We start from the raw sequence: 144179 nt of genomic DNA on the forward strand, positions 1-144179 counted from the left end.
TTTTTGGAACGTGTTGCAGATATAAAATTCTAAGTTAATGATTATTTGCTCTTTGAACATTAAATATCTCGTCTTTGTAGTGTATTCAATAAAATTAGGTTGAACATCATTTGCAAATCGTTGTATTCTGTTTTTATTTATTTTAACACAACGTCCCAACTTCATTGGAACTGGGGGTTGTAATAGTTGTTTTCACAGAGAATAGAGAATACATCATGTGGTAGTTGTATGCTCCGTTTATGTGTTGCTGCTCCATGTGTGCTACAGTAAAGCAGGGCAGCCGTGGATCAGTCTGTTGAGCAGGTCGTGCAGGGAATGAAGGATCACTGGTTCGAATCCTGGCTACGACTGTCCGCATGTTGAAGTGACCTTGGGCAAGACACTGAACCCTAATTTGCTCCCAGTGGGCCTGGCAGCGCCTTGTATGGCAGCAGTCACCCGTTGGTGTATGAATGTGTGTGTGAGTGGGTGAATGTAAGGCTTTGTAAAGCGCTTTGGGCACTGTGATGGTGTAGATAAAGTGCTATATAAGTGCAGTCCATTTAAAGTAGCAGTATTTTAAAGATTTATAATAACCCTAACTTCATGGCTAATTTGTGGTAGCCCGTCTATGGCATTTTACTTCACGTTATCATTAAGTTAGCAGACTTTCCATAGACGAAATGATATAGTTTGGGTGAACATTTTGGTGTTTGTCTTGTCCAGGATGAGGATGGAATGAGGATCTCATTGAGGAACTGAATAACAAGTCATGTTTAATGGATGAGCATCCATGTTAGCTTCCCCAAGAAGAAACAAAATATCATAAATTAGTGACTTGGCAGCTCAGCGGGCAGATGGCGATGATGGCAGCTCAGCTCTGGGAAGCGTTTGAGGTTTGTTCCAGCAGATGTCCCTGCCTTCCTCCAGAATATCCACATCGTGTCACAGGCGTTCTGCAGATGGCTCGGCCCATTTTATCCTCACTAGGGTCGCGGGCGTGCTGGATCCTATCCCAGCTATCTTCGGGCGAGAGGCGGGGTACACGCTGAATTGGTCGCCAGCGAATCGCAGGTCACATATAAACAAACAACCATTCACACTCACATCCACACCTCCACGAAAATCTCTTCATATCTAAAATTACAAAATTTCATCCGACAATTCCTGCCTAAGAACTCCCTAATGGAGTGTCTTTGAAACTTCAACTGGCAGCTTGAAAAGGACACTTTCACACCCAACAACTACCCAGCAGCACCACTGACGACCACCATCACACCTCTGACCCCCCCCCTTCTGCATTGACCATTCACGAACAGGATGTGAAACGTGTCTTTGAACAGCAAAAGATCAAGTCTGCCCATACCAGCTAGCTCCAGTTTTCACACAGATCTGTGTGAAGTCCCACCATAATCTCTGTCCCCAAGAAATCTGCAATTTCAGGACTGAATGACTACAGACCTGTCGCCCTGACATCTGTGGTCATGAAGTCCTTTGAACGCCTCGTGCTGGACCACCTCAAGAGCATCTCAGGACCCCCGCTGGACCCCCTGCAGTTTGCCTTTTGAGCAAACATGTCTGTGGATGACACAGTCAACATGGGACTGCACTTCATCCTGGAACACCTCGACAGCGCAAGGACTTAAGCGAGGAAACCCCAAACTCCTCTCCTCCAAAATTCTCCAGCTCAACATCTCGCCTGCCACCTGCCAGTGGATCTACAGCTTGCTGATGGGCAGGACACAGCAGGTGAGGCTGGGGGACAACACCACCACATGCACCATCAGCACTGGGGCCACCCAAAGATGTCCTCTCTCTGCTGCTCTGCTCTCTTTACACGAACGACTTCACCTCAAAGCACATGGCTGTCAAACCCCTGAAGTTTGCAGATGACACCACAGTCATCGGCCTCATCAAAGACAGTGACGAGTCTGCATATTGACAGAAAGTGGAGTGGCTGGAGCTTTGGTGCAACCAGATCATTGCACTATTAGTCACTTTAAATTGCTTGAGAACAATTGCCATTATATCAACATCACAACATCCATGGTACACTTTCTGCCTCAAAATCTCAGTGGACACTTTCAATTTAAAATCTTAGCAGATACTTCCTGCCTAAAATAGCCTCTTATGTAAAGTCTTCATGGATACTTGCTCTCTAAATTCTCCTCCTACCTAAAACCTCAGTGGACACCTTCTGCGTAAAATGTTGGAAGATACAGTATATCTTGCCTAAATCTGAGTTTACACTTCTTACCTAAATTCTTCTCCCACGAAAAATCTTAGTGGACACTTCCTACATAAAATCTAAGGGACACTTAAAATGCCACTGAACAGGCCCAAAAAATGTTTTGTTCAAAATTCAAAACACCACAGAAAAGAGTAATGTTAACAAGCTGGACAATGAATGAATGGATAAAAAAAACAACCACACAAAGTATGTGAAATCAGGCTTCAAAATGGTCAAGACACGTTGTTTGAGCTTCCAGACACTGTGGGTGTGTCGTTGGATGCTCTGAAAATACCGCCTCCAGCTGTCAATCAAATACTTCTTCTATCGCGGCTCCCGGAGCGATGCATATTGCACACGCTTTCACAGGTCGCAGAGAGTCATTCTGCCCTTTTGTTTCCCTTGAAGTTAAGCGGTGGGGCTGGCGGACCGCCCTGGGTCCCTTGGTGTGGGACGTGTCCCGTCCGGCGGGCTGGTCTCGGGTGGACTCCTGGGTCCGATCCTGCCTCTCGATTCATTGGGTGGGGTCCTCAGCCACCGCGGTGCAGGCACAGCAATTACAGGACACTTTTGCCAGTCATTGTGGATGCGAAACAGTGTCAATTCACTTGCATGCGTCCGCAGGCACACACTCCTGGGACTTTTTTGCTGGGTGTTGGGCCACTCACTTATTGCGACAAATAACTCATGAATATGTGAATTGCTTGTGTATCCCCTCACTCACACTCTCATCCTATAGACTTTTATATTTTACATAGTCACTCCCACCACACTTCAATTGTACAGCCGGGTACACGACCCTTGTCCAGCATGCTTCTTCTCCTCTCCTTGTCCGGTCCTATCTTATTCTGTCCTTCCCTCACAGGGTGTAGCACTAATGCCCATAAAACACTCATATCTAATGTTTCATTGTTCTAAATATGTAATGGTTTACTTTTCTCATCTTGATGGCAGAGACATTGTAGCCCAAATAACACAAAACACATTCCACTTCAGGGAAGTTTTTTTTTTCGAGTTGTGGGCGTACTTTACCGAATGGCCACTGCATGGAATAAGGGCGCATGGTGTTTATATAGTGGGGATGGAACTCATGCCAAAAAGTATACGCCCAAACCTTCTGAGATCACGAAGATAATTTTTAGCCCTGACCACAAAAATCAGGAAAATTTAGAAGGTGAAAAAGAGTCTTAAGCTATACCTCAACAATTCAGTACTATATTTTCCTCAGTCGTTGCACATGATTTCAGTACTTATCTTCAACAGTCCAAAAGTCATCTCCCCACAGTGTGAAAACACACTAGTTTGATGATTGTGAATTAAAAACAGTTGAGTAGCTCAGTAAGAAAGACCTGGTTGGTACCATATCTTCTGTCGTCATGTAGTGTCACTACATAGTAAGATTTCTGTTAGACGCACACACTCAATAGAAGGAAAGAAAGAAGTGGGTCACAGCCTGCAGCCGCAGTTGTTGCGTGTGGTTGTGTGGTATGTGACCTCTAAAGTGAGCACAATTTGATGATACTATCATCGTTTCTCAAAAACAGGAAAAAGTTGCAAAGTTGCAAAAGATGCTGTGAAAGATTATATCTTATATCTCAACGTCAAGACTCTGAATGCATCCATCTGTATATATGCAACTTTGTTTACAGTATATACAGACATGAAAGCATGAACAGAAAAACGACTATGTCCTTTCTAACCGGTACATCAATGACTACATGCACAACTACATACAGTATACAACATGGCATGCATGACAATATATGCAGCTACAGAATGTACTGTACATGAATACATAAACAATTAAGTACAAATAAAACATGACATCTTTTGTTGGACCGTAACAATCACAAATAGAACACCATACCTACAGTGAAGCATGGAGGTAGCAGCATCACTCTTTGGTGTTGTTGTTCTTCAGTTGGAACTGAGGCCTCCCACAAAGTGGAGGAAATTATAAACAGTTTGCAATAGCAGTCAGTGTTAGCACCAAACCTTCAAGATTCTGCTTTAAGGCAAAAAAACAACAACAACAAAAAACATCAGCAAAAGCGTGCTAGAACCGCTTCATTTTATTTGGGGTTAATCAGAGGCACTTGATATTGTGGCAATTTAGTGACTCCCATTTACATGAGTTTGAATGTGATTGGTTAATTCCAAACAGTTACATCTCCTGTTATAGGAGGGTGTGCACACTTGTGCAACCACATTAGTTAACTTGTTTCTTTTTACTTCCCCTCTCAAATAGATTGTTTTACACTTTATGAGTCATATTGATAGTGAAAGTTTTTAAATTATTTATCTGCGTCACATTTTTTTATATCACAAAAATTAGTGGCATTTGAACGGGGGTGTTTAGACTTTCAAAATGCCATGATCCAAAGAAATTCAAGAACAGAAGAGAAAAAAGTAATTGACATCTATCAGTCTGGAAAGGGTTTCAAAGTTAAAAAGCTTTAGGACTCCAGCTAACCACATTGAGAGCCATAATCCACAAATGGAGAAAACATGGAACAGTGGCGAACCTTTCTAGGAGTTGCTGCCCGACAAAAACAACCCCAAAACCACAGCTCACCCAAGAGGTCATAAAGGAACCAAGGACAACATCTAAAGAACTGCAGTTTGTGTCTGTGTTTATGACTGAACAAGAAAGAAGAGAGTGGGCAAAATAGCATTCACGGCAGAGTTCCAAGGCAAAAACCGCTGCTGACCAAAAAGAACAGAAACACTCGTCTTACTTTCACAAAAAAAAACATCTGAATAATTCCCACGACCTTTCAAGAATAATCTATGACTAATGAGACAAAGGTTTAACTTTTTAGAAGTGTGTGTGCCTCGTTACATCTGGCGTAAATGTACAGTGGGTACGGAAAGTATTCAGACCCCCTTACATTTTTCACTCTTTTTTATATTGTAGCCATTTGCTAAAATCATTTGTTAATTTTGTCCACATTAATGTACACACATCACCCCATATTGACAGAAAAAAATTGAATTGTTGAATTTTTTGCAGATTTATTAAAAAAGAAAAACTGAAATATCACATAGCCATAAGTATTCAGACCCTTTGCTCAGTATTTAGTAGAAGCACCCTTTTAAGGTCATCCAGCCATGACTCTTTTTGGGAATGATGCAACAAGTTTTTCACACCTGGATTTGGGGATCCACACTGCCATTCCTCCTTGCAGATCCTCTCCAGTTCTGTGAGGTTGGATGGTGAACGTTGGTGGGCAGCCATGTTCAGGTCTTTCCAGAGATGCTCAATTGGGTTTAAGTCAGGGCTCTGGCTGGGCCATTCAAAACGGAGTTGTTCTGAAGCCACTCCTTCGGTATTTTAGCTGTGTGCTTAGGGTGATTGTCTTGATGGAAGGTGAACCTTCGGCCCAGTCTGAGGTCCTGAGCATTCTGGGGAAGGTTTTCGTCCAGGATATCCCTCTACTTGACCGCATTCATCTTTCCTTCGATTGCAACCAGTCATCCTGTCCCTGCAGCTGAAAAACAAACCCACAGCATAATGCTGCCACCACCATGCTTCACTGTTGGGACTGTATTGGACAGGTGATGAGCATTGCCTGGTTTTCTCCACACATACCAGTTAGAATTAAGGCCAAAAAGTTCTATCTTGGTCTCATCAGACCAGAGAATCTTATTTCTCACCATCTTGGAGTCCTTCAGGTGTTTTTTTTAGCAAACTCCATGCGGGCTTTCATGCGTCTTTCACTGAGGAGAGGCTTCCGTCAGGCCACTCTGCCATAAAGCCCCGACTAGTGGAGGGATGCAGCGATGGTTGACTTTCTAGAACTTTCTCCCATCTCCCGACTGCATCTCTGGAGCTCAGCCACAGTGATCTTTGGGTTCTTCCTTACCGCTCTCACCAAGGCTCTTCTCCCCCAATTGCTCAGTTTGGCCAGACGGTCAGCTTTACGAAATGTCTTCCATTTGAGGATTATGGAGGCCACTGCGCTCTTAGGAACCTTAAGTGCAGCAGAATTCTTTTTGTAACCTTGGCCAGATCTGTGCCTTTCCACAATTCTGTCTCTGAGCTCTTCAGGCAGTTCCTTTGACCTCATGATTCTCATTTGCTCTGACATGCACTGTGAGCTGTAAGGTCTTATATAGACAGGTGTGTGGCTTTCCTAATCAAGTCCAGTCAGTATAATCAAACACAGCTGGACTCCAATGAATGTGTAGAACCACCTTAAGGATGATCAGAAGAAATGGACAGCACCTGAGTTAAATATGAGTGTCGCAGCAAAGGGTCTGAATACGTATGGCTGTGTGATATTTCAGTTTTACTTTTTTAATAAATCAGCAGAAATTCCAACAATTAAATTTGTTCTGCCAATATGGGGTGCTGTGTGTACATTAATGAGGAAAAAAATGAACTTAAATTATTTTAACAAATGGCTGCAATATAACAAAGAGTGAAAAATTTAAGGGGGTCTGAAAACTTTCCGTACCCACTGTAACGCAGCATTTCAGAAAAAGAACATCATACCAACAGTCAAACATGGTGGTGGTAGTATGATGGTCTGAGCCTGCTGGACAACTTGCTGTTATTGATGGAACCATGAATTTTGGCCTTTACCAGAAGACACTTGGGTTCTTCCAAAGGACAACGATCCAACACACACCAGCAAGTCAACTTCTGAATGGCTTATAAAAAACCAAATGAAGGTTTTGAAGTTGCCTAGTTAAAATCCGGACTTGAATCACTGTGCTGTGGCATGACCCTAAAAAGGCTTTTGAAAACTCTCCAATGTTGCTGAATTTAAAACAATTCTGCAAGGAAGAGTGGCCCAAAATATCTCGACAGAGGTTTGAAAGACTCATTGGCAGTTATAGAAAATGCCTGATTTCAGTTGTTGCTGCTGAGAAGGGCCCAACCAGTTATTAGGTTTAGGGGGTCATTAACCTTTCACAAAGGGCCAGGTAGCTTTGGATAGGTTTTTTTCTTTATAAAATCACCATTTAAAAACTGCATTTTATGTTTACTTGGGTTATCTTTGGCTGATATTTACATTTGTTTGATGATCTTAAACATTAAAGTGGGGTAACTATGCAAAGAAAAAAAAATTTGAGAAGGGGACAAATACATTTTCATGGCACTGCATAACTATACAACTACACAACTGGCTACATGTCTGTATTACTATATACTACATACGGTACATACGTACATACATACTATAACTGCAGCTAGAACTGTGTGTCCGTGTGACAGGAAAATGAAGCCCGAGCAACGCCCGCCCTCTGATTGCACCAACAAGTCAAACTTAAGGGTGTGTGTGACGGGAAGTAGACTCATTCTTTGAGTGTGTGAGTGTATTTTTGGGTGTGTGTGTGTGTGTGTGTGTGTATCTCTGTCAGTGGATGAAGAAACAATGTACTGTAGTATGAATAGAAACCGGCATGAAGAGACAGAAACATTGTAAGTTTGATTTCACTGAATATTACCTTTTGAATTTGTATTATATATATATATAATATATAATATATATATATATATATATATATATATATATATATATATATATATATATGGGTTTTCTCCGGGTACTCGGGTTTCCTTCCACATCCCAAAAACACGCATGGTAGGTTTATTGAAGACTCTGCCCATAGGTGTGAGTGTGAATGATTGTTTGTCTATAGGGTTAGGTTACTTGTATCACTCCAAATAGAAATATGTTTTAATCAACTTATTTTGTATTTTTCTTCTATTTTGAATTGTTACTTGCCTCATTATATCTTCTGTCATTCTTAATATAGTGCTCATCAAATACCGGTGTTTTGACAGTAAAGCTGACTTTGAAACGTTCATTAGACAATAATTGTAATCATATTCATAATCATATGAATTATTTAATTGATTTAAGGGTTGTCACGCTGGCGGCACGGTGGCCGACTGGTTAGCGCGTCAGCCTCACAGTTCTGAGGACCCGGGTTGAACCCCCGCCCCCGCCTGTGTGGAGTTTGCATGTTCTCCCCGTGCCTGCGTGGGTTTTCTCCGGGCACTCCGGTTTCCTCCCACATCCCAAAAACATGCATGAATTGGAGACTCTAAATTGCCCGTAGGCATGACTGTGATTGCGAATGGTTGTTTGTTTCTATGTGCCCTGCGATTGGCTGGCAACCAGTTCAGGGTGTACCCCGCCTCCTGCCCGATGACAGCTGGGATAGGCTCCAGCACGCCCGCGACCCTAGTGAGGAGAAGCGGCTCAGAAAATGGATGGATGGATGGTTGTCACGCTTTTCAAGATTGAAATGAATGACTTTAGTGATGTCTGGTGGGTAAAAATCTAGTTGAAGACGAGGGGATGTACTGTACACTGACTTACTGTTTGGCTTTTCAATCAACAACACCACTGTGCAATGCTTACAATGACCCACAAATGCTTGTACACTAGCACACACACACGCGCGAAACACACGCATACAATATGAGTATAGGGAATATAGAGAGAGCGAGAGTGATTCCAAATTGTCCGTAGGTGTGAATGTCACTGTAAGTGTGAATGGTTGTTTGTTTATACAGTACTGTATTTGCTCTGCGATTGGCTGGCGACCAGTTCAGGGTGTACCCCGCCTCTCGCCCAGAGTCAGTCAGCTGGGATAGGCTCCAGCACGCCCACAACCCTAGTGAGGATAAGCGGTAAAGAAAATGGATGGATGGATGGTTCTAACTTGTAAGTATGCACACGCCTGTGTGGCGTTTGCATGTTCTCCCCGTGCCTGCGTGGGTTTTCTCCGGGCACTCCGGTTTCCTCCCACATCCCAAAAACATGCATGGTAAGTTAATTGTGGACTCTAAATTGCCCGGTGTGAATATGAGTGCAGATGGTTGTTTGTTTGTATGTGTCCTGCGATTGGCTGGCAACCAGTTCACCCCGCCTCCTGCCCGAAGATAGCTGGGATAGGCTCCAGGACCCCCGCGGCCCTTCTGAGGATAAGCAGCTCAGAAAATGGATGGATGGACGGATGTACATGCATACATACATACATGCATACAAACACACATACGTACATATAGTAAGTTGTACTCTATATGGTGTGCCGGTATTCTTTTAGTTGCTAAACTGAGAGCTGCTAAACTGTGCTTTATTGTTTGTGCAACACTATGACAATAAAGTCTATTCTATTTTAGTGTTTCCTCCGTCAAAGTCTAGCAAATCTAAATTTAAGTGAGGCCCAAAATATCCCTGCGTGTTTTCCCAGAGTGATTGGTCCCCAGAGGGGTTGGAAGTTAAAGCAAACATTGGCGGTGGGCAGTTTGGGAACAGAATCCATGAGAGTTTCCATCAGGAGAAGAACAACATTCCTAGGATGTCTCCCACACACAAGTTGTGTGTTTTCTCTTTTCTTTGTTTTCTCCACCTTGCACAATAAAAATCGATACAACGACAATACGCACGGTTACGCATGAGCACATAATCGCACACAATGTACACATCCTACACGATGTGTACATTGTATCATGATATGATATGATTGTTATTTGTACTGCCACCTTAAACAATAGAAATCAACACAACAAGAGAAATTAGCTCGTCAAATAAGATCTGCAGCACGCTCAGTAATTTGCAGGCAAATGCATGTATGTGTGAAATTGATATAATTGTTATTCATGATAACTGGCCAGCTTACACAATACAAATCACCAGAATGACCAGAAAGAATCCAGTAAACACAGATGTGGCTTCAATATATATGTCATATGACTAATGTGATCGCTTCTCTCGCCAGTTATCTATGATATCCGGCACTTTACACAATAGAAATCAACAGACTGACTGAAATAATCCAGTAAAAACAAATTCATCCACAGGCGCATTAAATCATATGATTTATATGATCGCACCTCTCGCCAGTCATTAATGATAATTATTCCCCTTGTACAATAGAAATCAACAGAATGTCTAGAAATCCCGGCATGTTCAGTAACTCACAGGCACATCATGTCCTATGTTTGTTATCCATGAAAACTGCCACCTTCCCCAATAGAAATTAGCAGAATGACTTTTCATAATCCAGTCAAAACAATAGAAGTTGCCTGTAAAAAAACTGTCTCGGCTCACAATCTTATCTTCCCAAATCGCAGCCTCCGGATGGTTGGGGAGCCCGTCCAACCTCTCCCTCCCGCCGCCTCACCGCAGGATGGGAGCAGGACCTGGGCCGCTGATGACAAGGAGGCCGGCCCCCAGCCGTGGGGCTACGCCCGCTCCGGTGCCATGTACACCCACGTGGGAACGGTGCCTTGCAGAGACAGGCAGCAGAGCCGGATAAACATGGAGGAGGAGGAAGAGTGGGAGCAGGCCACGGCGGCAGACCATGTGCGGGACTCCCCCCTGCTCACCGCTCTGTCCAGCTTAAGCCTCAACACTCTGGAGTGGCCCAGCTGTGCGCCGGCTCCACCGGACGGGTACCAAGGTGCTCCGGCTCCGCAGGACATGTACAAAGGTGCTCCGGCTGCATTGGACGTTTACAAAATTACTCCGGCTCCACAGGACTTGTACGTGCACATGGATGCCGTAACCGATGCGGTTCGCACGCACAAAACCACAAAGACCTTGCAGGAAGTGGAACACTTGCACAGGTGAACGTTTATCATTATTATTACTATTATTATTATTATTATTTAGTTTTTCCACAGAGATAACCATTGGAACCTTTTTTGATACGTACACTGAACAAAACAACATACTTATTAGACCTAATTCAGTTCAGAAAACTAACTAGCTCAATAAATGACTCACTTACTAACTCAATAAATTACTCACTAAATATACTCACGCAATAAAAAAAACTCAATAATCCAAAAAGTAAATAACTCAGACACTCAGAAACTAATTTGCTGACTAACTAAATAAACAGACAACTAACTCAGTAACTAACCAAATAAATATCTTTGATAACTCGCTTACTAAATTCACTCAATAAATTATTCACTAACACAGTAAATAACTCACTGAACAAATACAACAAAAACACAGCTAACTAACTAACACACTCATTCAACAAATAAATAAACTTACAAGCTAACTAACTAGTTAACTAACTTGTCCATTCACTAACTAACTTGCTTAATAAATAAGAAAACATTATATCTCACTAATTAACTCGTCAACTAACTCACCCACAAACCAACTAACCGACTCACTCATTCATTTAACAAATACCTAAAAAAAAACTTACTGGCTAACAAATTTTGGAACACATTCACTCACTAACAAACTGAAAACCTTAATAACTAAAGATTCACTCGCTCACTTCCATTATTACAACTCTATTAAGTAAAAAAAAAAAGAATGATTCAATAACAAAGCCACTCACTAAATGAGACTTCTTTCTCATGGACTTCACATCTGTTCTTGCTAACATGGGAGCACAGCTGTATCTGTGTGTGTGTGTGTGTGTGTGTGTGTGTCTGTGTGTGTGTGTGTGTGTGTGTGTGAGTGTTATGTGTGTTCCATAAGAATGAGGAAGTGTTGTAAAATGAATGCTACTTGGGGGACTTCCTGTGTTGGATGTTCCCCCAAGGAAGTTAAATCACAAATGAGCACTTGTGACACAAGCATGTCAGTTTTTACAAATGGTAAAAGGTCGTATTTTTTATTTTTTATTTTTTTTTAACATGTGAGACACATAATAGGCGGCACGGTGGCCGACTGGTTAGAGCGTCAGCCTCACAGTTCTGAGGACCTGGGTTCAATCCCCGGCCCCGCCTGTGTGGAGTTTGCATGTTCTCCCCGTGCCTGCGTGGGTTTTTCCGGGCACTCCGGTTTCCTCCCACATCCCAAAAACATGCATGAATTGGAGACTCTAAATTGCCCGTAGGCAAGAGTCCGAATGGTTGTTTGTTCCTATGTGCCCTGCGATTGGCTGGCAACCAGTTCAGGGTGTACCCCGCCTCCTGCCCGATGACAGCTGGGATAGGGTCCAGCACGCCCGCGACCGTAGTGAGGAGAAGCGGCTCAGAAAATGGATGGATGGATGGACACATAATAACCTTTTTATTTTATTTCTGTTTATTTTCAGTCCGAGTGACACGACTGATGAGGGCAGCGAATACGTCAAGGTGAGAGTTATCTGGCTTTTTATTCCTCTTGACTCGTACGGTGGTAGCAGTGACACACACAATCACACACACACACACATACACACTTTACAACAAAGCACAGAGGGGTGAAGGACATGAGAACAACAACACTGTGTGCGTGTGTGCATGTGTGCATGTGTGTGCATGTCTGTCTGTGTATGTGTGTAAGGACACAAAAGCCTCCCTGAGTGATGTCCCCTTTCCTCAATCACGTTGCCGCGGCGACCAGGCCAATACTCCAGTGTGGAGGCTCTGCCTATTGAGGCCCCATTGGCATCCACCCCGTACACCCAGTGTGGATGCCAACTGTGGGTCCAGAAGAGAGCTGCTTCTGGTGGTTGTGTGGTTGAGTGTCGGTTTACTCACTATGATGTCCTCCAAGTTCTCTAAGGACAAGAAGTTGTGGCTGGAGAAGCAGCTTCAGGAGGAACTGAAGCTGAGCGCAGCCAACCTGAAGAGTCACGCCTGGTATCACGGACCCATCCCGGGACAGGTAAGATGACCACGCAGTCTCTACAATAAATTGAGTTTCTCTTTGTCGTGGTCAAGAAACAGTTGCCTCTTGTTGTACCTCAGGGCTGAATGCTATAGAATTATACTCCACTGTTTCCACTTTGCTACCCTTTGCCCTCAGTCTTCCCTTAAGTAAAATCAGTCTCGTTACCAGCAACCAATAGCAGAGAGGTAAATCTCTCATCCATTGCGCTCGGACGCTGCAATATTATACTCAACTCTCTCTACTTCGCTGCACTTAAAGTGGTCATCAACCACATTTTAAGAAGTAAACACACACTTGTCTCCTCAGGTGTCCGAGAGCCTGGTGGTGAACAAGGGCGACTTCCTCATCCGGGACTCCGAGTCCAGCCCAGGCGACTTTGTTCTGACGGCCCGCTGGGACCAGAAGACCACTCACTTCCCTGTCCAGGCCACGGTGGTGCGCTACGAGGTTCACTACAGCCTGGACCAGGAGGTGTTCGATTCACTGCCTGCGATGGTGCGCTTCTACACGGGTAGCAGGGGACCGCTGACCCGCCGGAGCACAGCCAGGATTCACCGGCCGGTCAACAGGACGGTGCCACTATGCTACCTGGAGAAAGTGTTTGGTCCGCCGCCATGCCAGCGTACCACGAGCCAGGCAGAGGAGGTCTGCCCCAAAAGGTTTGTAATTCGGTCATTTCTAGGGATCCATGACTCCTGGAAATTCCTTTTTAAAATTCAGCCCCTGAAGCCAGTTTGACCTAGTAACGTGAAATTAGGTAAGAATGTCTATCATGAATAATAATAATAGTAATGATGCATTGCACTTATGTAGTGCTTTTCTGTGCACTCCAAGACGCGTTACGATTTCACACCTCAGTCACAACCTCCTGGTGGTAAGTTATTTGTGTAGCCACAGATGCCCTGGGCCAGTCTGACGGAAGCATGGCTGCCATTCTACGCCTATGGCACCTCCGACCACCACCAAACATCCAACCATATTCATTCGTAGGGAATGTGGATTAAGTGTCTTGCCCAGGAACACTCTGGTTGGAGGGTGTACTCTTATTCTCTGCACCACACCGCCCACAAGAGTATGAATAGATTGGCACTAACACACCCCCATACCATCACAGATGCTGGCTTTTGAACTTTGCGTCCATAACAGTCCGGATGGTCCTTTTCCTCTTTGGCCCGGAGGACACGACGTCCACAATTTCCAAAAACAATTTGAAATGTGGACTCGTCGGACCACACACACTTTTCCACTTTGTGTCAGTCCATCTTAGATGAGCTCGGGCCCAGAGAGGCCGGCGGCGTTTCTGGGTGTTGCTGATAAATGGCTTTTGCTTTGCATAGTAGAGTTTCAAGTTGTACTTACGGATGTAGCGCTGAACTGTATTTACTGACATTGGTTGTCTGAAGTGTTCCTGAGCCCCTGTGGTGATATCCTTTACACATTGATGTCAGTTTTTGATGCATTGCCGCCTGAGGGATCGAAGGTCACGGGCATTCAATGTTGTTTTTCGGCCTCGCCGCTTACATGCAGTGATTTCTCCAGATTCTTTAAACCTTTTGATGATATTATGGACTGTAGAGGATGAAATCCCGAAATTCCTTGCAATTGTACATTGAGGAACATTGTCCTTAAACTGTTCGACTATTTTCTCACACACTTGTTCACAAAGAGGTGAACCTCGCCCCATCTTTGCTCGTGAATGACTGAGCAATTCAGGGAAGCTCCTTTTATACCCAATCATGGCACCCACCTGTTCCCAATTAGCCTGTTCACCCGTGGGATGTTCCAAACAGGTGTTTGATGAGCATTCCTCAACTTTCTCAGTCTTTTTTGCCACCTGTCCCAGCTTTTTTGGAACATGTTGCAGCCATAAAATTCTAAGTTTATGATTATTTGCGAAAAACAATAAAGTTTAGCAGTTTGAACATTAAATGTCTTGTCTTTGTAGTGTATTCAATTAAATATAGGTTGAACATGATTTGCAAATCTTTGTATTCTGTTTTTATTTATGTTTAACACAGCGTCCAAACTTCATTGGAATTGGGGTTGTATTGATATTTTAATTTCATTCCCCTAAACCTGTTTCACTTAGCAACCTGACATTTGGTAGTCATGTCTATTACGAATAGACCCACAAAAAAGAAATCATGCCGTAAAAAAACACACGGGACCTCAGCTATTGAGTGTTTGAAGTGGTCATTTTAGGCACATTTTGGTTACTCATGATCTTCTCTCTGCATGCAGTCCCTCATCTTTGCTCTGGCGAGACCATCACCAACCTGAGCGTTCTTCCTCCACTGATGACATCAGTGACATCAGTGAGTTCCATGCACGGCATCGTATCATATGAGATTCATCTGTCAGTCAATCCCATTTAATGCAGAGAAAAAAGACTGAAAATAGGGTCATCGAATAATTTTTATTAAAGAAAAAAATGTACATTTAAAAAAATACTTTTTCTTAATTTTTAAACTTTGTAACTGGTCAGTATGACCCATCGCATGTTTTAGTCACTTGAACATTGTAAAACTAATTCAAAATATGAAAAAATATACTGTGTGTGTATAATACAAAGAAAAACCGAACAAAAATAAGGCCATGGACAACTTCTTAATCTTATTTTAGTTTTATACCCCTTTCTAGAATATTTCTTCTGATTTTTCTTTTTTTATATAAATTTCTTTTCTTTTTTTTTTACTTTATATTGTGTCTCTTTGACCTGCTGCATGTTTTAGTAATTTGACCTTATAAAGCAAATAAAAAATATATATTTAAAAAAATATGTATGTAAACATATACAAAGAATTATAAGAACAAAAATAGGGCCATGAAAGAAATGGTACAGTAACCTTATTTTAAAAGTTTTTAATTAAATAAAATCTATTTGTAATACAAAAAAAAGAAAAGAATGAAAATCGGGCTGTTCTTTGTTACATTGTATAGTGTTGTATTTTCTTGATTTCTAAACTATGAAATAGGTCAATATGCATTTTTTAGTAAATTTGACAGTATACAACAAATTTTTAAAAAAAAATTGAAGAAAGAATAAAACAAATATAGGTCCAAGAAAGATTTTTTTTAATTCATGAATTGATTTTTCTTCTCTCAATTTTTAAACTTTGAAATGGGTACATTTGTCCAGTAATATTTTTTGAGGTTTAATAATTTTTTTTAAATGACATGATTTTTTCCGAGGAAAGCAGAAGTACAAATAACTAAAATAACAAATCTATGGGCTAAAATATGTGCCACTAGAAACAGAATTTGAATCGTTTATATTTTACTTTGAATTGCTAAACTTGAATAATTGCATTAAAAATCATTTTAATTACATAATTTGAATTTGTATTGTTTAATTTCAATCATTGCATTGAAAACCTGAATCTGAATAGTATATTTTGAAATTGTATTTATCAGTTTGGAACTGAAGCCCAATAAACTTGAAAATGAACGTACGATTATGTGATCCTCAATGAAAATTAAAATCTATAAATTTTCACCTGCAGTCTTCCCAATTCACATTCAGTTAATTGAAATTAATTTTTAGTTAGGCAATTTGAATTCAAATATAAATGATTCAAATTCTGTTTCTGGTGGCACATATTTCAGCCCATAAAAATCAAAGCAAACAAAAAGAAGAAAAGAGGGAAGAGTGGGGGTATCATTCTTTTTTCAGCTTGCTTCTGTAAAACAAACATCGCCATATGAACTTCAGCACCATCACACAGATGGCAGCAACCGTTAAGATCACGGCCATCAGGAAGGCTGCTACGTCCAAGCAATAGTACTGGACAGTGGACATCTTGTATGAGTCGGTCCTCAGGTGCGGTGCCCCCTTGTGCCTCATGACGAACTCGATCCAGAAGACGGCACGTTGCAGAGGCGGGATTGGCTGGTCTCGGTGCAAAACTGACAACCGATGCATCTTGGTGCCGTACGACGGTTGGTGAATAACCGTCTGTATGGCCTCCAGGAAGTTCTCCTGGTTCACCGTGGCAATGTCCAGCACCTTGGCTACCCCCCTGGCCTCCATCCGGAAGAAGTTGTCGTGCTGATCGAACATGAGCGGGAGGCCCACCAGGGGTACACCATGGTAGATGGCCTCCTGGATGCCGTTGGTGCCGCCGTGCGCTACAAAAACTCTGGTTTTAGCGTGGCCCAGGAGGTCATTCTGTGGAAGCCAGTCCAGGAGAAGCGTGTTGTTTCCAAGGGTGGATGGACGCTTACCCTGGTGTCTCCAGATCACCTTCTGGGGGAGTCGGGCGAAGGCGGCAGCGATTCCATTGGTGATATCCTCGGGGAGTTCTGCCACAAGGGTTCCCAGAGTCATCACTACCACGCCGTGCTCCCCAGAACTCTGCACAAAGTCCTCCAGCTCGGCGGGGAGTGGCCGGGCCGGCTTGCACTGGAACCCAGACATGTAGACCACGTTGGGCATGGTGGGCCGCGGGAACTCGAAAGTGAAGTCGTTCCTCATCAGCCAGATGTCCGCTGACTGGAAGAGTTCCATGTAGTGTATGTCCGGGCCAAAGTACCGGTGGACAAAGGGTTTGTAGATGGCATCGGACACGTACCAAACCTGCCAACGCGTGAACAAGTAGTACATGACGTTTTTGAGACGCTCCCCGAATGTCATTTTATCTGTCAGCTTGGCTCCCGGAATGGGGACATAAGACAAGGGCGTGGGCGCGATGGCCAGATGCGCCTCCCCCTGGACAGTCCAGCGGACGTTCAACACCAGGGGGAGACCAAGACGGCGAGCCAGCAAGACGCCACCACCCATCGCTGGGTCGGCGAGGACCACCTCGTAGTTGGCTTCCTGTAGGTTTCGCATCATCTCCTGGTCCTCGAACACATTGGCCAACATGTCCACTACATGCTGGTTTATGTAGTAGAATTGGTTGACCACCTCGTACTCCAGCGCCAGCCGCTTCCACAAGGAGGCGCCTTCCCGCTGCATGTGGAGCATGCTGGTGACGAAGGAACCGAAGCTGATCTCGTCAAACCCGCTTGAGAAGTGCAGGGTGATGGTTTTGTAGAGCTGCGACTCGGGTTTGATGTACCAGCTGTCAGAGGGCCGCACCACGGTGATGTCGTGGCCACGGGCGTGTAGCTCCTCGATCAGGACCTTCATGTTGATCCAGTGGCTGCCGTCAATGGGGAAGACCAGGATCTTTCCACCTGCCACGCCACCACTAAACGCGTAGATCAGCGTCACCAGCGTCAGCAGCGTTGGCTGGAACATGTCTGCGGCGGGATCCTGTAGAAACGATGTTGGGATTAAATTCAATTATATTAGTCAGAAAATCACTGCTGCTTTTTGGCAAATGTCACAAACTTAAACTCAAAAGCCATCATGCCAGTCAGCTGGTACGGTTCAGTAGGATTTAGTAAGTTATGGTTTGGTACAGTTCGATATAATTACGGTTCTATAAGATTTTGTAAGATTTTGATTGTGTATGTGTATGTGTATGTTACGGTTCTGGTCTGGTTTGATATAATTTTGAACTATTCTGTACGGTTCAGTATAGTTTGGTTCAGTAGTTTTGTGCAATTCTATATGATACGGTTTGGTACGATTCTGTCCGATGTGGTTCAGTATGATTCTGTTGGGTAGGATTCTGTACGAAACAGTTCGGTATGGTTTGATTTGATTCTGTACAACAGGGTTTGGTGAAACACTTTACAATATGGTTGTGTATGTTTCTGTACGGTTCAGTACGGTTTGATTCATAACAGTTTGGTCCAATTCTCTACGATACGTTACGGTATGACGGCACGGTGGCCGACTGGTTAGAGCGTCAGCCTCACAGTTCTGAGGACCCGGGTTCAATCCCTGGCCCCACCTGTGTGGAGTTTGCATGTTCTCCCCGTGCCTGCGTGGGTTTTCTCCGGGCACTCCGGTTTCCTCCCACATCCCAAAAAACATGCATGAATTGGAGACTCTAAATTGCCCGTAGGCATGACTGTGAGTGCGAATGGTTGTTTGTTCCTATGTGCCCTGCGATTGGCTGGCAACCAGTTCAGGGTGTACCCCGCCTCCTGCCCGATGACAGCTGGGATAGGCTCCAGCACGCACGCGACCCTAGTGAGGAGAAGCGGCTCGGAAAATGGATGGATGGACGTTACGGTATGGTTCAGTGCCATTTGGTATGATTCAGTACAATTCGTTATCGTGTTGTACGATTTTGTACAGTTAGTTGCGTTTTGTTACATTTTGTTATGGTTTGATTCAGTGCAGTTTGGTACGTTTCTGTAGTATACGGTTCAGTAAGGTTAGGTAGAGTTCAGTTTACAGAGATCCCAAGTGTTACGATTTAGCCGTATTTTGTTGTAGGCAGTTGCCATGTGTCCCGACATTAGTGTTCCAATTTGGCCATATTTTTTTTGTGGGCAGTTGCCATGTGTTCTGACATTTTGTAGAAGTCAAAAATAGTCTGCAATCCAGAGAGGACAAGACGACATGCGCATTTAAGTAACTTGAAGTTTTCCAGAGCGTGAGCTAGCGAGCACATATTCACAACCAGCATGTACACGAATACAAATTTTATAGCCTGTGCGTTGCGAAGGGCTGAGTTTTGATTTTGACTTTTGAGATATGCACAATAAATGTTCTCAAAATTAGATTATATCTTATTTGATTTAGTATTTTAAAAATAAATTTTACAAAAGGACCATATAACTTGCTATTTCTTGCAATGTATCATCTTGTAAATAAAACGGTCACTACATTATTGCATATTTAGCAGTTTAGTGCTATTAAAAGTAAAGTAAGTAAAATTAAAAGTAAGTTAAACAAATAACATGTCAATATTTTGTCACTCAAAATGATCCAAAGGGGGGGGGAAATCTAAAGGAAATATTAGCATTGTTCAGAATTTTTCTGGTGGCGTATGTTTGTTTTGGCTGAGAGGCAAATGTTCCTGACAAAATCAAAATGTTTGTAACAAAATATACAGAATGTTACTGAGAGGTGATGATAGGGGTGGGCATCTCTGGATTCAGTTCAGTGCGGAATCTCTACAATTTGGCATGGGTTATTATGGTACGGTTTGTTTCAGTATATGGGTTCTGTACGATTCTGTACAATGTGGGTTAAATTTGGTACTTTATAGTCCAGTGTGGTTCAATACAATACAATACGATATGAGAGTTACGGTTACAGTGCAGTACGATTTGGTACAGCACAATTCAGTATGGTCAAGTATGATTTGGTTCACTTTAGTGTTTTTCAGTACAGTAAAATAGGGAGGGGAAGATATGCTTTTTTCCATCTTATTTATTTAAGGAATTGTCGTGTTTGACGCTATCCTGGTGCTATGATGTCACGCAATTTACACCATCCTACCTGTAGTATATACTGCAGTGAACTGCACACACATGCACGTGCACACACATGCGCACACACACACACACACACATGTTCCACTGTAATTCCTTGTATTTTTAATTGCATAACTTCCCGATTGCGCAACGATAACAATGGGAGGGAATTGCAAGGCACGAGATCCCACAAGGCCTCTCCGAGTTGTTTTCCTTTTCACGCTCCTCTCACATTACACCACAGCCCAGAGCCTAACCCTTTATCGAGGGCCCAAGCCTAACCTATTACCAGGGTGTGAAGGTCAGAGAGCCGCCCAGGTCATTGATGTCACTAATAGTAATTAGCAGCAGTCACATGTTCATGAGTGACAAAGGAGTTACACTCCAAACTTAAGGTAATATACCTTAGAACGTTCACGTTGCCTGTTAAGAGATATACATATTATTATAAATAAACATAAATGCAATACAAATAATGATATTAAACAAATATTTTTTTTAAAATCAACACATGCATGTAATAATGAATAATTAAATATCTGTATTTAGGTGCAATATTGGACGACTGGTTAGTACATCTGCCTCAGTTCTGAGGACCCAGGTTCAAATCTGTGTGGAGTTTGCATGTTCTCCCCGTGCCTGCTTGGGTTTTCTCCAGGTACTCCGGTTTCCTCCCACGTCCCAAAAACATGCGTGGTAGGTTGATTGAAGACTCTAAATTGCACATAGGTGTGAATGTGAGTGCGAATGGTTGTTTGTTTATATGTGCCCTGCGATTGGCTGGCGACTAGTTTAGGGTGTACCCCGCCTCTTGCCCAAAGATAGGCCCCAGCACACACACGACCCGAATGAGGATAAGCGGTAGGGGAAATGGATTGATTGATATCTGTCTTTATATAAATAATAATACACATAATATATATTTTAATTATATGTTATAGATCATAACATATTTAAAATAAATATAATACATAAATACAAATAAATATGAATAATGATATTACCACATTAAAAATGTATTTAAAAATGAAGAAATATATAAGAATAATAATAGAAGTCTATACAGAAAATGGATGGATTAATAATAATAATAATACATCAATACATAAATAATACATCCATCCCTCCATTGTACCGCTTCTCCTCACAAGGGTCGCAGGCGTGCTGGAGCCTATCCCAGCTGACTGCGGGCGAGAGGCGTGGTACACCCTGAACTAGTCGCCAGCCAATTGCAGGGCACATTTAAACAAACAGCCATTCGCACTCACATTCACACCAACGGACAATTTAGGGTCTTCAATTAAGCTACCATGCATGTTTTGGGGATATGGGAGCAAAAGATGATTATAAAGACGAAGAAGAATATGAAATAAAAGATTGTCTTGATTTGTAGACTTTTTTATTTTTTTTACAAAATTAAGAAGTAAAATATGAGATAAGAAATTTATTATCCTTGTATTTTTTCGTGAAAGTTTCAGAATTAAATTATAAAATAGTTTGTGAACATTTTAAAAGGCCGACAATTTGACACTTGAAAAAAATATTGATGCCTCCCAAAAATGTTTTTTTTTTTTTTTTTTTTTTTTTTTTTTTAATGTTCAAGAGGAATTGTACATTGCATGTAATCACTGATTCTAACACATGCATGAACAGGATGATTTAAAACACTTGTCCTGACAAAAAACCCAGATTTTTTTGATACATTTTGTCAAACAAACAACAACAACAAACTTTAAAGCAGAACTGGTATAAAAGGGGAAACATCTGGAAGCCACAGAGTTCCTTCCACATTTAACTGGTGTACAGCGAAAAGATTGTTTGACTTACCGAGAACGAGCGTGTGTGCATGCACACGATGGCCTTTGTGGATCGAATGGACGTTACCAGCAGAAAGCCCAACTCACTTCACTTTTTACACTGGCCACATGACCCGTATTACATAAGTGCCAATTGTAGATAAGACTTAGAGTAATTACAGTATTGGCATGTGCTTGTTTCAAACGCATGAGTTTCACAATAGGAAATGTCAGCTTTTAATAATGAAGATAAAGCCAATAAAACAAATGCTAATATTATCAGAGCTAGTGTATTCACAAATCCCATTATTCTAAAGGAGCCAGATACCGTTCTTGAATTGTATCAAAACTTGCCTCGTAAAAATGACTCAAAACTGTAGATACATCTCGTATATTGTTCTTGAATTGAATTGTATCATAAATGTGACAAATATTGTTTTGAATGAGTGAAATTTCATTTTTTAATCAAGTTTTATTCTTGTAACTTAGATTTAGAATCAAATTGGAATTAGGAAAACCAAAGGGATCATAATGTATCGCAACTGTATTCGTACATGCATGCCGTGAATAAAATCATATCATATTGTTTTAGATGAGCCAAGTATTCTTCTTGAATCTAGTTTTATTGTTCTAGATTAGCCATATAGCCTTCTTGAATCAAATCGGAATTTGGGGGAAAAAAATGAATCGCAACTGATGAAAAACTGGTGAAATATATAGTTTGTTACTTGAATTCTATAGTTTTAGATGAGCCAATTATTGTTCTTGCTTTTAATAGGATTAAATTGGCAAGTTCGAGATGAGCCACGTATGATTCTTGAATCAAATCATATTGTTTACAGTGAGACAAATATCGTTCCTGAATCCACTTGTATCACTGTAAAGAGACTAATACAGTATCTTTCTTAACTCTAATTGTAATATTCTAGATTAGCCAAATATAGTTCTTAATTTGAATTTTATCATATTGTTAAATTCCAGATAAGGCGAGTATCGTTCTTAAATCTAATTGTATCGTTCTAGATCAGCCAAATATCGTTCTTGAATCAACTTAGAAAAATAAATCAATAGGAAAATTATTGTTCTTGAATCGAATTGTATTGTTCTAGACTTCCCGATTATCATTCTCAGTTTGAATTGTATCATATTGTTATTGTCATAGGTTCTAGATGAGCCAAGTCTCGTTCTTGAATTGAATCATATCGTTGTAAATGAGACAAATATTGTTCTTCAAAGGAATTTTATCGTATTGTTCTGGGTAAGCTGAAATTTCTTTATTGAATTCAATCATCCATCCATCCATTTTCTTTACCGCTTATCCTTACAAGGATCACGGACTGCTGGAGCCTATCCCAGCTATCTTCGGGCGGGAGGCAGGGTACACCCAGCCAATCGCAGGGCACATAGAAACAAACAACCATTCACACTCACATTCACACCTACGGGCAACTTCAAGTCTTCAATCAACCTCCGGCGCATGTTTTCGGGATGTGGGAGGAAACCGGAGTGCCCGGAGAAAACCCACACAGGCACGTGGAGAACATGCAAACTTCACACAGGCGGGGCCGGGATTTGAACCCCAGAACTGTGAGGCAGATGTGCTAACCAGTTGTCCACCGTGCCGGTGGTTCAATCATATCACTGTAAATCTGACACAAATATTGGTGAATCAAAATTGAACTTGGAAAATCGAATGAATCAAAACTGTACAAATATTTCGTTTTTCAATTAAATGGTATTGTATTATTCTAGGTGAGCCAAATATCGTTCATAAATCAAATTGGAACTTGAAAATTGGAATCATAAAAATGAATCACAGTAGATTAATTAATTAAGTAATGTATGTCGTATATCGTTTTTGGATCAAATCGTATCATTGTTCATGAGAATAAATAATGTTCTTGCATGGAATTAAATCAGTGTCCTGATTAAATGCAATTATTTTTTTCAATCAATTTTAAAATCATATGCTTGCTGACTTTGAATAAGAGTAAGATTTTTTTTTAATTTAATTTTAATGTCAACTGAGCAGAAAACAAGAGTAACATTGAACCTAATAACACTTAAAGGTTATCAGTGTGTGTACGCGTGCGTGTGTGTGTGTGTTTGTGTGGCGTAAGTTGAAGGTCTCCTGCATGTCGTCAACCTGCCTATATTATTAAACCTTAAAGGCACAGCCTGAACAAACCTTACACGCTTACATTGACCACTGAAGAAGGTGGTGGACTCCATGTAACACCAGTGTGAAGCAGTTGGTTGAAACAGCACTTGTACATCTTAGTTCAGTGATTCATTGTCATTTTCCTCCAATAAAGGCTTAGATGACCAGTGTAAATGAAGCTTCTGGTTTATGGCAAATAATTTACACCTATTTGCATAGAGTCCCCCAACTTCTGGACTTGAGGAATGTCCACCTTCTTAGATGGACAATGTGATAAAAGGCTACTGTTTCTGAAAAATGCTTCACACCTTTGAAGCATGGAGTCCCCCACTTTCTTAGATGCTGAATGTACAAGAGGTTACCAGTTCCTGGGACCTGCTTCAGATCTGTGTTGCATGGAGTCCACCAACTTCTTAGATGGCCAGTGTGGAAGAGGCTACCAGTTTCTGGCAACTGCTTCAAACGTGTTGCACAGAGTCCACCAACCTCTGGACTTGTGTAATGTAGTCCAATGGTCCTCCAAACCTAAGATTGCCTGTGTGAAAGAGGCTACCGGTTGCTGACAACGACTTCACAACTGTGTTGCATGAAGTGCAACAACTTCTTAGATTACCTTTTGTGAAAGACAATACTCTTTCTGACTGACTGATTCTATGTTCCACCACCGTCTGGAACTGTGGCATGCATCCCAGTAGTCCTGTGCTTGAATTTGCAGCTGGTGGACTTCATGCAACACAGATGTAAAGCAGTCACCAGAAACTGCGCTTAGACAACCTAATAATAGTTCAGTGATTCATTCGTTGTCATTTTCCTGTAATAAGGCTTAGATGGCCAGGGTGAAAGAGGCTACCGGTTTCTGGCAACTGCTTCACAACTGTCTTCCATGGCGTCTACTAACTTGTGAACTTATGAAATGTGGTCCAAAGGTCCTCCAAATTCTTAGATGGCCGGTGTGAGAGAGGTGACCGGTTTCTATTTTTCAAATATTTTTATCAGGAGCAACAAACATCAAATACGCATGCAGGTCATACAAGACTCATGCCTCAGTTTTTGTTTTACAGGGCCGCCTAGAGGAGACATCAAAGGGAAAAAAAATACAAATAAATCAATAAAAATCAGTGTATGAAATAATATATGGAAGAGGAAAAAAAAGAAGAAGAAATACCAGATGCAAGGAGAATAACAATAAAAAAAATCAGTGAGCAGTAAACAACATCCGATTGGTCCAAACTGGCTTAGAAACAGAATACAAAAAAATGAAAGTCCCAAGCACGCCCTCCTCCCATTCCTATTTTTTGCATAGTTTCCCCATTTTAATGTTTAAGATCATCAAAGAAATGTACATATCAGACAAAGATGAACCAAATAAACATAAAATGCAGTTTCTAAATGGTGATTAAGTTTAAAAAAAAAAAATAATCAAATCTACCTGGCCCTATGTGAAAGAGTAATGGCCCCTAAACCTAATAACTGGTTGGGCCACCCTCAGCAGCAACAACTGAAATCAATCGTTTTCTATAACTGGCAATGAGTCTTGGACATCTTTGTGGAGATATTTTGGCCCACTCTTCCTTACATAATTGTTTTAATCCAGCAACAATAGAGGGTTTTCGTGCAAGCGCAGCTTTTGAAACAGATTCAAGTCCGGACTTTGACTAGCCCACCCAAAAACTTTCATTTTGTTATTTTTAAGCCACTCAGAAGTTGACTTGGTGTTGTATTTAGGATTGTTCTCCTGCTGCAGAACCCAGAACTTCAGCTTGAGGTCACAAAATGATGCCCAAACATTTTCCTTTAGGAATTTCTGGTAAAGAGCAGAATTCAGGCGGCACAGTGGCCGACTGGTTAGAGCATCAGCCTCACAGTTCTGAGGTGCGGGGTTCAATCCCCGTCCCCGCCTGTGTGGAGTTTGCATGTTCTCCCCGTGCCTGCGTGGGTTTTCTCCGGGCACTCCGGTTTCCTCCCACATCCCAAAAACATGCATTAATTGGAGACTCTAAATTGCCCGTAGGCATGACTGTGAGTGTGAATGGTTGTTTGTTTGTATATGCGCTGCGATTGGCTGGCAACCAGTTCAGGGTGTACCCCGCCTCCTGCCCGATGACAGCTGGGATAGGCTCCAGCACGCCCGCGACCCTAGTGAGAAGAAGCGGCTCAGATAATGGATGGATGGAAGAGCAGAATTCATGGTTGCAGCCATCACAGCAAGTCGTCCAGGTCCTGAAGGAGCATAGCAGCCCCAGACCAACACACTACCACCACCATGTTTGACTGTTGATACGATGTTCTTTTTCTTAAATGTTGTGTTTGTCATGAACGGAACAGCGGATAGGACCCAAAAATGCACGACTCCAAAACAAATGGACAGTTTCCAAAAAGAGAGGTTTAATAGACGGGCATAGGTCGGTACACAGGCAGGCAATCCAAGAAAGGCAACAGACACACACACACACACACATGACAGTGTTACATTTATGCCACATGTAACGAGACACACTCCTTCCAAAAAGTTCAACCTTCGTCTCGTCAGCCCACAGAATATCCTCCCAAAAGTATTGGTAATCATTCAGATGTTATACATTTTTGATTTTATTTTTTTTGCAAAAGTAAGAAAAGCATTTATTTTCAGATAAGCATTTATGTTCATTTTGGTCAGCAGTGGTTTACGACTTTGGACATTTCCCATGAATGCCTTTTTTGCCCGTCGCTTCCTCATTTTTGAGTCATGAATACAGACCTTAACTGAGGCAAGGGAGACCTGCAGTTCTTTAGCTGTTGTCCTGTATTACTTTGTAACCTCTTGTATGAGTCATCGCTGTGCTCTCAGAGTGCTTTTTTTAGGCTGGCCACTCCTGGAAAGCTTCATCAGTGTTCCATGTTTTCTTCATTTGAGGATAATGGCTCTCACCATGGTTCGCTGGAGTCCTAACACTTTAGAAATGCACTTTGCACTTTATTTCTTGTTTGTTCTTGAATTTCTTTCGATTGTGGCATTTTGTTGCACCCATTTGAGATCTTTTGGCTGACTACATTTTTTCAAACAGGTTCTACTTAAGTGATTTCTTGATTGAACAGGTCTGGAGGTAATCAGGGCTTGTGTGTGGTCAGTGAAAATGAGCCCAAAAAATGTATTAGCCTCAGTTAATTCATGATTTCTCAAGGTGTGTTTGTGTGTGTGTGTGTGTTTATTGGGGGGGAGAGAGGGGGTTGGAGCATTACTTTTTCAGACAAAGCCAGGTAACTTTGAACAGCATTTTATGTTTACCTGGGTTATCTTTGTCTGATATTTACATTAGTTTGATGATCTTAAGCAATAAGGTGGGGAAACTATGCAAAAATTTACGAATTTGAGAACGGGGCCAATATGTTTTCATGGCACTGTACATTAAAGTGAAATTCTTTGTTCGGGCCCTCACCTACTCACTTAGGCATTTGTCCAAAGAATCGGGCTTGGCTCTCTCAAATTGCGGCAAGAGAAAGCAAACATAATTTCGCAATTGAAGATATCTAAAAAAATGACTGGTCGTCGAAATGTATCTTGTAATTATTGAAATGACATAAAGGTGTCCTTAAAGTACAGACCCCAAATCCAATGAATGACTGGGACATTGTGTAAAAACGTAAATATAAACAGAATACACCGATTTTCAAACGTTTACCACGGTGTTTTCCTTTTAACAACACTCAATAAGCGTTTGGGACCTGAGGACACTAATTGTTATTGCTTTGTAGGTGGAATCCATTCCCGTTCTTGCTTGATGTACAACTTAAGTTGCTCAACAGTCAGTGGTCTCTGTTGTCATATTTCACGCTTCATAATGTGCCACACGTTTTCAATGTGACACTGGTCTGGACTGCTTGCAGCCCAGTCTAGTTCTCACACTTTTTTTACTACGAAGTCACACTGTTGTAACACGTGTAGAATGTGGGTTGGCGTCATTGTCATTTTCCTATAATAAAGGCTTAAACAACCAGTATGAAATAGGCTATTGTTTCTGTTAACTGTTTCACACCTATGTTGTAATTCTTCCTTCTGCAGCTCTCCAGTCAGTCAGAAATTTGGATCATTCTCTTCCTGAACCCGACCAAGACACCGAGCCTCCAGACTCGGACAGCAGCTGCTACACAGAGCTCTACCCGGGCCCCCAGAGCTATGTGGAGAGACTCCGTGCCGAGGAGGGTCCGAGAGCAGTGGACGTTTTTCTCCCTCCCGCAGTGGAGACCGTGTCGTCGTTCACGCCCACCAGTTACTGTTCGCCACTGATGCCCGGGGAGAACAAACCCCTGGAGGTGGGCATCCTGCAGCGGGTGAAGGAGCTCCTGGCTGGGGCGGACCCCCAGACGGCCGCCCAACACATCACCAAGTGGGACTGCACGGTACTGACCCTGCCTATCTATAGATAGATAGATAGATAGATAGATAGACAGACAGACATAGGTTGGAACAAAAACAAGAGTAACACTTAGGGATTAAAATACATTTAAATGTAATCTGAATGAGCAAAACTGAAGAGTTAGATGCAGAGTTGGGAGTAAGTCACATATGTGCAAGTCCTAAGTCACTGCAGTAAAAAAATCAAGCAAGTCGAGTCGAGTCGCGCTTAAATTCAAGTCATTACTTGGTTTAAGCAAGTCGCAAGTCAAGTCATACGATCTTGCTCCAGTCGCAACATATATATTGGAGTGGTAATAAAATATTTTTCAAAATTTTTTCCCCCAAAAACCAGCCGACTAGCCGACTCAGTCTCAAAGCCCGCTCTGCCCCCTCTACCTCTTCTGTTCTCTGCCCACCTGAACTCTGAACTCTGACGCAAACATGTAGCTGCACACACACTCACGCACACACAATACACGCACGCACGCATGCACACACACGCACACACTCACACTAGACTCAGGGTTGCACCAGCCACTTTAGCTGCATTGGGGTTTTGTCATCTAATTTATAAATGTCTTATTTGCCTTAGTTCTCTGACCTTGACTATGTTGCAGACGTCACCTGATCTTTTATATTTGCACATTCAATTAATACTTCTTATACTGTATATACTATAGTTTATTTAGCTTTTATTATTTGTACTGTCTTTTGTAGCACCGCGGGCCCTTGAGTACCGTAATTTCAACCCCTTGTATGTGTTACGCATATTGAAGAATTGAGAATAAAAATACCTTGTACCTTGTACAACATAATCCTTAATAATCCATAATCCAAACTGTATGATCTTTGGAGGCTATGTCATACTGGCAAGTGCGCAACAACGGCAAGTGTGCAACGACGCAGACTGTATTGCCAGGTTGGCGCAAATGACCCCCCCAAAAATTGTTTCTTTCTTCCAGAAAAAAAAGAAAAAACCAAACTGACTCAATTAAAATGCAGATTTACAACTCTAAACGAGATGACATGTCAAATCATGTAGTTCAAGTTAAAGTCAAGTCAAGTCTCTTGGCTACCAAGTCAAAGTCAAGTCAGAATCATTCTTATTTGTCAAGTATGTCCAAAAAATACACAGGGAATTTGTCTCCGGTAGTTGGAGCCGCTCCGGTACGACGACAGACAGTCAATTGACAGAGAATACTTTTGAGCACATAAAGACATTGACAAAAACAGTCACTGAGCAATAAAGGGTTGCTAGTTATCTGGTAATGCCGGTGCAAATTATTTATTTATTTTTTGTTTCATATTTGGCAAGCAAGTCGCAAGTCATAAAACTGGCAACTCGAGTCGACTTCAGTCAAGTCATTTGAATCGAGTCCCCTATCTCCGACCTCATCACAGTACAGAATCAGCACTTATCAGAGTGCTAAATGATGAAAAGGTTCAGGTTCAGGTCCTGCTTGGAAGGATTGATTTATTTTGTCACCATTGGAAGTTTACAATCGAATTGAATGGCCATGACATATGAGGTTCCTCAAGGGCCGGTTGTTGAACCCGTTTTGTTCAGCCTGTCTATGCGATAAATACGTGATAGAAATAAAGCTACCTTACTTTGCCTTGCCTATGGTAAGTGAAATGATGATGACTTGGCACTTTTTGTCTCTAATAGGTTGCTCGCATCCTGGATGTGCAGCCGGAGGCGCAAAGGATGATGGGAGTCAGCTCAGGGGTGGAGCTGCTCACACTGCCGCATGGACAGCAGCTCAGATTGGACCTGCTTGAGAGGCAAGTTGCACCCAGACACACAAACTACTTCGCCTGACAACATTTTGAAGGCTTTCCCATAGGCACCTATATGTTTGTGACTATGTAGCACCCCCAGAAAAGTAAAAAAAACATTAAAATTCAGCCCCCAAAGCCAGTTTTACTTGGAATCATGAAATTTGGTAGGCGTGTCTATCATGACTACACCTACAAACAAGTCTCAAGAAGCCAAGCCCAAAAAGACATAAGTATCATTTTGGCTCAAAGCAGCCATTTTAGGGGGAATTTGGCCTCAACTTAACCCAAAGAATTGTTTGAAAATCAAGCTCCTGAAGCCAGTTTCACTGAGCAACATGAGGTTTTATATACATGACTATCGTGAGTCGACTCATGAGAGTCTAAAGAAGCCATTCACGAAAAGACACAGGAAGCATGCCAACTTTGTTCAAAGTGGCCATTTTAGGATCATTGTGAGCAGAGATCCTTCAAAGATTGTTTTAAAAACACTGAGCAACATGAAATGTAATATCCATGTACATCACAAGAAGACACCAAAATGTGTCAGGAAGCCATATCTGAAATCCACAGGATGTCTGCCATTTTGGTTCAAAGCGGCCATTTTAGGGTCATTTTATACCATTTCCAGGGGTCCTTAGATATTTTTTTAAATTAAGCCCCCAGACAGCTTTACATAGCAACATGAAATTCGATATACATATCTGCCAAATGTAGGTGGCACGGTGGACGACTGATTAGCACATCCGCCTCACTGTTCTGAGGACCGGGGTTCAAATCCCACCCTCGCCTGTGTGGAGTTTGCATGTTGTCCCCGTGCCTGCGTGGGTTTTCTCCGGTTTCCTCCCACATCCCAAAAACATGCATGGTAGGTTAATTGACATCTCTAAATTGCCCATAGGTGTGAATTTGTGTGCGAATGGTTGTTTGTTTCTATGTGCCCTGCGATTGGCTGCAACCAGTTGAGGGTGAACACCGCCCCCTGCCTGATAATAGCTGGGATAGGCTCCAGCACGCTTGCGACCCTAGTGAGGGGAAGCGGTACAGAAAATGGATGTCTGCCAAATGTAGACCCACAAAAAAGTCTCAATAAGTCATACCCGAAAAGGCATAGAAAGTCTCTGAATTCTGGTTTGAAGCCACCCTTTTGTGGTTATTTCAACCATTTTCAGAGGTCCTTCAAAAACTTACTCCTAGATGCTAAATGTCTGAATACTACCGAACTACAACACTGAATTATGACAAATTTGAATTTTTATCACAGAATTGACCTTAAAATGGCCTGTGTCTATTTGGGCATGGTTTCTTGAAACTTTTTTGTGCGTCTACTCATGATAGACATGTCTACTAAATTTCATGTAGCAAAATGAAATTGCTTTTGGATGCCGTCTTTTCAAAACTCTGTTGGCCAAATTTGCATTCGAAGAACCCTAGAAATGGCCCAAGAACTGTTTCATTGATAGCAACAGGAAATTTGGTTGAATGTCTATCATGGGCATACCCATAAAAAAAATAAAAAAAAGTCTCAAGAAGCCAGATAGATGGACAACACTGAATTGTGACAACATTTAGTTTGCATCAAAAACTCAAATGGCCAAATTGTCCTCTTAAACCAAAATGAATTTTCAAAAGAAATTCCAGGAGGCAGTGATCCCTATAAAAAAAATTACATCAAACTGTCTTACTCTTCTGGTGTATGTGTCACACAGGCTGCACACGATGGCCACCATGTTGGCCGTCAATGTCTTAGGGTGCACCGGCACCATCGAAGAGCGAGCCTGCGTTCTGGACAGAATGATCGGCATTGCCGCCGAGCTCAAGAGCAACATGGGCAACATGTTCGGATTCTCTGCCGTCATGAGAGCGCTGGAGCTGCCTCAGGTAAATTGCACTTAGTAAAGCCCCATTTACAGTGTGAAAGGAGGCCTTTTTCTTTACCGCTGCTCTGTGTCTAATGTACTAACACGAAACAGTGTGATGAAGCATTTTTTTTTGCAAAACATACTTGTGTATAAAGCCCCTTTCACACTTCCTGTGTTCTGTGTGAAAGGTACTGATATGGAATGAAAAGGAGGATTTCCACAGCAGCTGCATAAAAAGGCTAGCTCCCTGACCGGGAATCGAACCACTAGATCACACAGGGATTGCGTTCATGTTTAGTTACTGTGGGAAAGGCAGCAATCACTGAGTTCGCTGCAATTTGTGTGTAAACTCTGAAAGGGGCTCCTGGCTGGCTTTTCCCACAGTTCCCATTCCATAGTGATACCTTGAATGCAGGACGAAAGGTCCCAATAAGGAATGAGATTGGGCTTTTTTTGCACAAACTCATGTGAAAGGAGCTGCTGACGGAAAGATTTAACAGTTATCCACAGCTGTTGCATAACCCGGGCCGCGGCGGTGAGAGCACCGAATCCTGGCCACTAGACCACCAGGGACAGAAAGTCATGGTTGATCACAACCAGGAATCTGATATAAACACCAACCACTATCCAGGTGACTCGCCTGGAGCAGACGTGGACGGCATTACGGCAGCGGCACACAGAGGACGCCGTTCTGTACGAGAAAACTCTACGGCCCTTCATGAAGAGTCTGAACGAGGGCCGAGGTACACCACGTTTGGACACCATATACTCACTGTATGTCTGCTTAATAATGTCCAACGCCGCAAAATGTGTCCCTCTTAGACCACAATTGAGTGGAGCAACAAGTTGGAGAATGCGGGCATTGATCCCACTACCTCTCACATGCTAAGCGAGCGCTCTATCATTTGAATTATGGCTTGTTCCCTCAGCATGAACTGTCACTCAGCAGAGTACTACATTTGCTCAGGCTACAGGCTTGAACCGTTTTATTTTGTCAAACTTCAGGAAAACGATATATTACACCACAAAAAGAGTATTTTTTGCCATGAAAGGCCAAATTTTGCTGTTGAAATACTGTATTTACTCACAAAAAGACTACATTAGTATATAAAGATGTATATAAAGAATTTCTTGTTAAGAAAAAGGCTATATTAGGATTAAAAAAAAAACATTTTGCCATTCATATGAAAGAAGATAATCAAATGGGGTAGGGTCCCATGTAAGTACAATATTTAGCCAAATTATTTTTTTTTGCAAAACATACTTGAACATGAACATGAAAACACAATTTTTTTCAAGAAAAGGTGATCTAAAGCCGCAAAAACATAACAATTGTACTATTTCTCATTAATATGAGAGATTTGTAAACAGACAGGCTAGGTCAGGCCCCATGTAAATACAATATTTACCAATCAAACACTATTTGCTTACAAAAAGGTGATCGATCACGGTGTTTGAAAAAGTTAGATTGCAATTGAAACACTACATTTTTTCACAAAAAGGCTACATTAACCTATTCAAATGTTACGTTTTTTAGCCAACATTTAGCCCTTAAAACACTACTGTATATTTGCTCACAAAAAGTCTAACAGTACAAGTCAAACAAACAGTATAAGTCCTTTCCCCTGAGTATTAGACTGGAAGTGCTTGGGAATAAACCTTGGAGCTTAATGATAAGATAAAACTCCGAACATGTTTACTGGCCAAGAGCTAACTGTATGGGAAATTACCTCAAATGGTAGGGGGCTCGCTTAGCATGCGAGAGGTAGTGAGATTGACAGACTGGGACAAGTTCCTGTTAGCATGGATGGAAAAAGCAAAATTCTGTATGCAGCCACCAATGCAATGATTATATATTGTCATAAAAACACTATGATAATATGAATTTGGCAAGGACACTGGTAATTTTCTATGGAAATGCAACAAAATGTTAGACCACAAACTCAACTTAAAAAAGATGTTAGTGTTCCATGTAAATGGGATATTTGGTCATTAAAGACATTAATACCGGCAGCCCGCAAAAAAAACACATTACATTTCTTTTTTTTTTTTTACTCAAAATTGAACTAGTTGTAAGCATTAAAACACTATATTTGTTTACAAAAAAGACTACAATAGGCTATGAATTATTATTATTTTTTGCATCAAAAACACTGTCTTTTTATAAAAGCCGATATTACCCACAAAAACATTAGATTTTTTAAAAACTACACCTCGCTATTTGTTCACAAAAGGTATTTTATGAAAATGTTGTTTTGCATTGAAAACATTATTTGATCACAAGATGGCTATATTATGCAACAAAAAATACAAACGTTGCCGTTAAAACGCGGTTTACAAAGAGGCTACAGGAATGGCTATGAATGGCCAATAAAACATTATTTGTGAAGTAAAAGGATGCATTAGGACACAAAAACATGATATTTTGCCATTAAAAAAAAAAGGCTTTTTGTCCACAAAAAGGCTACATTAGGTAATGAAAATGTTATGTTTTGCCTTGAAAGCATTATTTGTTGACAAAAAGTCTACATGAGGGCCGTCCTGTATGTGTGCAATACAGAAAGCTGCCCTGCGTCCGGGACCACCTTCCCTCACGTCCTGCCGCTGCTGTGTCTGCTGGAGAAGAGTGCGGCTGTGGGCGAGGGGGCTGACGAGCGTGAGGGGGGCGAGGCACGGGAGATGGCGGAGGCCGGCGTGGACGTGGACGTGCTCATGTTCCACTTGGCGGCCGCCAGGAGCGCCGCCCATCTCGGTGCCGTCTACGCCGCCAACGCCCGCAACAAACTGCAAGGTAGGAAAAGACCAGTCAAAAATAAAACATATAATGTTAAAGGTATTAGCAAATAAATATGAATAAAGTATTTCAATTTATAAATCACCACCATTTTGTTTAAAGTTATACATTGTTTTAACTCATTAATGTAGATAAAATCAAATAAAGGTTTTTTGTTTGTTTTTGTAATGTACAAATAGTCATTCATTAATTCAACTTGAATCTTGAAAAGGGTATTTTAATGGAGTTATTATTAATAATAATACTCTTCATTTATTTAAATCTTAATTTTAAAAATGAATTTAAAAAATCTGATTGTATTGTAGTTTGAGTTTTACTATTTTGGTAGTATAGAATTTCTAAAAACATTATTTAATTAATGAATACATTGAAATGCACTATTTTAAACTAATTTAAGTGTATTTTGTAATAAAGTAAAATATTATGATTAACCAGTTTATTTATGTAAATAAATGTACTTAATTGAAACATTCAATGAAAATATCTTTCTTGGCATGGTTGTAGTTTGCCATGGTTATTAGATTCATTGCAATTAAAAATGGTAATTATTAAATTATTGAATTTGAACTAGGTTTTAAATAAAATATTTTCAAAAGGTTATTAATGATGAATTTGAAAATGATGAAATATGTAATACATAGTATAAATATGAATACATTTTGTGTTTGTAGTTTGCAGTGGTTTATTATATATAATGCAAAAAAAAATTAATATTGCTATGCATGTGGTGGTCAGTTGTGTGCGGGTATCTCTCCAATATGTTTGTCAAGTGGAATTTCAACCCACAGCTACAGAACAGACTACGACCTGAACGTAGCGCCTTGACCAAGACCGCAGGGCCATCCTGACATGCGCAGGCACAGGCACCTGCCACAATATTAGGAACAGCTGACAGTATGCTGCAGCGCAGCGATCCATGAGAAATTCTTCCTGTTGCAGACTTCCAGGAGCAGTCAGACATCTCGGAGGTCTTCCGCACGGACTTCCAGATGCGGCTGCTGTGGGGGAGCAGGGGAGCGGTGGAGAGCCAGGTGCGGCGCTATGCCAAATTCAACCAAGTGCTGAGCGCCTTGTCCAACAGGCTGGAGCCGCCGCTGCACTGAGAAACGAAACCCTACAGATAAGACATGGCCCACATTTCCTTGGGCATTAGCTCAATTGGTAGTGGATGTGCTTAGTGTTTGGGAGGTAGCGGAATCATTACCTGCATTCTCCATTTGGCTGTAGTGCTCATGCAGCAAACCCTAATCTATGTTACTGAGAGCTGTAGATTTTGTTTCCTAAAATTGGTTCATTGAAATGTTGTCATTACATTTTTTAAATGTAGGGCTTTATTCATTAATTTATTATTAAAAAATATTTCTAATAATTAATTCATTTATTGTTGATCATCCATTTTAAAATAGTAAAATAAAACATGTTTACAGTACATACATGGATTGTTTTATTTATTTTATTAATCAACTGCTTACTTGATTTGTGGTCAATAATAAAAAAAATATTCATAAAATAATATTGCACAAAGCACACTTTACATTCATTTTCATCATTACATAATTGCCGTATATGTTATAATCAAATTGATTTTTTTTTTAAAAAGCAAATGGATATATTTTATATATTTTTTTACCTTATCTACAAACGACCTGGCCATTTGTCCTTTTTAAAAATTGCATTAGAACATATGTTTTAAATGATTTTAACTGTCAAAAAGAAGTTTTAACCAGTGTAATTTAATATCAAAACATAAAAACAATAAAACAACTTGTCATTTCTTACTATAAACTGTCATGCAAGTGTAAAAATAAGCCTTTGGCCCCCAGACACCTTCACTGCCTCACAGACAGTCAGAACCTATAGAAATTGAGCATATAGAACTTGTGGTTCTATGGATTCATGGTATTAAAAACTGAAGGTGGGACCTCCATTACCCTGTTATCATGTGTCCATAACACATAAGAGTAACATTTTCAAACGTTTTTTTTAATTTTTTTTTTTTTAACTTTAATCATCTGGTACAATGTTTTTCAATTGGCTAATATTATGACCGAGATAAGTACATACTGTAAAAACTACTAATATGTCTACCAGCACATTCAGATGTACAGTATTTACTGTCTGTATAAATGAAATGTATTAAACCTGGACTATGTTTTTTTTATGTTGTGTTTCACTTGATTAATAAATAGTCAATTTCATTCACAGTTGAAATGTAATTTTTGATAATTTACACAAACCTTTAACAAAAGTCAACATTCGGTCCAAAAATTAATGCAACCTAATTATGATTTTAAATGTGACACCTTTGGCCTTTGATGTATTCAAGATGTATCAAATTTATTCATATTGGAGTTATTCTACTCATTTTAATTATAATGCCATTCATCCATGTTCCGTACCGCTTATCCTCACTAAGGACACGGGCGTGCTGGAGCCTATCCCAGCTAACTTTGGGCGAGCGGTGGGGAACACCCTGAACTGGTCGCCAGCCAATCGCAGGGCACATATGAACAAACAACCATTCGCACTCACATTCACACCTACGGGCAATTTAGTCCAATTAACCTACCACGCATGTTTTGGGAATGTGGGAAGAAAACGGAGTACTTAGAGAAAACCCATGCAGGCACGAGGACAACATGGCAACTCCACACAGGTGAGGCCGGATTTGAACCCGGGTCCTCACAACTGTGAGGCAGACATGCAAACCAGTCTTCCACCGTGCTGCCTTAAATATAATGGTTTTAATGAATTTGAATTAGCATTTAACAGAACGCAATTCAAACCTCACCTTACAGCTAAGTACAACTCAATAAATAAGAATAGTGTCAGAAACATAATTGAGTTAGGTAGTACAATTCAAAAAGTGAAACTCTTACTGTATGGAATCCGATTTGTGCCAAAAAGAATCACACAAAACGTTTTAAATCGCAAACAAAAAAAGAAGATTAGCAAACTATGGAATCAGATTTGTGCCAAATTCATATATTTTTTTAAATATATACAGTATGTATGATTGCTTGCAGCAAATGAATATCCAAAATTCACCACCTCTAGAAATTAAAATATTACATAACTAACAATCCAGAAACAATGGAAATGATTTCTAATGTAGAAATTAGGCAGGAATTTGGCCTGTGAAAAGTATTTTCCTAAGTATGTACTGAATCTATATAATGTATGTGTACTGAACACAGTGAAGTTTTCTACTTTACTTTAATTTATTGAGATGTACCTGTACTCCAATTAATATTCATAAATGGAGCATTTCTCTCAAAAGATCCCACGCGGCATTATTTTCCTAGCTTTGTAGAAGGATTTGCTGATATGTTTGTTGGTACATTTTTTTTCTCAGAATGTCATTACAATTTATAAACAGAGTATTAAGAGTTACAGGTTGCTCATTCTACTTTTTATATCTTTTCATTATTTCTAATATTCCACTGGAGATAGAGTTGAATAGTGAAGGAAATTATTTAAATTTGATAGGGAATGCTTTTTCTGTAAGAAAATCATGATAACTAAGGAGTTGGCCATTAGGGTTAAGTAAGTCTGTCACATAAATTGTGTTATTATCAATACAATTGTGTAAATAGAGTGATTTATTCCTTTTAGTAATATTCATTGTTCCAAATGATAGATTTATGTGGAGTAAAATTATGGGCGTGACACAGTTTCCACGCTAACATAGCTTGTTGATAAAGTTCCGACATTTTAACTGGTAACTTTGAGACACGATAGTTACATGACAATAAGAACTGAAGACGTCCTACCGTGGGAGAAAAAGGTATGTGAAGTCTTTGGAATTTCTTAAATTTCTGTATAATTTGGTCATAAAATGTAGTCTGATATTCATCGAAATCATAAGAATAAACAAAAGAGTTTACTTAAATACCACACAAGCAATTACTGTATGTTTTCATATCTTTATAGACAAAAGATCTAATGATTCACAGAAAAGAGAGAAAAAAGTACAGTAAGTCAATCATAACTGGTTGACCTTTCTTTGGCAGCAATAACCTCAACTAAACGTTTCCTGTAGTTGCAGATCAGACATGCACAACCAGGATGAGTTTTGGACTTTTCCTCTTTAGAAAACTGCTGCAGTTCAGCAAGATTCCTGGGATGTCTGGTGTGAATAGCACTATTGAGATCATGCAACAGCATCTCAATTGGGTTGAGGTCAGGACTTTGACCGGGCCAAGTGCTCTTTGGAAAACCTCAAACATGCAGCAATGTTCTTTTAGACAGCAATGGCTTCTGCCTTGGTGTTCTCGCATGACTTTTACAGATACATTTGTAACCTTTTCCAGCTTTATACAAATCATCAATTCTTAATTATGTCTTCTGAGATCTCTTTTACGTCAGCAGTGGCGTAGCCCCAGATTATGGCCACCCCCACACATCACCTTCTTGGAAGGCCCCCCTCCAAAAATACGGTATGTTTCCTTACACAAATGATTTGGCGACGGGGAGTTGCCGGACACGCAAGGGCCCCCCAAATGCTCAGGGCCCATGGACAGTTGTCCACTTTTCAGCCCCTGTTCAACACCCCTGCACATCAGGAAATGTCCTGACAAGGGACAATGGTGCGAATTCTACTGACCAGAGCAGCTTTAAACGGTCTCCAATCTTGTCTCATGGATTGGACACCAGGTTGGCTCACACCTGACTCTGACTAGCTCTCAGAGAATCTGTGGCCAAGAGGTTCACTTTTTACTCCCTGTCATGTGAAAGTTTATGTTATTTGCATACACATACATTTTCCTCCCAATATACATTCAGGGGTGAAAAACTCATTTTAGTTTGCGGGCCACGTCCAACCCAATTTGATCTCCAGTGGGCCGGACCAGTATATCTGTGGCCTTATTAGCTATAAATAATGACAATTCAACTTTTTTTTTACATTTTTTTGGGGTGCACATAATTACATTTAGGAAAACATTCATTTTGATTATTATTTTGTTGCCAATCTTGTTTCAAATCAAATGAGCAATCTCAAATGTCATAACAAAAATTTCAACAATATTATGAATCAGTGTTTTCATTCACAGTTGCAATTTAGAGATCACAGTAGATCTATAAACTGTATATAACTTTAATAAAACAACCTGTATAGAAATCTTTTTAAATTTACATAAATCTCCACATCCATCTGGAAGTCTTGAAAGACTCAACTGACTCATCAAACCATACGAACTAAAGTGGGAACTTTTGAGAGTGAAATTTGCCTTGTAAATGTATACAGGCAGATTGACAGAGTGAAACAAAAAAATGAAAAAAAAATAAATGTATTTGCTATGTCTATTAAGGACACATATCCACAGTAAGTGCAAAACAGAAACTCAAGTGTGCTCCTTATTTAATTGTGACTCAGTAGCTTGCCATAAAAGCTGAAAACAAACAATTAATTTATATGAGCAACCACTCTCCTACTATTAGCATGCATCAAATGATCTTGTAGCTTACATCTCACTAAAGAAGTGTTTTCCAGCTTTTCCTTGTCAGGGGGTCGCTACCAGAGCCTGTCACTCGCATGATTTGTTTGTCTGACGCAACATAACCATGATTATCCGGGCTTAAATAAACCCATGTTCCAATTAACTTCACAAACACATTTTTAACTGCACATGAAATTACTGAACAAATAATACATGATATGATACATATCTTGGCATTCCTTCACACAAAGTCACACTCTCTTACTGCATACTGATTGGAGACGTGGCCCACTAGGCCAATCTTTATTCTCTCGGATCAGCTTCGTGGATGTCACGTCACAAGACTAACAGCACTTCCAGTTCTATTGTACTTGTGTCAAAATAAACGTGTGAATTTCAAAATAAGAGTCTATGTGTATAAATGAGGCGGCACGGTGGACGTCTGGTTAGAGTGTCTGCCTCACAGTTCTGAGGACCGGGGTTCAATCCCCGGCCCCGCCTGTGTGGAGTTTGCATGTTCTCCCCGTGCCTGCGTGGGTTTTCTCCGGGAACTCCGGTTTCCTCCCACATCCCAAAAACATGCATGGTAGGTTAATTGAAGTCTCTAAATTGCCCGTAGGTGTGAATGTGAGTGCGAATGGTTGTTTGTTTCTATGTGCCCTGCAATTGGCTGGCAACCAGTTCAGGGTCCACCCCGCCTCCTGCCCGATGATAGCTGGGATAGGCTCCAGCGCTCCCGCGCCCCTAGTGAGGATAAGCGGCTCAGATAACGGATGGATGGATGTATAAACGAACAAAAACTTGAACGATGGGCAGAACAGTGCCCGCGGGCCGGATTAGACCCCCTGACTGGCCCGCGGGCCGTACGTTTGACACCACTTGAAGCTGTCGTGTGGAGTAAAATACCATCATGAACCTGGAGCTTTTACACATTCTTTTAACCATTTCACTTTAAATGTTGAAGGCCCTCGCACGTGATATAATGATGTCATGCTCATACATAGACTTATTTGTGCACTGTTATGTTGTGTAACCTAACCTCAGTAGCAAAATGTTCTGATAACTGTGAAACTACATGTCAGCCGCAGTACAGGATGTTTTGTGCCAAGAAGAGATATTGCTTGGATCAACCCTGCTCACGCTTTAAAACACCGCCCTGAACACTGTGTATAATCTCGCACTGAATGCTAAAGAAAAAACGCACATTTGAGCTCATTTGAGCAGCTGCAGCCTTTGCCTGTAGAACATTTGTGCCCAGAATATTCTGCAATAAAGATCTTAAAGAAGTTCATTTCCAGTCTCTGATTCTGACCAACACTCTCATCATCCGAAATTCAACGAACACGCGAAGGACTGGCGGAGAAAAGCCTCCTTCAACAATGTATAATTCAAGTCCATAAAGTACAGTTAAACCCACCTTTAGCGGTAGGTACAGTAAGCAATGTTTTGTTCAGATGGCAGTGCAGTAAACCGTTTTTTGTCATCTTTATCTACAATACAATTTATACAATGATTTAACATACATGCAGTGCAATGTGAAAATACAATATAGAGTAAACTTGATGCAGTAAACTTTTGTTTCTGTTTTTGTGTAGTAAACTCAAGAAGTCAACGTTGCGATGACGTCAGATTTCAGAGCATGCGTGCCTTGCGTGACGCCACGTCATCCAGGAAGTCAAACAACTGACCGGCTGGCTGGCAGTGGTTGGGCGAGCAAATGGCGTGGGGCTAAGACTCCAAGTAAATCCGAAAACAAACGAAAATGTTAACCCTTTTACCCGTGCTGCTTCTATGTGTTTGCGCGCCGGCCCGCTGCGTGTTCCAGACGCTTTACTGCACCATCGCGGATAGCTGCGACTGCGACTTTAGACCCAACGTCAGAGGTAGGGCAGTGCTTCCGGGGTTAGCTTAGTCGGCTAGTTGTTGGCTAATGTTAGCGTCAGCAGCTGTCTGCGTTTGTGTGGTAGATACGAGCGCGCTAACTTTCCTAAAAGAGACATTAAATGGTTAAAAACACACGAACAATGACAACCGGTAATGCTGAATCACACACAACCCTTTAACTTGCGGCTCGGCCAATCAGTAGAGCACATTAACGAAGTAAATACAGTGAGTTGCCGCATATTTGCAGCTTGGCATTTGCGAATTCAACTATTCGACATTTTTGGGTGGAGCCTATATCCATTTTGTGCTGAAAACGCAATTATTTTCTTCAAAATCAAAGGCTACAAGCTTAAAATGGGAAGTTAAAGTTAAAACTTGCACATATAAACCGTTTGACGTGATAAAACAGTCCCAAATAACGATTTTAACAATGCTACATTTAACTTTTCGCTGAAACATTAATTAATTAATATTAACTCAATTGGGTTAGTTCCACACACATTGCCTTTTAGTTCATAGGTTTGATATTGATACTGGTTATAAAGAACCCCGAGTCAAATGTTCTTTTTAGTCTATGCTGCGGCCGGCTAAGAAAATGGATGTTCAGAATTTGGACACCCTTTATTTTTTAACCATGCAAACTTTTTTGACCCAGCCCCCTAAAAGAATCGCAATCGAGAATCGTTTGGAGCCAGAATCGAAATAAGGAACTGGTATCGGAACCGGAATCGCTCAAATGCAAACGATGCCCAACCCTAGTGGTAGGTTAATTGGTGTCCAATTCGCCCGTAGGTGTGAATGTGAATGCGATTGGTTGTTTGTTTCTATGTACCTTGCGATTGACTGGCGACCAGTTCGGGGTGTACCCCGCTTCTTGCCCAGAGTCAGCTGGGATACTGAGGATAAGTGGTACGGAAAATGGATGGATGGATATTTGTGTACTGTTGCGGGCTTGGTTGTTTTGTGTTGTGGTAAGGTGAACTAATGTTAGCTCGAAGCATGCAATCAACTTAAGCTGGCATTAATGCGGCTGCTATTATAATTCATGAAGTTGGCTAACAACTGTTTTTGACCAGAAGTATTTCCTTTAGTTCGCCGTCCAGGCACAGTGTTGGAGGGCACTGGTCTTTCGCACCAAGAACCGCCATTGCATACAGGTTCATGATTGAAGTCTTCACTGAGCACTGCCCAATATGAGGGCATGTATGGCATCACTCGCAATGGCTGCAAGCTGAAGTTTAAATGTAAACAAACGACTGCAGTTTTCTATCAGCCCTCAGTCTGTTCATTGGCGAGTAACACACACGCAGAAGGAATGGTTCAAAGTTCCTGTCCCATTTAGTCCCATCTCTCGCTTCTCTTCCTTAAGTGCCGGCTCTCGTCCCTCTCCATAGGTCCTCCGGGATGTCGGCAGTCCATACCCGTTTCCCATTGAAAATGTGTGGTGCTTTATGAAGCGCAGACTGTTGAGCAACTGAAGTTGTATATCACGCAAGAATGTGAAAGAATTCCATCTACAGTGGCTACGGAAAGTATTCAGACCCCCTTAAATGTTTCAGTCTTTGTTATATTGCAGCCATTTGCTAAAATCATTTAAGTTCATTTTTTACTCATTAATGTACACACAGCACCCCCATATTGACAGGAAAAAACTGAATTGTTGAAATTTTTGCAGATTCATTAAAAACGAAAAACTCAAATATCACACACCCATAAGTATTCAGAGCCTTTGCTCACTATTTAGTAGAAGCACCCTTTTGAGCTAATACAGCCATGAGTCTTTTTGGGAATGATGCAACAAGTTTTTCACAGCTAGATTTGGGGATCCTCTGCCATTCCTCCTTGCAGATCCTCTCCAGTTCTGTCAGGTTGGATGGTGAAGGTTGGTGGACAGCCATTTTCAGGTTTCTCGAGAGATGCTCAATTGGGTTTAAGTCAGAGCTCTGGCTGGGCCGTTCAAGAACAGTCACAGAGTTGTTCTGAAGCCACTCCTTCGTTATTTAGTCATTGTCTTGTTGGAAGGTGAACCTTCGGCCCAGTCTGAGGTCCTGATCACTCAAGTCCAATCAGTATAATCAAACACAGCTGGACTCCAATGAAGATGTAGAAACATCTCAAGGATGATCAGAAGAAATGGACAGCACCCAACTTAAATATATGTGTCACAGCAAAGGGCCTGAATACTTATGGCTGTGATATTTCAGTTTTTCTTTTTTAATAAATTGCAAAAATTTCAACAATTACATTTTTTTATGACAATATGGGGTGCTGTGTGTACATTAAAGAGGAAAAAAAATTTACTTATGATTTTAGCAAATGGCTGCAATATAACAAAGAGTGAACAATTTAAGGGGGTCTAAATACTTTCCCACTGTATAAAGCTTACACAATTAGTGTCCTTGTCAAAAGGAAAGGTAACACAGTGGTAAACATGCCCTTGTCCCAGCTTTTTGGGAATGCGTTGCAGGCATCAAATTCAAAATGAGTGAATATTTGCCAAAACAAAACTAACGTTCATCAGTTTGAATATTCAATATCCTGTCTTTGTAGTTTATTCAATATAATATAGGATGAAAAGGATTTTCAAATCATTATTTTAGTTTTTAGTTACATTTTACACAATGTCCTAACCTCATTGGAATTGGGGTTTGTAGCATATCACAGTAAATACATTGTAATAGTGCAAATGGTTTAGCAGTACACAAAACAATAAGAGGATGGGAAGTACAAATAAACAGAATTTTTGTAAATGGGCTGGTGATTCACAGTGGGACGCAACAAGTGCTGATATCCCCCCCGCCCCCCTCCCTAAAAAATGAACAGCTAAAACGCTGTAAATAATGCAAAACGGTTTAGCTCGACACAAAACGAATACGAAATGATTAAAAAAAAGGCTGGAAAGGTACAAATAAAATAGAGGTAGTAAGGTCCAGGTGCCTCAGTATTACTTAGGCGCTGTCTTGTGGCATCTTGGTGCCATTGAACTATGTTGAAATGAGTTCCATTCAGACAAAAGTAGTTCTTTTGCAATAAATAGTAGAAGAAAAAAACCCAAATAAATGAGGGATCGGTTAATAAAAGTGGGGGATTGGGTAAAGAAAAAAATGTGAAGAAGCAGGTATCGGGTAAAAAAAAAAAAAAAAAACAAGTCTAGGATAATGTTAAAAAATGTGAATAAGCTGGGTTTTATATGGAATATCAACAAAGTATGAAGACAATTTTTTCAAAGATCATAAATCAAAAAAGTGATGAAATGAATGGAATATGAAATAATGAATCAAAGCAGTATTGATAAGACATTTGGCATGTTGAAATACTGTGATATAAATAAAAATATAACTGTAAAAGTAAATTGGGTAAGAAATGTGAATGATGGTTTTTGGATCAGAGTTGGAGTGGGACCTGTACAAGAACATCTATGGCCAGCACCTCGCTCAGGATATGGTCTCCGAGGAGGTGGCCCGCTTCCTCGCCGACAAAACACCTGAGAGGCCGCTGGTGCTCTCGCTGCACGGCTCGTCAGGCACGGGCAAGACGCTGGTCAGTGGCATGCTTACGCGGTACCTGTACGCCTCGGCCATGAGCAGCCCCTTCGTCCACCAATTCATCCCCACGCTGCACTTCCCTGCAGACGGACACGTGGAGCTGCAACGGGTAAGAAGATGTCTCAACATTTTTGCCTTGAATTGATTTGTGAGAACGGCTGACAATAACAAAAAAGATATATATATATACTATAGATATTCTGCACATTGATATTAAATATAACAATTTCAATTGATTACAAAAGTTTAAATGTAAATATTAATAACGTGTTTATTGTGGTCATGGTTTGCAGTGGTTATACAGTGGAATCTCGATACAATGGACCAATAAGGGTGGGGGGCTGTCCCATATAGCCGATTGGTACATTGAATCACTTTTTTTTTTTAAATTTTATTTTATTTATTTATTTTTTTGTGGCCATAGGTCCCCGTATTACAGTACAAAGCAAAATTATTGTTTTGTAGTTTTTTTTCCGTGGCCTAAAACGCCAAGTACCGTACAAATGTATTGTAAATAAATATAAAAAAAAGCTTGCAAATGTTTGAAAAGTTTCACATTTCATCCAAACTTACCACGCCGGCTTGCTTGGTCATGGTGACATTGTTGACGTACAGTACCCATCATAGGTGAGTCGCTTTCATGATCCGTGAGGAATTAGTGTGCTTCCTAGTTCCAAATCCGTTGCCAAAGGCAAACAGCTTGACAAAAAAAAACTCTTAACTGTACCAAGAAAAGCATGTTCCAGACTCCATAGACTTGTTTTGTATTCCTCAGAGTTAACACCGCAGCCGTCTCTCTCTCTCTCTCTCTCTCTCTCTCACACCCACCCTCTCTCTCTCTCCCTGTGAGTCTATGTACATACAATAGAAATATTCATCATGACATGGCTGCCATGTCAATGCCCCACATTCAACGTGGCTGCCACAGAGGCACGGGAGGCACCTCTTTTGGAATTGGACCTTTTTTTTGTCTCCGTGACCCGGAAATACGTCAGTCTTATTCTCTGCCTGCATTGCGCCACAGTGCCAGTAAACGACAGCAACCAATTATGGAATTAACAGACTTTGTCAACGGCAGTTTAAGTGAAAAATGGAAACTATTTTTGGACACGTTATTCAGTCCCGATGGTCCGTTTTGTCTGATATCCGTTATATCGGGGTCCGTTTTATCGAAATTCCACTGTAATAATTAAAATTAACATCTACCACTTAATACATTTAAACAAATAATTACTGAAAAATGTTTATTATCGTAGTTGTAGTGTGTGCTGGTTTTAATTGATAAATGATTTTCCGATGACAAAAATTATTTTAATCAAATAATTCAAATAAAGGTTTTTAAAAAACATATACACACAAAATAAAATGTCTTTCTGCAGGAGCAGCTGAAGTCTTGGGTCCAGGGCAATGTGACTGAGTGCTCTCGCTCTGTCTTCATCTTCGATGAGATGGACAGAATGGCCCCAGGGCTGGTGGATGTTCTGGAGCCACTCCTGGGATCCTCCCACGTGGTCTTCCGCACCAACTACCGCAAGGCCATTTACGTCTTTGTCAGGTGAGTGCTCCACATTTAACGCCCGAGTCATCGTGTCCAAAGCCACTTGTCACGTCTACAGTGGATATGAAAAGTCTACACACCCCTCTTCAAATGCCAGGTTTTTGTGATATACAAAATGAGACCAAGATCAATCATTTCACGTTTTCCATTAATGTGAACTTTAACCTTGGTACTCTTTAATACCCCTTAGGTATTAAAATGTCACTTGTTGCTAGGCTAGAATTTATACCTAGGCAAGTTTTGTCAAAGAATTTGTTTTATTTATGTGTGTATAGTACTGCAGGTGCGGAGGTGATCAACAAGGCGGCTCTGGAGCAGCGTGAAGCCGGGTTGGACCGAGAGGAGATGACTTCGGCCGAGCTGCAGGACGCCATCGCTGAGGCCGTCTACGACAACCCAACCAGTGAGAGACGACATTTGTTTTGTTGATTCACTTGTCAAATAAAGGTATTGATGAGGGCTTTCCAGATCTGTATTTACAGTGTCCTCCAAAAGTATTGGAACGGCAAGGTCAATTCCTTTGTTTTTGTTCTATACTGAAGACATTTGGGTTTCAGATTAAAAGTTGGAAATGAGACAAAAGTTCAGAATTCTAGGTGTGTTAAACAACTCAGCACAGAGCACCTTTTGTTTGAACCTATGCACTTTTCAAGTGAACAAAAGTATTGGAACATGTGACTGATGGGTGTTTCTAGTGGCTCAGGTGTTGCCTTCTAGATTGATTGCTTAAACATTAGCTAGTGCTTGTTTTTGGCTTTGGGTTTCACCTGTGAAAACTGCATTTGCTGTTAAGCAAACATGAAGACCACAGAGCTGTCTATGGGAGAAAAGCAAGCCAGCTGAGAAGAAGAAGAAAAAATCAATCACAGCTATTGCACAAACATTGGGCATAGGCAATAAAAGAATTTGGAATGTCCTGAAAGAGAAACTACTGGTGTACTGAGCAACAGACATTGAACAGGTCGGCCAAAGGTATCAACAGCAGTTGATGACAGAAACATTGTGAAAGCTGTGAAGAAACACCCAAAGACAACAGTCAGTGACATCACTGCCAACCTTCACAGGCCAGGGGTGACGGTATCACAATCCACTGTTCAAAGAACACCGAGAGAAGAAATATTCAGGCCATACCACAAGATGCAAACCACTCATCAGCAAAAATAATCGGAAGGCCAGATTGGATTTTGCAAAGAAATACAGAAATGAGCCACAAAGGTTTTGGAACAAAGTTTTATGGACTGATGAAAGCAAGATTAACCTCTACCAAAGTGATGGAAAGGCCAAAGTATGGAGAAAGGAAGGATCTGCTTATGATCCACAACACACAAGCTCATCTTTGAAGCATGGTGGAGGTAATGTCAGGGCTTATTCACTTTAAGTTAATTTAATCATGTCTATTCTAATACTTTTGCTCGCTTGAAAAGTGGGTGGCTTCAAACAAAAGGTGCTGTGTCCTGAGTTGTTTAACACATCTAGATGTAAATAAAAGCTGGAATTCTCAACTTTTGTCTCCTCTTCATCTTTTGATCTGAAACCCAAATGTCTTTTCATTATATAACAAAAACAAAGGAATTGACCTTACTGTTAAAAGACTTTTGGAGGGGACTGTATGAGGTAGTGACCCTTCAAATGCAGTGCGTGCATCAAATGTGGCAAAGTCTTTCCAGATTTGTAGTTATTCTTTCAATATACGCTCAAATGATGATACAATGTCCAAAAAACCTTGAGGCACCACCTGCATTAAATGTTGACTAGGGTCAAAAATTAATTTGCAACAAACCACATCATGACATATCTCAAATTAAAGGTCTTCACAAGAGTGTTCCAGATCTGTAATTATTTTGTCAATAAACCCTGGTATGATGACTCCTTTCCCAAAAAAAAAAATCATGAATATGTCACTATTCAACCAATGTACCTGACTTTTCTCCTGCCCCAGATGGTCTCTACAACTCGTCCATCATTCGTCACAAGTTGGTGACCGCCTTCGTGCCCTTCCTCCCACTGTGCCGCCACCATGTGGAGCAATGCGTGCGGGCGCAGCTGTGCCAGCGCGGCGCATGTGGGCGCGACGACGTGGCACGGGCCGTGGCGGCTGACATGACGTACGAGCCTTCGCCGGGACACTACTTTTCCACCAGCGGATGCAAAAACGTGGCCGCCAAAATCAACCTGTTCTTGTGAGGGGCCAGCAGGTACTGCAGTGGTTTGGAGCACTGTGTTCCCCTGGTGACTCCCATTTTTATTTTTATTTTAAATATGTCAGCAGCAAACCTCACAAACAGAACTACTAAAAGGGAAAGCGGACATTTTTTAGTATTTATTTGTGAGAAATTGTGACTGGACGCAGGAAGTCCCAAATGGTCTCACTTCGACAACCAGAAGGATTTTTTTAAAAAGCAAAAGAAAATATTTTTCACCATTTGCCTTTTTTTTTTTTTGTTTTTTTTTTTGTTTGTTTTTGTGGGGGAGGTTTGTATATCCCTGCTCCTGCCAACAGGTGGTGCTAAAGAGCGCCTGTGGCGCAAATATTTATGCAGATACAGATATCCATCCATCCATTTTCCATACTGCTTATCCTCACTAGGGTTGTGGGTGTGCCAGAGCCTATCCCAGCTGACTCCGGGCGAGAGGCGGGGTACACCATGAACTGCTCGCCACCCAATTGCAGGGCACATATAAACAAGCAACCTTTCACACTCACACCTACGGACAATTTAGTCTTCAATTAATTCATTCGTTCATTTTCCGTACCGCTTAACCACACTAGGGTCACGGGTGTGCTGGAGCCAATATATACACACACACACCAGCTATCTTCGAGCGAGAGGCGGGGTACACCCTGAACTGGTCGCCAGTCAATCGCAGGGCACATAATAAACAAACAACCATTTGTACTCACATTCACACCAGCACCTCTTCAGTTAACCAACCATGCATGTTTTTAGAATGTTGGAGGAAACCAGAGTACCCAGAGAAAACCCATGCAGGCGCGGGGAGAACATGTAAACTCCACACAGGCGAGGCGGGATTTGAACCTGAGTCCTCAGAACTGTGAGGCAGATGTGCTAACCAGTCGGTCACTGTGCCGCCTACCATGCTTTAATCCTTCTAAAGCATCCTGTATTATGTAGAATGTGTAATTTATTAATATGTCAAATCTCATCATGTGGACACTTCTTTAAGTAAACTATGTAATGAGATCCAATGCAAAAGAAGAAAAAAAAGGTGCCTTTACAAAGACACTGTTCAATTGTGATGTGTATTGTACTGTATCACACTGATTGCTGTTCCTAATCATTTGGCCACCATATATGGTGACGAGAGGGTCAGTATATTAGGAACAGCTCGAAAGGAAAGTGTTCATAAACGCATACTTGCGTATTTTCTGTGAGTGAAAAACAGTCTTATTCTGGCGGGGAGGGTGGGTTGGCGTGCTGAGGCGCAAGCTGATGTCCTTGAAACGTTTTAATTTCAGGCCACCAGATGGTGCTGTTTTGACAAAATAGAAAATTGCAATCTCAATAAACTTTTGTCATTTTTGTGTTGTGTGTAAGTCTTAGTTTTTTAATTGTAGTTTTTATGTAGGTATGTTGGAGTGGTTTTGTGTTGATGTGTAGTAGTTATGTTCTTGTGTGGGTGTGTTGTGGTTGTGTAGTTTTAGATAAGGTATGTTTTGATTGAGTTACTGTGCAGAAGTGTTGCGCAGCAGATTTAATGCGAGAAAGTTGATCATATACAGCGTGAAGCTACAGCGGCGAGGTAGCCAGCAGGCTAAGTAGCAGAAGGCTAGCTGGAAAGGCGGCAGCAAAGATTTATGGCGCCGGCTACGAGTGCAAAACCGACCTGGGATTCTACCTGTAGCCAAGGTACGGTGAGGGATCCTGGTTAAAGTAAGCCATTTAAAACTAAAAAAAAAATGCTTTTAGTTGTGCAGATGTGTTGTTGATGTGTGTTGGTTGTGTTGTGGGTGTATAAGATCTGTATTGTAGTGGAGGTATAAATATGTAGATGTGGTGTTGTGTAGATCATGTAAGTGTGTCATGCTTGTGTCGTAGATGGATGGTGTGTAGATGTTTAAATTTTGTTTTGTATATACGTGTTAGCTGTGTTGTGATTGTGTAGATCTGCAGTACCCCCATGGTTCTGTAGCAATTGTGTAGTGTTTGTGTGTGTGTTGTGTAGATATGTGTGTTCTGGTTTTGTGGTGTGTAGTTTTGTAGTGGTTAAATTGATATGTTGTTTTTATGTTGTTTGTAGTTTCGTACTGTTAGTGGAGATACATTTTGTTATTGTGTAGTGGCTGTGTAAATGGTAAAATGTTGTGAGGTTCTGTAGTGGTTGTGTAGCTGTGTCATGATGTGTAGTGGTTGTTAAATAGTGTGTAGTGGTTGTTAAATAGTGGTAATGTATAGTTGTTTGGTGGTTTTGTAGAGGAGTAGGAGTTGTGTTATGTAGACATGTTTTTTTTGTATAATGGTTGTGTTATTGTGTAGTTTTTGTTGCACAGTATCTGTGTCAACAAGATGATGATGATGATGATGTTGTCATGGTGATGTGGTGCCATGACTGCGTCCATGATGCTTCATCGACGTTTGACGAAGAGGAGACGAAGGTGACCACCTCCTGACTTCCTCCTCCATCTGAACTCCTTCCTGCTCCAATTAGCACAAACAAAAGTCACTTCCTCATCCCCCTTTTCCCTCCCCCTTTGGCTGCTCCCCCGCGACCCCTCCCACCTCCACATCTGTGAGGACAGACACCCCCCGCCCCTGACCCAAGCCACCCCTTTTCATTCCTGTGGCTTAGCTTCTTTCACGTGCAAATTTGACAATGATGCTTAGGATGGCGGAGGTTTCAGGGGGCATCTGGCGGGAACGTTGGACAAGAAAAGAGTTCAATCCTTTGTGTGTTGATATTTGGGGAAAATGCAGCTCCTGAAGGAAGTTTTATTGAGTAAGATAACATTTGGTAGACATGGATATCATGAGAAGAACCGCAAAGAAGTCTCAAAAAGCCATGTCCGAAAAGACAAAGTCAGCCATTTTGGTTTGAAGTGACCATTTTTTAGGTATTTTTCAGGGATCCTTACCTCCTGGAATTTCTTTGTAAAATTCAGCCGCCAAACCTGTTTGACTTGGCAACACGAAATTTGGAAGGCATATTTAACTTGAGTAGATAAAAAAAAACAAAAAAACAGTCAAGAAGCATTGCCCAGAAAGACGCAGAAGGTCGGCTGTTTTGGTTTGTTTTGACGTTACAGCGACATCATCTCGAAGGTTGTCAGGCGATTACTTTGGTCAGATGTCTCAATCTCCATGACAACAGGTGAAGAAAGAGAGTGACGTTGTTGGTTCATGGGGGCAAGATCAATTTGACCTTGGCCTCTGCGTGGTGCTCAGATGAGCGGCGAAGGCCAATGGCGGCACGACCCGACACTTTTGATTGATTAGCAGTATAGTACCCACTGCACATGATGCTAATCATGCGTAGCCCTAACAAACTGTTGTGTGCTGATAAATATGCTAATAATGTTAGCCACACCATAAAGCATGAGTGGAGACAACACTGATGCTCATAAATAAAGATGGTGTTTGTGTAGACATGTCGTTGTGTAGTGGTGCGGTGGTGCAGATTTTTAGAAGATACGCGTAGCGGTCGTGTTGATGTTATGCATAAGGCTTATGTGGTAATGGTTGTACTAAAGCTGTGTTGTTGTGTAGATATAAAACTTGTATTAACCCAGACGCTAAAAAATTAAAAGTAGAGCAAGTGTCTGAGATGATGTGTTCAATGTCACTTGGTGTTTGCAATGTTTGGTTTGCCGCCCCTTCCCCCAGTTACTGACACACGTGCACACACACATGCACGCAGGTTTGTATGTGCAGGATTAAGAGCATCAAAGGAGCGTGAGGGTATGACTGGACTTCCCATCTGGGCTACTGTGGTGTGAAAATCAAACATACCCTCGCATCTCTCCCTATCTAAAATGACACTAATAATCACTTTTCCGGTTAATATTTCCCAAATAATAATGTATTCTCTGTCCTGTTGCAATACACAAAATGTGCGCGTTTCTTTTTTCAATTACACCCCCCTTGTGCTCCTCCCCGACTCTCTGAAAGGGGTGAAAATGATACATTCCTCAAGAATTATGCAAATTTTTAATCCCCGAGAAAAGAGCTCAGCGGCAACAGCAAACCTACTCACCCATCACTTTTAACATCTTTTTCAACAAAACTTTATTTTAGTCCAACAACAATTAAAAACTTATGAACAACATTTGTGTTTTATTTTGTTAATTTTTCTCCTTAAGCATGCAAAAAGTGAAGAAATTAAGTGAATGGAAAAGTGCAACTAAATCGAGGCGCGTGCACGTGGCCGTGCAAATGAGCGGGGGTTGTCGTGCACGAGCGGCCAGCAACAGATGTCCACGCACAATTCTCGCGTTGGCTTTGGGAACATTTCCACGAGAATTGCGTTTGGACAATCAGCCGCGAGAGCCCACAGGACGGGAAGAACGTGCAGAAAGTCCGGTCGTCTCATTCCGATTTAAGGGGGGAGAAAAAAAAAAGTTCCGGACCTTGCAGACGCGATGCACCTGCTCACCCCCGCCGTCCGCAGCGCTCAGGCGGGCTAGAGCCTCCGCTGGAAGTTGCTCCTCAATCTCCTCCTGCTGGTTCTTCCGACACTGGCCGCTTGCACCGGGGCAAACCGGCGCAGGCACCCCGAGACTCGGGCACAGCTCGTGACTAGTGCCTCTCCGTGCATCACTTTTCTATTCCACCCACACGCTGAAGGGGTGATAAATGGTCATTGTGGTGTGAGGGGAGAAGTAATGAATCTGATAGGGGGGGTGGGGGGTGTCATGGGGGGGCTAGGGAGGTTCGACCCTCTTAAAGACACACAAGGACTTATAGTCACACGGACTCACTTTTGTCACTGTGAAGTCATGTCGCAAACTGAACTCATTATTTAACTAAGTGAAACAAAAAAGCAAGTATGTGATAGAAAAATACCCACCCTTGGGAAGTTTCATTATAGTTGCATTAACAGCTAAAATGGTAAAAAAAAAAAAAAAAAGACAAGCCAATTTCTAATTATGGATGTATTAATTCACCTGATGTTTCATTAAAAGGGAAGTAAACTCACTTTTTTTATACGTTGTATCTGCCACCACTAATCAAAACACGGTGGTTAATATTGCGTTTGTGGAATAGGAATTAAACAGAATAATTCATCAATCTCCAGCGCGTTGCCATTTTAGGCAATATCACCCTCTGCTGGCGACCGAAATTAAAATCACAACTTCCTCATGGACGTCACGTGACCAAACCCGAAAGCAGACAGAGAGTCTGCGAACCTGTTTTCTTGGACGTCACGTGACCAAACCCGGAAGCAGACACGGGGAGTCTGCGAACCTGTTTCCCCGGGTTTGGTCACGTGAAGTCTACAAAGTTCGAGGGGGAGTTGTAAAGTTAATTTCGGTCGCAAGCAGAGGGTGATATAAAAACCATAGTTCATTTATTGCGGATTCAGTGCATCGTGGCCTTTTTAAAAATTATTATTATTTTTTAATAAAGCTCAGTGTAATGCAGTTACTTACCTGCACATCTCTGATACAATCAGCTTCACAGGCTAAATAAGTTCAATGTGGCACCAGTGACTCACAGAAAGGCAATTGGGATCTTGTTCTTAGCAGAAAAAGAAACCTGATTACAGTATATGCAACTCATACATTTGTTAAATCACCACATTGCTTGAGAATAATATATAGGACATGTAGGTAATGTGATTGTGTTTAAAATGCAAGCCACAGTTGAGAGTTTTATGAATTCCAAATACCAACCATAATTGTTTTGTGCAGATGGTGACCTCAAGTGGACAAATGAAATACCTGCACCTCTCAGAATTGTATTTATACAAATTGGCATTTCACGTATTTTACTTAGTAATATATTTAAAAATGCATCACTATATAACATACTGCAAGGGGTTGCTGGAACGTAACCCCTGCGATAAATAAGGGTTTACTGTATTTCCTAAAATGGCGGCGCTCTGAGATTAATTATTCTGTTTTACTCACGAACAGTTAACCAAAATACCATGTTTTGATTAGTGTTGGCACATACATTGTATTCTTGCCCCTAGAAATTGTGGGTTTATTTCACCTTTAACTAAAAGCTCTGTCCTTAAAGTTAATGAGGAAAAAAAATTAACAAACAACAACTTAAAGATGACCTTTTTCGTGCAAAAACGTTTATTGAAAACATTAGGACAGGACTTTCTGCAGCTTTTGTGAACAAAGTTCTTTTGTTTGGATTTTGTGTGACAGCTGTGGTATATTCTCTTTCTCAGAAAGTAGGACTGAGTGAGTGAACATGTAGACTGTGTCATCACAGTTGGAGTGATGAAATGTTTAGCACATTGATTAGATCTTGTGACTACTAGCCTGCATATTCTTGTCCCTTTTGAACAAAGGGTAGAGGCGAGTGAGTGCAGTGCCAGTTAGAGGTGGCAACTTATGTTTAGCAATGATTTTATTTTGCTAGGTTGGTACTTCCTGTTGCGTTGACTTTTGACAGCATTTTGGGAACAAAGGACTTTTAATTTGGATCTTGCAGGGTGCATCTGAGTCCATCTCCAATGTGATGTGACAGAAGGTAGCACTGAGTGAAGAAAGAAAAGAAATACTGCTAAAGTGTCCTATGCTATTCGGTAGGACTCTGAACAAACGAGGACTCAACAGCTTTTGTGAACAACCGACTTTGATTTCGGTTTTGTGTAACTGCTAGCCAGCATATGTCTGTCATTTGTGAACAAACTGTAGCGGCGATTGTTCAAGTGTTGTGGTAGTCTGAGATAACATCAAGTCATCCATCCATTTCCTATACTGCTCATCCTCACTAGGGTCGCGGGCGTGTTGGAGCCTATCCCAGTTATCTTCGGGCAAGAGGCGGTGTACACCCTGAACTGGTCGCCAGTCAATCGCAGGCCACATAAAAACCTACCATTCACACCTACAGGCAATTTAGAGTCTTCAATTAACCTACCATGCATGTTTTTGTGGGATGTGGGAGGAAAGCGGAGTACCTGGAGAAACCCCACACAGGCATGGGGAGAACATGCAACTTTTTGTGTACAAAGGACTTTGGTTTAGATCTTGTGAGACTGCTAGCAAGCACATGCTTGACACTTGTGTACAAAAGGCAAGTGTCATCGAAAATGACGCCCAGTCATGTTTAGCTTTTACACTGGTAGGTTGCTACTGCCTGTTGGCTTGCTAGGACTTGGCAGGTTTTTGTAAACAGATGACTTTGATTTGGTTGTTGTGTGGTATATTTGAGTCCATCAGCGGCTCCAATTACCGCAGACAAATTCCTGGTGTGTTTTTTGGACATACTTGGCAAATAAAGATGAGTCTGATTCTGATCTTGTTTTTGACATTTACCAGGAAGTAGTGCTACATTGGCTTTGGATGCTAAATTGCTAGTCGCCATCTGCTTGTGAACAAAAGGTAGTTTTATGTGTGTCCGCAGAGGTTCTATGCTGGTCACTTTCCCTCATCTGCCCCCTGCTGGCGAGGAGGATGAGGAGCATTTTTCTTCTTGATTGCCGAGCTGAGACATCAGAATGTCGACACTCTGAACAAGAACAGAGTCCAGAATTTTCCACTCCTCCGCAGAGAAGCGGCCCAGGACGTGGTGCTCCACCGAAGTCTTACCCTCCGGACGCCCGATGCCCACCCGTAGCCTGGGCATCACCTAAGCACGGGGGAAGAAAACAACGGGATGCAGTGATTGGGTAGTTTCGAGCAACCAGTCAAAAATTAGGTACTCACATCGGTGCGGAGGCAGTCCATGCAGGAGCGGACACCGTTGTGGCCTCTGTGGGTGGAAAAAAACAATTAGCTTTTCAATCGTAGATCCCGCAAAATAGCTCCATCAGACCCATAACAAAGACTGATGTGACATGAAGTAGTTGAAAATAGCTTTCAAACTAACAGTACAGAAGAAATGAGTGTCAGATAGGGCTGGGCGATCTGCCCCCAAAAAAAGATCAAGATACATTTTTTATCGCCCTTTTGTCCAATCTCGATTTTTTTACATTGTTTTTAAACTTTTTTTTTTTTAAACAACCAATTTTACTATGCATAATCACTTGGGTGGTACATCATCAAATGAATAAACAGGCTTGTTCTGTTGCCCGTTTTTTAGGGCACGATATAGCTTACACATCGGCTAGTTAATAGCATTGCCACACAACCGCCGTTGGTCACTGCCCGCCTCCGTTGCCGGGGCGAGGATGGGCCGACGCAGCGGCCTCTGTGGGAGGACGGCTGACTCGGTGTCTCGATCCCACTACGGGGCGGGCCAGCCGAGCAGGTGCGGTCTTTGTTTACTCCCACAACTTACATACAAACATACTCGAGCAGGAAAACGACAACTCTTATTGTCTCCTCAGAACTGTGAGGCAGAAGTGCTAACCAGTCACTCACCATGCCTCCACATCAAGTCAGGTTTAGCTTTTATTTTGGTGGTTTGCTACTTTTGTGTGTGGAGGACTCTGCAGCTTTTTGTGAACGAAGGAATTTGATTTGGATCTCGTACTGCTACGTTGTGCTAGCCAGCAGATGCTCTTCACTTATGAACAAAAAACAGCAGTGTTTTGAGTGTTGTGACAGTTGGAGATGGTGTGTTTGGCTTTTATTTTTGTAGGTTTCTACTTCCTGTTGGCACAATAGGATTCTTGGCAACTTTTTGTGAACAAAGGACTTTGGTTTAGATCTTGTGTGACTGCTAGCAAGCACATGCTTGACACTTATGCGGTTGTCATGCACATTTCCACCAAGTTTAATCAAGTAAATACGCGTGCAGCTGATCACCTTGATCGATGGGAAATTTATCGTGATCACTAATTGCGATCTTATAATCGCCTAGCCCAAGTGTCAGGCCTTAAATTTCAGACCCTGGTCCTGACGTTCTACACGGTAGACTCTGTCTGAGTGTGTATGGCTTTAAAAGGCGAGTGATGTGAGAATCCTCAAATGCGTCTACAGTTGGCTGTTGTGAGCTGAAATTAGCAGCTGGCTGTTAACTGACTAACTGTTAGCTAGTCTGCGAGTTAAATGCCTAGGCGTCAGTTGTGGTTATAGCAGCTCGCGTATGAATGTGCACTTTTTTAAAAGTAGTTTTATTCAGCGTTATTCAATTAATCGTTTCAGCCCCAGGCTCCGTAAAGGTGCTTTTCAGGACCAACCTGGCGCTTCCTCCATGTTTGATGCCAACCTTTCCTAAAGCTTTGTCGAGCTCATCATGGACCAGCAGAATGTCCTCAGGTTGGACGCCGTACTTGCTGGCTAAAGAGAAAGTGGATCGCATTACATACCGCTCGCATTGGTGTCGATCACAGCAGCTTTTTTACCAGCTTTGGCCACCGCCACGCCGTTGACGTTCATCAGCACTCGGGGACGCAGCAACACCAGGCGGCGCGCGTCCGCCACTACCACCTCGCCGCAAAGTTGCCTGTCACCGCTCCAACATTCGCCTAAGCACAGACGGGCGGCCAGGGCGCTGACCACCGCCATGCCCACACTGTGCCGTGTGCCCTCCATGCCCGGGTTTCCCAGGCCCACCACCTGAATTGCATGGAAAAAAAGTAGAATACTAACACATCTAATTAAGTGATTATTTTTGGAAAAGGTTGTAATCATACATAGAAAGTCAATAATTTACTGTACAAATTAATGAGAATTTGAAAAAAAGTCATAATACAACAAGTCATTTGAAAATGTATCTTACATTTTTTCATGAAAAGAATGATCTTTTTTGTAAAGAATGAAGTCAAGAATAAAACGGACAAAATTTTATTTTCATAATAAAGTAGTTTTTGAGGGGGTATTACTATTACTGATTTTTAGAATAGTCTTCATATTAGAAGTCATTTTTGGGCTGGGGATTGTTGTAATCTTATGAAAGAAGTCATCTTTTTTCATGAAGAAAATCTTATAGGAATAAAGTCACATAATTAGAGAATTAAGTCTGATTTTTAGAGAGAATTAAGTCATAGAGAATATGAAAACTGATTTTCTTTCAAGAATAAAGTGTAAAAGAAATCTGGAAAAAAAATTACAAATACAAAATATTTAATTAAACAAAATTAAACTTATTTTAACTTAAAAAATAAAGTAATGAGAACAAGCCATGTTTAAAAAAAAATGACCAAAAAAGGAGAATACAGTTAACACCCACTGCATAGTTCGATAAAGTATATTTTTTTTACAAAACAATCTTTTGAGGAACAAAGATATATTTATTTGAGAATAAAGTCATACATTTTTGGGGGGGAATACTATTAATATTACAATAATTTTTAAAATATTAATAATACCTGTAATTTCTGTGGAAAATGTAACTTTGTTTTTTTGAGAAAAGTCATAATTTTAAAACGTCTTTTTTTGGAAAAGAGTCTTAATTTTATGGGAATAAAGTCATTTATTTGTCAGATCAAGTCTGAGCGAGAGCAAGAGAAGAAAAATAGTATGTATTTCCCAAGAATTAAGTTAGAACCAATTGAAAGAGCTCAAATAGATCCCCAGAACTGTTTACACTCTGCTATTATCTATTGAGTGACCGACTTACTACGGCCAGGCGATAAGAAAAAGTAGTTCCCACCAACCATGTATCATGTAGACAAGATCTCAATTGTTTTGTTACTTTCCACTGTGTTCTTGTTAACGATATAGTGGTGTAAAAAAAGTGTCTGCCACTTTATTTCTTTGCATCATTGTCACTTAAATGGTTTGCATCATCAAACAAATTTTAATATTTGTCAAAGACAACACAAGTAAACACAAAATGCAGTTTTTAAATTAAGGTTTTTATTATTAAGAGAAAACACATCCAAAACTACATGGCTCTCTGTGAAAAAGTGATTGCCCCCTAAATCTAATAACTGGTTGCAACAACTGCAATCAAGCGTTTGCGATAACTTGCAATGAGTCTCTTACAGTGCTGTGGAGAAATATTGGCCCACTTATCTTTGCAGAATTGTTGTAATTCAGCCATATTGGGGGGTTTTTGAGCATGAACCGCCTTTTTAAGGTCATGCCACAACATCTCAATAGGATTCAGGTCAGGACTTTGACTAGGCCACTCTGAAGTCTTCATTTTGTTTTTCTTCAGCCATTCAGAGGTGGACTTGCTGGTGTGTTTTGGTTCATTGTCCCGTTGCAGAACCGAAGTTCGTTTCAGCTTGAGGTCACGAACAGATGGGCAGACATTCTCATTCAGGATTTTTTTGGTATACAGCAGAATTCATGGTTCCATTTATCACAGCAAGTCTTCCAGGTCCTGAAGTAGCAAAAAAGCCCCAGACCATCGCACTATCACCACCCATATTTTACTGTTGGTGTGATGTTCTTTTTCTCCAAGGTGGTGTTACTACGCTAGTTGTAATGGGACACACAACTTCCAAAAAGTTCAACTTTTGTCTCGTCAGACCACAGAGTATTTTTCCAAAAGTCACAGGGGGAACATGCAAACTCCACACAGGCGGGGACGGGGATTGAACCCCGCACCTCAGAACTGTGAGGCTGACGCGCTAACCAGTCGGCCACCGTGCCGCTGTTGGCATGATGTTCTTTTTCTCCAAGGTGGTGTTACTACGCTAGTTGTAATGGGGGACACACCTTCCAAAAATTTTAACTTGTGTCTCGTCAGACCACAGAGTATTTTTTCCCAAAGTCTAGGGTATCATCAAGATGTCTTCTGGCAAAATTGAGATGAGCCTTAATATTCTTTTTGCTCAGCAGTGGTTTTCATCTTGGAACTCTCCCATGCAGGCCATTTTTGCCCAGTCTCTTTCTTATGGTGGAGTCATGAACACTGACCTTAACCGGGGCCTGCAGTTCTTTGGATGTTGTTGTGAGGGTCTTTTGTGACCGCTTGGATGAGTCGTTGCAGCGCTCTTTGGGTAATTTTGGATGTCCGGCCACTCCTGGGAATGTTCACCACTGTTCTATGTTTTCGCCATTTGTGGATAGTGGCTCTCATTGTGGTTCACTGGAGTCCCAAAGCTTTAGAAATAGCTTTATAACACTTTCCACACTAATAGATTTCAATTACTTTCTTTCTCATTTGTTCCTGAATTTATTTAGATCTCGGCATGATGTCTAGCTTTTGAGGATCTTTTGGTCTATTGCACTTTGTCAGACAGGTCCTTTTCAAGTGATTTCTTGATTGAGAACAAGTGTGGGAGTATCAGGCCTGAGTGTGTCGAGAGAAATTGAACTCGGGTATGACAAACCAGTTATGTTTTAACCAGTTATGTTTTAACACAGGGCCACATAGGTTTGTATTTTTTTCCCTTAATAACAAAACTGCATTTTGTCTTTACTTGCATTGTCTTTGACTAATATTTAAATTAGTTTGATGATGGGAAATTTAAGTGAGACAAACATGTTTTCCACACCACTGTACATTACCTCAAATGACTGAAGTATCAAATGTAGTGATGAACCGAATATTGGCCGCTAAAAATGGCCCAAAAGTGTATTTTCAGTTTCAGTCCAAAAGACTGATGGCCAAAACAGCATGTTGTTATGACGCAAACAAACCACTGCCAGCATGCGGTCATGTACACTATATTGTTAACAAACAAAACAAAAAGAAAACGACACATCCACGTTGATCAGTCGCCTAACATCCCTGCTTTCTGATGTTTGTATCGGCGAATGCTTGTTGCACGCTATTTTTCACCGCCCCAGCTACCTTCAAGCTACGGCTAACGCGGCTAAATACAATGCCGAGCCACGGAGGCGAACATTCGCTTTGTGTCCAGTGTCAACGCAGCATAAATCGATAATCATCACGTCCATGGGAGCGAATAAGCTCCATTTCTGACAAGTATCGTTATCATGAAGGGAGGACGAGGAGATGAAAATGCTATGCTAATTGCTAAGCTATTGTGACGTGTAGTCGCAAAAAAATGAAATAAGTGATTGGGTGATACAGTACACTTGTCACATAGGTCTGGCTGGAACAGCACTAAAGTGGAGAGTAACCAACTTTGAAGAGCAAAACACCTGGCAAATTCATAAGTGTCTAGAGATAAAATTCTGTACTACATAATAACGCTAGACAGTCACACAGGACAAGAACCGGAAACTGGAAATGAATTTGTACTTTACTGCTACGTCACTTGAGAAAAGGGGCGTATAAGTTTAAAAGAACATAAATAAAATATTTATAAGATAACCTTCATTTGTCCCACAGTGGGGAAATTTGCATCATTTCAGCAGCAATCGTGGATACACGTCGCTAATTACGAGGAATTGACAAATGTCTCAATCTTACAGAATAAAGTCATTTTGTTCCTGCTCACAATGTTTTGTTTCTTATTCATGTTCCTGCACAGAATGGGGGTGTTTTGCCACAAATGACACAAGGCGTCTTTCCAGAAGCATGAGGTCCGCTCCTGGCACCAATGTGACCTCCACCAAGGCAGGCACCATTGTGTCCATTGTACGTTGTTGTACGTTGTTGTATGCTTCTTTGTGTACTTGTTGTGTGTGCGTGATAAATTAACTCTTATTATTGTGTGAATAGCATGTTTTTCTGCATCCAATGTCTTTATTTTGAATAATATTGTCATGTTTTTGTCTTATTTTTCTATGTATTATATAATTTCATTATTTTGTAAATATATTTCACATTGCATTCCATGAAATGTTTTTTAAAAAACAACAAAAATTACAGTTTTCATTATTTTGAGGAAAAAAGTATGAGGTATTTTCACAAAGAGTTGTAATATTACGAAAGTACTGCAGTTGTATTTTGAGAGAATGACAATTTATTTTCAATAATAGTAGTAATCTTGAGAAACAGATCTTTCTTAGAATAAAAGACCCTCCTTGTATTACAAAGTTGTGATTTTACAAGAATAAAGTAATTTTTTAAACAAAAAAAAAGGTAAAGTTATAAGTATATTTCAAAAGAATAAAGTTGTATTTTTTTCTAGAAAAAGTAGTAATCTTGAGAATAGAACTTTTAAAAATAAAACGAGTATAAAGCTGTAATATTTCTTTGAGGAAAAAATTACAAAAATACAGTATTTTTAGGAAAATTTAACTTTACGTGGAAAAAGTATTTTTTTAATGATGTAATATTACGAGAATAAAATTTTAATATTACAAGATTAAAGTCATTTTTTTAGAAGAAAATGTACAATATAATGAGTCATATTTGGGGGGGAGTAACTTTACATGGAATCAAAGTTTTTATTCATTTATTTGAATAAAATCGCATATAAATGTAAATATCTGACATCCAATAAAGTTATTTAAAAAAAAAAAACATGTCGGCGGTGTGGGACAGACAACGCGTAATGATCAGACTACAAGACAAATTTGCTCTTTCACGCTTGCACTATGTCAGACTACTGCAATAAAATCTTGTATTCCAATACCACCGCATCCCATTTTTTACGACCATTGGGCTTTATCTTGTCAACTCAAATGTGACCGGATACACTCGTTACCGTGGCGACGACAACAAGAGTGGCTCGCGACTGTATTACAAGAACAAAATGGGGAAAAACGTGTGTTGGTGGTCACCGGTGCTCAGGCGAGGAGTTCGTTTAATTACAATAAACTAATTTAATTACAGTAAGTTAGAACCCATTATTTCTGTCACGTAATGTTGGTTTGACCTGACTAGAATACATGACCTGACTAGAGCAGTGATTTCTAACCTTTATGGAGGCCTGGACAGCACACCAATGAACAAAAATGTCAAAAAAAGTGGATACATTAATTACTGTATGTACTTACTACCATCTAATAGAAGACCATTCATTTGTTCTGTCTGTCACTATGCCTCATTGGCATAAATAGAGGAACAAAGATACATTATTTATTATAAATATAGTTTTTTGAGAAATTAAGTACACATGCACATAGAGTAAATGAACAGGTCATTTAAAGAGACACATTACACCATCTTGTGATTGGATCGGGGATTAGTTACCGTTTTTTTAAACTCGCTGATCGTCCCCAAAAATCATGATCGTGTAAAGCCTTGGGATTAGGTCCCAAAAAGTGTGAATAAGCGGGGGTTTCCGCAAAAAAACAGCAGATAGGTGAATTCGCAAATGCCGAAATAAGAATATGCGAGGGTCCACTGTATTATGGAACTAGTCGTATTTTTAAGAAAAAGTAATAACTTCATATGGAAACACTTTATTTTTAAGAGTAACGTCATAATATTACGAGAAGTTGGATTTTTTTTTTTTTATAGGAGAAATAATGCTGTCTTAAAACAAAATGCATAGCGCTTTTCAAGGCACTCAAAGACACTTTACAATTGCAGACACTATTCATTCACTCCACAGTCACACCCTTGTAGTGGTCTGCTATTTGTAGAGCCACAGCTGCCCGAGGGAAGTCTGACAAAAGCGTGGCTGCCATTCTGCACCTACGGCCCCCCCAACCACCACATTCATTTGTGGGCAAACAATCTTGGCCAGGGACATGACGACGAAATGCGCTCGGGCGGCTATCCGAACCGGTGACCCTCCGGTTTCAGGGTGTACGCTTACCCTCTGCACCACAAGGAAAAGGTAGTAACTATGTTCAAAAAAAAATTTCATCCCCAGAATCAATAGTAACAATATGAGAACAGAGTCATAGATTTAGGAATAAGTAGTATCTATGTAGAAAACTATGCAGAATCAAGTCGCAATATCATGAGAAGAAAGTCACATTGGTTGGTGTAAGTACTAACATTAGATGTATATATATATATATATATATATATATATATATCTATATATCAAGTCGTAATATTACAAAAACTAAGTCGTATTATTGAAAAAGCAGTAACTTTTGGGAAAAAAGTTTTTTTTTTTTTTTTTTTTTTTTTTTTTTTTTGAATCAAGCTGTAAAATTACGAGACTAAAATCGTGCTTTTTTTTGTGCGAAGCCCAATTTAAAAAAAAAAAGAAATCTTTGGAATAGATAATTTCTCAACCCATTCAAACTATTCTATGTTTCAACATTTCAATGAATTCGGCAGTGGCGTTTTGGTGACATTGCACAGTGAATACATACTTACCGACACATAATGCAAACTTACCATCCTTCGTCGCCCTTGCTCGTGCAGTTGTGTTTCGGTGGTCATCGCCGCCGCGACCGGCTCGCTCAGCCAAAGGCGGCTGACAATTCTCGTCAAAAAACGTTGCATCGTCAAAAGGTAACGGCGTGGGGGAAGCAAGGTGCAACAAAGGGACGTGAATATGCCAACCAGCAAGCGCCTTATCATGACAAAGTGGAATAAAAGACGGCGAACGTTGGTAAAAACGTGATTTTGTTGTCCACTCTGTGACACCGATGACTGCTAGTCCGGCTAGCAACTCCGGGTTAGCAAGATTGATGCCTATTAAACTTTACAACATACGACATTCGAATAACTAAGAGGCGAGAAGCGAATTCAACACACAGCTTGATACAGACTTTTGAGACATTATAACAGTACTAGCAAGACGTACATTACATTATATTCGCGAAAAGTCTCATTTTGTGGTTTCCTCGTTTTTTTCTTCGTCGTGAAAGGCGAGCCTGCTTTCCTTCCGCTAGGCCACAGCGACACCTGGCGTGGCGACTTGAGAACTACAGCCATCCAATATAAGCCTTGTATAAAACGTGCCTTAAAAAAGCTAGAAATGCTCACTTCTGAGAGCAATTCGTTTAAGAATATGTGAGTTACTATTTCAATACTATTTAGACCACCTTATTTGCCTCCACACAATGGTCAAGTATTAGAAATATCTCAAAATGTTGCGATATTAGTTTTTTAAACTTGTGTTCTTGTATTGAATATCATTAAAAACTAATACCTAATTTACCCGAAGTGTTCGGTGTGCTGATATGTAGAGCAAGGGAAGTCCAATGAAGGCCATTCAAATACAAATGGGAGACTTCCTGTGTGTATATGAATCGGTTGCTCAATGCAGCGTTTATCCGCCGACATATGAAGGCACATACATAGTTTATTCAGACGGGTTTTGTCCTGGAAGTTTCCTAACAAAACCTGGCACCCTTGAATGAAAATGAACTTTCTTTCAAAAACTGTTCTTTGAAATCAGAATGACTGTGTTCTCAATTCCATTCAGCAGGCAGAAGTGAACTCAGCTCAATTCACCTTCGCCCAAAATATGAATTAGTTCATGAACTTTCATTCATGGGAAACTCCTTCAGGTACAACACTGGTGATTAGAATGTACACTCTTTACTTAAATAATGATTTAACTCAATTGTATTACACATAAAAGTTAAATAAAAATTGGACCTAAATAAAAGTTTCAAAACAAAAATTGCTTGAAGATTAAATGCAAATGTATGAGAAAAAAAAAAGAAGTTAAATACAACAGAACTGTACTTAGGCTGTGATTCTTTTGCGTACCACTAGAGGGAGCCCGCATACCATGAGTGCTTCTAGTACCACACTGAGAATCACCGGACTAGTCGACCAATCGGTTCAACCCCTAACGCTCACCACGGAAACTGGGGAAACACAAACAACAACAACATGCATGACCAGACACAGGAACATGCCATAATTTTCATGAAAAAGTTTTATTTCTTCTCATTTTAACAAGACAACAGGTCGTATTTCTTTAGTCTTGGTTGGGCTGGCATGGAACGGAGTCAGCTACGGGCTGGCAACGCTCCACCACAGCGTTGATCTCGCCAACGCTGACGCCATCGTAGGTTCCCGTGATGGAGGTCCAGTGCGTGTCTCCGTTGTGGTTGGTGCGACTCAGCCGGGCCTTGAAGGGGATGTCGGCGCTCATCTTGCGTCCGTCCATCCTGACGGCGCAGGAAAAGTTGGGCGGCACCAGGAGCTCCACGCTGACCGAGTGGCTCACCGCCTCCAGGAGGCTGGTCCCCTCGGAGAAGGTGACGGTCTGCTCCTTGGTGAAGTCCACATTCCCGGGCCCCAGGATGGGCACCTTGGCCTTCATGGTGGACACCGAGCCGTTGCGGGTCTCCCGTCCAGTGTCCCAGGTCTTCTCGCTGGTGCTGGTCTTGTCCAGCGTCACTGTCTTGTGCACGGCGTGGCACTCCAGGTTGGTGACTTTGGCCAGCTGCAGGGTTTCGGGCGGGTGGTGGAAGAGCTCCATTTGGTCCACAGCGTACTCCACGTGCGAGATGTGCTGGCTGTACACGTCGGGGTTGATCCGTAGAACCTGGTACCTCTTGTACCAGTACTCGTCGCCCTCCCAGGGAAGGAAGAAGGCCTCGTGCTGGCTCACCACCTTCACACAATCAAGTTGGCAAGAAAAAACTTTTTTGATATATTTTCAAGAATTGAGTTACATTTTTCAAGTAAAAAGTTGTAATCTTATGAGGACTGTTTTACAAGAAATAAAATATTCAATATATATATATAGATATATATATATTTTTTTTAAGTTGTATTTTGTAATATTGCAGTGTTTTGTTTTTTTAAGAAGAATTTAAGAATTTTCCAAGAATGAAGTTGCATTTTTCCCAAAGAAAAAGCATGAACAAAAGTGTAATCTCGTGAGGAAATGTTTTTTTTTGAAAAGAATATTTGAAATAAAGAAGTCATTCATTTTCCATATCGCTTATCCTCACTAGGGTCGTCAGAACTGTGAGGCAGATGTGCTAACCAGTCCTCCACTGTGCCATCATTTAACTGAACTGAACTGGTTGCCAGCCAATCGCAGGGCACATAAACAAACAACCATTCACACTCACATTGGTACCTATCGGCAATTTAGAGTCTTCAATTAACCTAGCATGCATGTTTTTGGAATGTGGGAAGAAACCGGAGTACCTGGAGAAAACCCATGCAGGCACGAGGAGAACAGGCAAACTCCACATAGGCAAGGCCAGATTTGAACTGCGGTCCTCAGAACTGTGAGGCAGACGCGCTAACCAGTCAGTCACTGTGCCGCTTCATTTATTTTATGTAAAGTAAAAAAAAAATTAAGAAAAGTATTTTTTTCACAAGAAGAAAATGAAGTAGAATTTTTGTGAATTATTTTCAAAGAGTGAAGTCGATTTTTTTTTTCAAGAAGGAGAAGTTGTATTAAAAAGTGCATTATTTTGCAGGAAAACGTTTGAAAAATGTTCTGTATATTTTGTACAATTGTAGTAATTTTTAAGCAAAAAGTCTTTCAAAATGTATTTTTCCAAGACTAAAGTTGCATAGTTTTTCAAAAAGATTATTTTTTTCTAAGAATATACAGACTCTTTCCAAAAAAATTGAATATCATTGAAAAGTTGATCTATTTCCATAATTTCATTCGAAAAGTTAAACTTTCATAGATTATAGATTCAGGGCCCACAATTGAAACAATTCCAAGTATTTATTTGTTTATTTTTACATAATTGGGCTTCCCCACTCCTCCACGCTGCCCTGCTGTGAGACGGCAATTGTGGGGAAATTACTAGCTTCATATGAAATCCCAACTTTGCCTTCTCTCGCTCTGACTCAACGCATTAAAGGCTCATTTAGTTTAGCCCAGCGACCACACACTATGTCCTCGTTTCCATTTTCGTACGCCTTATTTTCTTTCTTTCGTTTACCGTTAGTGTTATTTTCTTGTAGTTTGTAATTGTAGTTGTGTGTTTCATTAAATATACCATAAAATTCCACTCGTGGTCATATTTTGTGTGTGTTCTGAATTTGAGTAAACCTCTGTAACCTGGGACTCAAAATGTCGTAGAGTGTAGCAACCTACAGATCATGAGACTAATTTTAAAAGGTTTGTCGTCATTTCGCCTAAAGTTAAACTTGAAAAATTTGACGTGGTGCCCTTTTCAAGACATTAGTTTGATTTTAACAATCAAATCGCAAACGTCGCTCCAGGCTTATTTCTTCATCCTAAATTAATTAATTACAAGTCTTATTTCATACATAATCGCAACAAACCCATGAAATCAGGAATTCCAAAAATTAGAAAACGTTGAAGAAATCACCATTTACTTCTGAGTTTTTGTAGAAAGAAAGAAAAAAAAAGAAATTTGGCTCACATTAAATCAATCAAAACATGGTACGTTCAAAACGGTATGTTAATCTTCAGTACTTGCGCGGTGGCATCGAGGCAATCAGCCTCATTGCCTGGGAGCTATGAAAGCCCAGATTTGTTTTTTTGGGTCTGGTGCCTGTCATTGACCTTGGATTTCAGAAAGCAGAGTTTACCTACACCTGCACTGGACATTGCACCCCAAATCATGACTGACTGTGGATATTTCACACTGTAACTCAAGCAGCTTGGGTTCTGTTCTTCATCCGTCTTCCTCCAAACCCTTGGACCTTGATTCCCGAATGAAAGGCACGCTTTACTTTCATCGGAAAAGAGGACCTCGGACCTCTGGCCGACAGTCCGGTCCTTCTTCTCCTTGGCCCAGTTGAGACGCTTCCTCCGTTGGCTCAGGCTTAGAAGCAGCTTGACCCGAGGAACCCGACAGTTGTAGCCCATCTCCCGGAAGAATGTGGTGTTTTTTGAAGCTGTGACTCAGGCCTCATTCCACTCTTTCTGGATCTCTGCTAGATTCTTGAATCTTCTCGGTTTGATAATCCGCTGAAGCCCACGGTCATCTCTTTTGGGCCCCGAATCTATAATCTATGAAATTTTAACTTTTTGCATGGAATTACGGAAATACATTTTTGCATGATATTCAAATTTTTTGGAAAGGGTCTGTATATTGCACCGCTTATCCTCAGTAGGGTTGTGGGCGTGCTGGAGCCTATCCCAGCTGTCATCGGGCAGGAGGCGGGGTACACCCTGAACCGTTCGCCAGCCAATCTCAGGGCACACAAAGACAAACAACCATTTGCACTCACATTCACACCTGCGGGCAATTTAGAGTCTTCAATTAAGCTACCATGCATGTTTTCGGAATGTGGGACAAAACCGGAGTATACTCTTTTCAAGAAGAGACATGAACTGGTAATCTTACAAGATGAAAGTTATATTTTTTTTAAGTCCTATTTTTCCGAGCGCTGCGTGCCCACCTTGCCGAGTCCGTATTTGTTCTTGCCCACGAAGATGTCGACGCCTTGGCACGTCCTGACGGCGAGCCGGGGCACCGACCCGTACGAGTCCTCCGCCCACTCAAGGAACTCGAAGTGGTCCACGTTGACCAGCAGGTCGAAGGCGTCCGACGCGTACTCCTTGTCGGCGTACGGGTAGCGGCAGGTGTCTTGGGTGAAGAAGCCCGCCTCGCATTTTACCTTGCACACGTAGTCGGTGCGCTGGGCGTAGCCGTTGAAAATGGCCACCGCCCCGTTGGGCAGGGAGCCATTCCACGGAACCCACTTCAGGTTGGCGTGCTCGCCGAAGTTGGCCGAGGAGGGCAGGGAGGAGCCCGGAGGTGGTCCTCGCGCGGCGGGGTCCCGGGCCGCTTCCAGGGGCGGGACCACATCACCCAGGGCCACGTTCAACCAAGCTTCTTCTTACACAGACGCGCACAAACGCACGCACACACGCAATCATCATTACTTCTATTTTCGGCCAGATTCCCAATCAATATACCCGAAGATCCAATCACTTAATTCGTCTGAAAATTCTTATTCTACATCTAATGAACTTTGCTTTTCCAAAAAAAACAACTTTGTTTTCCCCAAGAAAAGTGGATTTTTTTTTTCCAAGGTGGTAAAAAAAAAAATTCTAAAGGTTTTATTTCATCCATCCATCCATCCATTTTCTGAGCCGCTTCTCCTCACTAGGGTCGCGGGCGTGCTGGAGCCTATCCCAGCTGTCATCGGGCAGGAGGCGGGGTACACCCTGAACTGGTTGCCAGCCAATCGCAGGGCACATAGGAACAAACAACCATTCACACCTACGGGCAATTTAGAGTTGTCAATTAACCTACCATGCATGTTTTTGGGATGTGGGAGGAAACCGGAGTGCCCGGAGAAAACCCACGCAGGCACGGGGAGAACATGCAAACTCCACACAGGTGGGGACGGGGATTGAAACCTGCACCTCAGAACTGTGAGGCTGACGCTCTAACCAGTCGGCCACCGTGCCGCCGGTTTTATTTCAATGCTATTTTTTTTTCTTTGTGAATAAAGTTAAGATTTCTTTCAGCAATTATGATGTATTTATTCTGAGAATAAATGTAAGTGTTTTTCCTTAACAAAGTTTTTTTTTTCTTCAAGAGTGTCTTTGTTATACTTTTCAAGAAACAAGTGATCTTTTTCACAATAAAAGCAATTTCTTTTTTCAAGAACAATGTATTTTTTTCAACAAAAGTGGTGTTAAAAAGTTATACTTTTTCATGGAAAATGCATATTTTCAAAATAAAAGCCATCTTTTGGATCCATCCATCCATTTTCTGAGCCGCTTCTCCTCACAAGGGTCGCGGGAGTGCTGGAGCCCATCCCAGCTATCATCGACCAGGAGGCAGGGTACACCCTGAACTGGTTGTCAGCCAATCGCAGGGCACATATAAACAAACAACCATTCACACTCACATTCATACCTACGGGCAATTCAAGTCTTCAATCAACCTACCATGCATGTTTCTGGGATGTGGGAGGAAACCGGAGTGCCCGCAGAAAACCCACACAGGCATGAGGAGAACATGCAAACTCCACACAGGCGGGGCCGGGGATTGAACCCAGGTCCTCAGAACTGTGAGGCAGACGCTCTAACCATTCATCCAGCGGCATCCTTTGCAAGAATTATAAAAGTTGTAGCTTTTCAAGAATCAATGTTTTGGGTCAGGAATTCAGTTGTATTTTTGTTCCTGAGCAAAGTTGTATTTTTCAAGTACAGACATTTTTTTCAATAAAATCTTTATTTGTCTAGAATTTTCTTTGTATTTTTTTTCAAGAAAATTATTTTTCTTGATTTTCAAGCAAAGTTGTATTTTTTCAAAAATTTCTTTTTTAAAGAAAAAAAGTAATTTTTCATATTATTTTTTTTCAAGAAAAAAAAATGTATATTCTTTTCCCCAACAGAAAGTTATACTTTTCAAAATAAAAGCCATTTGTCAAGAAATAAAAATGTGGTATTCTTTTCAAGAACATATTTCAAAGAAAAATGTAAAAACAAAAATAAAATAAAGAATAAAGTTGAATAATTTTCCTGAATATTCATTTTTTTCAAGAATACTCCTTTTGTTAAATAAGTTGCATTTAGAAAAAAGTATTTTTTTTCAAAAATAAATGTTGATTTTTTTACAATAACGTATTTTTCACAATAAGGTATTTTTCTCAGGTAACTCAATATTGGAAATACGTATTGGTGTGACTCACTGGACTGCTGCGGGGCGTCAAGCGGATCCAACTGCAACGTCAGGCTGCAGAGCTCCAACAGAATCACCGACAGCACAAAACACGTCCTCATCTGAAAATTGCCATTATTAAAAAAATAATTAAACATTGACATCATTTATCCATCCAAGGAACCCTAAATTCCCAATGAATGACCATAAATTCCCAAATAACGTTTCCAATTTGGAATACAGTATTTACAAAATTCCGCAGCCCAACTTCCAATGGAAATTGAAAACTAACTTTCCAAAAATTTACTGGAATTTCCCACCCTTTTGCGTGAATGTGTGATATTTTTCAATTAAATTTCCATCATCCATCCATCCATCCATTTTCTTTGCCGCTTTTCCTCACAAGGGTCGCGTGCGTGCTGGAGCCCATCCCAGCTATCATCAGGCAGGAGGCGGGGTACACCCTGAACTGGTTGGCAGCCAATCGCAGGGCACATATAAACAAACAACCATTCGCACTCACATTCACACCTACGGGCAATTTAGAGTCTTCAATTAACCTACCGTGGATGTTTTCGGGACGTGGGAGGAAACCGGAGTACCCGGAGAAAACCCACGCAGGCACGGGGAGAACATGCAAACTCCACACAGGCGGGGCTGGGGATTGAACCCCGGTCCTCAGAACTGTGAGGCAGACATTCTAACCAGTTGGCCACCGTGTCTGACATATTTATATATAATTAAAAAGAATATAAATAATTAATTTCCGGTCAGGATAGAGGGCTGAATTTGCATTTTTCAGTTAAAGTATTTTAAGTATTTTATGAGGAAAACTATTTTGTTTAAGAATTCAACTGAATTTTTTTCTTGAACAAAGTTACATTGAATTGAATTTAAACAAAAATAATGTGTTCCACGAACGTTTCAAGAAAAGAAGTTAAAACATGGGAATTTAGTTGGCTTTTTTTTTTCAAGATTATTTATTTGCTGAAACAAAAAAAAATCCAGCAAAAATATTTGATAATATATGAAATTGTATATTCTCATGAAAAAGTATTTTTCATGTTGCGGAAAAACACCTGTAGATTTTTTTTCAAATGTTTATTTATATTGTATATTATATATTTAAGAAACAGAAAACCAAATTTGTCTTCTTGAAAAACAAAATTTTCGAGAAAATATGTAAAACAATACTAAAGTGTAGAAAAAAAGTGATAGTTTAACAAGTGAATTTCAAACATCTTGATGCCTCTCTTCCAATCACAATGGCAATAATAAATAAAATAAAAAACGTGTATGTCGTCACATTAAACACAATATTAACATTAGTCTCCTCTTGTTTTTGTGTCTTTTTTACGCTCCATTTTGGTCTTCTGTGCATGTCAGTACGGCATGCAGTTCTCCTGCTAGTCTACAGAGGGGAGCAAAGTTGAGCCTAACCTTGTATAAACTAGGTAAATTTGTTGTTTTCAACTGTGTGAAAAGTGTGAAAGGAAGCAAAACAATGTTGAAAGCTGAGCTTTACCTTTTTGACACGTTCCGCGTCTGCCGCGTCCGCCGCCGTCCCTGCGAGACGAATGCCGTTTTAACGCCTCCAAGGCGACTTTTGGACCCCAAGAAGTCATAAATGGACAGCCAGAGTGACCAGACTCTTCTGGCACTTTGATGATCAACCTGACCCCTGTTTGAAACCCTAACTCTGGCTTGAACCCCTACTTTGAAACCTTAACCCTGGCTTGTAACCCTACTTTGAATCTTTAACCCTTGTTTGCAACCCTAACACTGGCTTGAAACCCTACTTTGAAACCCCAACCTTCTATATATATATATTTGCAGACGACATCATTTTATTCTCCTACGATGCTGAACAACTACAGCGTCGTATTCAGGAACTAGAGTTAGAAAGCCGTCGCTCAGGTCTGAAGATGAACAAAAGCAAAACAAAGGTCATGTTCAATCGTTACTGTCCACAAAAAGATAACAAAATGGAGGACTATGTCCTATTGAGGCCAACTTGTAACAACGGATGGAAATACAAGCACTGAAGTTGAACGCCACATAAAGCTTGCCTGGCAGGCTTATGGAAGGCTTAGTGTTACATTCAAGAACAATCTTCCCATTTGCTTGAAAAGAAAAGTTGTCGGTCAATGTATTTTGACAGATAAGGGCTGATGATGATGATATATATATATATATATATATATATAATCCCTTAGGTGAGGGACTTTCCCAAAGTGACTCGAATTTTGCATATTCCTCAACCCCATTTGCTGATTTTTAGCTCTGGCCAAAGCCAAGTTTAAAAATATTGCTTTGGCGCCAACTTGTGGGATATATAGGCAATTCCTAACGTCTCGAATTCGCGCCCGGGCCCGGCTACTATACTCTGCAAATAGTGGAGAACGTAATTTCTTTTTGGAACATCGAGTTGTCATGTCCAATCTCCGATTCTCCTTTGAACTGGTAAGCATGCATGGTTATGTTTAAAAATATGATATATGTAGTGCATGCTCCATGTTCTCCTAGGCCTTTTTTTTTTAACAATACTTACTTTTCTTTATTGTTCTTCACTTCTATAAAAGTAAATGTGGTTTGGTCGGTCGTTGAGCAGATGGAAGATGTGACGACGTCCGAAGTGAAGACAAGATAGCGCAGCACACGATAACGTTTTGGAAAACAGATAAGTGGACACAATTTACTTACACTATCACAAGAGATAAAGTTGAGAAGGTGCAAAAGTTGATGTCGGATTGAGTTGATATTATCACAAGAGATAATAAGTGGCCACAAAGTCATTCCGTTGTTGATACACTTGAGCTCAACACAAACACAACACGCGTCCTGGAAGCCCGTCTGCGTGTGACCTTGAAAGCAAAGGTTACAACCGGGCTGACCTTTGTGTTGAGGTCACTCATGCAAACCACGACTTTGATGGTAGGGTTACATCACTTCAGTTGACTTCGCTCGTACACATTTTATTCCAGTCATTTGACTTATCTGTAATATTTGTATTGTTTTTGTAATACTTGATGATCTTAATCATGCATATTATTTGCATTACTTATTTGTTTAAACATATTTGTATTATTTTCATGATTTTAATTATTGTATTACTTTTCTCATTTGTATTACTTGTATTTTTACTGTTGATATTAATTGCATTATTTGTGCTGTAGTATTTGATCATTTCTTATTATTATTATTTGCATTATTTGAAATACTTCATTGCTTTTTTTGACTTTTTCTTACTGTTTGTATTCCTACCATTTTCTATACCGCTTATATGCATTCATTATAATACTCAATGTAAATGATTTTTGAAATGGTTGTATTACCCATATTATTTTCTTTTTATTTCATATTTTCATTGTTTGTGCTGAAATCCTAATAAAACCCCAATTTAAAAACTTGAAACCCCAGCGATCATAACACTGGCAAACCCTCATTTGAAACCTTAACTTTAAATCCTAACCCATGTTTGCAACCCAAATCCAGGTTTGACCCTCTGATTCCAAAGCCAAATTCATAATTCTAATTCAAAGTCTTAACCTTCATTTGAAACCCTAACCCTGGTATGAAACCCAAACCCAAGTTTAAAACCCTCATTTAAAACCTTAACTTTGAACCCAAGTCCAAACCCAGTCCACTACTTAAAGGGTTATCGCAGCGCAACATAGATGCTATTTAGCATTAGCATTACGCAAAAGGACTGAAACACTAAGCTATGCGGTTGTTTTCTATAAACAACACATCATTCTCTTTGATTGTTTTTTAGTTGGACAGTACAGAGATTTTTCACAGTAGTATTTTTTCAAGAAAGGCAAAAATTACAAAATGAGTTTTTAATATTTTTTCAAGAATATAGTTGCATGTATTTCAAGAAAAAAAAAAAGTGTTTTTTTGGGTTTGTTTTTGTTTTGTGGCATTTTAACGCCTCCAAGGTGACTGTTGGATCGGATCCTAAGAACTTAGTCATAAATGGACGTCCAGAGTCTCCAGACTCTTCAGGCACTTTGACGATCAACCTGACGCCTGTTTGAAACCCTAAACCCTGGCTTGAACACCTACTTTGAAATCTTAATCGGAGCAGAGACCTTACACCTTAACCCCATTTTACACTGCCCCTCGGCGGCCAAGGTGGGCAGCAGCACAATGGCCATTCAGTCCGGAATGGATAAATGGCATTTCAATTCATTTCAATTGAGAAGGATTTTAGATACGAGTGTTTTGAGTTATGATCGTGGTCCTGGAACAAATTAAACTCATCTCAAAGCACGACTGTAGTAGTCAAAGGTTCCAAAGTATATTGTAATGACATAACGATAAAGCTTTGGAAACCAGATAAGTGGACAAAATCTAATGACTCTATCACATGAGATAAAGTTGAGAAGGCGCAAAAGTTGATGTTGGATTGACTTGATATTATCACAAGAGATAATAAGTGGCAGTTGGCCACAAAGCTATTCCATTGCTGATAGTCAAGCTCAGCAAAAACGCGACACAAACACACAAGACAACACAACACGCGTCCTTGGTGTGACCTTGAAAGCCAAAATTACAAGCAGGCTGACCTTTGTTTCAAGGTCACTAACCAACGCCTTGACCTTGACGGGAGGGTTACATCAATTCAAGTGACTTCACTCATACACTTGTACACATTTTATTTTAATCATTTGATTTATAATATTTGTATGTTTTTTGTAAAACTTGTAGTACTTGTATCATACATATTGTAATGATCGTAAACATATTTTTTGGCATTACTTATTTGTTTAAATGAATTATTTGTATTATTTTAACTATTTGTATCACTTTCCTTATTTGGATTACTTGTAGTGTTTTTATTATTTTTATAACTTGCATTATTTGTATTACACTATTTTATAATCTCTATTACTTGTATTTGAATTGTTTGAATTAGGTTACTGAGATATTTTACTTTATTTTATATTGTCCTTTTTCTGTACCGCATTTTTGCATTTATATACTTGATGTAGTTCATCTGTTATTTTTAAAATTGGCTTTATTGTTTATATAATTGTAATACTTGTTGAACTACCTGTATTATTCACATTTTCTATTATGTTTTCATTATTTGTGAAAACTTGACGTGAAACCGCAACCCTGTCTTGAAACCATAACACAGGCTTGAAACCTTAACTTTAAACACTAACCCTTGTTTGAAACCCTTACCATGACTTGAAATCCTAAACCGAGTTTTAAAACCCTATCCTTGGCTTGAAACCGTGACCCTGATTTCCAACCCTCATTCGAAACCCTAACCCTACTTTCTAACGTCAAACCTGATTCAAAACACTAATTTGAAGCCTTAACTCTGCCTTGAAACATTAATTCAATCTTGAACCCTTGATTTCAAACCTTATCTTTAAACTGTAACTCATTTTTGTAACATTGACCTAGGCTAGAGACCCGAATATGAAACCCTAATCCTTGTTTGAAACCCTAATTTGAAACTCTAACCCTGGTTGGAAACCCAAGCCCAATTGTGATACATTAATTTGAAACCCCACCCCTGCTTTGAAACCATCATTTCAAACCTTAACTTTAAATCATGACCCATGTTTATAACACAAAGCCAGGCTTGAAACCCGGATGTAAAACCCGAAGCGTAGTTTCTAACTTCAAACCCTAATTTGAAGCCCTAAATATGGTTTGAAACCCTTATTCAGGCTTGGAACCCTCATTTAAAACCTTGAATTTGAACTCAAACCCTGACCCCAGTTTGAAATCCAAAACCAGGCTTAAAACCCTAATTTGAAAACTTGAAACGCTAAACCTAGCTTCAAAACATAAGAGAGACTTGAAACCCTAATTTGAAACCTTAACTTTAAACCCCGACCCTAGTTTCTAACTTCAAACCCCACTTCAAAACAATAATTTGAAGCCTTCACCCTGGTTTGAAATGCTACCCTGAGCTTCAAACCCTAATTTGAAACCTTAACTTTAACTCCCAACAAGTATTTCTAACCCAAACCCAGGCTTGAACCCCTAATCCAACTTTCTAACTTCAAACCCTAATTTGATACCCTAGTTTGAAACCGTAACTTTAAAGCCTAAATGAGGTTTGAAATCCTAACTTGAAACCGTACTGTAACCCTGACTTGAAACCCTCATTTGAAACCTTAACTTCAAACCCTAACCCTGGTTTCTAACCTTAGTTCGTATTTCTTTGCCCTAATTTAAAGCTTTAACTTTAGTTTAAAACCCTAACCCTGGTTTGAAACCCTAACCCAGGCTCACTTTAAACCTTAACTTTAAACCTTAAGCCTGGTTTGAAGCTCAATTTCAAACCCTAACCCTTGTTTCAAATCCAAATCCAGACTTGAAACCCTAACCCCAGTTGTTACCTTCAACTTCACCCTAATTCGAACCCTTAACGATTGCTTCAAACCCTCCATGAGAAGGCATACACAATGAAGCGACCATTGTTGTTAAATCTTTATTGCAGATGATTCAGTAGCCAAGCATGATGACATCATGGCTGTCATGGCAACGGGCAGGGCTGGGCATCTTCCACGGGCTGGCATCGGTCCACCACCGCACGCACCTCACCGATCTGGACGCCGTCGTAGGTGCCGGACACGGACGTCCACTGGGTTTCGCCGTTGCGATACGTGCGACTAAGGCGGGCGGTGTAAGGGACGTCGGCCTTGACTTTACGACCCTCCATGTGCACCCGGCACGAGTGGTTGGGTGGCACGGTCAACTCCACTGACACAGAGTGGCTGAGGGCCTCCACCAATGTGGTCCCGCGGGAGAACTGCAGGGTCTTCTCGCCGCTCAGCTCCAGACCGCCCGACCCAATCAGCGGGATCTTGGCCGTGATGCTACCAACAATGCCCAGCATGGTGGCCCGGCCGATGTTCCAGGTGGTCTCCTTCTCGGTGGTCTTGGAGATGGTAACCGTCTTGGTGACAGCCTGGCAGAGTTGCGAACAGGTGGTAAATTTACAGACAATTGAGAAGGTTAACATGAAATTTTAGATGGGGAATTGTGGAACTACTGTATCTTTGGAATCTCGTTTTAACGGACCCCTATTTAACGGTCTTCGGATCTAACGGACAGATTATAGTGTCCAGTTAGAACTCAAAATCGCCCCTCCCATGCACCAGCAAGGTAAGTTTGGATAAACTTGAAACCTTTCAAACATTTTGAAGCTTTTTTTATATTCATTTACAATCATTTTGTACTCTGCTGGTGTTTTTAAGCCACGAAAAAGTGCTTCAATTTAACGGACGACCAGATTTAACACCCCCCACAATTTGTTAAATCAGGGTTCCAATGTATTCCAAATTTGAAACTTTGCATGGGAATTTGTGGGAATTAATAGCAATTAATTACAGGTGTGGCAATTTAACACTTTAATTTTAAGTGTTGATATTTCCAGTAAATCTCGAGATTCTTTCTGGTAACTTTCCAAAGGACGTTAAACTGGGCTATTCCAAATGGCAAACTTTCCTTGGGAATTCGAGGTAATTTATAGAATTTATGAAATTCACTGGGATTTGAGGTTAATTTAAGAGAAGGCTGTCACATTCAATCAAAGGGGTGGAACATTTTGATGAAATTCCCAGAAAGTTTCCTGCAAATTTCCATGGGCAGTTCAGCTTGGGAGTTTTGGAAACTCTATATTCCAAATCCAAATCCCCAGCCTATATCGTGGTGGAGGGGTTTGTATGTCTCGATGATCCTAGGAGCTAAGTTGTCTGGGGCTCTATGCCCCTGGTAGCGTCACCCATGGCAAACAGGTCCTAGGAAAGGGACCAGCCAAAGTACAGCTCATAGACCCCTTATGATGAAAACCTATGATGGAGCTAAGTTTCCCTTGCCCGGACCGACGTCACCAGGGCCTCACTCTGGAGGTGAGGCTCAAAGGCGAGTGTCTGGTGGATGGGCCTGCACCCATGGGGCCCGGCCAGACACAGCCCGAAGAGGTAACGTGGGTCCCCCATTCCTTGGGCTCACCACCTGTGGGAGGAGCCAAGGGGGTTGGGTGTGTAGTGAGCTGGGTGGCAGCTGATAGCAGGGACATTGGCAATCCAACCCCTGGCTACAAAAGCTGGCTCTAGGGACGTGGAATGTCACCTCTCCAGCAGGGAAAGATCCCAAGCTGGTGTGCAAGGTTGAGACTTTACGACGAGTTGGGCTCACCTACACAGCGTAAACAGCCCGGGCTCTGGTACCAGTCCTCTTGAGAGGGATTGGACTCTCTTAATACTCTGGTTTGGTGACCACAGTATTATATCTCTGCTTTTTGCAGATTATGTGTTTCTGTTGGCTTCATCTAGCCGCGATATTCAAGTCTCACTGGAGCGCTTCACAAGCGAGTGCGATACGGTCGGGATGAGAATCAACACCTCCAAATCTGAGACCGTGATACTCAGTTAGAAAAGGGTGGCGTGCCCTCTCCATAGCGAGGATGACCTGACCCAAGTGGAGGAGTTGAAGTATCGTGGGGTCTTGTAGGGAAGAATGGAGCAGGAGATCGATAGAAAAATCTCACGGCACACCAACAAACAAAAAGTGGATACGTTAATTACTGTATGTGCTTCCTGCCACCTAATAGAAGACCATTCATTTGTTCTGTCTGTCACTATGTCTCACTGGCATAAATTGATGAACAAAGATCCATTATTTCTTGTAAATAAATAATTTTTTGAGCAATTACGTAAAATTTGATAATTTCTCACGGCACACCCGAAGAGCGCTCAGGGCACACTAATGTGCCCCGGCACACTGGTTGAGAATCACTGATTTGGAGTAACTCAATGGATCGGTATCACATTCAAACAATGTTCATAAAAATCTTCAGTCAATTTCCAGAAAGTTTCTGGTGAGCTGAGGAATTTTGGATATATATTACCAAACAACCTTCAATTTTGTAAATTCCTGGTTTATTCCTGTGAATCGCCATGGAAATGTTCCTACTCATTCTTTTAATTTCAGCAAGGCTACCTGGCACTCGTTGTTGGTGATGCCAGAGATGCGCATGGTCTCAGGTGGGTACTGGAAGATGGCCACCTGGTCCAGGGCGTACTGAACATGGGAGATGTGCTGTGTGTACGCATCTCGGTTGATCGTCAGGACCTGGTACTTCTTGTACCAGTACTCGTCACCCTCCCACGGCAGGAAGAAGGCCTCGAACTGTGGCACCACCTTTCCCAGGCCGTACTTGTTCCTGCCCACGTAGATGCCCACGCCGAGGCAGGTCCGGACCGAGTACGGCGGAACGGAACCGTAGGAACCTTCCTTCCACTCCAGGAACTCAAAGTTGTCCTTGTTGACCAGGATGTGGAACTCGTGGGCGTAGTACTCGATGTCCCCGTAGGGGTAGCGGCAGTAGGGCCCAAGGGCGGCGTTGTAGAAGCCTGCCTCGCACTTGTACATGCACACGTAGTCGGTGCGCTCTGTGTAGCCGTTATAGATAGCCACCGCCCCGTCGGGCAGCGAGCCGTTCCACTGGCGCCACTCCAGGTTGACGTTGTCGCCGAACAGGTAGTCGGACGGCAGCGGCTCCCGTTGCTGCAGGTCGGCGGGAGCAACTGGAGCCGGGGGCGGGGCCGGAGCCGGAGCTCTATCGGGGACGATGCCCTCAAGCTGCGGGTTGAGGAGGGACACTGCGGAGGAAAGCGACGGGATCGTGAAGAGGCCTGACGGCCAGGACGAGGTAGAGTTGACTGGCTTCGGCTTTTACGTTCAAGGTAAGGTAAGGTAAAACCTAAAAATAAAATGAAGTAAAATGTGTACGTAAAATAGATTTGTCTTAATAATAAAATCACAACTAATTGTAATGCTTTGATTTGTAATTAATTAACTAATCAATTTTTATTATTGTTATTAATTAATGAAATTTAAAATGTCAAATATATTTTTTATTTTAATATTTTTGTAATATTCTTTCTTAATCTTATAATTTATATTTCATTTAATTGTAATTAATTAACCAATTATTTAAAACATAATGTTTCATTTATGAACGTATAAATTTCCATTTTAATGACAAAACAATTCATTCACATCTTTTTACAGTATAAAATAACTTAACGATGATTAACCAATTATTTAAATAATAAATCCATCCACCCATCCATCCCAAACACCTCATCCTGTTCAGGGGTCACGGGAGCCTATCCCAGCTGACTTCCGGCAAAAGGCGGACTACACCCTGAACTGGTCGCCAGTCAGTCACAGGGCACATATAGACACAGACAACCATTCGCATCGTCATTGAGTGGGAACTGAACCCACACTACCTGCACTAAAGTCAGGCGAGTGTACCACTCCACCAACAGTGACCTAAACGATAGCAAATAAAAATGTGAACTATATACAGGGTATACATTTGTATTTTACTGTCATGATTTAATCTTATTATTTACAGTTAATTAAATTTAAATTATTAAATTATATATATATATTATTTAATAAGATAATGAATTATCATACTTGTTTATTGTATTTAATTATATAATAATTAATTAACCAGTCCTTGAGCTTTCACCTTATCGTGGTGAGTGGTTTGTGTGTCCGAATGATCCTAGGAGCTAAGTTGTCTGGGGCTTTATGCCCCTGGCAGGGTCACCCATGGCAAACAGGTCCTAGGTGAGGGACCAGACAAAGCACGGCTCAAAGACCCCTTATGATGACGACGAACGATGGACTCAGTTTTCCCTTACTCGGAGCCCCCCTCTGGAGCCAGGCCTGGAGGTGGGGCTCGAAGGCGAGCGCCTGGTTGTCGGGCCTGCACCCATGGGGGCCGGCCGGGCACAGCCCGAAAGGGTAACGTGGATCCCCCTTCCCATGGGCTCACCACCTGTGGGAGGGGCCACAGGGGTCGGGTGCAGTGTGAGCTGGGCGGTGGCCGGCGAGACTATGTCTTTCGGCTGGCCCGGGAACGCCTCGGAATCTCCCTGGAAGTGCTGGATGAAGTGGCTGGGGAGAGGGAAGTCTGGGCGTCCCTGCTAAAGCTACTGCCCCCGCGACCCGACCTCGGATAAGCGGTAGAAAATGGATGGATGGATGGATTTACTATAATTCATAAAAAAATGTCAACAATACAGATATATTTTCTTGGAACACCCATGTAACACCCGTTACAACATCCATCCATCCATCCATTTTCTGAGCCGCTTCTCCTCACTAGGGTCGCGGGCGTGCTGGAGCCTATCCCAGCTGTCATCGGGCAGGAGGCGGGGTACACCCTGAACTGGTTGCCAGCCAATCGCAGGGCACATAGGAACAAACAACCATTCGCACTCACAGTCATGCCTACGGGCAATTTAGAGTCTCCAATTAATGCATGTTTTTTGGATGTGGGAGGAAACCGGAGTGCCCGGAGAAAACCCACGCAGGCACGGGGAGAACATGCAAACTCCACACAGGCGGGGCCGGGGATTGAACCCGGGTCCTCAGAACTGTGAGGCTGACGCTCTAACCAGTCGGTGCCGCCCCGTTACAACATACAATCTATAATAACACACAATGTAACATAGGATGTAACACAGGTGTTCACCTTTCCTGCTCTGGGCGCTCCTCTGGACGATGTCCCGCACGGCGGCACAGGCTCCGCCCACCAGCACGCACAACAACAACAGCGTCTTCATCTGGCTATAAAACGCCACAGTCAACGGTCGCACATATTCAGGGATTCATATCAACTACATACTAGTGAGGCAAAACTGTCCACTAGTTGACTGAACTTAACTGTGTGCTACTCGTACTACTCATGACATAACAAAATTCTACTAATTAACATCTACCGCTTCAGTTGGAGTACTAGTGGCACGCATATGTTAACTAGTGCACTGTTTTACCTCAGTAGTAACATGTATTGGAGTTTTTTTTTTTTTTTTTACCAGTACGCTCTAGTTGTTCTACTAGTGCCTTCAATTGTCCTACTCATGAGGATAAAGAGCGTAGTAGTAGACGCACTAGTAACATTGGTATCGTAGGTATTTTAATACTGTGCCTTAGTTGTTCTACTAGTGCACCCTACTCTTGCTACTATTCCTTCTAAGAGTCCTTCTAGTAGTGTGCCCTAGTCATTCTACAAGTGTGCCGAAGTGTCAAACAAAGAGGATATTAGTATGTGCACGAGTAACATGTAGTTGTTCCACTAGTTTGCCCGAGTTGTTCTACTTCAGCGCCCTAGTCGTTCTGCTAGTGTGGCCTAGTTTTTTACTAGTGCACCCGAGTCATTCTACTTGGGTGTACTAGTCATTCTATTAGTCTGCCCTAGTCATTCTACTATTGTGCCCTACTCATTCTACTAGTGCATCCTAGTCATTATAAAAGTGCGCCCTAGTCATTCACCGAGGTTCATGTACTAGTACACTCTTTGACCTCAAGAGCAAGATAATTCAGCACGGTAGTAGAACAACTGTGTCTTACTAGTGAAATGTTTTAGTCATTAGTTATTTATTTATCTACAGTATTAGTCATCTATCACTTCACTTGTAGTACTAGTAGTGCAGAGGTGTCAACTAGTGCACAGTTTTGCTTTATTAATAACATACCGTACAGTTACCTACTCTTATGCCAGATTTCTACTAATGAGCTTTTCATAAAGCGGAACAGGCTACAAGTGCCTACTGCTGTAGTTGGGTGTTGCTAGCGCAGCACAGTCATTTACTAGTAAGGTTTATTGCATACTAGTTGGCCAAAGGTGGCACTAGTACCTGTAGTAGAAAAAACATTGCAGTAAGACAGTTGTTGTACTATTGTGCAGAATTATCTTACTAGTGAGGACAAAGAGCATACTTGTAGTACATGCTCCAGCTACTGCACTCCTCTGCAAACAGTAAGGAGCAAGCCATTTGGAGGATAAAATATGCAAAAAATTGTGCAAATATGCACAAATAGGTGCTTTTTTTTTTAGCCAATAGTTTCAGTTAGGTTCCACAGAAAATTGATGGAAAATGCCGATGCGTAAAATGGCGAAGGTTTACAGTCATCATTTTTCTAGTAATTAAACAGAGCTTTCTATGTCAGAAGGACCTTGATCGTTCCAACACTTAAATGTTCATCTATAACAATTCAACTATATCAATTCATATTACAGTCATTAATATTATTTTTACCTGTATTACTATTATTCATATTATTATGATGAAAGATCAATCTGGTTCCGATTGATTAAACAGGACTCACCCCGATCGAGTGCGCCTCCGAACTGAGTCGTCCTCTTCTGTCCACGCCTGATTTTTATACGCCGCAGTTTACGCCGGCCCCATAAAGACACACCTTCCTGAACACCATCACAGCATGATGGAACACACGAGGAACACTACACAAATGTCAAATACGTATTGGTCGCAAAACAGGCAAAGTAACATACTATACAACATGTATGTGACACAATGTAACACGCGATGTGACACCCATTCAAACAAAACACATTTTTAGACATGTAACGTGCAACATGCAATGTAACACACAACGTGACACGCGACTGAACACACATGTAACACTCTATGAACCACATGATGTAGCACACGACGGAAGACATACAACACACATGCAACATAGAACGTAGCATAGTTGGAAAAATCACAGTAAAACACGTTGCAACACACTAGTAACTTGTCATGGGTTGTTGTCTTCCCCCTGTCTCGTACACACCTGCTCCTGAGAGCATCTTCCCCACCTGTGCCTCATTTACCCTAATTACCCCATGCATTTACTGTAACTGATTAACACGCAACATAAAACACATGTAGCACACAATGAAACTTACATGTTACACACAGGTGCAACATACAATGTATGTAACACAAAACACAACAGAATGTAAACCACAAGTAACCGACTAACAAACAATGTAACACACAACGTAACACAGATGTAATACACAATGGAACACACGTGCAGCATCAAACTAGCACATTTAACCAAGTAATGCCCCATGTAACATACAAGTAACCGACTGACACACAATGTAACACACATGTAATGCGTACGTAACACATACTGCAACAACCACATGGGCCCACGCGCTCCAAACTTGCATTTCGATCGTTTACGTTACTAATGTTAGCAATCAGACAACCCGAGTGGTAAAACAATGTAACACACGTATAACGCACATGTAACATGTATGGGCCCCTTCATTACGTACACGCTCTCTACTCCCACGTATCACCCATTGTTGTTGCATATTAGGAGAGTGAAAGTTGAGGAAATGTTCTCGCTGCTTCCATCACGACTTTAATATCATCGACTTATCACACACATGCATGATAAGATCGACATGAAAAGATAACAAGTTAATAGATGAGAGTCATCGGGACAAAGTGCGACCAGTTTGCATGCAGTTTGTCTTCTAATGCATCAGCTCACCAACTCTTCATCATTCGCACTCCTATTCACCGGAGGTGGGGCTCGATGGCGAGCGTCTGGTGGCCGAGGCAACGTGGGTCCTCCTTACCATGGGCTCACCACCTGTGGAAGGGGCCAAAGGGGGCGGGTGCGCAGAGAGCTGGATGGTGGCCAAAGGCGTGGACCACCTCCCTGGCACTGAAGGAGCCCGAGCTGGTGTGCAAGGTTGAGAAGTGCCGACTAGATGTAGTCGGGCTCACCTCAACGCAGAGCTTGGGCTCTCGTACCAGTCCTCTTGCGAGGGGCTGGACTCTCTTCCACTCTGGAGTTGTCCACGGTGAGCAGGTGTGGGCATATTTACTGTCCCATGGCTCGGTGCCTGTACTGACTGGTCCTGACTCTTGTCTGTGCCTATGCACCAAACAGCAGCTCAGAGTACCCACCCTTTTTGGAGTCCTCGGGGACTCCCTCAATTTGCTGAGGGACGTCAACGCTGACGTGGGCAATGACAGTGAGACCTGGAAGGGTGTGATAGTCGTTAATCGTTGTTGTGTTGTTTTTAGATGAGCGGAGTCGCACACGTGAGATATCCCAAGAACTCTGTAGCTGCCTTACGACATGCTACACTAATTTGTAGCGATGTAAATGCATTGTTTACCATGCGTTCAGAGCAATCCACCACATACTGTATCTATTTATGACTACATACACATCCATGCATTTTCTAAACCGCTTATCCTCACTAGGATCGCGGGTATGCTGGATACTTACAGCTGTGCCCACGTGGGTGCGCAAGATTTGATCGGATTTTTGTTGTACGCCATTTTCAGCTTTTGTGCATTAGTCAGAATCCAACGCACCCTTTGGTAAGTGAGGCCCTCGTGTGTGGCTCCCTCATGTGGCTAAAAGGTACACCGCAGATGTCAAAATAAATAAATAGACCAAAATGCTTTCCAAAATGCATCTTTATTGAGAAGAGAAACACCTACGCTGCGCTGTAGTCCTAGTAAGACTGCATTGTCTTTGCAGAACTAACTAGTCTGATGTTTGCAAAATACAGTCATTTTATTGGAAGATGAAATTGTCTTTGATGTTTACGGAAACACTGAGGTTAGGTTGATTGAAGGCTCTGAATGGTCTTTCATGTTTAGAGAAATATGGATGATATTAGTTTGAAGGAAGACCAAACTGTCTTGGATGTTTAGACAAATGCTTAAGTGTGTTTCTTTAAAGACACCATCTTGTGTCTTTTGATGGTCTTTTGATTTTTACAGAAATATCTCTTGTCACGTTTATTATTCTGATAACAAGGACCTTCGTAAGAGTCCAAGACCAAGCTTGTTTCTCAGCATTTTTGATTGATTGCAGTTTTTCATGAAAGTGATATCCCCAAGTGTCAGTTACAATGCTTGGCGTACACACATTTTATAGCAGTTTTACATGAATTACACAAAATAGAGCAATGTATTGCAGTTTTACTCAAATCCATCATGCCCAGCTGTCAATTACAAGGTTTGGCATTCGGCAGGGGTTCACAGCGGTCCAACACGCCATTGACCTCTGAGATCTGGGTGCTTTTGTAGGTCCCGATGATGGTGGTCCACTTGGTCTCGCCGCTCATGTAGGTGCGTTTGAGGCGCGCTGTGTACGGGATTTCCGCTCCGTACTTCTTGCCCACCATGTGGATTCTGCACAAGCTGTTGGGCGGGACCGTGAATGTCAACTTGAGGTGGTGCTCGTGGGTCTCGGTGTGGGTGGTGCCCCTGGTATACCCGATGGTGGTCTCTAATCTAAAACTAATGACTCCGTCAGCCAGGAAAGGGATACTGGTGGTGATCTCTGTGTTGCCTGAGAGGGTGAGGCTGAAGCTGTGGTCCCACTTGTGCTCCACTAGGCTGCTCTTGGTGATGGTGTCTGTGATCGTGCCCTCCAGGCAGTCTCGGTTCTTGATGGTGTCGTTCTTCATAATGTCCGGGGGATGCTCCACCACATTGACACCGTCGGTGTGGTACACCACATCCATCAGGTGGTCCTTCTTCACATCTTCGTTGATAGTCAAGAACTGGTAGTCTTTTTTGTAAATGTACTCCCATTTCCCCCAGGGCAAGTAGAAGACTCGGTGGCTGACCTGCACTTTACCCAGACCATACTCGTTCTTGCCAATGTATTTTTCCTCGTCCTTGCAGTTCTTGACCGCGTTCCACGCCACCGAACCATAGGCACCCTCCTGCCACTTCAGGATCTCAAAATTGTCTTTGTTGACGAGCAAGGAAAAGTATTCGCTATGCATGGCTTCGCCACCGTAGGAATAGACGCAGAACGGTCCTTCGTTGGGGTTGTAGTAGCCTGAATCGCAGTCGTGCTTGCAGATGTAATCGTAGCGACGGCTGTAGCCGTTGTAAATGGAAACAGCTGCGGTGGGGAGCTGGCCCGTCCACGGCCGCCACTCCAGGTTGGTTCCCTCAAAATCAACTGACGCCGGTGTTCTCGGTGCACTTGCAGTGTCTTGAGTCACTAGACGAGGTAACCCGGCACCTGATAGTTTAGGAACTACGTCCATCAGAGCTGGGTCCATCACTGGTTCTGGGCAGGATTTTGGGGAAATACAGAGAACGGTTGAAAAAGAACCCATAGAAGCAAGCAGGAAAATGACAGACCATTCTTTAATCAACGTTAACAAAACACTTAATCCTCAAGCTAAATGAAACCCTAACTCTTAAGCCAAACCCACTAACCCAGTGATTCTCTAAATGTGGTACAGGTACCACTTGTGGTATGCGGGCTTCCTCTCGCGGTACGCAAAGAATCACTAAATTAAATGGATGTGACAGTGCCTTCAACTTTTGTTTAATCCAGTACAGTGCATTTGTTATGTACAGTTCAGTTTTATTTAACTTTTAAGCATTTGCATTTACTGGTAATCTTTTAGAACAGTTTGTTTTCCAACATTCTTTTAGTTACAGTTTTAACCTAACCCTATCTCTAACCCTAACCTTACCCCTAAACTCAGGGCTCTATTTTCAAAGTCTGCGTCGAAGCAAAAATGGTGGCCATCTTGATTTCCGTGTAAGCAAAAGGCTTGCTGACGTGTTTGCCATTTTGGCAGCCCAGTCTGCGCCAAGATGGGCGCATCAACGCAATGAGGGTGTGTCTTCTGGCATTTTAGGCCCCTGGATGTACTAAACGCTCACCCAACTTTAGTCCAACACACCAATGTTCTAAGCGTCGCTTCCGGCTTATTCATTTCTCCTAAATTAATTACATTTTTATTTGACCAATATACGCTACACGTTTGTTTTTTTTGGGGGTTTACGGTTTTGTATTTTTCACTTATGTTTTGTTTTTTGTCGCTTACGTTTCAGTTGTTTTCGTTTTCTTGCGTACCTTTTTATTTATTTGCTTACGTTTAATTTTTTTTCGTTTACGGTTTCAGTTTTACGCTTCTGTTTTTTTCGCTAACTTTTGGCACAAACCTCTCGGGTGACTGGGCTTTATGAGGAATGCGCCCTCATTGGTTAATTTGTTTTGAGTGACAGCTAAGGCCCCCAGGTGGGATTTATAATTATTTTTTTTGCATCACACTAAGCATCAGACCCAACGTCAATAATACAAGATTCAATTTTCAATCACTTTAAGGAAACGTAAGTATCTATAATATATGTTGTCAATGCTGTACTAGGAAGCAGTGATGTTCTAACATTATGCTAGAACATATTAGAAGTGCACAGGCTCAGTTTATCAACAATTTAGCAGCGATCTACCGTTAGCTATATTGCTAACGTTAGCTACCATACTGACCCGTCCGTACTTTATACTATATGGCCACTGGCCACATTTCTTTATCATCTCGTGATGATTACATTGCTCCCATCGCTGTTATAAGATGTGGAAAATGTACGTATAACATAGTGTATTGGGTGAGCTTATTGATAGTTCTCAGTTTTCTTTAACCTAAAATTGTAATCGCTAGCGTGCTAATGCTAAGTGCAAATGCTAACCCTTTAGCAAAGGCTGATTTTGCCTGACTCAGTACCAAATTCAAGATGGCGCCTAACCACGTGGTCGCCTCGGTAACACGCTCTCAAGTACTGTCTGTTTTTGTGTTTTTTTGTTTGTCTTTGGAGACATTACTGCACAAGGGAAGACTTTGGGGGAGGTAATCGGCCGATTACTCGAGTACTCGACAAAATATCTGTAGGATAATCTAAAAAGGTTCAATAGTGACAGCCCTAGTAAAAATGGACTCAAACATCATAGAAGTAACTATCGTTAATAATCTTAAAATAAAAATTAAAACAAATTAACTTCAGAAATGTCTTCTAATTTCCCTCAGTAATAGCCATGTAACGTAACAACCTCTTATTTATATATGTAATTTTCTTGAAGTTACTTTACCTTCTTTTTTATCAAACAAGGGGTATGCTGTCAAAAGAAAGGCCCTGGGGGCCACACCAAAATAATTAAAACTAATCTTTTCACGGAAAAGGAAGCCTAATAATGTAACAATGAGGTAAGAAATGGATTAGATGATAAATAATTGTTTGAAGAGTAGACACGGGGTCAAAACTGGCCCGCTAACATCAGGGATAATAACAGAAAGCTAACACAAGAGGTGGTTTAAAGGGGATGATTGAAAGAAGCCGCTTTGATTGGCAGCAAATAAAGTCGGCTGTGTTTACTCGGTGCAGACAGCCGATTTTTTAAATACGCCTGCTGCACTCGTTTTCCAAATTACAAACACCTGGTCTAACCCACCTGCCCACATAATTTGTGCTAGTCATGAAACCACACCCCTAAACTTACCCTTAACCTGGCTGAAACCCCCCCTCCCGCAGATCTTCAAAAGATAAAAAAGACAAACTACCGTTACAGTGATTGTTGTCACTTACGAAGCTTGGAGCAGCCTGGACCTTGGGCTGAGGCCAGAGCCGACAGGACCAGCAGCAGCAGTGCCACCGACATATTCATCACCAGAGATAACACACAGAACACCAGAACCAGATCTCCAAGCCCAGTCCAAGCAGCTCTGCACTGAGGTGGTGGGGAGAAGGTGCAAATATGTGTACTCTATTCTATGTGCCCTTTGACTTCACGCCGCCCTCCGTATAAAACATTGACCAGCGCAAACAAAGTGGTGAAACACATCCTGGTTGGGTTTCATGTTCAAAGGTAGCAGTGGCAGATCACACATCAATCACATGTATCAAGACTTGTATCAGAACCTGTCCTCTGCCATGCGCCAAAACCACTTGGAACCACTCAAACAATGCAGTACACACGGCGAGCCTGAGTGTGGCACCACTGCCTGCAACCAAATCAAGAACTGAATTCGCTTGTGTGGACCTTTCAGTGTCAAACTCTAAGGGAATCAGTCTGGCATGCATTACAATCACTAACGAATTACAAGCGACCAACCCCACAAGCTGAGAACAATAGAAGACTAGCCGACGACTTGAACACCTTCGACTGCAGATTTGAAAAGGACACTTTCACACATCTTCAAACAACAAAAGATGAACAAAGCGGCAGGCCCAGACCTTGAGTCCCCATCCCGCCTCAAAGTCTGCACGGACCAGCTCGCTCCAGTCTTCACACAGATCTTCAATAGATCTCTGGAACTGTGCGAAGTACCACCCTGTTTCAAACACTCCACCATCATCCCAGTCCCCAAGAAACCTCCAATCTCAGGTCTGAATGACTACAGGCCTGTCGCCTTGACATCTGTGGCCATGAAGTCCTTCGAACCCCTCGTGCTGGACCATCTCAAGAGCGTCACGGGTCCCCCGCTGGTCCCCCTGCAGTTTGCTTATCGAGCAAACAGGTCTGCAGATGATGCAGTCAACATGGGACTGCTATTCATCCTAGAACACCTCGGCGGCGTGGGGATCTACGCGAGGACCGACCCTGTTCGTGGACTTCAGCTCTGCTTTCAACACCATCATCCCGGAACTCCTCTCCTCCAAGCTTCTCCAGCTCAGCGTCTCGCCTGCCATCTGCCAGTGGATTTACAGTTTCCAGACAGGCAAGACACAGCAGGTGAGGCTGGGGGAGGCCATTTCATCTGCACGCACCACCAGCACCGGGGCGTCCTTAGGTTGTGTCCTCTCGCCGCCGCTCTTCTATCTCTACACGAACGACTGCACCTCGATGCACCCGGCTGTCTAACTTCTGAAATTTTCAGATGACACCACTGTCATCGGCTTCATCAAAGACGGTGACTAGTCTGCATATCGACAGAAAGTGGAGCGGCTGGAGCTGTGGTGCGGCCAACACAACCTGGAGCTGAACACGGTCAAGACTGTAGAGATGATCGTGGACTTCAGGAGGGATCCTTTGCCATTGCTGCCCCTCACGCTGTCCAACTGCCCTTTGTCAACCGTCAAGACATTGAAGTTCCTGGGAATTACAGTCTCTCGGGACCTGAAGTGGGAGATCAACATCAACTCCATCCTCAAAAAGGCCCAGCACAGGATGTACTTCCTGCGGCTTCTGAGGAAGCACGGTCTGCCACAGGAGCTGTTGAGGTAGTTCTACACAGCAGTCATCGAGTCAGTCCTGTGTTCTTCCATCACAGTCTGGTTTGGTGCTGCTATAAAAAAGGACAAACTCCGAATGGAACGGACAATTAAAACTGCTGAAAAGATTGTTGGTAACCCCCTAACCACCCTTGAGGACTTGCACGCTGCCAGAAATAAGACAAGAACATGGAAAATCCTCTTGGACCTTCCACATCCTGGTCACCAGCTCTTCCAGCTCCTTCCCACAGGTAGGCGCTACCGAACAATGCAAACTAAAACTAGCAGACATTCCAACAGCTTCTTCCCTCTTGCCATTAACTTCTTAAGTGGTTAACTTGCAATTCCATTACAACATGCTGCCATTTTTTTTTGTCTTGAGTTTGTTGTCACATTTCTGTCGGGCCAATTATACATTACTCTTGCACTCACTGTAATAATTTCCCAACGCTGCACTATTTGCATATCTGTTGTTGACCAATATTGGCTACTCATATGCCTGAGTAGCTTCTGCACCATTTGCACAATCGACTGAGTAGTATCTGCAACAGTTGCACAATCGACTGAGTAGCATCTGCAATATTTGCAGAATCAACATTGTCCCAGATTATCGCACTACGAGTCACTTTAAACTGCATACATTTCTTGAAGTCTCGTCACCCTTTGCACAATGGTCATTGCACCGGACTATTGTTCTATTAGTCATTTCAAACTGCTCTAATTGCAAGAGGACTCTGCATCTTTTTGAACACTTGTCAAACATAAAAAATTTACCGGCATTACCAGATTACTAGCAACCTTTTATTGCTCAGTGACTGTTTGTTTGGGTTTTTTCTTCTTTTTTTTCCCCAATGTCTTTATGTCTCTGTCAATTGACTGTCTGTTGTCGTACTAGAGAGGCTCCAACTACCGGTGACAAATTCCTTGTGTGTTTTTGACATACTTGGCAAATAAAGATGATTCTGATTCTAAATAGTGCAGTGTTTTTTGTGCCAGAGAATGGAGATAGATAGATAAATAGATAGATAGATAGATAGATAGATAGATAGATAGATAGATAGATAGATAGATAGATAGATAGATAGATAGATAGATAGATAGATGAATAAAAGAATAGCTGGAAAGAGAAATGAACGAAGCAAGTAAAGAATGTATAGCTGGATGGATGGATTCATTGATGAAAGAATGGATGGATAGAGTGTCACGATCGGATAGATGCTGGACCCAACAGCAGGCAGAGGCCGAAATGTTGTGATGAACAGTTTATTGAAAGGGCAATGAGAACAGTCCTTGATGTGCGCTGGCAGGTGGTGGAGGCAGGGACATGCGGCAGGCTTGACGGCGTGGTGGCAGGAGTCCACTTGACGAGGAGCACGGAGAGAACACTGAGGATAAGGAGAAACACGGGGGTCAGAGCGATGGCAAGGAATTAGGTTGTTTACTTGAGACAGGTGAGCCGTGCTACCGCTGGAGAAGCTTCAATACTCTGGCAAGGTTTTCCGGGATCAAGCGGGCTTAAATGCAGGTGGTAAAGAGGGCTGATTGCTGACATGTGCGTGGACGAGGAAGGTCCTGGAAAGAGATAGGGGAGGGGAGAGAGACAGCGAGAGGGCGCAAAGCGCCACCCAGGGCCTAACAATAGAACTGCAGGGCAGCTCAAGACAGCGAGTAATGATTGATGGATGAAAGAATGGTTGATGGATTGATTAATTGATTGATAAATGGATGGATAGATGACTGAAAAAACATGATGCTTGGGTGAGTGGAATGATAGATCGATGGTGTATGAAAGAATGGTTGGATAAATGGAGGATGTGAAATTGAAAGTGTCTCTGTGCATACACTGGTAATTGATTGTCAGGGGTGCACTGGGTGAATGGATGGATGTGTTCATTACTTTAATAAAAGCTGAAGCAGGTTCATGGTGTACATTATTTTTATTGCAGTTTCACACACAGCCTTAACAAGGCTTAACATCAGGGAGAGGTTCACAGCGTTCCATCTCAGCTTGGACATCCGATATCTGGACCCCCTTGAAGGTCCCAGTGACGGTGGTCCACGTGGTCTCCCCATCACGGTAGGTGCGCTTCAAGCGTGCAGTGAACGGGATGTCCAATCCGTACTTCTTCCCTTGCATTTTGATCGTGCATGAGTGACTGACGGGCACCACAGTTTCCAGCGTCAGAGAGTAGACGGTGGTTTCGGTATAGGTGGTCTCTTTGATGAATTTATAGGTCAAGGAGCCATTGAAGTTAATCTTCCCTTTGAGTATAAAGGGGATTTTGGCCACAATGGTGATGCCGACTCCCACTGTGACTGAGAAGTTGATATCCCATTTGCTGGATGACACGACGGTCTTGGAGAGGGTGGTCATGTGCTTGAGGGTCTGGCACTCGTAGTTGAATATTGTGCCCTTGTTCAACACCTCAGGGGGATACTTGAAGGGGCTGACGCCCGCTGTTTGGTACATGACGTCCATCAAGTGCTCTCTCACGATGTCTTTGTATGTCTCCAGGACCTGGTAAGTACTGTACGAATAACGGCTTCCGCCCCAGGGAAGGTAGAACCTCTTGTCGCGAACCTTCACTTCCCCCAATCCATACTCATTCTTCCCAACGTAAATGTCTTCGTTGGCACAGGTCCTGATAGAATTGGCTGTGACCGAACCGTAGGAGCCCTCTTTCCACTCCAGAATCTCAAAGTTGTCTTTGTTGACCAGCAGATAAAACTTCGTAGAGGTGTACCCCGCCCCGTCCAAGGTGTAGGAGCAGGCAGGGTTGCTGCTAGTGGGGTCGTAGTAGCCCGATTGGCAGCCCACCTTACAGATGTAGTCCATGCGTTGGGAATATGAGTTGTAGATTGACACGGCCCAATCCGGGAGGTAGCCGTCCCACCGCTTCCAGTCCAGGTTGGTTTCTTCAAAATCCATGGATGTGGCTTCTTGCGCGCTTCTCAAGAGGCCCGTTGACGCCCTCAGAGCCCTTTTGATGGGTGGTTGTTCCGGGCGTATGTTTTCCAGAGCGGGACTGAGAGCAGGCTCTGTGTAAAGGATTGAAAACAATCACAGCACCAACGAAACATCAGACACTCGTTTCCCAGGAGTCTAAAATCATTCTAATAGTGCATCGTAGTCATTCTACTAGTGTACCCGAGTCTTTCTACTAGTGCACACTAGTCTTACTACAACCCCAATTCCAATGAAGTTGGGACGTTGTGTTAAACATAAATAAAAACAGAATACAATGATTTGCAAATCATGTTCAACCTATATTTAATTGAATACACTACAAAGACAAGATATTTAATGTTCAAACTGATAAACTTTATTGTTTTTAGCAAATAATAATTAACTTAGAATTTTATGGCTGTAACACATTCCAAAAAAGCTGGGACAGGTGGCAAAAAAGACTGGGAAAGTTGAGGAATGCTCATCAAACACCTGTTTGGAACATCCCACAGGTGAACAGGCTAATTGGGAACAGGTGGGTGCCATGATTGGGTATAAAAGGAGCTTCCCTGAATTGCTCAGTCATTCACAAGCAACGATGGGGCAGGGTTCACCTCTTTGTGAACAAGTGCGTGAGAAAACAGTCGAACAGTTTAAGGACAATGTTCCTCAACGTACAATTGCAAGGAATTTAGGGATTTCATCATCTACGGCCCATATCATCATCAAAAGGTTCAGAGAATCTGGAGAAATCACTGCATGTAAGCGGCAAGAACAAAAACCAACATTAAATGCCCGTGACCTTTGATCCCTCAGGCAGCACTGCATCAAAAACCGACATCAATGTGTAAAGGATATCACCTTATGGGTTCAGGAACACTTCAGAAAACCAATGTCAGTAAATACAGTTCGGCGCTACATCCGTAAGTACAACTTGAAAGCCATTTATCAACAACACCCAGAAACGCCGCCGGCTTCTCTGGGCACGACCTCATCTAAGATGGACTAATGAAAAGTGGAAAAGTGTTCTGTGGTCCGACGAGTCCACATTTCAAATTGTTTTTGAAAATTGTGGACGTCGTGTCTTCCGGGTCAAAGAGGAAAAGAACCATCCGGACTGTTATGGACGCAAAGTTCAAAAGCCAACATCTGTGATGGTATGGGGCTGTGTTAGTGCCAATGGCATGGGTAACTTACACATCTGTGAAGGCACCATTAATGCTGAAAGGTACATACATGTTTTGGAAAAACATATGCTGGCATCCAAGCAACATCTTTTCATGGACGCCCTGCTTATTTCAGCAAGACAATGCCAAACCACATTCCGCACGTGTTATAACAGTGTGGCTTCGTAGTAAAAGAGTGCGGGTACTAGACTGGCCTGCCTACAGTCCAGACCTGTCTTCCATTGAAAATGTGTGGCGCATTATGAAGCGTAAAATACGACAACGGAGACCCCGGACTGTTGAACAGCAGAAGCTGTAAATCAAGCAAGAATGGGAAAGCTTCAACAATTAGTGTCCTCAGTTCCCAAATGTTTATTGAATGTTGTTAAAAGTAAAAGGTGATGTAACACAGTAGTAAACATGACCCTGTCCCAGCTTTTTTGGAACGTGTTGCAGCCATAAATTAAGTATGTTAAGTTAATGATTATATGCTAAAAACAATCAAGTTTATCAGTTTGAACATTAAATATCTTGTCTTTGTAGTGTATTCAATTAGATATACGTTGAACATGATTTGGAAATCATTGTATTCTGTTTTTATTTATGTTTAACACAACGTCCCAACTTCATTGGAATTGGGGTTGTACTAGTGGTTCTACTAGTGCATCTTAACTGTTCTACTAGTGCGCCCTAAACGTTCTACTAGAGTGTCCTTGTTGTTCTGAGCAAGTCAAGTGGAGTCCCATTAAATTTCAAACAATTCTAGTCAAGTCATTACTTGGATTAACCAAGTCATTATAAAACTGTAACTAAAAGAATGTTGGAAAACAAACTGATCTAAAAGATTACCAGTAAATGCAAATGCTTATAATCCCACAGTAGCAGAAAACAAAAGAAATGTAAGGTGGTGTGCTACCAAGAAATTGAAGATTTTCATGTGCAAACAACCAGGACTTTGTCAAGTCATGTAGTTCCAAAGTCACACTGAGTCTTTCATAAGATGTTGCCAAGAAAGTCCCACGTCTTAAAATTTGTGCTACAAGGCTGACTCGAGTCAAGTCATGTGATACCTCTAGCGGTCGGTGTGAACTTACGAGTGTCAACAAGCCCTGACAACTTTTCATTCAGCAACCAGGAAAACAGGGTGCCCATGGTATACTTGGCCAAACTTGAACCTTGGAATCATACACACACACACACACACACAAGAGTCACCAATCACCGTCGACTCAATTTGAAGGCATCTTGTGACGTTATGACATTTAAGGCAGGGGTTCTCAAGCTTTTTGGGGTCCAGGGACCCTTTACAGGGCAGGGCTTTAGCCAAGGACCATCTCATAATCCTAACGCCAATTAAAAATAACTATCTTGTGATAACCCTAAATCTACAAAGGCTATAGTTTTAGATTTTTAAAATCAACCGATTGGGCACTTCATGTTTATTTTAGTATCATTTTCAATAAATAAATTCAACAATTATTGAATAAAATAAATTAATAAACGGTAAATCCATCCATCCATCTTCTTTACCGGGCTGCCGGAGCCTACCCCAGCTATCCTCGGGCGGGAGGTGGGGTACACCCTGAACCGGTCGCCAGCCATCGCAAGGCATGGGCAATTTAGAGTAGTCAATCAACCTACCACGCATGTTTTTGGGATGTGGGAGGAAACCGGAGTGCCCGGAGAAAACCCACCCAGGCACGGGGAGAACATGCAAACTGCACACAGGCGGGGCCGAGATTTTAAACCCTGACCCCAGAACTGTGAGGCAGATGTGCTAACCATTCGGCCAATGTTAAATGTATATGTAAAATAGTATATTTTACTACCCTAATTTCTCGTGTATAATATGCTTTTTTCCCCCACCCAGGAAGTCGTTACAAGCTGATACAGCGCATTATACATAGGTATAAAGAAAATTTAAAAAATCTCTATTCTATACACGTATACAAATACTTAATGGGTTGTGAAAAGGTGCACTTTCATCCCAATATATTAATGTATAATGTTACAAATTTATATATAATACAGTACATTTTCGCTGCTCGTCGAGAATCATGACGTCCTCGCAAGCGCCGCCAGATCACATCTGTTGCCCCCGCATCTCTTTGACAGCATTGGATTTAGCATCTTAGTTTACTAAACGGCAGATTTATTTCTTAAACCGCCACTTCACAGAGCACAGCTCCAGTTAGAAAAAATCTCAAGTAAAAGAATACATTTGGAAAAAAACAAGAAAGTCAACTGCAAGTCCGGCACACCAAAAACTTATACGTGGAACACATGAATCAGCCCTTTGTTACGTAGGGGAATCAACCCAACATCCCCACAGTACTTTCCTTCCAATCTGATATGTAATGTTTAATGTTACAAATGTACAGTATATATCCATCTATCATTTTCTGAACCACTTATCCTCACGAGGGTCGTGGGTGTGCTGGCACCTATCTGAGCTGACTTCGGGCGAGAGGCGGGGAACACCCTGAACTGGTCCCCAGCCAATTGCAGGGCACAAAACCATTTGCACTCACATTCACACCAACGGAGAATTTAGTCTTCAATTTACCTTCCATGCATGTTTTTGGAATGTGGGAGGAAATCAGAGTACACGGAGAATACTCACGAACGCACGGGGAGAACATGCAAACTCCACGCAGGAAGGCCGGATTTGAACCCAGGTCCTTAGAATTGTGAGGCAGATGTGCTAACCAGTCGTCCACTGTGCTGCCCAAATGTATACAGTGTATATGAATCTGAAAAAGTGCTGCTTACAGAATGATGACGTACTCATGGGCGCTGCCACATCAATATCATATCTGACTTCTGGGTGGGTCATGGACAGGACGTGGATGTGTGTATGTGTTCAGTCAGTGCAACTCCACTCACTATTTACTTTTTCTTGTATCTGGTAAATTACCGCTTAGACCCCCATCTCACTGGCCTGGAGACTAGTTAGCGACCTGATGGTGACTGGAGTCTCCGCTGGCTGCGGAGACATCTCTGTGACGTCTCCTGGAGACTAGCCAGGTGCCCAAGGAGTTGCGGTGAAATTGAACATGTTCGATTTCATTGGAGACCTTTTGGCAACTCCTCTAAATGCTCACTATAGACCTTGATGTAGCTTAATGTCACTAAAATGTATATGGACAGCTCTACCTATGCCCACTTCAACCTCTGAAAAATATTTTGGACATCAACGAGTTTTCCTCATTAGAGGACTGCTAGAATCTCCAGACTTGAAGCACAACAGCGGCCCGTGAAAAAACAACACCGGGTGGACTATACACCAACTATTAACCAGCGGCTTGAGTCATCCAATGCAGCCTACACGGTAAGACTATTATTTTTAACAGTACTATTAAAATGTTATACTCACCGTATCATTGAGCACTGATTTGAGTCCATCACCGTCTTTTGTTCTTTGCTAATATGAGAACTCAAATAGAAATGCATGGTGAGGAAGCGACATGGACGTCAGTTCATGGACACAGAGCAGAATATTTCTTTGTGGATATGAATATGGATAATACTTAACGTTTTGAGCATTGAATAGCACCAAAATAGCACCAAATCAATGGGGCGTGTTATACAGAGGTAGAAGGTTTTGCTGATTTTTGGGGTCGATTTTAGGGGTGTGTTTTATACTCAAGATCGTATTGTACGTGAGAAATTACGGAAATACTATTTCTTTATTATTTACAATGAATAAAAATGGATGGATGAATAATGTTCAGACCTTTAAGATACGACTCATGGATCCTCGGGGACCCCAGATTGAGAACTACTGGTTTAAGGGGTCATTCTGCCAGGTTTGTGTTCCACGTGACAAGACCTGATCTTGGCTGGTGATCGCTGTTGTCCGGTCTGGCGCAGATCAAGTGCACCAGAGCCAACAGCAAAAGAGGAACCCACCCCTTGGTCATTTTGTTTCGGTCCGACACTAGATGAGAAAGCATCAAAATGATATCGAGGAACAACACAGGTGAAGGATGACGAGCTGGACCTCAAATGACGTTGAGGAACAAAAACAAAACAAGTGAAAGATGATGAGAAGGGCTTTAAATGAAGCCGAGGAAAAAAAGGAAATAAGTGAAGGAGGATGAGAAAGGCATCAAACAACACAGAGGAAAAACACAAATTAAGGATGATGAGAAGGGCAACAAATTGCGTCAAAGAACAAAAAACAAATGACGGATAACAAGAAGGGCATCAAATGACGTTAAGGAACAAAAACAACACAAAGACGACGGGGAGACACACTCACCTGAGTCCAAGCGTGCCTATTATTGGCAATGGGCATCAGGCACAAATATGTACTGAGCTACGTCTGCACTTTGACTCGCAGCCGTCCTCCATATAAAACATTGACCAGCGCAAACAAATCCTTAATCCGGACAATACCAAAACTTTTCCCCTCTCCACTGTGGACAGTAACTCTTTATTTTTAAACAAAAAAATATGACAACAAAATGGGACTCAAACGCAACACTTCACCTTTGGGGTTTTGTCCCGTCACCATAAAGATGTTTTATAGGAGATGTATGTAAGAAGTTGTCACTACCATATGAAAGGTCCCGTATGAGACGTCCCGAACGAGACGTCCCTAATAAGACTTTGTAACAAACTGTGCTGTATGTGACGTCAGTAACGAGATTCCCCGAAGAAGATATCCTGTATGAGACGTCTCTAACAAGGTATGAAAGACCCCTCAAAAGAGATGCCCTTTATTAAACGTCTCAAAAGACGTCTGCAATGACATGTCACTAAGAAGTCTAGTCTAGTATGAGATTTTGTATTACGAAATGTCCCATATGATATGTCCTATACAAGGTGTCCTTAAAAAGATGTCCCATATGAGACGTCCATAATGAGATGTCCCAAACAAGATCCATCCATCCATCCATTTTCTACCGCTTATCCGAGGCCGGGTCGCGGGGCACTAGCTTTAGCAGGGACGCCCAGACTTTGCTCTCCCCAGCCACTTCATCCAGCTCTTCCGGGGGGATCCCGAGGCATTCCCAGGCCAGCCGAAGGATGTAGTCTCTCCAGCGTGTCCTGGGTCGTCCCCGTGGTCTCCTCCCAGTGGGACGTACCTCACCAGGGAGGCGTCCGGGAGGCATCCGAATCAAATGCCCCAGCCACCTCATCTGGCTCCACTCGATGTGAAGGAGCAGCGGCTCTACTCTGAGATCCTCCCGGATGACCGAGCTTCTCACCCTATCTCTAAGGGGGAGCCCGGACACCCTGCGGAGGAAACTCATTTCGGCCGCTTGTATCCGGATCTTGTTCTTTCGGTCACGACCCACAGCTCGTGACCATAGGTGAGGGTAGGAACGTAGATCGACCGGTAAATCGAGAGCTTCGCCTTTCGGCTTAGTTCCTTCTTTACCACAACGGATTGATACAAAGTCCGCATCACTGCAGACGCTGCACCGATCCGCCTGTCGATCTCCCGTTCCATTCTTCCCTCACTCGTGAACAAGACCCCAAGATACTTGAACTCCTCCACTTGGGGCAGGATCTCATCCCCGACCTGGAGAGGGCAGGCCACCCTTTTCCGACTGAGGATTTGGAGGTACTGATTCTCATCCCAGCCGCTTCACACTTGGCTGCGAACTGCTCCAGTGAGAGTTGGAGGTCACGGCTTGATGAAGCCAACAGAACCACATAAACTAAAAAAAGCAGAGATGCAATACTGAGGCCACCAAACCGGACCCCCTCTACGCCCCGGCTGCGCCGAGAAATTCTGTCCATAAGACTTATGAACAGAATCGGTGACAAAGGGCAGCCTTGGCAGAGTCCAACCCTCACCGGAAGCGAGTCTGACTTACTGCCGGATATGCGGACCAAACTCTGACACCGATCGTACAGGGACCGAACAGCCCGTATACTCCCGAAGCACCCCCCACACGACCCCCAGAGGGACACGGTCGAACGCCTTCTCCAAGTCCACAAAACACATGTAGACTGGTTGGGTGAACGCCCATGCACCCTCGAGGACCCTGCCAAGGGTGTAGAGCTGGTCCACTGTTCCACGGCCAGGACGAAAACCACACTGCTCCTCCTGAATCTGAGATTCAACTTCCTGACGAACCCAGCACCCCTGAATAGACCTTATCAGGGAGGCTGAGGAGTGTGATCCCCCTGTAGTTGGAACACACCCTCTGGTCCCCCTTCTTAAAAAGGGGGACCACCACCCAATCTGCCAATCCAGAGGCACTGTCCCCGATGTCCTCACCGTGGGCAACTCCAGAGTGGAAGAGAGTCCAACCCCTCTCGAGAAGACTGGTACCAGAGCCCAAACTGTGCGTGGAGGCGAGTCCGACTATATCTAGTCGGAACTTCTCGACCTCACACACCAGCTCAGGCTCCTTCCCTGCCAGAGAGGTGGCATTCCACATCCCTAGAGCCAGCTTCTGTAGCCGGGGATCGGATCCCCGCCCCAAAACAAGATGTCCCCAATTAAATGTCCCGTATGAAATGTCATGCTGTCCCCAATGAGACGTCCCTAACGATATGTTACAAATTAAATGTCGCATAGGAGACATCCCATATGAGACTTCCTCACAAGGTTTCCAGTATGAGATGCCTCATACAAGACGTCCCATACGAGATGTCCAGTATGAGTTAGGCCGTGTATGTATGAGACGTCCCTAATGATAAGTCCCATATGATATGAGACTTTGTCATTCAGATGTTCCATACGGGATGTCCCTAACGATTTCTAATCATATGTCTGATACATCCCTAAGAAGAGTTCCCATACAATATGTTCAGCAGTGTTGCCACAGTTACCTTGAAAAAGTAACTTTGTTACTTTACTGATTACTTGAGCTTAAAACTAATTTAGTTACTTTACTGATTACTTGATTTCGAAAGTAACTAAGTTAGAAACAAGTAACTACTTTCAGCAGCTGTCAAGTGGCAGGAATAGCACTTATCCACAGTACAAAAAAAGCATTAGCTTAACCGTACCCATTACTTGGTAATGTACGCCACACAAGTTACAGAATGATGTCATCAACATGAAAAAATAAAAAAATAATAACACAAAATGTGTAGTTGAAACCACATTAAATGAGCAACTTAGAGCAGACTTGACATGCCAAATAGCCACCTAAATATAAACAAGCACACCATTCTCAGTACACTTCTTGAAAGACTCTTAACTGATAGATCGATAGATAGACAGACAGACAGACAGACAGAAGACACAGACTGTAGCAACCCTGCCGATTGTGTGGGGGTCCATGAAGGCGACTGTGTGTGTGTGTGTGCGCGCGCGCATAGTGTACAATGATCCTTAGTATTGTCCTCTTTAGAGAAACTCAAAGTAGTGATTGTATTTCCAGTTGAAGTATGTCAATCCCTCGTTAGCGTCCATTGTGTTTGCGCCGCTGACACGCTGCTTGGGTACACGTGACTTGACTATGTGCGGAAAATGCGCTACACGTCACGTGACGTCACTGCCCAGACGGCTCCGTTGATCAATATTTTACCTTTTTTCGATATTGTACTTAGTCATTGTGTGCATTTTAGTTCTGGATAGTTAACAATAGTGTTTTGACTGTTTTATTAGCCATTAGTAAAACAAAGGCTGAAAATTGGTCTTCACTTATGACATGCACCGTGACTGAATCAAGTGTCCAGGTTATTGACTTGCCTCATGTTCCCAAGCACTGTAGTTTATTAATGATAAAGGTCTGTTGAATGACGATAAATAGGATAGTGTGCAAAAGCATGTTAAACTCTGGTTCTCGTGAACAGACAAGTAACTATTAGCAGCTAAATCAAAGTAACTGTAATCTGACTACTCTAACGCACTAGATTATTTATGATGTCACCGGAGGACCAGATTTTGGGAGCGAGATCACTGATGTTCAGTATGGTACATCCCACACACATTGGAGATGCCGCTGCATTCATGTTGTGTCAAACGGTGTGAGGATCACATGACTGTCAGGTCGCATTCCAAGACGGCAGTGAATCATCTTCTTGATATTCCGAACATTCCCTGCCAGGCGAGTGGAGCGCAGGAAGAAGAAGCTGGCGGCCACTATAAAAAATGCACAAGCGCGTTTGGTTGCACACACTGATCTTCACGTCACCTGTCATCACACGGCAGCGCATCCCGCTTGTTCCCACTTGCGGAAGTAGCTCGCCTGGCGGTATCACTGCTAACGCTCAAGAAAACTGGAAATGACTACTTTCCACTTTAAAGCATTTCAGGAGGAGGCAAAGTGGAACTTCTGAATATGGCTTTATGAGACGTCTCATCTGAGATGTCCTGTGTGAGAGGCTGTGTATGAGAGCTTCCGTGTAAAACGAATGAGACGTTCCCAAACAAGTTATTTCAAATGAGACGTGCATAAAGAAAATAAAGATGTACCTGATGAAATGTCCCATACGAGACAGACATAAGAAGAGGTCCCTATGAGACGTCTCTTGCGAGATGTACCTTTTCAGATGAGCTTTTTCTTTGGCTTTTACCATCTTTGTTGTGTCACAATTAACACTCCATTGTCAACATACGCAAAAGTAGCGACACTTGAGTGTCTCTCTAGTCCTTGCATGCCTTTGGCCTCTATGGCAGCAGGGGGGTGGTGCCGGCCCCTCCTTGTCTGACCCACCTGCCAGTCTCCCTTCTGTGGAGTTACAAATGCTTGGGCTGCCACCACCCACACGCTTATGTACACTAACAGCCGAAGCTGAATATTCATGAGGCACAATTAGCATGCAATGTCCAGTATGAGATGATCAGGCGATGACCTGAAAAAGATGTCCCGTAGGAGACATTCCCCTTGAGACAGCCATATAGGATGACCATTATGAGATGTCTCGTATGAAATGGACATAAGGAGATGTCCTGAACAAGATGTCCAGTATGACACGTGCCTAAATAAGACTCCTAGTATCAGATATCCTTATTGAAACATGCATAAGGAGATGTCCCATATGAGAGATCCCAAACGAGTTGTCCAGAACAAGATGTCCCATATGAAACGTCACTAAATAAGACACAGAGTATACGATATCCTTACTGAAATATACATAAGGAGATGTCCCATACGAGACATCCTGAACGAGTTGTCCAGAACAAGATGTCCCGTATGAAATGTTAATAATGAGATGTTCCGTTTGAGACATGGCATCATGATCATCATCATGAACTGTCCCATATGAGACTTCCTAACGAGATGTCCCGTATGAGATGTATGTAAGGAGTCCTGAAATAAGATGTCCCGCATAAGACATACTTAATGAGATGGCCTTCACGAAATGTCCCGTGTAAGACATATGTAAAATGTCCTGAACAAGAAGTTCTCTATGAGATATCCCTAAGAAAGTGTCTCTACAGAGATGTCACATACAAGATGTCCCATTTTTGACATTGCTTAACGACGTCTCATACAAGACGTCCCGCATGAGATGTGCCAAATGAGATGTCCTGTCTGAGATGTCGCAAAGATGTCCCGTACATGATGTCCTGTATGAGACTTCCTAACGAGATGTTCCTAATGAGACATACCATGATAAAATGTTCTATAAAAGATGTTCTTTATGACACACCCCTAACGAGGTATGCCGCATAAGATGTACGATATTTGACGTCGCTAACGACATGTCCCATACAAGATGTCCTGTATGAGATCTTCAACATGAGAGCTCCTGTCCGAGATGTCCCTAAGATGTCCCATACGAGATGACCTGGAGGAGACCTCCTAACGAGATGTCCCTAAAGTTACATCCCGTAAGGAGATGTCCTGAACAAAATGTGCCGTATGACTCATCCGTAATGAGATCTCTTGTATGAGATATCCTCCATGAGACGGACATAAGGACATCTGACAATGTATGAGACATCTGACATGTCCGGTTTAAGATGTCTGGCATGTCCCGTACAGTATGTGAGAAATCTAACAAAATGTCTCTAAAATAAGTCCCGTATGAGAGGTCTGTAACAAGATGCCCCAGATGCAAAGTACATAAGAAGATCTAATATGATCTGATGGATGGATGGCCATCCCCTAACAAGATGTCCCATACAAGACTTCTCATACCAGACATTGCAAAGAGATGTCCCATATGAGACATCCTCAAGAAGATCTATGAGCTGTGCCTAACGTCATGTTCCGTACATCCCAAGCGACATGCAAACAGCCGCCGCTGAATATTCATGAGGTACAATTAGCATGACTGAAAACAAAAGGCACCGCTAAACTTTTTTTTTTTTTTTTTTTTAGCTGGGATGACTTGGCAGGTCTTTGGACTTCGGCGTTGCTCGGTGTTGGTGTGGGTAGAGGCCGCAACGGGAAGATGACAGTGAGAGACGGCGAGCTTTCAAGCCCCTCCCCACATAAAAGCCTCCTCATGTGGCGACGCTCCTCTCCCGTGCGCTTCAGTGGAGACGAGCCGGAATATTCTGCTTGGAGAGAAAAAAAAAAAGAAGCTTTTTCCCAAAAGTGGGGTCAGAGTGTTGGAGAGCCTTTAAATGGAGATGTTTCCATTATTCAGGAGATTCACGCGATGCTTGCCCGTGCTCCCTGGCATAAAGCCTCGCGTTGGCTTCAGCTTGCCTTTGTCAAGGAGTCACCATCACAGTCACTCTGGGGGAATCATCATCATTATCATATTATTCGCCTTTCTTTTCATGCCGTCCTGGTGCTTACAAATAAAATGTACTATCATCATAACTGTTGTTGTTAACTAACAAGAAAACACAATCAGCATGTCTCCAGTTCTAGAACCCTCCGTATGTTCAGCGTTAGCACAATGAGTGTCATTAGCTCTAGAATCCGATAAGAGTTCACAAGAACAAACTACAACCCAAAACTAGGATAACATTAGCACATCAGCCGGATCCACTCTAGATCAAAGTCCCACCAACCACAAGATAGTATCGAGAACTTCGAGTGAAGTGAGCTGCAGAACCTGCCATGTGGATAGAATTAAAACCCAAACTAGAACCCACAATTAGATGAGCTTTAGTGGGGCTAACTCTAGGGCATAGTCTCACCATGCAGATAATCTCGAATGAAGTAAAACGCAGAACCAGAGTCATTAGCTCTTGGACCTTCAGTGTGGTTATAATTAGAACCCAGAGTGTCACTGGCACTGGAATGCAAAGTAAGGTCAAAAACTGAACAACTTTGTAGAATCTCCTTAGCTTTGATTTGATTCACGGGTTCTGTTGTGTTCAAGTGTAGGGAAAATTGTGTCTTTATGCTGACGTTCCGGGCAGAAAGGTTTCTATCAGTCTGCGTGTTTGTGTGCGTGTATATGTGTGTGTGTGTGTGTATACGTGGGGGTAGATGTGTGTGTGTGTGTGTGTGTGTGTATCCTAGTGAAGCTTCAAGTGGAGCAGAAGAAATTGGAGTCGACAAAGATACTCGTCGACAACAAGATGAACAAAGATTCTCTCGGCATGTTCCTCCCGCTTATTGAGCCGAACACGACGCATTCTCGTACGACAAGCTCGCAACTCGTCAGTCACAATTGTGTGTTCACGGACCCACTTGGCAAGTGTACTGCTTTTCTTTAGTCATCACTGAGAAACTACCATGCTTTAGAATCAGAACGTGGCAACTGTCGAAGATAATTTCACCATCTTCAGAAAATAGACTGAAGTTAACTGCAGAACCACTGTCTCCAGCTCTAGAACCTTCAATGTGGTCAGCTCTTGAAAGCCAAAGGTTCCATACCTTCAGAGCGCAATAACAGGGCAGATTTAGAACCACAGTGGAATCACCTGTTAATCACAGCTTCAGAACCTTCAGTTGGATTAGAGTCACTGGCTCTAGAAATTATTATATTTACAAAACAGAGTGAGGTTATTACAAAACAGACTGAGGTTACACCAGAACAGTGGTTCTCAATTGTTGTCACCCAGGGACCCGCACAGAGTAAACTAGTGGCTAGAGAATGAGGAGTTAACATTTATTGTCGCTTTCCCAGTATGATCTGTGTCGGAATTTGGTACGCCTCTGTACTGTAGCGGAAAAATCAGAATTGGAATACATGTATAAAAAAAAATAATTACTTGCTGTCTACGACCCACTTTTTGGTCCCAACCCACCAGTTGAGAATCACTGCTCTAGAACACATTGTGACCAGTAAAAGCTCAAAAGAAATGACCACTAAATCATTGAGTTCGCGTGTGAGTGAGCTCTATAACCTATGTAACTAGTTCCAGAACACAACATAAAATATCCCAGCTCTACTACTTGTCTTAACTGTCTCAAGCTCTTGAACCTTCAATGGCATCGGATTTATAGCCCAGAGTATAAGTAGCTCTAGAACACAAAATTGAGTCATCTTTAGAAGTCTACTCGAGTCTCAGCAACTCAATTATCGAAAGTGAGGTTATCTTAAAATCCAGAGCGTCACTAGCTGTAGCGCTTTTAGTATGATCAGCGTGTCATAGAGTGTAGAACCCCAAATGTAGTCGGAAGCTTTAGAACTAGAGCTGACTTAATTCATAATTTCACCAGCTAGAGGACCTAGATTGAGGTCATCTGCAGAACCGGAGCATAGCCAGGTCTAGAATTATCCCTATGTCCTTATTTAGCTGCATATCCAGAGAGTCTCCAAACCTATAACCTTCAGTTACTGGTTACGGTTAGAACCTTCAGTGTGACCTGCCTGGACATGGGAGGCTTTTAATGATTCGCATTTTCTCATTCATCTGAGAAGACGATGGACATTGCGTCGATGTCGTTGTGATACTGGTGAGCGTTGTGTCTGTGTGTGTGTGTGTGCGTACGTCGATGTGTGTGTAGGGGTAAAAGGAGTAAAAGTAAGGGCTCATGAATATTACACACTCTTGTCTGCACAAGACACTGAAATCTCAGCCCGCTTCCACCTCTGAATTATTCACCACCTGAAACATTTTCTTCTTCTTGTTCTGCCTTTTTTTCTTCAGATACAGTATATTAGTGAGATATTAGCAAGATATTAGTGAATATCAGGGAAATTAGTGAGTGAGAGCTCCATAAGATATCAGTGATTAAATAGTGAGATATTAGCAATTTATTAGTGAGATGGTAATGGGATATGATTGCAATATCAGTGAGGTAAATCGATATTATCAAGATATTAGTTTGATGGTAATGCGATAACCATTGATATACAGTATTAGTGTGATAATATATATAATAGGGCTGGGCGATCTGGCAAAAAAAAATAAATAAAAAAAAATTAGAATTTTTTCATAACGTCAGATCTCGATTACTCTCGATTTTTTGCAATTTTTAAAAACATTTTAAAATAGTTTTAAAGCATTTGTACTGAAAACTAAGGAAGCTAGAGAGTAGTTCAACATTTTATTAACGCCTTCAGTTAACAACACTCACCCTAGTCAACATTTGAAACACTGACCCCCAACATAATATTGGCATACTGAGCAAATAAGGCAAATCAAATAAACAGATACAAATATAAGAACAATTTTTAATCAGTGCAACAAAATGTAGAAAATTATAACAGTGCAATAGTTTGAAGTCCTTATCTTTTTGGAGATACAAGATACAAAATAAACAAACTGCCCCCTCTGGGATAATGAAGACATCTTGGATTGCAAACATCATTCTCCAGTTAGGTTGCTCTTGTTATTGTTGAGGCCATTATTGCTACTTTCAAATGTGCATCATCTTTAATAACAATACAGATTAACCATTTTTTCCATTTTACAAACCACCTGAATAATGATTGAGGCTGTACTGACTACGCTCGCATTTTTATGCTTTCCAGATAATCACTTGTGTAGTGAAATTTCTTCAAATGTATAAAAACACTTTTGCCCGTTTTTGAGGGCACCGACATACCTTGCACATCAGCTAGTGAATAGCATTGTTCCATGTCGCTTTGGAGACACCGCCACGCAACCAACGTTGGAGACCCGCGGCACGAGATATTAGCAAGATATTAATGTGATATGTACGTGATGTGATGTGTGATGTAATGAGATATCATTGAGATACTGTTAAGATTTTGGGATATTTTAGTGAGGTGTCATGAGAATATATATTAGTGGGATATCAGTGAGACAATACTGCAAGAGTAATGTTTTTTATTGTAACAAGATAGCAGTGCGATAGTGGTAAACACTATTCTGAACATTTTGGTGAAATATTAGTGAGATTTAATGAACTACTAATGAGATATTAGTGGGACATCAGTGAGATAAGAGTGAGATATAACCAAGATGTTAGTGCGATTATCAGTGTGATATTGTTAGGATTTTTAGGGTATATTCGTGATGTCATGAGATGGTAATGAGACATGAATGAGATATCCATGAGCTTGTAATGATGTATTAATTACATATTAGTGGGATATCAATTAGATAATAGTGAGACATTACCAAGATGTTAGTGCGGTGGTAATGGGATGTTAATGAGATATTAGTGAAAACCTCTGAAGATTTAAGTGGGACATTGTTAAGATTATTAATGAGATGATAGTGAGATTTTAATGAGATTTGTCTGGTGTCAACTTTGAACTTCTTTGGTGACTTTGGCTTATCAAACTCGATCAAGGTTAGGATGAGGATGAAGGTCCGCGTTCCTCTCGCTGCAGGTGCGCGCCAACGCTCAACTGTGATGTGACGCGCACACACGCGCGCTGCGCCGCCTGGACGTGAGCGCGCCGCCGCAGCAGCAGAGCGGAGCAGAGTGGCTGCGCGCGGTGTCACTGGAGGCTCTTTTCTCACTGCAGGAGGTTCTCATTCCGACTGGACTGCCTTCCAGTGTACGTGGAGAATGTTCTCAAAGGGAATCAAACAAGTTTGGTGACTTTTTTGTTTTTGTTTTGGCTGTGCACATGTATGTTTTCTTTTCTTTGACGCACTCAATCACTTTTCCCACTCTTGGCACGTGTGCGTGTTCGTTTGCAAGCGGGACCAGCACTAAAGTGATGGGTAAGATCCGCATGTCAATGTTCGTGTACGTGTGTGCTGCTTGAATGTGATTCAACAATCAACAATACCTTTAAGAGACGTCACACTTTAGACGTGCTTCATTGGTTGTCTGGGACACACTTGGCATGGTTAAAAGAAAAAAGCAGGGCCATGTAAGTAGGATGAATAGATGGAAGGGAATAATGGATTCCTGCGTGGTAAGATGGAGATGGATGGATGAAAGGATGGAGATAAGGTGAATATGTATAATGGATGGATGGATGGCAAGATGAAGATGAAGCTGGATGGATGATTAGTGGATGGTAAAATGACAGATGATTTAAGATGAAGATTATGGATGGAGGGTCAGATGAAGATGGATGGATGATGATGGATGATAATGGAGGGATGGTAAAACAAAGCTACTGCGTTAACAGAGCTGCCAACCTAAAGAAATGGGATATAAGAGAGAATTCGACATTTCTGAGGTATTAGTGACATAATTATGTATTTTGTGAGATACTACTGAAATAGTTCTGCTTCAGTTAGCCGCAACTCAAATGAGGACAAGCGATACAGGCAATGGATGGATTGGCAAAATATTTATAATAATATTTTAGGGAGATAAAATATAGATATGAATAAGTGCAGTGTATTTGAAGCAATGTGTTTACCTTAATAAGGTAAAAGTGCTACTTTTTTATTAAGAGGCGCTGCATAAAACATTCAACTAATGAAGCGCATGTTGTCGTCGCTAACAGCACACATTAGCACACGGCATGACGTCACCTCGTGCCACCTTCCCAAATTCATTCTGAGGACCAGAAAAAATTATGAGCCTCTTCAGAAAGTCAAATCCCCTAATCGTTATGCCACCTTTCGTTACCCTTTGTTGAAATACGTAAGGAGGTCAAGGGGAGATGAAAAGGTGCTGCTTCCTTTCAAATACAGGAAAGGTCAACACTGTTTCAAATGAATTTGTGTACTGCTAATGTAAGTCTCTTGCTTGCGGACCTTACCTGTAAAATATTTGCTTAAAAATGAAATGAAAGAAGTATCTTTTAAAGTAATTCACAGATTCTACCCATGGAAAGTGTTTCTACAACGATTAAAAAATACAGTGGAACCTCGATTTAACGGACTAAGAGGGGTGGGTGGTCGGACGTTAAATCGAAGCACTTTTTTTGTGGCTTAAAAACACCCACTACAGTGGAAAATAAATATAAAAAAGCTTGAAAATGTTTGAAAAGTTTTAAAGTTTATCCAAACTTACCTCACTGGTGCTTGGGATGGGTGATAATGGCACGAGGTGGTCGGAGAAAGTTGTGGGGACGAGTCGAGGGTCGCTTTCATGAGCCACGAAGTTAGCGCGCTTCCTTTTTTCACCTCCATTACGATTGGATGCCATAGAGAAGGGCTTGACAAAAGACAACCGGATACTGTACCTAAATCAGTATAGAATGTTCAACAGATGAGACACAATGAGTGTTCGAATAGTCATAGATATATATAGGAAGATGCGAAACGCCCCTTTTGAGCTGCGTGCCTACAGCGACGCTAAGCTAATCTCCATGCAATTCCTGTGATGGGAACGTTACCCCTGCCAACATGGCCGCCACATATGTCCATGGATTGCCTTTGCTAGGCCCGACACCCCTGCTAACATGGCTGGCACGCCTGTTAGGCGGATCTAGTGTTCATATCTGTGACAACAGCAGCAGAACCTGGAAATATGAGTACCAGAGTCTGCCTTTGATTGCGCCACAGCACCAGTAAACAATAGCGGCCACCTCTGGAACTGACAGACTGTATCAAAGGGGCATTTGGAGTTTCAACTAGAAACATTTTCTGTCCTTTAAATCCTAAGTCCGTTAAATCGGGGTCCGTTAAATCTAGGTTCCACTGTATACAGATACTAAAATGAAGTCAAAAAATATATGAGGACCATTAGACACTCCAAAATCCATTGAAACTTTGGATCGATGTGCTCTTTATAAAATATTTTTGGAAAACGATCATCTGCCTTTTTGCCACTGATTCTATGTCACCCTGGTGGTTGTGTTTGTATGTTTTGTGTTTTCTGAATAAATATCATGGAAAAAAGTCTCGAGCTTGCTTTTTTTGTTTTGTCTGTCGTTTTTCTCTCTTACTCGAAGTTTTATTCCTATCATTTTATAATACTTTGTTTACAGCAGTTTTTTCTGTATGATTAGAAATGTTAGTCTTACAATTATTGGGGCAAATTTAAAACTAAGACAATATTCATGTTTATTTATATATACTGTTCTGTACTTTAAAAAAAAAAAAAGTTCATTAGTATTTATTTTAAAATAATCTAGTGTGAAACTCTCGAGTGTCTTTGCGTAGTCTGTAAACTTCATCGGTGGTCTGTTGCTAATAATAAATATTGCTGCCATACAAAATTTTGGGTAATATATCTCCTTTCCTTTTGTAAAGGTTGTTCAGTTTTCAGTTGTCCCAGTTTTCTTTTCTACTGTTTTATGCATAACATAGGTCAAAATGACTCTATGACATGGTTTAGGTTTGACATCTAGGTTTGCGGTTTGAATGCAAAACTCAATAAACAGCAGAAGACTTGCAAAACGGGTGGATTTGAAATTGTTTCCATTGTGATGTAGTTTTATACGTACGCAGTTTTATAGGTACCCAACCACTCAACACAGCTGAACGGTAACATGGCATTTCCGGGTTTTAAGCGAGCGACTCAGCCGCTGCCAAGATGTAAAAATACAGTCTATGAAGTATACATATGTTTTACAGCAATACTTAACTATATTTATCATTTCTGATGTAACAGTGGATGAAATAGCGAAGCTTGCGATCATTTTCGCCAGTGCTGATCATCGTGGCAGGTTCAATTCCAAAGAATGGGAGCGAATTATGAGCATAACCACAAAACATTCCCCTCTCTTTTCAATTTCATCCACATCCCTTTTAGTGGATCAAAAAAAAAAAAAAAGAAACCAGCCGGGGTGACTTGGGGCGCTAGCCGTAGCGGCTGACAGCACGCCTTCGTCGGACGCGAGCGCACCGATGTTCCACAAACAAATGCACTCTCTGTGTGTTTACATTACCTGCGATCAAACTTTTTCAAGGGACGCTAGACTGTCACGTCAAAGGACACATCTCTATGAATGCTTGGCCGCTCTGAGCTTCGATCTAGATGCTAGCAGACGCAGTCATATGGACCAATCAGAGCCAAGCTGTGTTCCATATTTAAATTGGGGAAGATGAAAAATCCAATCAGAGCAAAGCTCATTTACATGTCGCGTAACAATGAGAAATTCAACCGTTTCACCTGCCAGGTGGAAAAGACAGACTAGAATAGCTTGAAAAGGGACATTTTGGGCATTTCCAATCAAAACTATCATCCAAACATGATAAAAGGACAGTATTCCGGGTCATCTTGCTCAATAAGATAGGAAAGGAAAGTTCCTGAGCAAAAACAAGAATCTGACGAGGCCCAATGACTACGAAATATCGTCGTCTTTCTCTTCTTCTCTTCTTCCATATTGTACGAATGGTCACCCTCCTTTCTCTCGCCCCCTGCAGGCTGTTGATGGAGAGCATTTCGAATGTCAGCCGGGACAGTGGTCATCGCAGGTGGAATTTTGGCTGCCGTCATCTTACTCACCATTGTCGCTGTGCTGTGTTTATGTAGATTGCAGGTACAGTACGTCTGCTCGCTCGACCTACTGAATTACTCTGTGACAAACTGTAACACGATCTCACTTGTTGTAATTAACACTAAAAAAATGTATTGTCAACACTAACAACTTGAAACAGAGTAACTGACGCTGCCATGCACTGTGTGTTACTGTCATACACGGTGACTTCTTGTAATTACACAGTAACAAATTCTAACATATTATGAAGCACTGTAATACATCGGGAAATACAGTAACTGGAAATGTAACACACTGTGACTCACAGTAATTAACACTGTAACAAACTAACACACAGTTACAGTTATTCACAGGGCTTTAGTGAAGAACACACTGTGGATTATTGCAATGAATAGTCACCTACACTATAACAGAGTGTAACATGCTGACAATGTCACACGGTGTAAACCATTGTCACCTACAGTGCACTGTAACAGACTCTGAGACTTATAAGACATTATCATATAGGCTATAACACAACGTAATACACCCTCACCTACACTCACACAGTGTAACATGTTCAGTTATATAATAAGACACGGTCACCTACACTGTTACATTGTTACTGACGCGGTAACAAGTCTAACCCACTGTAACACATTGTCACCTACACTGTAACACACTGTTACTGATACTGTAATATGGTGTGACACACCATTTCCTAAACTGGAACACCGTGGAACAGACTGTCATTTACACTATTACACACTGTTACTGACAGTAACTCTAGTATGGTGTAACATATGGTTGAAAAGAAGATGTTTACATATACTATATAAAAACACACGGGCGGCACGGTGACCGACTGGTTAGCACGTCTGCCTCGCAGTTCTGAGGACCCGGGTTCAAATCTGGCCTCGCCTGTGTGGAGTTTGCATGTTCTCCCCGTTCTGATGTGTGTTTTCTCCGGGTGCTCCCATTTCCTCCAACATCCCAAAGACATGCATGGTAGGTTAATTGAAAACTCTAAATTGCCCGTAGGTGTGAATGTGAGTGGGAATGGTTGTTTGTTTATATGTGCCCTGTGATTGGCTGGCGACCAGTCCAGGATGTACCCCACCTCTCACCAAGAGTCAGCTGGGATAGGCTCCAGTATGCCCGCGACCCGAGTGAGGATAAGCAGTATGGAAAATGGATGGCTGGATATAAAAAGACACATATGGCTTTATTTTCTTGACTAGCACAAATTCAGCACTGTGCTTGGCGTAACTCTGTGAGGAGGCGGGCTAGACTTGGTTTTGGTGAATTTTTGTGGACCGGAGTACCCAGAGTGCATTTAAAAGTGGGACATCTGCGCTGATCAGGGTGTGTTCACAGCCGACTTCATTCCTGTCTAATCGAAGTGAGTTCTTTCATTCCCTTTAAAAGTGGCACCAATGTCTTGCATGAAGACGTCTCTTCATACGGAAGAGGATGCAGTGATCCGCAGAAGTGTCAAGAGTACTGATATTCAGTACTGATGTTAAAGTACTGATACTTGTGCAAAAAACAACTCCGGTAAAAGTAGAAAAGTACACACTTATAAATATACTTATGTAAAAAAAGTAAAAAGTAAATTGATATTTTAAGGCTCAACAATAAAATACATAAAGGGAGATTTTTGTATTTCTCCAGCCGATTGCAATGCTTTTTCTGGGGTCAACAATGGACAAAACAAAGGTAAAAACAGGTCAGCTTCAATGAAAAGACGAGCATTTATTTGTACTATTGAAATAATTATACACAAAATAAATAGTGAAAAATAAAAAAGCTAGATTCATTTCAAACATTTATTTACCCACTGAACTTTTCCTTTCAAACATTTATTTGCCCACTGAAATAAATGTTTGAAATATTAGGTTAATGCTCAAACGTGACATCATTTACTGCAAGCGAGCCACACTTCAACAAGCTAGCTTTCTAAAAAACTGATGATGGACAGTCTGTGGCAGCGGCGTACAGTATGTAAGAAAATATGGCCGTGTGACGATGCCCGCCATTTAAAGATACTCATTATATAGGAATTTAGGTGCATTTAAAAAAAAATAATAATTGAAAAAAACGCCACAACTCGTCATGGGCACGGCAGTTCTTTTGAGTGTATTGAATCATTCGAATCAGGTCCTTAAAAAGATTCGTTGACTGAATCGTTCCGTTCTTCTTCACAAAATCATTCAAGTGCTTACTCATTCTGTTAATGATCCATCCCTGAGGTTCACGTTCACTCAACACATTCACCGACTATGCGTTGTTGTCATGCATTGTAAGATAGGAAAGGCTAGATTATTAAAAAACAAAAAAACAAAAACGGCTAAATGATCACCTACCTACCTCTCTCTCGCAGCAAACTCTCGAACACCCGGCTTCGGTTGTGAGTCGTGAACATACGTTCAGCGAACTCAGCTACCGACCGTTCTTCCGCGTCTCCCGAGGTCCAGCTCGGCTCTCGCCAGCCGGCGTGACTTGTCTGCATTCCACTGCGGTGGACAGCGTCGCTGACACCAGCACCTGCCAGCCGGGCTTCCTGCTCACTCACCTGGCTGTTATTGTCATCTGATTAGTGAAAAGCGCCTGAGTGTCTACAGAAGCGCTATATAAGTTTAATGTATTATTATTATTATTAAAGCTTTAATACTCGCCTTAGAGACCCAGAGGGAATGATATGTATGTGTCGGTAAAAACATTTATTATTAATTTACATTTATTTTAAATATGTGTGCTTGTTTTCATGTGCTTGACTGACTCAATATTAGCCGTTAGCTTGAAGAAACGGCAGCTAATGAAAGCTATCCCTGCGAGGACTGCGCTGCCTGACGCTGGCTGCTCATTGGTCATTCGCTGAAGTGAGCGACATCGCTGGCGAATCGCAAATCACATGGCAGTACGTTGAATGATGTCCCGCCCCCGCCTGCACGATGGCTGCTCATTGGTCATTCGCCAAAGATTCAGAAGTGACTGACAGAACGCTTCAACAGTTCCGTTTCCGCTCCCAGCCGACTCACTCGCCTCACGGCGGCGGGTGGCGGCCAACCTAAAAGAACGAATCCGTTCACAAACTGATTCGGTTCAGTTCCTTCACTAAAAAGATTCGTTCTACTGAACGAAACGTTCGTGAACTAAACAACAAAAGCCACCCTCGGCATGACAGCCAAGCTGTAATTAGAGGCTTGTGCATTGATAAAGATGGCAGGTAGCTAGCTGCAAGAACTAATGCTAAGTGCAGGACACATTGACCATCAACACTTCGAACGTATATCTAGTTAATATGCTTCAATTTGGTGCCGAGCAGCGGCACCTGGTATTCTCTTTCAACGGCTGGATGAAGCATTTCATGAGTCATGCAATCAAGCAATTCACATGCATTTGCATATCTGTTGTTGACAATACTGGCCACTCATGCCAGAGTAGCATCTGCTCCATTTGCACACTGACTGAGGAGTATCTGCAACATTTGCACAATCAACATTGTCCCAGATTATCGCACTACTAGTCACATTAAACCGCATACACTCCTTGTAGTCTCTGCGCCCTTTGCACAATGGTCATTGCACCGGACTATTGCAATGTTAGTCATTCGAACTGCTCTAAGTGCTAGAGGACTCTGCATCTAACTAGCAACCCTTTATTGCTCAGTGACTGTTTTTTTGTCAATGTCTTTATGTCTCAAAAGTGTTCTCTGTCAATTGACTGTCTGTCGTTGTACTAGAGCGGCTCCAACTACCGGAGACAAATTCCTTGTGTGTTTTTTGGACATACTTGGCAAATAAAGATGATTCTGATTCTGATTCTGATGAAGCAGAGGGGAAAAAACAAACCACCTACACTTTTAAATGTAAAGAGTAGAAAATAAAGATATTTGTGTTAAAGCGTAAGGAGTAAAAGTTCAACGTTGGCAGAAAAATAAATACTCAAGTAAAGTACAGATACCAGAAAAATCTACTTTAGTAAAGTTACAAAGTACAGTATTTGTAATTCATTACATCACACCTCTGATGATCCGTGCATGACTGGGGCATTGTCACGGCTCTTGGCCCATGTGGCAGCAGGCAACGTGATTAAATACAGAACGAGCTGGTAATAACTATGGCCACCACAAAGCCCTGATCTCAATCCTATTGAAAATTTATGGGCAGACCTGAAAAAGGCATGTGCCAGCAAGGCGGCCTACAAACTTGCCTCACTTACACCAGTTCTGTCAGGACGAATGGGTCAAAATTCCTGCCAACTATTGTTAAAAGCTTGTGGAAGGATATCCAAAACGTTTGACCCAAGTCATACATTTTCAGGTGTGTGTGTGAGAAGTAATCCTCAATGATGCCCCTGCCGGGCCCTCATAATATCAATAATAAAATGTATGTAATGCCTGGATCAGACTTCAAGAAAAATTTCACAATTGCATGTTGTCAGAATTGCAGTATCTCGGGCAGACAGTGGCAACACTATACGACATGTATTCCGTAGCGCCGTATCCCGTCTTTCACGATCACTGAGCTTTATCTTGTCAAATCAAACTCTGTCGGGGAGGCAAGACCAGAAAGCGTGACACCTTTCACTGCAACTGAATATAATCATTACCATGGCAACAAGTTGTTGTCAAACAATTGATCGCTGCGGCAATGTTGGGGGGAAAAGAAGAACAAAAAGAGAAAAAAAAAAACGTGCAGTCACACCCCGTGCTTGGGAGATGACGTTATGGGCTATCCATTCAAGGATTACTTTAGGTATGTTCACAAACTTTTAATATGATACGGCTTGCAAGCAAGCCACAAAACGTTATGTAGCCTAGCAAGCTAGTGCTAATGTTTGTATGTAAACATGTCAGCGTTCTTGACAACGGCAAGCACGGAAGGTGATGCACAATACGCAATCCTATTGGTTGACGTCAATGTGCGCTGTTGGAGAGTTTTCGTTGATATGTCACACTACGCGGAAGATATCCCAAAAAAATCCAACATGCTAGACTTTTCATTTTGGATGGATGGATGGATGGATGGATGGATGGATGGATGGATGGATGGATAGATAGATAGATAGATAGATAGATAGATAGATAGATAGATAGATAGATAGATAGATAGATAGATAGATAGATAGATAGATAGATAGATAGATAGATAGATAGATAGATAGATAGATCGATCTTAAAATAAATCTAGTGAAACTCGTGTCATAGATATGCACTCCAGACTACACACAGTCAGAGTCAAATATTTTATGACTTTTCAAATATAGGGACATCTCAATAAATTAGAATATAGTTGAAAGGTTTTTCTTCAGTACTCATAGTGTTTAAACACTGAAATACTTTTCAGAGGGCAAATTCCAGCCTAATTTCTACATTAAAAATCACTTTATTTCTTGAATTAATTGACTATTTCGTTTGACGTTATATTTTAGTTTCTCAAAATGGGGAATTTTTTTTTTATTTGCTGTGTGCTACAATCATCAAAATAATACATATTTTAAATATGAGATACTTCACTCTGAGTGTGTGCAGTGTGCAGTTCACCTCTATAATTTCACTTTTTGAATTGAACTACCTAATAAACGATTGACACTATTCATGTGTGAGCATGATTGACATGAATTCGTGAATGCCAGTGATGTGTGCGAAAATGTGATTGACGTGCTCGCATGAACGCATTTGAGTAGTGTTGATGAGAGCAAGACGTGTGTATGAGAGCATTTGAGTAGTTTAAATGAGAGCATTTGAGTATCAATGAGAGCATTTGAGTAGTGTTAAGGAGAGCAAGACTCGTGTGTATGAGAGTGTTTGAGTAGTCCTTTTGAGAGCCTTTCAGTAGTTTGTGTGTGTGTGAAAGCATTTGAATAGTAAGTATACGAGCTAATCCTGAATAATGTCCCTAACGGCCCCTCATATAATACCGCTGTAACACATTGTAACAGGCACTAAGCGTAGCCCACTCATCTCCCCTTTCAGTATTACTGCTGTAAGAGGGAGGAGTCCGTGAAAGGGGAGGAGGAGGAACCAGAGCTGTCCACCATGTCTCCTTCGCACCCCCTGGCTCTGTCAGCTCCCCCGACGCCGCCCACCCCGGAGCGTTACAGTGACGAACCAGAGACATACCCGCCTACCTTCCTGACCGAGGCCAACGGGCCCGCTAGCTTCACGCCGCCACCGCCACTGCGTCGGTGCCAGCGGGCGCACGGCTTCTGCCCGGCGTGCGCCCGCTGCACGTTGCCCTTCTACCTGCACCACCCGGAGCATCTCTGCAACGGAGGGCGACTGGGCGGTGGGTACCGCAGCGTGCACCAGGACCTGGATATGCCCGCTGACCTGGCCGGGTTCTACCGCAAGCTGGACCTCCTCCGCTCCGTGGCCACACGAGAGGTGGTCACACGCAGCGTCAGCACCGACGTGTAGATGGCCCCGGAGGGAGGGCGGAGGGCCACAAACGCAACGGCGGGAGAGAGCGACACTGAGGGCTTTTTCTATGAGGGCCCGGCAGGGGCATCATTGAGGATTACCTCTCACACACACCTGAAACTCTCTCATGCACAATACTGAAACAAGCTCACATGTACCACATACTGATTGATTTTTTTTGATTTTTTTTGCTCACATTCAAAACTGAAATGCTTTGATACAAAATACTGAAATGCTCTCACACACTACTGAAGTTTTTTCTTCACTCACACACACAACTGAAATGCTTTTATTCACACTAGTGAAACAGTCTCACACACACTGCTGAAATTTCTTCACTCACATTCACAACTGAGATGATTCACACCCACTCTTGAATTTTTTTGCTCATACACAATTGCTCTCACACACTACTGAAAATGTAATCACTCACATACACATTTGAAACCTTCTGACACACACTAGAATTTTTGTGCTCACACACATACACACACACAAAAACTGAAACTCTCACACACTAGTGAAACGCTTACACTTCAAATTTTGCTTCACTCACATTCACAACTGAAACATTCTCACACACTACTGAATTTTTCTTTTGCTCACACACTACTGAGATGCTCTTACACACTAGTATTTTTTTTCACTCACATGCACAACTGAAATGCTCAGATACAAAATATCCTCTACTACTGAAATATTCTTCACATTGTCACACACGTCACTGATTTTTTTCCCACTCACACCCACAACTGAAACTCTCACCACACTACTGAAATGCTGTCATAAAAACTAATGACATTTCTTCACTCTCACACACAACTGAAACACCCTCATAACACTACTGAAATGTTTTTCACTCACACATAACTGTGATGTTCTTTCACAAATTACTGTTTTTTCACTCACATACACTATTGAAACGCTTTGTTACGCAATTCTGAAATGCTCTTACACGCACTACTGAAACTTTCTTCACTCTCAAACACAATTGAAATGTTGTCACACACAATTTTTTGCTCAAACGTAACTGAAACACACACTATTGAAACAATCCAACAAGCACTACTGAAATGTATTCACTTGTTTCAGTTGAGTAACTGTAACGCTCTCAGACACACTATTGAAATACTCTCATATACGATACTGAGGTTCTTTCACGTTCTACTGAAAACTTTTCACTCATCTACATGACTGACACGCTTTGACACACAATACTGAAATGCTGTCACACACTACATAATTGTTTTTTCACTCATACTGAAATCCTTTCATTCACACGAGTGAAACAGTCTCAAAGTACTGAATATTATTTCGTTCACACACAAATGAAATGCTCTCACACACGTCATGGGGAATTCAGTACACATTCTGAAATGCACATTTCAGTAGAGCATATAAAAGTGTTTAGTTGTGAGTGTGAGAGCGTTTCTGAAGTATTTGTGATAGTGTTTCAGTAGTATGTGAGAGCGTTACAGCAGTGCTTGTGAGAGGTAATCCTGAATCCTGATAACCCCTCATACTTTTCCATGCTGCCATGCTGGATGTCAGTCGACTGCTGTCTGACTTGAAACAAACTCTCAATACAACAAAACTTTGACATCACAGCTTGTTACAAGGAGCTGAGCTCACTTTTTAACCCTCCTCTTATGACCCTTTCTTGGCAACAATGTTATGCATGACTAGGATTGGTCATCGTTTGAATTTGAGCGATTCCGGTCCCGATTCCAGTTCCTCATTTCGATTCCGGTTCCAAACGATTCTCGAGTCCGATTCTTTTATGGGGCTAGGTAAAAAAGAGTTTACATGGTTTGAATAAAGGGTGTCCAAATTATGAGCAGCCATTGTCTTAGCAGCCTGCAGCATAGAATAAAATGAACATTTGACTCAGCGGTCTTTATAACCAGTATCAATATCAAACCTATGAACTAAAAGGCAATGTGTGTGGAACTAACCCAATTGACATAATATTCATTAATTAATGTTTCAGCTAAAAGTTACATATAGCATTGTTAAAATACTTATTTTGGACTGTTTTATCACGTCAAACGATTTATATGTGCAACTTTTAACTTGACTTCCTGTTTTAAGCCTGTAGCCTTTTATTTTGAAGCGTACTCAGCATTTTGGCACCAAAAGTAACTTCACACAACACCAGTGATTTATTTTATTTTATTTTATTTTAATGAATGGAACTAAATGCTATAAAACATTGTTTCCTGTCCCTACCGACCGATGAGGCACAAGGTTAGTGTTTGTGATACGTTTATGTGAATTTCTTCCCAATTCATTATGATGTAAAGTTGCTACGGTGATGTTTTAGCTCAATGTTAAGTTTTTTTTTTTTTTTTTTGTCATCAGCTCTTACGTTGGTTTGAAGACTAAAATAAACGCTAAAAACCATCAGTGCAAAAGTGCAACAACCGTTTACCTTGTTAGCTGCCTTAATGTTAATGCATAGACGTATTTTATTGTTTCACTCAACAATTTGACTTCACTGAAGTTTCGCCCGGTGGAGGCTGAGGCTCGGTGTCAGGCGACTAAAAATCCTGAAAGCCTCCTTTGAACAATATAATCTTATTCCAAGTGTTGCACTGAGGCGACTGGTCATTAATTTTAACAAATTTGAGATACACTTTTGTTCGCCGCTGCTGTTGGGCACAAGCACTTCTTCATGCGCATTCTTCTTTGTGGGTTTTCGCCACTTCTTCTTCGGGGTCGGTGGACTGTAGGCATCGAAACTGGGAACCGAAATTTTTAAATTTGAACGATTCCAGGAGAACCGGAACGTTAGTCCGGTTCCAATCGGTTCTCCATTCTCGATGCCCAACCCTATATATGACACAGTGTATGTTTAGTCGTCAGAAATAACACCATGCAAATTCAATTACAAAACATTTTTGATAAAAAGAAAATGAAAGTAACGCCAAAAAACAAGTTCAACCCCAATTTAAAACAAATCTTAAAATGGGTCAATATGACCCACTGTACCTTTAATTGTCAAAAGTAACACCATGCAAATATTTTTTTGTAAATACTTAAACAAGGGCAGCAGAACAAGTCAAAATAATTTTTTTCTTTTAAATCAAGAGTTTGAGACTTCAAACGGGTCATTTTGACCCGCAGCATGACAGGAGGGTTAAACCATTCTCTCGGCTTGCCTTTTGTTCTTTTGCAAAGGCCCATCTTGACCAATGACTATATCACTACATTTATGTGTCCTGTTATATGAAACACTATACAAGTGGCTGTTGTATTTTAACATAGCAACGTAAGTATCGTACGTGTAAATGTACTCTGACGTCACAGCACCTCACACAACTATGAAGAAATTATTGATCGCCAACATTCTACACATTTTTGACAGAGCATTAAATGCTAACGTAAACACATCATTTACAATGTAAGAAGTTGAGGCATCAATTCAAAATTTCATTAAATATCCAGACAATGAAATAAACATGAAAGTAGCCCCCCACCCAAAACATTAATGATTCAATGTTTTAATAAATATTTTATGATACCTAATGGAGTCTTCCAATTGATGCTCGTTAATTTAGCACATACTCTAATTTTACCTACAATCAAGTACACGTACACGTACAAGTACAAGTGTCAACTACACTAACACATTGTAACACGCTCCGTTATAATGTAACACATTGCTGTCTACACTGTAACACACTCACTTATGTGAGACCGTCACCTAGAATGTAACACAGTGTCACCTATAATGTAACACACTGTTACTTACAATGTAGCATAGTGTAACTCGGTTATATTTTAAGACATTGTACACGTAACAATATTAGAGGACACTCACTTGTATTGTAACAAATTGTCACCCATATTGTAACAAGGCATAACACTGTCGCGTACACTGTAACACATTGTGACACACACAGTTATACCATAAAACACTTTCACCTAAACTGTAACACTGTAACACTCTCCCTTATACTGAAAGATACTCTAGCACTGTGGAACACTGTCACATACACTGTCACCCACATAGTAACACTGCTTAAGACTGACACTGTAACACTGGCACTGTTACATGCCACCACATAGACTGTAACACGTAATACAAAGACACGTTCACCTACGCTGTAACAACACTGTAACACACTCACTTATGTTAAAAGACAGTGTTACCCGTACTCTAACAGAGTGTAACACTGTAACCAACACAACGTAACACACACTGTAACACACTTATTTATATTGTAAGACAGTCACTTATGCTGTAACGCACATATTGAAAGATCCTGTCACTCGACTCTGTAACACAGTGTAATGAAAACTGTAACAAAGAAGTAACACACTGTAACATACACCGTAACACATTTGAACACATTCAGTTATGTTGTAAGACACTGTCACGCATACTGTAACATGGTGTAACACAGTCTTACATGCTGTCACCTACACTGGTGTAACGTGCATTTAGCCCCCCACCCCCAAATCGGTATTATTGCTGTAAAAGAGAGGCAGTGTAAAAATGAAAAGTCCAGCTAAGAGAGAAGTGTACATTTTGTTGTGTTTATTAACAACATCGGTTTGTGCGTCCTGCCGCGTCGTACAAAGAGGTATCCGTTATATTTATATTTATCAAAGACAGAAAGTTAAACACGTCTGAATACATTTCAAGTGTCAGGAATCTCGGCTCCTCTGTCGGCCATCATTTTTCTTTTTTCTCATTTTTCTTTTTGGGTCCCGGCGGAGAAACGTCAGGCGGTCGTGCTTATGTGAAAAAGTAATAACGATAATGTTTTTTTTTTTTTTAAATGTGCGATGACTAATAAATACGCCAGCGTGCACATTTCACTCTCTGTCACTGTTAAATAATATTTAATGATTGAATGGAAGATTGTCTTGTCGAGAGAGGCGCACACCATTTGCTGTCAGGCTGCAGGAGGAGAGGATCTTCATCTTCATCATCGGCATCATCACCTTTGTTCTGGTTCAAGTTTAAAGGCTAATTTAAGCTGAGGGTTGAAGACACACAAGTGTGCGAGAAAGTGAATGAGGGAGAGATGATGAGAATGAGAGTGAGGGGGTGATGTATAAAGAGAAAGCATTTGAAGGATGATGAGAAAAAGACAGCAAAGGATGATGGGATGAAGAGTGACGGGGAATGAGAGAAAGAAAGAGAGAGACAGAGAAAGAGAAAGATGTGAACAAGTGAGAATGATGAAATGAGAAAGAGAGAGGGAATGATGATGGGAAAGAAAAAAGTGATGAGAAAGCAAGTGAAAGAGATAGAAGGATGATGGACAAAAGAGAATGAATTATGATGGGAAGAACAAAGAAAGAGAATAATGTGAAAAAGAGAGGAAGAATGATGAGAAAGAAATAGAGAAAGACCAGCACGATGGGAGAAAGCAAGAATGATGAGAACAAAAGCAAGAGAGGATGAAGGGGGAAAAATGAGTGAGAAAGAGAGAGTGAAAGTTGATGGGTAAAAGGACAGAGAGATGATGAAAGAAACAGAGGGACGTTTATAGCGCAGGAGAGCATAGGGATGATGGGGAAGAGAGAGAGTGATGAAGGCTGGGGAAAAGAAAGCAGTTGAGAGAGGAGCATGTTAGAGAGAGGATGATGGAAAAGAGGGAGAAATGGAAAGATAGCATGAGGGAAGGCTGCTGGGAAAAAGGAGAACGAGAGGTAGGGGGAGAGTGAGGGATGATGCGAAAAGACGAGAGTGCAGGATTCTGGTACAAACCAAAAAGTTCTAATGCCCCGTGTGAGGAAGCCTGACAGCCAGCAAAGCTGTTAAACTTTTTGTGTGTGTTGACTTTGTCTTTTGAGAATGTAAACGTTGCACTCGGGCTACCTGATGAACAAAATCCATGTGCACGGGTTTTGGGAAAGGCGGCGGGGTTTGGGGCTCTAGGACACGGGCGATCGTAGGGCCCGGCAGGAGTGGCAGCAGGCTTTGCTGTAGTACCAGTGACTGCACAGGTTGACCTTGAGAGCCAGCAGGCAGTTGGTGGTGGGCCGGTCCTGGCAGCTCTCATCTGGACATTAAGACACATACAAGGAAGGGGTGTGCGTCACAAACACAAGGATTTTCCCACATTATTTTTTTCACTTATTTTGGGGCCTGTTCTCATCTTACCAGTGTTGCAGTTGTTGGCTATTTTGACATTTGACAGCAACAAAAATACTGTGGGGCCCTGAGATTCGAGTGCCCCGACTTAGAAGTTTTTCAAGATACAAGCAGTCGCTCTGATGATTTTTTTGCTTTGACTTGCAAGCAAACATTTGAGATATGAGCGCTGTATTGTTGTAACTGAAATCGACGCAACTCACTTCACAAGAAGCTGCAGTTTGGCAGTGTGAACAATTTTCCCAAAAAAGAGGCTTCATACTCTTTAATGCCACATTGAAGTTTGCTGTTAAACTAAACATAAAACAAAGCGAATTACACATTGTATATTTAAGAGAATGACATAACTTCGCTTTAAAGTGGCTAGCGTAATGCTAACACATCATGGGAAATGCCAGATTCCCATGCGGTAAGCTGATGAAAATGGATGGATGGATGGATGAATACTTTCTGTACCGACAGTATCTATAAACATGTATAATCTGACCATGCAAAGGTTTTCAATTCCAATTTACGCCCAGGGAGTTGGTAACGATGGTCCATTACTTTAATCATCCACTTGAATCCCTTGTTTTCAACCGTGCTAACTGGTAACATGTCTTTTGTGATACAATTTGTTTGTTGTTTTTGAGGGGTGAGTAGCCCTTGCATGTAAAGTCTTGTATTGAGCGTGCGCTAGCGGGTGGCACTGCTTCAGGTGCTTGAAAAGGCTGCCATGTTCTCTGTCTTTGTGTGAACATACACTCAACATTATTTCCAGTGCACGCTACACTGTTTCGTGTCAGACTTTACTAACCCAAAATAATTCCACACTGCCGATCTTTCAGGGCCTTTCTTATCAACGATGTCACCCGTTGAGCCTCCCGTCGTTTCTTCTGAGGGAACACTCCCTTTCTTTTCTTTTTACAACACCCTCTGACTGCTGAGTTTACACCGCTGTCGCCGTGTAGCTCAGCGCCTGTTGTGTCATGCAGCTAATGAGTGCGTCAACCTAACTTGGTATGATTTTATTCACGTCACATGATTGGTTCAGCACGGAGCAACTAGCATTATGATTGGCTATTGGTATTGTCTGTCAAAACATGGATGAATGCAACCGATTGACCTCGTTGCATGTCTTTCGTGAAGTTATTTCGATTTTGATGAACCGTCGCAGCGTCGCGAAACAGAATGATTCAAACATCCATGAAGCACGCGGCGCGTTGAAGGCCCCTTCTAGCTCAGCCAACATCGCCTCCCCACGAGTTGCACCATTTGCGACAGTTTCTTGCGTTGCGATGATTTTTTTCTCTCTCGAAAATTTTATCAAATGTATTTTCTATTGATAATGAGTATGTGTCTATCGCGATACATAGGGATATTGATTTATCACCCAGCCCTAGTTCTAACTCCTTAAACAATTTATATTTGAACACAAGCAGTGGAGCAACACGTAGAAAATATAACAATATAACAATACTCAAAGGCATGTATTCCTTATCCTCTGCAAAGAATGACTAATATTATAGCGGTTTACTGACGAGTTGAGACTGTCTCCATGTACAGTTTATCCGTATGTCTGTAATATACTGCCCCCAGGTGGCAAAGGCGTTTTTCACCAGAAGGAGCACAATGTCCATTGAAATGAAGCAAAGAAATGTGACAAAAATAATTTATTTACATTCTATCTAATTATGTCACGACTGTAGGGTTTTTTTTCATTAAGAACAGTATTGCAGGGTGCTTTATATACCTTACTGCTTTTCTTCATGAAAAAAATTTGTACAAAATGTTTTGTTGGTGGCGGCACGGTGGCCGACTGGTTAGAGCGTCAGCCTCACAGTTCTGAGGTGCGGGGTTCAATCCCCGTCCCCGCCTGTGTGGAGTTTGCATGTTCTCCCCGTGCCTGCGTGGGTTTTCTCCGGGCACTCCGGTTTCCTCCCACATCCCAAAAAAAAAAAACATGCATTAATTGGAGACTCTAAATTGCCCGTAGGCATGACTGTGAGTGCGAATGGTTGTTTGTTTCTATGTGCCCTGCGATTGGCTGGCAACCAGTTCAGGGTGTACCCCGCCTCCTGCCCGATGACAGCTGGGATAGGCTCCAGCACGCCCGCGACCCTAGTGAGGAGAAGCGGCTCAGATAATGGATGGATGGATGGATGTTTTGTTGGTGTTTTTTGTGGGGCTGGAATGGATTAATGGTAATTCATTTCAATTTTAAATATGAGTGTTTTGAATTATGAGTCTAGTCAAGGAACGAATGAAACATGTAAGTCGAGGCACACATATAAATGATTTAAGAAACAGTAAACGTTAAAGAACAATAGAAAAAGTGTTTGTTTGAGCCAGTAGGGGTACCACAGTTGCTTAAATTTGAGCCAGGAAATTCCCTGGAAACACCCAGGACTCAGACAGTTCCAGCAGACTGACCTGGCGGCTCAGTGGGACAAGGCTGCAGACTGCATGTCTGCTTGGACACAGGCTTGGTGAGTGGGTCGCAGCCTCGCACCAGTTCGCGGTCCTGGTAACACTTGACGTCACGCATCCTCACGCCCACACCGCACGTCTTGGTGCACTGGGTTACACGTTACAAGCACGTTTTACACACACACACACGCACACAAGCATAAATTGACACGAATTACACATCGTAAACATACCTGACACACATGCATGTTTCCGCATTACCGACATTACACACAAGTGACACGTGTTAAGATTCCATTCGATTCCATACACATTACACTAACATCACAGCACACAGGTTGTGACCTTTCTTTCAGCTTGTGCGATTAAAATTTTATTTTGTCGCACTTACTCAGTGCATGTTTTAATGTTTGAAAGTCGCCTTTTTTTCAACTGCAATCGCCTCCTCCTGCACCAAAGAGAGAGAGCGAGAAAGAGAGAGAGCGCCGACTCGATAATGGTTATGAATCTCATTTGAGTTAAAAGTGACCCGTCACAATATGATTGGCTGCCTGCTGCAACATAATTGAGTGCTTCTTCCAGATAGGACACACTATTCTCATCGTTGCATACACTCACCCGACATATGCATGTCACAGACAGGCTAGTACGCTGTGTCTGGCCAGTGGCCACCACGTAACTATATTGACGTTGGCCATCTACTTATTCATTTTAATTGACAAGTGTGAGCCTTCAACTCATCTGGACGACTGAGCAAGCAAGCTAACCCGCACCGACCTTGTAAAATCCGGTAAGGCGGTTAACTCCTCTCGCCGCAAGTCACCATTATCAATACTGCTACATTTGTCACGAGAATAAAACCTAAAGCTGTTTCCCTGAGTGACGTCACGTATGATCATATTAAAATTCCGAGGGTGTGTGTGTGTGGGGGGGCGGGGGGAGGTCAATGATTTCCTCTTTAATTTTTATCACTTTCATTTAACTTATTATAACAAACAGATAGTCATGTGCAAAGGTTTTAATAACTTTGCTATGAAGCTATCAAACCTAACAAATCTATCTATCTATCTATCTATCTATCTATCTATCTATCTATCTATCTATCTATCTATCTATCTATCTATCTATCTTTAAAGTAACACTCCCACCCTAGTAACACCAAATGTTTAGCGAACGACCCAACAACCAAAAATTGTTAGAAGGGCAACCTTGTTAATAGCATAGACATATAAAGATACAGTATGTGCAAAGTGAAAGAAACCCTGACTCCTTTAAAGAGGATTGTATAGGGAAACAAACTATTAAACAAACTATTAAAATAAAGTGCAGTAATAATGATTTATCCTTGTACTGTTTAAGACTATGATTTTAAATTGGTAAATTGGTCTGTTTTGCTAGTAAATACATGGCAAAATAGTGTGAATAAGCATTAACAATACTTTTATATGGTGTTGATACACATAGCATAGCATAGCAAAGCAAATTTATTTATATAGCGCATTTCAAACACAAGGTAACTCAATGTGCTTTACATGATTAAAAGCATTTAAAAACAAAGAGAAAAAAAGTACAATTAAAACAGAGTACAGTGCAAGAAATATCATTTAAAAGTGGAAATGGTCTAAAAAGCATGAGGAAAAAGAAAAGTTTTTAACCTGGACTTAAAAACATTCACACTTGGGGTTGACATCACCTCTGTTGGCAACTTATTCCAATCTCAGAGCCCTACTGGGTTTATATTCCATTAGCATTACTTTCATGTATTCAGGAACTAAACCATTTAGTGATTTATAAACCAGTAGCAGAACTTTAAAATCTATTCTAAAGCTGACTGGGAGCCAGTGTCAAAACTTTAGATTTGGAGTAATATGCTCTGACCTCTTCATTCTGGTCAGAACCCGAGCTGCAGCATTCTGAATGAGCTGCATCTGTTTAATAAAAGCATGGATGAGCTTCTCCTGGTCTGCTTGGCACATGCAAGCCTTCATTCTGGATATGTTCTTCAGATGGTAGAATGCAGTTTTATTAATTGATTTGATAAGACTGTTGAAAGTCAGGTCGGAATCTATCAGTACACCAAGGTTTCGGAATTGGTCTTTGCTTTTTAAAGAGAGTGACTCCAGGTATTTACTAACAGCAATCCTCTTTTCTTTATTGCCAAAAACAATTGTCTCAGTTTTGTTGTGGTTTAATTTAAGAACATTTTGGCTCATCCAACACCTCAATTGAACTGTAGTCATCTGGAGACACTACTATATATAACTGTGTGTCATCTGCATAACTATGATACTCAAAATTAATGTTCTGAAGAATTTGACCCAAGAGTAGCATATACAACCTGTACAGGAGGGGCGGACCCCTGAGGCACCCCATAGGTCATTGCCATTCGGTGAGATTGAACACTTGTAATTACAAGGATGAAAAATGCCTGATCCCCATAGGGGTCTGACTTATTCTGGAAAAGACCCCGCAGATATCAGTCAGATTTGCAGATAAGATTCTTCATGGGTGGAGGAGGGGCCCTTCGCATCTTAGTGGACGCTGGTTTCAGGCGAGGGGATCTGTCGATCACACCTAACAAGGCATTTAGGCTAGAAGAGAGTGAGTTTTGCTTTGGGCCTTGCTCCAATGGGGCAGGGAGGGGTGTGGGAGATTCAAAGTGCTGACTCATCTCATTCGTTCATCCGATTGTTTGGATAACGCTGATGAATCCATCTGCGCCTCGTTTCGCCTTATCTCTAGTTCCTCTAATTGTTTGGGAACAACTACATCTTTTTGTTCTTCAGCTGTGTCAACAAGGCCAATGTTTTCCTTTCAGGCCGCTGAATGATGTACACAGTAAAAAATGTTGGCCGCCAATAACTTAACCCCTTGTCTATTTAGACAGAAAGTCTGGCTTGTAAATATGTCTGCGCTCCCAAAAAATGGTGAAATTGGCAATGAAACTCACGGATAGTGCAGTACACACTTCTTTGAGCCACTTATTTAATTGACTGAGCCAACTGAAACGTTCATCCCCGAATCGTACCATTTGGAGAGGTCCACTTATGAAAACCTCAGCATCAAAACCCTTTTTTTAGGAGCTCAATGAAATCTTGCTTTCAGTACCTCCGATTGCTGCTTGACAACATCCAGGGGATATACCATATCCAATCATTTTTAAATGTATGTCAATCACATGGTTGTGGTAATGCGCAAAATTAAGTAGGGTTAGGAGTCCTCACTATAAGAGCTGGCTGTTGGCCCCTCTGAGTCCAACAAATGATCAAATAAAAGAAAAGCCTTTGCTTTTTGTTTTTTAATTAATACACCTGTTTTGTCTACCCCCGCCTGTTGCAAACAAACTTCTTGTTCACAGTAAAATATTTTGGAAATATCATATCTTGAGTCACTGTCAATCTTTACTTCATACAAAACTATGGTATGCCATGGTCACGCTGTACACCTCCTCAAAAATGGTGCGACCAACTCATGTGCCGGTGCGGGCATCTGAAAAAGTACTACTAGTGCAAAACGTAGTGGAGAGCCCTGAACCAGGTTACACACATCACACCCTACATGCGGTGCCGATCAGCCTACCTCGGACCAGGGTGTGGTGTACCACTTGAAGCATGGCCTCTCGAAGCAGGTGCTCTCATCTTCGGGCCGCTCGTCGGCGCCGCACGCCTCCTCCTCAAAGACCAGGAACTTACCGCCGCTGATCCCCACACACTGGACGATCCTCCGCTTAACACCACGGCCACATGTGGTGTTACACTGCACACAGTCGCGTAACACGTGTTACACGACAGTTTCAGACAATATAGACATTACACACACATTGCATGCATTTTCAACACAACACAGATATTACACAGGTTACACACCCTACATGCAAGCTTTACTCAGAGGTTACAGACATGATACTGTACATGGGGGTTTCACATACGTTACATGCAGAGGTAGGTAGGAACGCGTTACATTTACACCATTACATTTAGTCAAGTAACATTTGGATAAATTGTACTTGTCAGCGTAGTTTGAATGCTTTATGCTTTTACTTTAATATTTATGTTAAGAAGAATCGGTACTTTTACTCCGTTACAATGAGCTAAACGCCGCTTGCTACTTTTATTCATCAATTATTGCGTGTGCGACCTGCTTTTTAGATTTTGTGTTCCACGTTCCCTCCGAGCGCTGTTTGCACCAATCCAACGCGTAACCACTAGTGTCACTTGACTCCAGTTCACCAATCAAATGGCACAAGGCAGACACATGACTGCTCCCAACGCCTTCGTGGGCCAATCAAAGGGACAGATATTAGGAAAAACAATAAAAAAAACAATAAAAAAAATAAACTGCATGCTGACTTGTGTTTACATTCTAGACTTTTTTTTTGTCATGCAGTGTAGTCTTATTTTTGGTCAAACCTACTTCTAACTTGAGAAAAACATCTTGCAGTAAGTTGCAGATGTTTTTGTTGTTTTTGTGGGCTGAAACATGCATCTTTTGGGGTACGTGCTGTAATCTCTCGCTTGGACATGCGTACGCACGCATGCACATACACGCTTTATCAATAAGACTGGTCAGCAAACAGCTTCTTCATTCAGTCATTTCGGTGAATAATGCAAATTCTCTAAGGCCCTATGCATGTGTTGTTGGTTTTTGGGCTCCCACTAATCATGAGTTTGAATGTGATTAGTTACTCCTGAACACAGCCACATCCCATTTATAAGAAGGAATGCATCCTTGTCCAACCAGATTTGTATTTGTTTTGTTTAACCTTTATTTAACCGGGTAAAAGATCAGTTAAAAAAAGTCAGTCACATACAAGATTATGTCACTTGTTTATTTTCACGTACCCGCTCAAAAAGATTATATATATATATCCATCCATTTTCTGAGCCGCTTCTCCTCACTAGGGTCGCGGGCGTGCTGGAGCCTATCCCAGCTGTCATCGGGCAGGAGGCGGGGTACACCCTGAACTGGTTGCCAGCCAATCGCAGGGCACATAGGAACAAACAACCATTTGCACTCACAGTCATGCCTACGGGCAATTTAGAGTCTCCAATTCAGGCATGTTTTTGGGATGTGGGAGGAAACCGGAGTGCCCGGAGAAAACCCACGCAGGCACGGGGAGAACATGCAAACTCCACACAGGCGGGGCCGGGGATTGAACCCGGGTCCTCAGAACTGTGAGGCTGACGCTCTAACCAGTCGGCCACCGTGCCGCCTCTCTCTCTCTATATATATATATATATATATATATATATACATATATATATATATATATATATATATATATATACACATACATATATATATATATATATATATATATATGTATATATATATATACATATATACGTATATATGTATATATATATATATATATATATATATATATATATATATATATATATATATATATATGTATATATATATATACATATATACGTATATATGTATATATATATATATATATATATATATATATATATATATATATATATATATATGTATATATATATACTCAGTAGTGCAAATTCTAGGTCACATTAATAGCGGAAAAAAAATTGTAAAATAATTAATTTTGGTCTAAATTCTTTCCATAAAAAAATGGCATTTGAACAAGGGTGCGTAGACTTTTTATACCCACTGCACCTTTGTTCCTGTTTTTGTAATCTGTGCCTCATTATCCTATCGTGGTGTTTAACAAGTAGAAACAAAATAGTGTACAACCATTTATTTTACAAATATTTTATTCATCATTTGCTATTTTATAAAGATTGTATTGATTATTATTGTACTATGTTGTAGGTTAAGTGATATTGATCAGCAATATCATATTACTTCCATCCATCCATTCTCTGACCCGCTTCTCCTCACTAGGGTCGTGGGCGTGCTGGAGCCTATCCCAGCTATCATCGGTTAGGAGGCGGGGTACACCCTGACCTGGTTGCCAGCCAATCGCAGGGCACATACAAACAAACAACCATTCGCACTCACATTCACACCTACGGGCAATTTAGAGTTGGCAATTAACCTACCATCCATGTTTTTGAGATGTGGGAGGAAACCGGAGAAAACCCGCGCAGGCACGGGGAGAACATGCAAACTCCACACAGGTGAGGCCGGGGATTGAACCCCAGTCCTCAGAACTCTGAGGCAGACGCTCTAACCAGTCGTCCACCGTGCCGCTATCATATTACTTATTACTTATTTTTCATTCATCCTCTGCTTGAACTCAGTTACGCAGTACTTGAATAGCTTTTTCACTGAGTACTTTCTTACTCTTACTCAAGTAATTATTTACTACTTTTTACTTGAGTCAAATTATGCTAAAGTAACGGTACTCTTACTTGAGTACAATATTTGGCCACTCTACCCACATTGTTTCACATATTGTAGGCCTTACACACAAGTTACACACGTTACATGCAGATTTCACATTATACAGATATTACACACGTTACATGCTGGTTTCACACAAGGTGGCGCTTCAAGCTCATATTTGGAAAATTATGTCATGTTTGAGGCTACAGCAGAATGGCACATGACCAAAGAGAGAGGCATTCACAATCGTCAGCTTTAGAAGGAGCAAATGATTTTAAAAAATATCTGAGCTTTTGCAGCTATTTTTTTAAATGTAGCTAAGATTGTAATCATGAAAATTTCCAAAAGCAACAAATTTAATTTCAGTACACCTTTTCTCCCAATAATGTAATAGATTACAATTACATAAATTCTGTCATTACGTAATCTCGTGACATGTAATTAGTAACTCCCCGACACTGCATACGATACAGACATTACACACAGGTTACACGTTACATGCAGGTTTTTCATGTTACAGACAGGTTACACACGTTAAATTACACAAACATTACAAAGACGTTACATGTTGGTTTCACACGTTAGACAAATTACACACAGCGTTCACGCACGTTCCATGCCGGTGCCACATGATAGACTGAAAAAAAATATAACAAACTTGTCACTTGTTTAATTTTTTTTTACTTGCAAATTGTTGAATTTTTTTTGTTTGTAATTTAAATGTTATGTTTCGTTTTGTTTTTACTTTAGTGTAATTTGAATTTACAGCTAAACTGAAATATTTCAAAGTATTTTCTTTAATTAAATGCGATTTGCATGCATTGCGGACCAGGACGGAAGGAGCGACGTTGACATTGGTAAGAAATAATATAAAACTTTACATTATGGTAACATTACGATTAGTTTAAAGTCATTTATGTTGTTAAACATGTATCTGTCCTTGACTGGACGTAAAATTTAACCCTCGAATTTGACGCCCTATTGTCCACAGAGTGCAGGTCGTGTAAACGGTTAGCCTACTGGGGACGGGAGGAGCTGCTGCTTAAACATTTCTCAATATTTCTAAATATTCCTCTTAAATAAACCAAAAAGACGCCATAAAATGTGAAATAACAATGGTAAAGGCATTTGCCTTGTGTGAAGCTTGTATGAATGGGTGAATGTGTATGAGCGTAGAGCACTGGACCTCACTGCCGTGCTTTTAAACTAAACTAAACTAAGCTAAGTTAGCAAGAGCTAACATTTTGGTTCAACATTTTGGTTCCAACATTCATACATGGTTTTGCATGAAATAAAAACTTTCAGAATACAATAAATGAATCATTTTTATTGAGTCAAAGCTAAAATATTATATGCGACGGATTACTTCAATTTTTTTAAATTATACAGTATGTATTTTTTTCAGTGTACGGACATTACACACAGGTTACACACACGTTCCATGCAGGTCTCACATGTTACAGACATTACGGACGTTAAACAAAGAGTACATGCAGGTTTCACACGCATTGAAATGCTCAACTTGCTTTACCTTTTTCCAGTCCTGATTCAACCAGTGGGCAGGACAGTCCCTCTCCCCACAGGGCTGAACGGCGAGCGGCTTCTCGTCCCCAGGACACTGATCCTCGGCCACCACCCGGCCCTCGGGGGCCTTGCAGTACACATGGCGCACCATCCTCCCGTGCGGGCATGGGCCTGAGCACTGCGGTACAAGAAGGTGAAAAACTGAATTTCCTGTGACGGCGTGGTTATTGGCTCACGATGTCGTGTTGTGATGTCCACTCACGGGCCCCCATTCGGACACAGTCCAGTGGCGTTCGCAGGGCGGACCTGTGCAGTTCTTGACACCAGCCGGTTTGGTCATGGGGTCGCACGGGCGACTTTCTTCAGAGCAGCGGACGTCACGGGTCACCTGATCTCTTCGGCCACACTTCGCAGTACACTATGTTAGTACATATTAGCATGTTAGCATAGTTAGCAATTAACTTTGGTTTGATCGTTCGTGTACATTACGTAAATTCCCAACACAGATCTGTTGGTTGTGTTGTGCTACCTTGTTCTGTTGTAGTACTAGTGTTATGGTCGGCCAATAGCCGGAGAATGGACCATCACGCAGATGTAAAATGTTTGGAACAGTTGCACATGTTTTATTCAAAGAGACAGAGAAACAACAATAAATGCAAAATGGGAAACGACGACAGTAAACGGTCGTCGTGAAAAACTAAAATACGAGGCTACAAAGGTAACACGAGTGCGAAGTACTATAATAATGGAAAACAACAATGACCGAGAAATAGGACACGGAGAAAGTTACATGAACAAAAGATGGCGGACGGAGCCACAGTGGAAGGAAGGTACCAAAAGAGTGAAACAAAAACTATCGACACAAGATAGACAACAAAACAAAAAATCACAGAAGTACTAAAAGACAAAAATAATTTTAGTACTTCTGGAACACCTCCATAGAGGAAACGGAAACACAAAGCCGAAACACAAAACCACAGAAGTACTTAATAAAAACGAACCCTAGGTACTCCTGGTGCGACGGGATATAGTCTAATAAACACGATGCAAGGGAACAAACGTTATGTTGAGAAGCAAAACGGGAAGCAGTACAATACTCAGACACCTTCCTTCCACTGGAGCCGCACCTAAATACCAGCCAAGTCTGATTGCAACAGGTGCAGCTGGCTGATAGCAAGCAGGTGGAGCGACGGGACTCCGCCCACCACATCACTGCCATTGACTGCTTTAGAAGTCAAATATCCATGTTAACTGGGAAGGCTGGCAGTGAATGAGTTAACCAGGCCAGACTGTGGGCAAAGAGAAAACACAGAGGGCCAAAACACAAAACATGGTTCTACAACAGTACCTGGTTCTGTTTCAATATCTGGTTCTGTTTATTTAGGACTTATTTTTTTAATAGTACAAGGTTCTGATGGCTGTGTTGTAGTAGGTTTTGTTGTGTTACCTATTTCTGTTTTATTACCTGGTTCTGTTTTAGTGCCAGCTTCTGTTATAGCATTTGGCCCTGCTATGGTACCTGGTTCTGTTGCAGTACTTGGCTCTGTTTCAATACCTCGGTCTATCTTGTTCTACATGGCTAGGTTGCAGTACTAGATTTTCTGTTGGTATGTGGTTCTGTTGGAGCACCTGGTTTTGTTGGAGCACCTGTTCTTGTTGTGCTACCTGTTTTGGTTGAAGTACGTGTTTCTGTTTTAGTCTCTGGTTGTGTTTCAGCACTTAGTTTTGTTTCAATACATGTTTCTTTTGTAGTACTTGGTACTGTTGTAGTACCTGGTTCTGTTTAAACATCTGGTTCTGTTTCAACACCTGGTTGTGTTGTGCTCCCTGGTTCTTTTGTAGTACTAGGCTCTGTTGGTTTTGTTATAGCATAGGCTCTGGCTAGGCTCTAGGCTATAGGCTCTGTTGGTTTTGTTATAGCACTTGGTTCTGTTGTGCTACTCAGTTCTGTTTTAGTACCTGTTTTGGTTGAAGTACCTGGTTCTGTTGTAGTCTCTGGTTGTATTTCAGTACTTCGTTTTTGTTTCAATATGTTTCTGTTGTGTTACCTGGCTCTGTTTCAGCATCTAGTTCTGTTTCAACACTGGTTCTGTTGGAGCACCTGATTCTGTTGTGTTATGTTGTTGTGTTGTGGTACCTAATTATGCTGTGGTACCTGGCTCTAGTTCAAAACATTTGTCTGTTTAGCTACCTGGTTCTGTTGTAGTACTAAGCTCTGTTCTGTACCTGGTTTTGTTGGATTACGTGGTTCTGTTGTGCTACCTGGTTCTCTTGTCCTACCTGGTTCTGGTTTTGTACCTGGTTATGTTTCAGCACTCTGTTTCAATACCTTGGTCTATCTTGTTCTACTTGGCTATGTTGCAGTTCTAGATTCTGTGTTGGTACCTGGTTCTGTTGGAGCACCTGGTTTTGTTGGAGCACTTGTTTCTGTTGTGCTACTTGTTTTGGTTGAGGTATGTGGTTCAGTTGTAGTCTCTCGTTGTGTTTCAGCACTTGGTTTTGCTTCAATACATGTTTATGTTGTAGTATCTGGCGCTGTTGTGTTACCTGCTTCTTTTGGAGCACCTAGTTCAGTCTCTAGCACCTGCCTTTCTTGTATACTAGTTCTATTGTGTGACCTGGTTGTGTTACCAGGTTGTGTTGTGGTACCTGGTTCTATTGTAGTACCTGACATATTAGCATAGCTTTTTCATAGAAAAAAGCTATCCATCCATTTTTTAACTGAGAAACATTGTCAAACAGTACACGAGACGTTGTAGAAGGCCTCTCTCCGGGGTGACGTACCTCCGTCCACTCGGCCACCTCCCACTGCGGGCCGCATGCAGGACTCTTGCAGGGCCGTCTCTCCACGGGTCTGTCCAGGTCCGCCATGGTGCACAAGTCGCTGTAGACGGAGCTGTCCAGGCCAGGTGACAGCATCTTCCAGCATCGGACCTGCCGGAACTGGAAACCCTCGCCGCAGGTCCGCGAACACTCGCTCCAGCTGCTGGCCTCCCACCTGAAGGGACCGTAAGAACCATCCAGTCACATTATTGTGGCTCCCAGTGCACTACTCCCATGGTGTTTGATCCATGAGCATTTCCAAATACATCCACATCTGTGCCTTTCTGTGAGTCTGTGAGTCCAGTCTCTCTGTAGCTCTGTAGCAACCACGGCAAAAATTACCCCCCAAAATCAGGTATTCCCTTCTACCCATGTACAGTATAATATGCACCATCGATTTGCTGGTATCCATGCTCAAAACATGAAGTATAATCCGTATTTCATTAGGTCTTTCCAAGAAATGTTCTGCTGTCTGCATGCGCTGACATTCGTGTCGTTTCCTCACAGCATTTCTACTCAAGTTCTCATATTAGTAAAGAACAAATGGATTAAAATCAATGCTCAACGATAAGGTAAGTATAACATTTTAACTGTTACAACTGCTGAGCTGGTTCACAGTTCCCTTCTGACAGCAACAGTGATAACTTTCTTCTTAAAAGCAGCAGAGTCACTTGCCTTTTTCTTCAACATTTTCTAACTTGGGAGATATGTTCCTTGAAGTGGCGGTACAAGAAATAAATCTGCCATCTAGTAAAGACGTTAAATCTGATGCCATCTAACGGACGTGGTAGCAACAGATATGATATGGGGTGCATTCGGAAACACAATCGGAAGCGCGCGCTGCTTCATTCCGTTTTACCGATTTCAATATGGCAGTGCCCACGAGGCTGTCATGATTCTCGGTGAGCAGCAAAAATGTACCTTATTATCTATACATTTGTGAAATTAGACATTACATATCATATTGAAATGAAAGTACGGTGGTGGTGGGTTGACATAAATCCCCTATGGAACTAAAGGCCGATGGGCCGGACTTCCAGTTGATGTCCATGTTTCTTCCAAAGAGCGTGTTCTTTGACTCGACATTTTTTAACTTGGGAGATGATGGACTGCGAAGTGGCGGTACTAGAAATAAAATCTGCCGTCTACTAAACTAAAACGCTAAATCCTATGCTGTCAAACGGACACGGTAGCGACAGATGTGATATGATATGGTATGATATGATATGATATGATATGATATGATATGATATGATATGATATGATATGATATGATATGATATGGCAGCGCCTGCAAAGATGTCGTGATTTTTGGGTGAGCAGCGAAAATTTACCATATTATATACAACTTGGTAACATTACACATTGCATAGCATATTGGAATGAAAGTACACCTTTATCCCAACCCCCAGGTGCCGGTATATGTCTAAAGAATGTGACCATTTAAATTTTACTAATACCAATGTATAATAAGCACTATCAAATGTTTTTGTTTTTTTTTGGGGGGGTGGGTAATGCAGATTATACATTACGGTAATCCTGAAATTTCAGCTGAAAGCTTGATATCATCAAATTTTTGTGAGTAGTGTACCTGGGCTGACACTCCCGCCCGATGCAGAAGTCGTGGACCGGTTCCGGTCGGGTCAACGCGTCGCAATACATGTCGTGTACTTCCACACCGTCGTAGCGGATACACGTGACAAACGACTTGGACACGCCTGAAAGAGATCAGCGGGAATATTTGAGGGTGTGTCGAAGTGGTACCGATCTGGATTCGCTAGAACACAGCGACCCCGGTATGGGACGGTACCGATGGAGCAGGTCATACTGCAGGGCTCCTGAGAGGAAAGCTTCCAGCGATACATGTCGGCCGGACTCAGCTTCAGGTTCTTTTGGTAGAGCCTTGAATTCCCCCTGTGGAACATGACATCTACATACATCATCTAACATTAAAGCACCCGGGTGTCTTGTAGTACCTAATTTTGTCTCAATATCAGGTTCTGTTTTGTTACCTGGTTTTTGTTTTAATACCTCGTTGTGTTTCAATAACTTGTTCTGTCGTAGGATCTGGTTCTATTGTAATACCCGTTTTGTTTGCAATATCTGGTTCAGTTGTAATACCTGGTTCGGTTGTAGTACCTGGTTTGGTTGTAGTACCTATTATAGTACCCATTCTGTGGTGTTACCTGGTTTGATTGATTGCTTAGTAGTACCTGGTTCTTTTGGTTTTATTGTAGTATTTAATCCTGTTCGTCGTGTTGTTACCTGGCTCTGTTATGTTGCCTAGTTCTATTTTAGTATCTGCTTCTGTGGATTTTGTTTTAGTGCCTGGTTAGGGTGGTTGTGTCGTGTTACCTGATTCTGTTGATTCTGCGGTGTTACCTGTTTCTGTTGCCTCTGTAGTAGTACCTGATTCTGTTGATTGTGTTGTAGTACCTAGTTCTGCTCGTTGTGTTTTCTTACCTGGTTCTGTTTTGTGAACAAGTTTTGTTTAGT

At 41.6% G+C, this 144179-nt stretch overlaps 10 protein-coding genes across 26 annotated transcripts in view; 3 read left to right on the forward strand and 7 right to left on the reverse strand.

Annotated features, from left to right (window-relative positions):
• The first annotated feature begins 6404 nt into the window (after positions 1-6404).
• On the forward strand, positions 6405-37089 carry LOC133475735 (SH2 domain-containing protein 3C-like). 7 transcript variants are annotated; one of them, XM_061769063.1, is made up of 12 exons: positions 6405-7640; positions 10308-10802; positions 12245-12284; positions 12475-12798; positions 13111-13463; positions 15046-15119; positions 28121-28458; positions 30126-30241; positions 31945-32116; positions 32729-32840; positions 34658-34888; positions 35831-37089. In XM_061769063.1, the coding sequence occupies exons 1-12, from the start codon at positions 7594-7596 to the stop codon at positions 35992-35994; spliced, it is 2466 nt and encodes an 821-aa protein (XP_061625047.1). In that variant the 5' UTR covers positions 6405-7593; the 3' UTR covers positions 35995-37089. The 7 variants fall into 7 exon arrangements, with proteins under 7 accessions (XP_061625047.1, XP_061625051.1, XP_061625049.1 ...); XM_061769068.1 differs by lacking the exon at positions 6405-7640 and having other exon boundaries at positions 10500-10636; positions 10714-10802; XM_061769064.1 differs by lacking the exons at positions 6405-7640; positions 35831-37089 and adding an exon at positions 35680-35824 and having other exon boundaries at positions 7813-10802.
• LOC133475756 (UDP-glucuronosyltransferase 2A1-like) lies at positions 15857-22047 on the reverse strand. The gene is made up of 2 exons (XM_061769141.1): positions 21952-22047; positions 15857-18061 (listed from the first exon to the last, which is right to left on the reverse strand). The coding sequence occupies exons 1-2, from the start codon at positions 21970-21972 to the stop codon at positions 16463-16465; spliced, it is 1620 nt and encodes a 539-aa protein (XP_061625125.1). The 5' UTR covers positions 21973-22047; the 3' UTR covers positions 15857-16462.
• Positions 37090-41992: 4903 nt separating the features above from the next.
• On the forward strand, positions 41993-50863 carry tor2a (torsin family 2, member A). Of its 3 annotated transcripts, XM_061769249.1 has the most exons (6): positions 42083-42215; positions 42872-42977; positions 45605-45870; positions 47141-47316; positions 47595-47722; positions 49259-50863. In XM_061769249.1, the coding sequence occupies exons 2-6, from the start codon at positions 42953-42955 to the stop codon at positions 49501-49503; spliced, it is 840 nt and encodes a 279-aa protein (XP_061625233.1). In that variant the 5' UTR covers positions 42083-42215; positions 42872-42952; the 3' UTR covers positions 49504-50863. The 3 variants fall into 3 exon arrangements, with proteins under 3 accessions (XP_061625232.1, XP_061625234.1, XP_061625233.1); XM_061769248.1 differs by lacking the exon at positions 42872-42977 and having other exon boundaries at positions 41993-42215; XM_061769250.1 differs by lacking the exons at positions 42083-42215; positions 42872-42977 and adding an exon at positions 42015-42072.
• Positions 50864-55561: 4698 nt separating this feature from the next.
• ptrh1 (peptidyl-tRNA hydrolase 1 homolog) lies at positions 55562-66038 on the reverse strand. Its single transcript, XM_061769263.1, has 5 exons — positions 65454-66038; positions 58744-58957; positions 58579-58678; positions 57161-57206; positions 55562-57083 (listed from the first exon to the last, which is right to left on the reverse strand). Exons 1-5 carry the CDS (start codon positions 65637-65639, stop codon positions 56883-56885), a joined length of 747 nt encoding a protein of 248 aa, XP_061625247.1. The 5' UTR covers positions 65640-66038; the 3' UTR covers positions 55562-56882.
• Positions 66039-66933: 895 nt separating this feature from the next.
• Positions 66934-74241, reverse strand: LOC133475790 (natterin-3-like). 4 transcript variants are annotated; one of them, XM_061769214.1, is made up of 5 exons: positions 74112-74150; positions 72618-72708; positions 71872-72030; positions 70368-70801; positions 66934-67635 (listed from the first exon to the last, which is right to left on the reverse strand). In XM_061769214.1, exons 3-5 carry the CDS (start codon positions 71930-71932, stop codon positions 66994-66996), a joined length of 1137 nt encoding a protein of 378 aa, XP_061625198.1. In that variant the 5' UTR covers positions 71933-72030; positions 72618-72708; positions 74112-74150; the 3' UTR covers positions 66934-66993. The 4 variants fall into 4 exon arrangements, with proteins under 4 accessions (XP_061625198.1, XP_061625197.1, XP_061625195.1 ...); XM_061769213.1 differs by lacking the exon at positions 71872-72030 and having other exon boundaries at positions 74112-74241; XM_061769211.1 differs by lacking the exon at positions 71872-72030 and having other exon boundaries at positions 70368-70807; positions 74112-74241.
• Positions 74242-79032: 4791 nt separating this feature from the next.
• On the reverse strand, positions 79033-85821 carry LOC133475788 (natterin-3-like). 2 transcript variants are annotated; one of them, XM_061769207.1, is made up of 4 exons: positions 85757-85821; positions 84120-84214; positions 81563-82224; positions 79033-79526 (listed from the first exon to the last, which is right to left on the reverse strand). In XM_061769207.1, exons 2-4 carry the CDS (start codon positions 84208-84210, stop codon positions 79092-79094), a joined length of 1188 nt encoding a protein of 395 aa, XP_061625191.1. In that variant the 5' UTR covers positions 84211-84214; positions 85757-85821; the 3' UTR covers positions 79033-79091. The 2 variants fall into 2 exon arrangements, with proteins under 2 accessions (XP_061625191.1, XP_061625192.1); XM_061769208.1 differs by having other exon boundaries at positions 84120-84210; positions 85757-85809.
• A 2049-nt stretch (positions 85822-87870) lies between these two features.
• On the reverse strand, positions 87871-91996 carry LOC133475796 (natterin-3-like). Its single transcript, XM_061769222.1, has 2 exons — positions 91813-91996; positions 87871-89506 (listed from the first exon to the last, which is right to left on the reverse strand). Exons 1-2 carry the CDS (start codon positions 91889-91891, stop codon positions 88425-88427), a joined length of 1161 nt encoding a protein of 386 aa, XP_061625206.1. The 5' UTR covers positions 91892-91996; the 3' UTR covers positions 87871-88424.
• A 3360-nt stretch (positions 91997-95356) lies between these two features.
• On the reverse strand, positions 95357-118636 carry LOC133475769 (natterin-3-like). The gene is made up of 4 exons (XM_061769161.1): positions 118444-118636; positions 101384-101491; positions 98646-98726; positions 95357-96477 (listed from the first exon to the last, which is right to left on the reverse strand). The coding sequence occupies exons 1-4, from the start codon at positions 118583-118585 to the stop codon at positions 95399-95401; spliced, it is 1410 nt and encodes a 469-aa protein (XP_061625145.1). The 5' UTR covers positions 118586-118636; the 3' UTR covers positions 95357-95398.
• A 1924-nt stretch (positions 118637-120560) lies between these two features.
• Positions 120561-122497, forward strand: LOC133474794 (protein FAM163B-like). The gene is made up of 2 exons (XM_061766811.1): positions 120561-120569; positions 122054-122497. Exons 1-2 carry the CDS (start codon positions 120561-120563, stop codon positions 122495-122497), a joined length of 453 nt encoding a protein of 150 aa, XP_061622795.1.
• Positions 122498-127028: 4531 nt separating this feature from the next.
• The window catches only part of adamtsl2 (ADAMTS-like 2), a 46173-nt gene continuing 29022 nt past the window's right edge, over positions 127029-144179 (reverse strand). For all 5 annotated transcript variants that reach the window (XM_061769041.1, XM_061769042.1, XM_061769043.1 and 2 more), the window contains 8 exons: positions 143494-143597; positions 143275-143401; positions 141645-141858; positions 139123-139278; positions 138868-139038; positions 134601-134777; positions 131025-131169; positions 127029-128520 (listed from right to left, as the gene is read on the reverse strand). In XM_061769041.1, coding sequence (XP_061625025.1) covers positions 128393-128520; positions 131025-131169; positions 134601-134777; positions 138868-139038; positions 139123-139278; positions 141645-141858; positions 143275-143401; positions 143494-143597 — 1222 coding nt within the window. In that variant the 3' untranslated portion in view covers positions 127029-128392. The remainder of the gene's footprint in view (positions 128521-131024; positions 131170-134600; positions 134778-138867; positions 139039-139122; positions 139279-141644; positions 141859-143274; positions 143402-143493; positions 143598-144179) is intronic.

The sequence above is a fragment of the Phyllopteryx taeniolatus genome, chromosome 3 (assembly GCF_024500385.1).
Source record: "Phyllopteryx taeniolatus isolate TA_2022b chromosome 3, UOR_Ptae_1.2, whole genome shotgun sequence".
NCBI classification, from domain to species: domain Eukaryota; kingdom Metazoa; phylum Chordata; class Actinopteri; order Syngnathiformes; family Syngnathidae; genus Phyllopteryx; species Phyllopteryx taeniolatus.

Coding starts and splice junctions, on each gene's coding strand:
- LOC133475735 (XM_061769061.1), top strand. CDS start 10,222: ATGACTTTTCATAATCCAGTCAAAACAATAGAAGTTGCCTGTAAAAAA. Junction 10,803..12,244: donor GAAGTGGAACACTTGCACAG/GTGAACGTTTAT, acceptor GTTTATTTTCAG/TCCGAGTGACACGACTGATG. Junction 12,285..12,474: donor AGGGCAGCGAATACGTCAAG/GTGAGAGTTATC, acceptor TATGTGTGTAAG/GACACAAAAGCCTCCCTGAG.
- LOC133475756 (XM_061769141.1), bottom strand. CDS start 21,972: ATGCACACACGCTCGTTCTCG. Junction 18,062..21,951: donor TGCACACACGCTCGTTCTCG/GTAAGTCAAACA, acceptor TCGTTTCTACAG/GATCCCGCCGCAGACATGTT.
- tor2a (XM_061769248.1), top strand. CDS start 42,095: ATGTTAACCCTTTTACCCGTGCTGCTTCTATGTGTTTGCGCGCCGGCC. Junction 42,216..45,604: donor CTTTAGACCCAACGTCAGAG/GTAGGGCAGTGC, acceptor TTTTTGGATCAG/AGTTGGAGTGGGACCTGTAC. Junction 45,871..47,140: donor GACACGTGGAGCTGCAACGG/GTAAGAAGATGT, acceptor GTCTTTCTGCAG/GAGCAGCTGAAGTCTTGGGT.
- ptrh1 (XM_061769263.1), bottom strand. CDS start 65,639: ATGATAAGGCGCTTGCTGGTTGGCATATTCACGTCCCTTTGTTGCACC. Junction 58,958..65,453: donor AGCAAGGGCGACGAAGGATG/GTAAGTTTGCAT, acceptor CATGCAATTCAG/GTGGTGGGCCTGGGAAACCC. Junction 58,679..58,743: donor CGTGGCGGTGGCCAAAGCTG/GTAAAAAAGCTG, acceptor CTTTCTCTTTAG/CCAGCAAGTACGGCGTCCAA.
- LOC133475790 (XM_061769211.1), bottom strand. CDS start 72,708: ATGAGGACGTGTTTTGTGCTGTCGGTGATTCTGTTGGAGCTCTGCAGC. Junction 70,808..72,617: donor TGACGCCCCGCAGCAGTCCA/GTGAGTCACACC, acceptor CGTCTGTGTAAG/AAGAAGCTTGGTTGAACGTG. Junction 67,636..70,367: donor ACAAATACGGACTCGGCAAG/GTGGGCACGCAG, acceptor GATTGTGTGAAG/GTGGTGAGCCAGCACGAGGC.
- LOC133475788 (XM_061769207.1), bottom strand. CDS start 84,210: ATGAAGACGCTGTTGTTGTTGTGCGTGCTGGTGGGCGGAGCCTGTGCC. Junction 82,225..84,119: donor GAGCGCCCAGAGCAGGAAAG/GTGAACACCTGT, acceptor TTTCCTCCGCAG/TGTCCCTCCTCAACCCGCAG. Junction 79,527..81,562: donor TCACCAACAACGAGTGCCAG/GTAGCCTTGCTG, acceptor CAACTCTGCCAG/GCTGTCACCAAGACGGTTAC.
- LOC133475796 (XM_061769222.1), bottom strand. CDS start 91,891: ATGAATATGTCGGTGGCACTGCTGCTGCTGGTCCTGTCGGCTCTGGCC. Junction 89,507..91,812: donor TCCAGGCTGCTCCAAGCTTC/GTAAGTGACAAC, acceptor AATCCTGCCCAG/AACCAGTGATGGACCCAGCT.
- LOC133475769 (XM_061769161.1), bottom strand. CDS start 118,585: ATGCAGACAAGTCACGCCGGCTGGCGAGAGCCGAGCTGGACCTCGGGA. Junction 101,492..118,443: donor GAGTTTGCTGCGAGAGAGAG/GTAGGTAGGTGA, acceptor TTTCTCATCTAG/TGTCGGACCGAAACAAAATG. Junction 98,727..101,383: donor CGATCACCAGCCAAGATCAG/GTCTTGTCACGT, acceptor TATGATTCCAAG/GTTCAAGTTTGGCCAAGTAT.